The sequence below is a fragment of the Megalobrama amblycephala genome, linkage group LG16 (assembly GCF_018812025.1).
Source record: "Megalobrama amblycephala isolate DHTTF-2021 linkage group LG16, ASM1881202v1, whole genome shotgun sequence".
Taxonomy (NCBI): Eukaryota; Metazoa; Chordata; class Actinopteri; order Cypriniformes; family Xenocyprididae; genus Megalobrama; species Megalobrama amblycephala.
This window is the reverse complement of record NC_063059.1, coordinates 12,153,375-12,297,553: the sequence shown is the minus strand read 5'-3', so window position 1 is coordinate 12,297,553 and position 144,179 is coordinate 12,153,375. Positions and strand designations below refer to the sequence as shown.

The window sequence follows — 144,179 nt, the reverse complement described above, 5'->3', positions numbered from 1 at the left end:
GTCTGGCGGTACCTTTTAGCATAGCTTAGCATAGATCATTGAATCTGATTAGACCATTAGCACTATTGGCCAGTTGTTCAAACGTAATCTGATCGGATTTTGGCTATTGGATTGGATCAAATCTTGAAAATGGGTTGTTCAAAATGAAAAAAGGATTCTGAAATCAGATTAGATCACGGAATCTAATCCTAGTTTTAATCTGGATCAAACCTTCAGTTTGTGTTGTTCAAAACTTGTCAGTAGGATTTGGATAACTTTGATCCAAAAAAAACAGTATTATCCTGATCCTAACAGGGGGTAGGATTTCAAGGTGGATTCCAGGAGGAAAATGTAGTAAACTTTAAAACTGGTCAAAAAATAAATTTTTATCATGTAATATACATACACTTTTTTATCTTGCTCTTGATTAGTTTAACTGTTAAAGTAATAAATTAGAAGTAGACATTAACCTACATATTTAGCCTTTTGGTAACCTACTCTAAAGTAAAAAAGAAATTTTGGTGCCATAAAACAATCCCCAAACAGCAGTAAATATCCAACAAAAATATATTTAATTCAAAACTCATATTCTTTCTATCAACATGTCCCTTTAGGGGCTCCGTAGAGCACTGGAAATCCAGATTTGGTAATCTGGAAAAGTGTGTATCTGGATCAGGGTGATCCAATCCAGTTTTTCTTTGAAAAACCAGCACAAAAGTAAAATGGATTACCTGATCCTGGATAGCAAAACATGGGATTTCCAAATCCAGATCATTCTGATCCAGATTAAACTTTTTGAACAAATGGCCCTATACTCTTATTCTGGCGTAATAATGAAGGAACTTTGCTGCCGTACCATGGGTGCAGCAGGAGCAATGATATTACGCAGCGCCTTTGACCCCTCTGCTTGCAACCATGGAGTCATTTGTGAGACCCGCTGCATAATATCATTGCGCCTGCTGCACCCATGGTACAGGCAGCAAAGTTCCTTGATTATTACGCCGGAATGAGAGTATAGTTCCTCGCCATATCGGCCTAGAAAATCACAACTTTTCATTTTCCGTCGGTCTTAGTACACGATGTAACTACAGAAGAGTCAAGTTTTACATAGGAAAAATATCAAAACTCTTTGGTCATTTTTGAGCGAGATGCTAATGGTCTAATCAGATTCAATGAACTATGCTAAGCTATGCTAAAAGTGGTACCGCCAGATCCAGAGATCAGCTGAATGGATTTGAAAACGGTAAAACTCAACTGTTTAACTCTAGGGGAGTTGGAAAATGAGTCTATTTTTTTAAAAAAAGTGGAGTGTTCCTTTAAGTGTCTCATAGCAGCTGCCGAGCGAATGCAGAGTAGCACTATAACAACTTTCTTTCAAAGTTTTTTATTGATATTTACATTATAAATCACGTATAACAATCCCCCAACCCTCACCATCGAATAACTAGCATAGCGTCCATACTGTCCATTAATTCAGATAGGAAATGTAGGTAGAAGAACCAAGCATACATGTATATGTCAACATACATCAACCTCCAGCCATATATAAAAAGAGATGCATGCACATACACTCGGAGAAAAAAAAAAAAAAAAAAGAAAGAAAAAATTAACAGGGCATTATTTAAACAGACGTATTAACATAGTCAATAAAAGGGTGCCACAACTTGAAAAATTGTTTTTCCGACCCTCTTAATGAATACCTTATTTTTTCCAGGGAGAGACAAGACATCATATTACTAATCCACTGAGTATGTGTGGGTGGGAAGGGATCTTTCCACTTTAATAGTATCGCTCTACACGCTAGCAAGGAAGAGAAAGCAAGAACTTTACACATAGACCCCGACAGCCACGACTCCTCTGGAGCTACTCCAAATAATGCCACCAGAGATTCTGGCTCAAAACTGTGTTCAAGAACCACCGAAAGGGTGTGAAATATCGATTGCCAGAAACACTCTAACTTGGGGCATGTCCAGAACATGTGAATCAATGATCCCTCATCACATTTACATCTATTGCATACGGGGCTAGTACCAGGAAACATTTTAGCTAGTTTAACTTTGGATATATGAGCTCTGTGTACTACTTTGAACTGTATAAGTGAATGGCGAGCACACATTGATGATGTGTGGACCTGTTTGAGAATACAGTTCCATGTTTCTTCAGAAAGTGGTCTGTCAAGGTCTTCCTCCCAAGCTTTCTTTATGTTATTTAGAAAGGAAGATTATAACAACTTTGAAGAAGCAGAAGTGCTCGTCTGCGGCATAATAAAAGTTCCGCTGCTCTCCAGCCGTGTGTCGCTCTCATCTCTCATTAGCAACTGCTTCAGTGGCCTCGTTCCGCTCCCACAGCACTCGACCCTGCTCTTCTTCATACTACAGTAACATTAATAATCTCATCCATGAACATGATTTCTGCCCGGGTCCCATCCCGATTCTTTTCCACCTGCTGTAAACGTAAAGACAACACCTTCCATGATTACGCGAAATCAAAGCATCATCAAGCTACGCCTTTGTTTTGAATAAGCAACCTCTTATCAACAAAAATTTACATAGTGTGCCTTTAAAAAAAAAAAAATTGTTCAGGAATCTATACTGGTAGCATTTTATGTGTTTGATTCACTAAAAAGAACCATACGAGAATCAGACCACTATGATCGCATTGTATGTTTTTGAATCATTAAAAAGAACTCGGCTCTTAAGAGAAAATTATTCTGGAAATTGACTACACTGGTTGTGCTGCAGGTTTCTGATTCGCTAAAAAGAACCGGCTTACAAGAGTCATTTGTTCAGGAATTAGACTACACTGGTTGTGCTGCAGGTTTCTGATTCGCTAAAAAGAACCGGCTTACAAGAGTCATTTGTTCAGGAATTAGACTACACTGGTTGTGCTGCAGGTTTCTGATTCGCTAAAAAGAACCGGCTTACAAGAGTCATTTGTTCAGGAATTAGACTACACTGGTTGTGCTGTAGGTTTCTGATTCGCTAAAAAGAACTGGCTCATAAGAGTCATTAGTTCGGGAATCGGACTACTGGTCACACTTTATGTTTTAGATTCACTATAAAGAACCAAGGCATTTTCTTGGTGATATGAACTGCACATCACAATGCATGTTTTTATGAATTAAATATATATTATATATATATATATATATATATATATATATATATATATATATATAACACGTACACTAATTTATTTAATTAAAAATACAGTAAAAAACAGTAATATTGTGATAATTTTCAGCATCGTTTACAGTACAGTCCTTCAGAAATCATTCTAATATGCTGATATATATAAAACATTATGGTTTACATACAGTAGGAATGTAAAACTATAATATTAATGTGGATAAAGAGTTCAGACAATCTGATACTGGAAGAATTAGATGAAGTTGAGAAGCAGAAGAATCTCCATTTAATCTCAGTGCTGTTTAAAAGAAACAATTGAGATACATAAGAGATCTCATTTGTAGTTTTTCTTTCCTATGGACACTCAGCAACTGGACAGACAGACCTAACCAAATATCACAGCATTTCCAAAGATTTACTGACAGTAAACGGTCATGTTGTTAATAGCTCACTTTAGAGATCACGTCCTGCTTTGATGTTCATTACAACAAAAGTACAAGCATTCCCAACCCAGCGCAGATGCCCCCTGTCCTCCTCCACCACATCCTGACAGCCAACATAATCCCACTCAAGACATAAATCATCACCAACCCCCACAATGAGAATCATCACCGGATTCATAAAGCATAAACAGAGGGACAGAAACACTTTGCTTCTGCGAGGGGGAGGCTATTGAATGCAGGAAAGCTTATTCTGCCCCTTTGTAGTACTTCATACGGGTTACAGATGCCAGCACTCCTTAGGGTGAGACTAACAGTAGAGGAATTGCGGGACGGAAGGGAACGATTAACAAACTCATGCCCTGCTCAGCATCTGTTGATTGATTCTGACTAACTGCCACTGGTCTCCACATGGGGCCGTGGCGTTTGGTTGTGAGCAACACATTCGTTAGTCCCTTCACAGCTTTAATTCACAAGTTCAGAATTCAAAGCCAGGATACTTTATGGGGAAACTTACAAAGGTGTTGCATAAAATGCATGTGTGAACATAAACAAGGATAAGAGTTAAAGCTTGAATGTTTGGAGGACTTGCTTTTATGTGATGATAATAAAACTCTGGAAGCTCACAGAGCAATTCTTTGAATGTATTTACAATGCCTACATAAATCTGCAACATTTAAAAATATTATTTATAATACTTTAGTTATATTATGATATTTTATTATAAAGAAATAAACAAACAAATAAATAAATAAACAAAAAATAAAGAAATTTTAATCACAAGTTTGATGTCTGTTGCTTACGGAAGAGCATTAGGGCCAAGCAATAATAAAAAAATAACTTTTTTCTCATAATTTAATGAGTTTATTCTCAACATTTTATCTCGACTTTTTTTCTCGAAATTTAATGAAATTTTTCTCATAATTTAACAAATTTGTTCTCGTAATTTAACAACTTTTTTCTCGTAATTTAATGACTTTATTCTCAACATTTTATCTCGACTTTTTTCTTGAAATTTAACGATTTTTTTCTTGAAATTTAACAACTTTAATCTCGAGATGGTTTTATTTTTTTATTATTGCTTGGCCCTAATCCTCTTCCGTAGTTGCTTTTCAGTGTTTAAATAGAAAATAAAATAATATTTATAATACTTTACTTAAATACAATATTTTATAATAAATAAACAAATACACAAACAAACAAACAAACAAATACATTTTTATCACAATTTTGAGACTGGTTTTAAGAGAAATAAAAATAATATTTATAATACTTTATTTAAATTTGATATTTTATTATAAATAAACAAACAAATACAGAACAAACAAACCAACCAAACAACCAACCAAACAACCAACCAAACAAACAACTAAAACTTTAACCATAATTTTGATATTGGTGTCTGTTTATTTTTAGAGTTTTAAGAGAAAATAAAAATAATATTCATATTTTTTTTAATTTGATATTTTATTATAAACAAACAAACAAACAAACAAACAAATGAATAACTAAAACTTTAACCATAATTTTGATATTGGTGTCTGTTTCTCTTTAGAGTTTTATGAGAAAATAAAAATATTTATAATACTTTATTTAAATGTGATATTTTATTATAAATAAAAAAGTAAATACACAACCAACCAAACAAACAAATAAATCAATCAACAAATAAAAGAATTTAACCACAATTTTGATATTGGTGTTTGTTTCTTTTTAGAGTTTTAGGAGAAAATAAAAATGATAATACTTTATTAATATATGATATTTAATAAAAAAAATAAGATGAAAAAAATTGTTTTTGGTGTTTGGTGTTTTTGTGTTTTGGGAGAAAAAATAACTTTTGCAAACAAAAGATTAATGAATGAAAAGGGAATTCGGTGGACGGTGGAGAGGAAAAAAAAAAAAAACATGTTCAAAACTTCTCTAAACACAACATCGCGCTCAGAGCAAGCAGGAAGAGAGAAAGTAAATACAATTTAAGTACTATTGCATGAGTGCCGTAATATACACTGACTGGCATGTGAAATGAACCTTTTCAGTGAACATATGGAAAGTCTCACAGGAAACGTATATACGCTATCAAAGGTAAGAATTCATGAGCAATGATGCCTTTTCTAAATTTTCAGACTGGTAAAAAAAAACAAAAAACATACAGCTGGCAAAAAGAAGAACAATCAACTTCCAAACTACATTAAGCCGAAATGCATTTTTCCATCATGATTGCCAACAGTCCTCTGATTGACAAAGCAAACTGGAACACAAAACCTCCTTCCACTAATGCAACAAACCACAATGTGGCATTAAACATGTTCCACAACAACTTCTGCGCACCCAGTGCTTTTGCAATTTATTCTAATATGACACATTTGCTCTTGCTGAAACGGATGATTCGATTTTCCTGAGCAAACATCACAGGACATTAACATACTCAACAACATCGTTTTCCCACTCGAGTTATAGTGCTTTAGGCTATGATGGAAAATTGATTTTAAAATTGGTCCAAAATTCAGGATACAGGATAGATATTCGAGTTAATTAAATCTACTACTTGGGAACGATGATCTTTAATGAAATAAAAAGACACCTAAGAGAAATAAAACGTAAGTGTCTGCAAATTTAGCACAAATCATTCAATCATCCTGATACCCAAAACTGTATGCTTCTGTGGTCAGTCCTTCCTGTCTCCTGCACAAGTGCATCCAGGCATTAAAACATACAAGGACTGTGTTAATGTTTTTCGGGCATCCCGACATAAATTAACCGAAAGAAAAACAAGCAGCAGCGTGGTATGACTAACATCCTCATTTTGCTACTTACAAGATATATTTGAATATACAAAATGTGACAACGACCTCTGTGTAGCTGTATCCCAGACGGATGCTCCAGCACTCATGGCTGTCTTGGGTCACTTGCATGTGTTGGTAGGTCTGCGGGGATCTGACTGAGTGATGTGTTTTTGGCTGACTCCCTGAGAGGAAGGTGAGGAGACAGATGTGAGTGGGGTGCTGAGAGTGGCTGGAGGCCTTCCTGAAATTAAACCAAATCTATTCCTTAATCCAAATGTGCCGTTCTTATCTGGAATGATAAACTGTTTGGTATCCATGTGTACAACTCCATATTTTTTGTATAAATGTATTTGTTTAGATGCCAAAAGACACCACAGGTTTATACACGTGCACTTTGTTTACTAGAAGATGGCGTGACATGCATGAAATACTGCATGTTTCTGTGTACGGAAGTATTGAATGTGAATTTTGTGTATAACAAAATGAGGGAGATTGGGTAGAACATTTTGCATTTGAAGAAGGCAAATAAAAATAGCAGCAACAAACAGGTCTAATACATATAAAGTGAGAAAAGCGTCCAAATGGTGGTTTCAAAAATATTAGCGAATAAATAAAATAAAGGCATTTAGATTGAATTAGATTGAAGAGGTTTGCCCATGTAATATAAAAATCCAAGTAATTCTTTACTCTAATTTAGTGGCAGGTAAACGTTGCCAGATAAGTCAAATACTTTGCATTTTTTGATGTTCAGAATGACAATCGCCTTATGAAAATAAAAAGATATTTCTTCAATATAATAGTTTTTAAGTATATGCTAAATACATACTGTAAGGTTTAAAGAAATATATTTTGGGGGTAATTTTTGGCAGGGAATTCCTATAAAGCTTTGGGAAAACTTGACATTTTTACCTATATTTGAGGTACCCTGGGAAGTAAAATCCCTGATTCATTCATTGATTGAGTCATTGATTGATTGAGTCATTGATTGATTAAGTCATTGATTGATTGAGTCATTGATTGATTGAGTTATTGATTGATTGAGTCATTCATTGAATGAGTCATTCATTGATTGATTGAGTCATTCGTTCCTTGATTGAGTCATTGATTGGTTGAGTCATTCATTGATTGATTGAGTCATTGATTGGTTGAGTCATTGATTGATTGAGTCATTCGTTGATTGATTGAGTCATTCGTTGATTGATTGAGTCATTTGTTCATTGATTGAGTCATTGATTGGTTGAGTCATTCATTGATTGATTGAGTCATTGATTGGTTGAGTCATTCATTGATTGAGTCATTGATTGATTGAGTCATTGATTGGTTGAGTCATTCATTGATTGAGTCATTCGTTGATTGATTGAGTCATTCGTTGATTGATTGAGTCATTTGTTCATTGATTGAGTCATTGATTGGTTGAGTCATTCATTGATTGATTGAGTCATTTGTTCATTGATTGAGTCATTGATTGGTTGAGTCATTCATTGATTGAGTCATTGATTGGTTGAGTCATTGATTGATTGAGTCATTCATTGATTGATTGAGTCATTCGTTGATTGGTTGAGTCATTTGTTCATTGATTGAGTCATTGATTGGTTGAGTCATTCATTGATTGAGTCATTGATTGGTTGAGTCATTCATTGATTGATTGAGTCATTGATTGATTGAGTCATGATTGTTGAGTCATTCATTGATTGAGTCATTGATTGGTTGAGTCATTGATTGATTGAGTCATTCATTGATTGATTGAGTCATTCGTTGATTGATTGAGTCATTTGTTCATTGATTGGTTGAGTCATTGATTGATTGATTGATTGAGTCATTGATTGGTTGAGTTATTCATTAATTGAGTCATTCATTGATTGAGTCATTGATTGATTGATTGAGTCATTCATTCATTGATTGAGTCATTGATTGGTTGAGTCATTCATTCATTGAGTCATTGATTGGTTGAATCATTGATTGGTTGAGTCATTGATTGGTTGAGTTATTCATTAATTGAGTCATTCATTGATTGAGTCATTGATTGATTGATTGAGTCATTCATTCATTGATTGAGTCATTGATTGGTTGAGTCATTCATTCATTGAGTCATTGATTGGTTGAATCATTGATTGGTTGAGTCATTGATTGGTTGAGTCATTCATTGATAGAGTCATTGATTGGTTGAGTCATTGATTGATTGATTGATTGAGTCATTCATTCACTGAGTCATTGATTGGTTGAGTCGTTCATTGAGTCATTCATTCACTGAGTCATTGATTGGTTGAGTCATTTATTGATTGAGTCATTGATTGATTGATTGACTGAGTCATTCATTGATTGATTGAGTCATTGATTGATTGAGTCATTGATTGATTGAGTCATTTATTGGTTGAGTCATTGATTGATTGAGTCATTGATTGGTTGAGTCATTGGATGGATGAATGGATAGATGGATAGATGGATTTCAGTATATTTTCATATCAGATTTAAGAGCTACATCATTTGAACTGGTCAAAAAGCTTTGTGATCTGCTGTGCCTGTTCGCTGTTAGCCACTTCATGCCATTAGCATTACCTCAGTGATGTGCAGAAGTAATGTCATGGCCTGGAGAAGAGCAGAGGAAATCACTCCTGTTGCAGTCCATGGATCATAGATTTGTTGTTGTGTTCCAGCCCCCTGTAGAGCCAGAGCCACATATCCTAATAAATCACAGTGAAAGCTTTTATGTCTTTTACTAAAATCCAATTTCAGATTTAATATCCAGCCAAACATTGTAAGCAATGGGAAATACTTGCACAAAAGCATTAGCAAGTACATGTAATCTTTATCACTGGTGTTTAAATAATGGACATTCCAAGTTCCATAAAGTCTATGAAAATGAATGGGATTTTTGGATTTTTTTTAAAGGGTTAGTTCACCTAAAACAAAATTTATAACACCATCATGTTATTCCAAATATACTGCCTTTTGTGGAGGCATATACATATGAAAGACACACTCCTGGATAAAAAAGGGCCAAAATTGTCTTAACCATTTTAATCACTCATCAATGGTCAGGAAATTAGCAAGAATTGTACAAATACTGTAGATAAAGTAGCACGGAATAACCTTCCTTAACATGCAGCCAGCTTTTTACAAGAAAAAGGGTCAGTGTTGTTCCACTCAATGTTAATGGCTTCAAACAGTTCGTGAGTAGTTGCAAAATGTTTCCCAGTTCAATGTCAGACCAAATATTCACTAAATCTGGACTCTAACCAAGGCCCAAACATGAGCCTGATGGAGTTGTTCTCAAGCCAATTCTTGGTTGTCTTTGCAATTTGGGCAGGAGCATTGTCTTGTTGGAAAATAACATCTGATAATTCCTTGTTAGATAACAACTTTTCACTTGTGGGAAGCAAGCCATTCTGCAATGTTCTCCTGTACTCCAAAGCATTAAATGACTTTTCACAGTGAAGTAGCTCACCAATACCAGCAGCTAAAAAAAAAGGTTCCCACACAATGATACAGTTATTATTATATTTCTCAGCAGATTTTCGAAGACACCGCTCTGGAGCATCATCACACAACTCATGTTTCATTGTGATTCATCAGTCCACACTTCCCATATTCTGCCAAAAACTTCTGTTTTTCTGAGTCAGCAATGGCTTTTTAAGTACTGCATTTGCTTAAATTTTGCTAATTTCCTGACCAATAATTTGTGGTTAAGACAATTAAAAGCTTAGTGTTCAGCCATTTTTGGCTTGGCCCATTTTTTTTTTTTTGGCCAGAGAGAGAGAGAGAGAGAGAGAGAAAAATGCAATGCTATGCGGCCCTAAAGAGAGAGTACAGTATGGCAGAGTATCTGTACACAGTGTCAGATAAGAAACTCAGAAGCACGTTGACCAGATACAGACTCAGCGGACACAAGCTGATGATAGAGACGGGCAGACACAGAAAAACATGGCTGCCCCCGGAACAGAGATTGTGTTCACACTGTGATCTGAATCAGATGGAAACAGAACTGCACTTCCTGACAGAATGCTCCAAATACACGGACATACGGACAGTGTTCTATGATAAAATACAGCAGATCCATCCGACATTTAAAACTCTTTCAAACCAGGAGAAACTGCCATATCTGTTAGGAGAACACAAGAACTGCTGTGTGTTTGCTGCTCAATATGTGTCTGCCTGTCACCATAGAAGAGAAAACACTCAATCTGCCCTGATCTGATGTTTCCAGCACATTTTGCTTCTGTAAATATGTCTAATACATTAGTAATTCATTTTGTACTACATGCTTAATACTTTTATAAATTATTATTACTATTATTCTTTTTTCTGTTAATACATATATGCACTATTTGTAAGCAGCCCAGCTGCAATTGCTTTGGCAATACAAATGTATAGTTTTTGTCATGCCAATAAAGCACACTTGAATTGAATTGAATTGAATTGAATTGAATTGAATTGAGAGAGAGAGAGAGAGAGAGAGAGAGAGAGAGAGAGAGCTTTTCACAATTTAAATAGTTAACCCAGGGTCTAAACCCCGGGTAAACGAAATCCCAGGTTTTCTTGCTTCACCTTTCACACTGCTCATAATTTACTCGGGGTTAACAATTAATCCATGGTATTCATAAACGGACGTTTCACATTGCCGGCAACACAAACATAATAAAACATAACATAAAGTCCAGGCCTGGTCCTCTCTCGTCCTTCACTGATGTCGCTCCTCCTTTTATGCCTCCGGAGCTCCTCCGTGAGAGGCTCATTATCACTCGCGTCACCGGCCTCGCGCCGTTCCCTCACGGCTCTCGCCCGCCCTGCTCGTCACACCATGGAATTCATAAACGGACGTTTCACATTCCTAATCCATGGGTTAATGTTCTTTATTTGCATATTTGCGGTGTCAGTGTCATTGATTGGATAAATGAAGCACGTGACCTGTTTACACGGCCTATCCTCGTATTGTCGACTGTACTATCAAGTTTGTACTAAATGGACATTTCGGACTATAGAGGTAAGAATGAAACACTGAATTCACTGTTTATATACAATGCGCAGCATGACTAAAATATGAAACACGTGATTGGTTGTCTGTTGCTAAGCGTCTAGCTGTAACATTCTAACACCGCATCGCAAGTTTGGCACCACATTGCGGGGTTAACACATCAAAAGCGGTGATAACCCTGCTTCTAAATTACAAGTGTGAAACGTTCCTTTACGCGGGTTAAAAGCGGTGTGTAGAACGACGATAAACCAGGGTTGAGCGGAGTGTGAAAAGCCCTAGAGTGTGAGAGAAATGACTTCGGTAAAGTTGGTTTTATATTCGCACATTCGGCCATCCGTATTCAATAGCCTTGTTAATCACACTACATTGGACATTCAGTGGACATTCACAAGTAAATATGCCATTAAAACAATACTTGCCTATTTTGATCGACTGTGAAAAATGTTGTAAGTTGACAATCGTTGGTTGTCAATATCATGTCGGTGCTTAAAATTCGCAAACATTAATTTATTGCACATTTATTGGAAAGTCTGAATTTATCAGAAGTCCGAATGTGTGAATATAAAACCAACTTTACCCAAGTAGAGAAATGCCGTACTGGTTGCTCTTTTCATTGCTTACAACCTTCAAAATGAAAATTAGCATTTTTTACGATTAGAATGACAATCTCTACATGAAAAACTTTCAGACTGTTTTTTCTGGCTTTAGACATAAAATGTATGCTTAATGTATGTTTTAAATAGCGTGGCTTAAGGATTTTTTTTTTTTTTTTTAAACAAATGTAAATATAGTTAAATCTAAAAATTATATAAAAATAATGTTTAGGCTATGTTTATATTTTTCTAAAATAATTGATATAATAATATAGATTTGGAATATGTATATTTTGAAATATACTGTATATTGATTAAATAAATAAACAAATAAATAAATAAATAAATAATTTAATTAATTAATTAAAATAAAAGAGTGATTCAAAATGAAGTTCTCTCCATGTAAACAAAGAAATAGTTACTGCCCAAGGTTCACGCCAAAACATATTTACTCACCGTCATGTAATTCCAAATCTACTTCTGTGAAAAAAAATGTGACGAATTTTCAACATTTAAAAATGAGCATAAATCATAAAAGTGGTACATTTTAATTGATATACATACATTATGATTTTGTGAGGAAAAGCACTGTGCTGCACCTTCAGAACCAAACAACCCTGTTAGCTGTGCATGTTGGATCTGAATCCAGGGTGGGGTTGGAGTAAATCTAATGGATAGACAGCCCATGGGAAGTCCACTCAGTCACGTCACGTAACAACATTAGTCATGCACAGATGTTTTTATGAGCAGCTCACTTAGACTGCATTACGGCTGAGGGTGAGCTGGTTTACATAAATACTATAATCAGTAGCAGTCAATTAGGTCTGCTGACCAGGCTGACCCTAAAAATACATATCCCGTGTCATCCGTCAGAGGTTTACCTACGGTCCTGTAAACATAGGATGATTTGAAAGGAGATGCCGAAGTAGACGTGGACACAAATCACAGAATCTTTGGACCATTGATGTCAGGATGTCTATTTTCCTTCTCCAGTTTTTCAAGGTTTTGGACAGCCCTGAAAAACATGAGAAGACGGGAGCCATGACTCACTGCTTTGGAAAAGCATCATAACTGGTGAGCCAAGCCGTAAACAAATGAAGGGTTTCGGTCATGAAGGAGATCAAATGGGCCAAAGATCAGAGACGTGTATCAGGGGTCGGTGAGGGACGTTTGGTTATCTGCCACATTAAGAGATTATCCACGCACCGTTTGGTTTCTTTTAATAAGAAGGATACATCAAGCGAAAGCCACTTGAAAGTAAGAGTTGGTTCTTGCTTAAGCTTAAAATGTTAACTTCATCCATTTTGAAATGATTAGATGGATTTTTTTGGGATGTAATCTAAGGACAAATGCAAATTTTCCACTTTGCGTTGAACTTTTCGCATGCATGTAGACGTCTTTTCTGATAGTGTGGGATTTGGTTTAATGATAAAATCAAATGGGTTGGGATAAATTACACATATCCTCAATGGCTTAAATCCTGTTGACACTAATCGATACAACATGCACAGGATAATTCTGCACTCCACCAAGCAAAATTTCAAAATACCCCTTAAGAATTAAAAGATAATGTAATAGCATTACAATTGAGATCTTTGGCTACATCTCCTCTAAAAGTAATTCATCCATGTCATCACAACAACATCAATCAACATAGCTGAGAAAGGCATCGTTTACAATTTAACTTCATCTTCTACTCGTCGCGGCCTTGCAATCTGTCATGTGTAGGCTCTGTGGACCCAGACCTATCAAGACAATGAATCCCAGACTGGAGCTCAGCCATACCTGAAGCTTGAATGTGGAGCAATCACCACATGAACCTTGTTCGTAATGATTACTTACAGAAGGGGAACATGGAAGGAGGGAATAGGCGCACGTAATGACCATTGATGGTGATGATGATGATGACAACTGAGAGAATGACTGGCGTTCTCCAAACAATGTACATTTCAGAAAGGAATTCTAGAGGAAGAGAAAAACATCTTTAGGGGAGACTGGTGTAAGCTGGTGCTATTTTTTTGCCCGTTAAAACGCTTATAATTAAAAAGCCTAATATTTCAGGATGTAGAAAGTATCAATAAAATAGGGTCATACAAATATAACTTCTAAAAAAAATGGTATGCTTACATAAGCTGTGTTTAAATAAAAAATATTTACTAATGTCCATTACGAAAGTCATATTTTAATGCACACAACTCTAAAAAAAATCTTGGGTTATTTTTATACCCAAGTCTTGGGTTGAGCCTTAAGTCAACCCAGTCCAGTGTTTGGGTAGTTTTTGTGTTACCCAGATCCTGGGTCAGACATAATAACCCAGTGTTTGGGTAGTTTTTGTGTTACCCAGATCCTGGGTCAGACGTAACAACCCAGCGGTTGAGTTATTTATGGCGTGCTTTTTGCGACCTCTTCAGGAGAGAGCAGTGCAGCTCCGTCAAATTGGTGCATATCTTCGGTAAAATACAGGCTTTTATTTTATCTAAAAATTCATTATTGTTGTGTGTCATTTAATTTTATGCAAAGTAACAAACAGGTTCGCAATGTAAGTCACCTAAACAAGTGTCGGGCTGGTATTTTCGCGTGATTGAAATGCCTGAGGCCTTGCATAAAGTATGATTTTATTCAAAAAGATACAGAATAAAATACTTAAGATGTTAAAATATGTTCTCAGAATTGTATACTGATTATTTATGGACAGGTTATGGTGGTTATTTTTTGGCTACGAGTGAAACGCAGAGCAGGGTTTCCAGGTTTTCACAACAAAACCCACCCAATTGCTACTCAAAACTAGCCCAATCACGTTTGGGGGGGGGGGGGGGGTTCCACATTAAAAATCATGTTCCAAGAAAAATCAGCTTTTTTGGCGGGGTTCTCCTGGCAAAATTTGCATTCCAGGTGCTAAATATCATGTTATTTGGGGTCATTTCAACCTGCGGACATGAAAACCAACCCGCGGCAACAGTGTAAAAGTAGTCCAATTCTGCGGGAAAACCGCAGGCTTGGCAACACTGACGCAGAGCGGCAGTCTGAAATTAACAGTTCCATCACCGTACAGGAGCCATCTCCGCCACGTGATCCAGCACAGTTATGGTGGAAACAGTAAGTGGCCGATTACACTTGAATTATTTCTAAATGTTTAATTTTTCCTTCTAATATTTGTTAAACGAGCTTAAATGTAGGCAATATGTATTAAAATGATATAAAATATGTTATACTATAAAATATGATTGAAAATAAAGGAATTATCATGCAAACCAGTGGTTGTATGGAGTATTTGAAAAGCAGTCTTAGAGGATTTAAGTTAATCCGTACATATTAATTCATATATGAAGTATAAAAAAAAAAAGGGGGAAAAGCTAGTATTATAGTAAAAATGAATCAACCCATTATGCTGGGTTAAATCAACAACTCAATTTTCTGGGTAAAATTAACCCAACATGTGTTCTGTCCTATACCCAGCCCATAGAATAGAATAGAATAGAATAGAATAGAATAGAATAAAAAATCATTTCAGCATGAAAATTGTGCTCCATCACACATAAATACAGTATATGAATAATGCAAATATTAAAAATAATAAATAAAATAAATAATAATAATGGAGTATATGCTATTAGAAGGCGAAACAGCTTTTCGCTGACATAGTGGTCCTGTTGGAGAGGGTTCAGAGATTGACTTGTGATGTTCTTCCTCCTGACCCAGACACTGAGATATTATTCTAATGGCCCAAAGACAGAAAGCAGTTGGAGGGACTGTGGAGAGAAAGAATAACAGGGTATAATATCCACCAAAGTGTTTTTCCAATCCCTACAGGGAACTTGCATACACGGAAGAGCGAGATCAGCCTGGACCGGATCTGGTGCTAACATCACTCATGAACAGCACATTAGGTACAAACCCTTCAATGAGCTGTAACGCATCTCATGTCTCCACTCATCCCGACCACAACACTTAGTTTTCAATGAACACAAACTAATCCTATTACATTAATTATAGCCTTTAGAATTATTTACACATGTTGGAAGGTAATTTTGGTTAATGAGGTCCCAATGAAAAATATAAAGTAATAATGAACGACAAATTTGTTGTAATTTAATGAATAATAACAACAACAAAAAAATCGATGATTTCTGAAGCCGATGTCGATGATGAGTGATGTCGAAATACTATTGGATAAACTGCAGCACACGGTTTCGCACAGACCAAAACAAAGACAGACATTCTGACACAGAACACACATTTTCAAAGTAGAATGTTTGGCTGTAGCATTGATTTTCTGAGAAACAAATAGGTGAACTTAACATGTTTCCTAAATATCTGCAAACATATCGGGGTATTTTTATGCTTTATTAAAGTAAAAATCTTACATAGACGCCCTTTAAGGCCAGAATTCCCACACATAGGACAGTATGAATTTAAATTAGTCCACAGGTGTTCGTCTACATCTCATGTCTAATCTAACATGCATGATATTTGAAAAAGATAAATGCAGGCAGGTTGCATAAGATAAACCCATAATCAGATAAATATCTGAAACAGGAAGTCACCGCAGTCATAGCCAACACAGGGAATACTGATTTGGCTTCTTTTTATGTCCTTCGAGACTCCGCAATTTCAGGAATTGACAGTAACCTGTGGAATGATTTGAGACATCCTAGGAGAATATTGGAATGATTTCCTTTGCACCTGCCCTTCCTTAGATTCCCACTTGCGCCTTTGAGATTTCCCATCTGCATTAATCCAATTTAAAAAAGATGTCTAAGCTTGCATGGGAAACACTCAGCAATTTTGAATAGAGTGACAAAGTGAGATAGAAAAGGAGGAAATATATTATTTAAAGCCCCCATGTGGTGAAAATCAAGTTTTTAATATGTCTATGTGGTGTTTTTAATATGCTTTAAGACAAACCATGTTCAAATTCATAAGTCAACACCATTGCTGAGTATTTTGTCTTTAAAACTCCAGTGATCTAAAGACAGTTTCAGAAACGCGAATTGAAATAGCTGGCGTTTCTTGCGTCACATGCCGACAGGCTTTAGCATATCATTAACTATTACCGCTCTGAATCAAGGGAGTCATGTAACATTAGCAACACTTTATTAGCTGTTTGATAATGTAGTCAAGCAAAAGGCTAATCAGATAAATTACCGTTATGTGTCCGACGTTGTAACAAGCGATACAACTGTGCAGAGTTTACCTCAGTAAGTTGACCGAGTGGATCTCTGAGCTGGTGTGAGTGAGTGGAGGCGGGGCTAATTAGCATATTCATAGATCCGCTTATACTAAATGAGGAAAGAGTGTAGTGTTACATTCAAGCTATTTTAAGGCATAGATATATATATTTTTTTTTTCCACAGGAAAAAAAGTTTAAATGTGTCATTTTGGTGATCAAAAATTGTGATCAACAATTTTAAGGGATAAAATTATTGACAACAGGGGAACTTTAAGGCAGATGAAATTTTAAATAAAGGAACAAAGAGCATTGCACCACCAACATCACAGTCCTAATATATATATTTATATATTTAAAGGTCCCGTTTTTCGTGGTTTTTTGAAGCTTTGATTGTGTTTATAGTGTGCAATATAACATGTGTTCATGTTTCGCGTGTAAAAAAACACAGTATTTTTCACATAATTTACTTATCTGTATACCGCTGTTTCCACTGTCATAAAAACGGGCTGATGACTTCCTTGTTCTATGAAGTCCCTCCTTCAGAAATACGTAACGAGTTCTGATTGTGCCAGCGGTTCCTGTGTTGTGATTCGACAGCAGCTTAGCGCTCCTTGCCCGGAAAGGTCACGCCTCTTACCATAACGTGGAGATGCACGCGCTCAGTGTTATTGTAAACATGTCTTTAATTTTACCCTATCAATTTGAGCCGGAATCAGACCCCGTGATTGGACTGCGGGATGAAAATAACAGCGTTTCGACGACATGGCGAACAAACACACTCTACAAACGCAACTCTTGTGTATTCCTGTGGGCGGAGGTTAGTCAAAAAACTGTTTTAGTGACATCATTAAAGAAGGAAGTAGAGGGATGTAGTCCAAACTGGCCGTTCGATGTAGGCGACTTCTGTTAAATAAAATATCTCGCTTGGCATTGAACTTTGAGCTTTAAAATTTTACAGATTTTATTTATACTCTAACAACAACATTACACACTAACTAAAGTTTGAAACATGGGATCACGAAGAACGGGACCTTTAAAATAAATGGCATATTTAGAGCATGCATATAACAATATACAATATCAATCAGTACTTTTTTTTTTTTTTAAGAAATTACTTTTATTCAGCAAAAGTGACAGTAAAGACTTTTTACCCAAACAAACAATCTATTTGAAATAAATGCTGGGTTTTTTTTTACTTTCTAGTCATTAAAGTATCCTGAAAAAAAAAAAAATCCACAAAAATATTAAGCTGCACAACTGTTTTAACAATTGATGAAAATTGATGGATCATGTGACACTGAAAACTGGAGAAATGGCTGCTAAAATTTCAGCTATGCCATTATTATAATTAAAATATATTAAAATAGAAATCAGTTATTTTAAATTGTAATAATATATTATGTTTTTTTTTATTATGCATTATAACTAGTAGCATTGTTGTCATTACTACTAAAATTTGCCAAATTAATCAATGTCAAATCAGTTTGAAAATGAAATTGAATCACATAAAGCACTTTAATCGATGCTAACATTTGGCATTATTTGTTGTTGCTCTACCATACTTCAGCCTGATCAAAAGCAAGCCTAGCAAAGCAAAGCCGACTGACTGATGTAAAAATGCAGATTCAGATTGCAGATTCTCAATGTTGTTTCAGCTAAACAATCTTGACTGTAATTGAATCGCATTCTCAGTTGCTGTTGTAGCCTGTCCCACAGCTTCACATGCAAACTATAGGTGTAGCAAAACAATAAATTTAAAAAGTACTTCAGACAAAAGCACAGTTAGCCTTGTGGTGGTCTGAGAAACGGCAACATCTGTAACTTACGTGAGATGGAGCCTCTTCACATCTGGACCGCATCCTGATGGTTTTAGGGGTGTGGGCACGGCCTGACATCTGTACCAAGCTGACGCCATATGTTTGTAATTGCAATGTGTTTGGCTGTTTGTTAGGAGGAAACTCATCTTTGATCCCTTTTACAGATTTGGCTGCTGTGTTATCATGACAGGACCCCAGCCACACAGCGGAGGCAAAACAACGTCACTGTAAAACTTGTGGTACATTGCAACCGGGACAGCTGGTTCTGTGGTGACAGTTTAGGCGGGAAGCAAAAATGACTAAACAAATTCTGCTTCCATTTACAAAGAACACTGCCTTCAGAAAAGGACCAAGGGTTTGAACTGCAAAACCTGATTTCACCAAGTGCAACATGTTCCTGGATCAATATCTTTGTTGACCATGGAACAATATTCCAATCAACCAATCATATTTTAGGGACAGTTTATGTCAAGTTTAGGCTTACAACCAAGGTTAGGTGCTTCTACATCAATGTGATTCACCTATCATTTCCCTCTGATTTTACGAATAACTTATGGGTAGGGTTAGGTTTAGGCGTAGGGATATGGTTAGGATTAATTTTCGGACAGAAATGTTGTTCCAGGATCAACAAAATATGTTGACCCAGGAAAGCAATGATTCCAGTTCCTTAATGGTACCAATATTAAATTGGTAAAAATAAATATATATTAAAAAAAAAGGAACATAAATGTAATTAAATCACCAAAAACTGAAATCATTTCAAGAATAAATACACTCAAAACAGTTACAAAGTTAAGATAATTTAAACTTTTCATGGTCATTTTAGATGAATAAATAAATGCAATCTGATTAGCCATAGCTATATATTAAACAACGAAACTAAAACAAAAAATGTCGTAGCATTTATAAAATACCACTTCAAAAAACACACAATGTGTATCTCGAAGTTAGTTGTAAGCTGTATGTTTTTGATTCCCTAAAAAGAACCGGTTTATAAGAGTCATTTGTTTTGATTCACTAAATGAATCAGCTCATAAGTGTCATTGGCTGCGTCTGAAATCGAATCTCTGGAGTAGGTACTTATTTTTAATAAGTAATTACTTCATAACTGCTAAAAAAGTACGGTCTATGTAGTATGAATGTGTGTAGTCAGTTGCTGCCATTCACAAATCCTCTCCCCTGGCCTCATGGGAGAGTAGCTACAGTGTCCATCATATGCACACTTCAGAATCTCGCCAGAAGTCGTACAGTAGGTCAGCCGGGTACTTTTTGCCTACTCTTTTAGTACTGTGAATTTGGACATACTTCTTTTGTCACATACTGTTTTTCACCTACTATGTAGTAGGGTAGTATGCGATTTAGGATACAGCCATTTTATGGGAATCAAACTACAGTGGTTGTGCTGTAGATTTATTAGCGGTGTTACGACATCACTGAATAAACAATGCAGGAAACTGTCAGAATACATATCAGTAAAACAGTCCTTTCTGCGGTTCTTAAAGGGTTAGTTCACCCAAAAATTTAAATTCTGTCATTTATTATTTACCCTCATGCTGTTCCACACCCATAAGACCTTCGTTAATCTTCGGAAAAACAAATTAAGATATTTTAGTTGAAATCCGATGGCCCCGTGAGGCCTGCATAGGGAGCAATGACACTTCCTCTCTCAAGATCCATAAAGGTACTAAAAACATATTTAAATCATTTCATGTGAGTACAGTGGTTCAATATTAATATTATAAAGCGACAAGAATGTTTTTGGCCGAATTTCAAAACACTGCTTCAGGAAGCTTCAGGAGCATAATGAATCAGTGTGTCGAATCAGCTGTTCGGAGCGCCAAAGTCACGTGATTTCAGCAGTTTGGCGGTTTGACACACGTGATCCGAATCATGATTCGACACGCTGATTCATTTATGCTCCGAAGCTTCCTGAAGCAGTTTTGAAATCGGCCATCACTATATAAGTCGTTATTTTGTTTTTTTGGTGCACCAAAAATATTCTCGTCGCTTTATAATATTAATATTGAACCACTGTACTCACATGAACTGATTTAAATATGTTTTTAGTACATTAATGGATCTTGAGAGAGGAAATGTCATTGCTGGCTATGCAAGGCCTCACTGAGCCATCAGATTTCATCACAGATATCTTAATTTGTGTTCTGTAGATTAACGAAGGTCTTACGGGTGTGGAACACCATGAGGGTGAGTATTAAATGACAGAATTTTCATTTGGGTGAACTAACCCTTTAATAATAGTAATTTTAAAAAAAAGTTCTCTGTTCCTGCTCCCGAAATGCACAGCATGCCCCATTCTTAAAGGCCAATTCACACTGCACCGACAGACACAAACCAATGCCGAGAGTCACTAGCTTACAGCACGTTACTTCTCAGACATTCTAAATCCAGGTTCAGCATGTTCAATCGGCGAAAACAAGCTCCGACAGACGCCAACGGGGGTAATACACTGATTCAACAAAACCCGACGGTGTGTCTGTTGCCGTCTGTCGGCGCGGCGTGAATTGGCCATAAGACTACATAATCTCTTTTTAATTTGAACTTGCTTCCTTTTCTTTTATTCGCCCTCTCTCTACATCTTACGGTAGGATGGTTCGAGCTTGGTAGTCTTACGGCGCATGGCAGCTTGTTTTAGAGAGGAGATATTTTCGGAAGAGAGCATCGAAAATAAATGCAGCGTTTACAGGCCGGAAAAGGCTGTGCAGGCCACACGGTTTCCTCTGGTGTAGGGCTTAAGAAAACACCTCCAGGGCCCTCTGGGAGACCTGAGTGCTCTGGTAACAGGTTCTAATGAGGCACAACGGCCAAGAGCAAGACATAATGATGCTTGGCAGAATTACTCACAGCTTGAGTATTTACTGTGGAAGATATGAGATCACTCACCGCAAGAAAGGTGTGTGGGCATCCAAGACAGTGACTGTAGAGGGTAAAACAATATAGCAAATCACCATCTGTTACACAGAAACTATAAACCGTGGAAGTGATTTTAAATTATGGGGTAAAAATGTAGATTTATATAGGAAGGCTTTTAGGATTTCGTGTAAGATTCTTTTTTTCTTCTTCTTGCCAACACAATTAGCGCTGGATTGAATAAACAGCTTGAGTCCGGAACTGTTAGTCTAGTCTCAGAGTTTCACTTCCAGTATGATATTTCAACCTTTCTTCCACCCTGCTGAAGTGAATGTGTCATGCTTGATGAACGTCATAAGATCTCATGCTGTTTCTAAGAAGCCGAGACATCATCCCACAATCCCTTCGAACTTTCTGCCACCTTTTTTTTTAAAGCCTGAGAAGCCTCAGACTGATTAAATTCTGATGGTACATCTCGATGACTTCATTAGCTCTACATAGCAAGGCCACATAAAAAAAAATCCAGAGACAAAAGGCAAGCCAGAAAGTCATCAAGCGATATTTTTTATATTTATGGACAGAAAAGGCATATTTAATATTTGCCACTGTGACTACAAACGTAGGTGTTCCAAAAGGATTTCAAGTGAACAATAAAAGCCAATAAAAACCTAGGATGAAATGGTTTGGAAACAAAGGACACGTTGAGGTCAGGAGAAGATTGAGTTCCATTAAAGTGGTATTTATTTACAAGGACAATCTGCTCTAAACGGTTCTGATGGAAAAAATGAACGATGCCAAGGGAATGAGACACTTCGGTTAACAGCTCTGTTTAATTTTAACGTTTTATGACTTCCAGCATCTTCAAATCATTTTCACTGCTGCCTGCATGGACCATCAATACTCTACTTCCTCGTAAGTGAATCAAATGGGACTTTCGTTCGGGATGGAAAATAAACTGTGATAGTTAAACTAAACCGGCCACAAAATCCCAAACTCCTAATCCTGGACAAAATTGCACATCCTCCTTTCCTTGCGCATGTTCATGAGATTAAATTTGAAAAAAGTGAGCGTAAAAAGATTTACAGCAGGGTGAATTTGAGGGTCACTCTGCAAGCTCTGCTGGTCCAGACCTCAGGTGGTGGGTCTACAAGGTCAACAGCCTGTGAAGCTCATTTCCACTGCAAATCTGCTGGAAGAGGGGTGGGAGAGGTGCAACGGGGGGTTATGGAGGAAGAGATGGAAATTAAATAAAAAGAGGAGGAGTGAAAGGATGACTTAAGAGTGAAAGTTCAAAGAGTCAGTGGTACGGAACAGGAAGATCAGCGTGTGCTTGACCAAATGCCAGTCACAGGGCTTAATTAAAGCAATACGAAGAAAAAAAATCTGAATGAATAGAATGAGAACAGGCTCATAGGATGGGAATCGTTAAAAAAAAAAAGAGAAAAGAAATAAAAATCTTAACTGTTTAAAGAGATTCATTAACAAATATTTAGTTTTTAAAAAAGAATTAGAAGAAAAGATAACTACGAAAGCTTGTTTCATAGGGAATACAAAATGTAATTACGACTTTATTTCTCAGAATTGTGATAAAAAGTCACATTTACCTTTTTTTATTCCAAGGTGGAAACAAGCTTCCATAGATAATAATAATACTGCTGACAGACTTTTTAATGATTTTTCAGTCTTTTTAGATGCATCATAAATACAATAATTTATTAATTGAGCAAACAATGATGAATTTACTTATTTCATTCATTAATATTAATAAAATACTAATGACAAAAACTCATAATGTGCATTTTTAACTACCACTTTGTAAGTACACTGACTTAAGTCTCTCAATTAACCCCTTTAGACCCTGTGACCATTGGAATGCATGGACATCACATAGTTTTTGGTTTAAACCAATAAGATTTTATAATATGATATAAGTTCTACCTGGTCACTAATTGGTCCCTTGTCAATAACTTTATCTGATTGAAATTCAGGCATCACATAAGACATACATGGCTAACCAACTACACAGGAGGTGGAGGAGCTCTTTTTTTTTTTTTTTTTAATAACATTTATGCAGATTTATGTTCATGGTAGCATCATCAACTTGCACCTGTTATAATCTTAATAGTATAAAGGGATAATATTCAAAGGTAATTTAAAGATCTTTCAGAGCTGTTGAACAGGATTTTTTTTTAAAAAAGTAATGTACATTGCAATGGATGGTTGGTTTTAATAAGTTAATCATTATGATTTATGTCAATGTGAGCATAAAGTGTCAATTTTCCATTAGTTTTAGTGAAAAACAACATGAATTTGAAATGAGTGAATACACAACACACACACTGTCTTGATGCTATGTGTACACAATCGTGTATTTATCAAAAGCAGCAAGTAACACACAAACACACCAACAAACACCCACAGACACATACACACATACTCAGATTCTCCCATTGCAACCAACAAAAATAATCAAACAAGTTTTTTGGAGACTTCGTTATATAATTTTACCTCTTTTCCACATTCGTAGCATTGCTCGTTACAATATGTGTTCTTTTCAAAATCTTCAATGCTAGTTCACATACTTTGTTTAAAATATGATTTTTTTTTTTATTGTTGTTGTTTCAGTTCTGGTGTCCAGTGTAATGGGCATGAAAAAAAAAACTTGTTTTTCAGACCCATTTATACATTAGAGAAGAGTAAAAAAAAAAAAAGTGTTGCTCAGTGAGGGAAAAAAAAAAAAAAAAAAAAAAAAAAAAAAAATCAGGTCTGAAGTTGCTTTTGAGTCACTAAAAAAGAAAAAGAAAGAAAAGGCTCATAAGATTTATTCTTTCAAGAACTGGGCTACATTGTTTGCACTGTATTTTTCTGATTCACTAAAAAAATTTGCTCAAAAAAGTAATTTCACTGTAGATTAAGTGGCAATGATGAATAAACAGCAATGATGGAACTGGCTCTGACTAAGGTTCGCAATGCTATTTTTAAGCTATTAATCATCAAATTTAAGTCACAATTCTGTAACGTTACAAAAATGGGGGGAAAAAATCCACCTTTTTCTAAAACAAAAAGTCTGGAAGACTGAGGATATAAACATAAATATGACTCAACTACATTTTTACTTACTAATCCAATAGCTATTTGACATTACACCACTAAAAATTACAGACCATCAAGTAAAAATACTTATAAAAAATACTTGTAAAAATACTAAAGCTGCTTCTAAAAGTCTGCCCTGACAACAGTTCCTGAATCACTAGTTATTAGATAAGAAGTCCGTTCTAAATCACAGCTCTGAGATTTGGCTAAACGGGACCCTTAATTTGTTCAGTGTGGTGGAGTTGCAAAGAGGATATGGGACTATCAAATGTCCAGTCCACATCACCGTCCCCATTTAAGGATCTTTCATTCATCTATTTCCACTTCTCCATCAGGGCTCATTCAGCAGAGTCAAGGGAGAGGGCAGCCAGAATCAGGCTAAGAGGGTGGATTAGGGCAGCTCAGAGCGGATGAAGACAGTCTTAGGTTTTATGTTGTAAGAGTGGTAATTAAACCCTTCTTTATCTATCCTCTCGGAAAGTACAAATGTACTGATAGTCAAAGACCATGGGGCCCTGATAGCATAATGGGTTAAGATCAAGACTACAAACACAAAGTTTTGATTCTGGGTGGGACAAATGGCTGGGTGACCCAAGAACGAATGGTAATAGAAATTTATACATTTTCTGAAGAATGTGTTAAAGGATTAATCCATTTTTAAATGAAATTTTCCTGATAATTTACTCACCCCCATGTCATCCAAGATGTTCATGTCTTTCTTTCTTTCTTTCTTCAATCGAAAAGAAATTAAGGTTTTTGATGAAAACATTCCAGGATGATTCTCCTTATAGTGGACTTCAATGGCCTCCAGACGGTTGAAGGTCAAAATTACAGTTTGAGTGCAGCTTCAAAGGGCTTTAAATGATACCAGACGAGAAATAAGGGTCTTATCTAGTGAACCGATCGGTCATTGTAGAAAAAAATACAACTGTATATGCTTTATAAACACAAATTAACGGCTTGAACGTGCTCGCGCTTTTCGTATTCCTCAAAACGCTTACGCTGTATGTCCTATGCCTTCCCTATTCATCTTACAGAAAAAAAATGAAACTGGCGCCGCGTTCGTTCCATAAGATGAATAGGGAAGGCGTAGGACATACAGCGTAAGCGTTTTGGAGAATACGGAAAGCGAAGCACATGTAAGGAGATCATTTGTGTTTATAAAGCATATACAGTTGAATTTTTTTCTAAAATGACCAATCGTTTCACTAGATAAGACCCTTATTCCTCGTCTGGTATCATTTAAAGCCCTTTGAAGCTGCACTGAAACTGTCATTTTGACCTTCAACCGTCTGAAGGCCATTGAAGTCCACTATAAGGAGAATCATCCTGGAATGTTTTCATCAAAAACCTTAATTTCTTTTCAGCTGACAAAAGAAAGACATGAACATCTTGGATGACATGGGGGTGAGTAAATTTATCAAGAAAAATTTCTAAAAGAGTCATACTTGCCTTGGCAAGCAGTACAAAATAAATAGTCAGAAGTACCAGACATTGTGGACACATTTGCATTAATTTGAATGGCAGCAACACTACAAAATTCTGAGCAGCTGCCTGAAAGCAGACCATAAGGCCTCTAGAGGAAGTTCACAAAAATAATGACTATCACATGGAGAGACAGACCTAAACGTGGGAAAACATGACAAATGTTAAACAGATATTAACTTCTCATGTTCTCATGCACTCAAGCACTTGTCAAAAGTAACAGTAAAGACATTTGTTAAAAGATTTCAATTAAAAAAAAAAAAAAATAATTGATTATAGAGCAGCAAATCAGCATATTAGAATGATTTCTGAATGATCATGTGACACTGAAGACTAATGATGCTGAAAATTCAGCTTTGCATCACAGGAATAAATTGCATTTTAATATATATTCAAATAGAAAATTTTCCATATTTTCAAATGCAATAATATTTTGCACTATTATTGTTTTTACTGTATTTTGATCAAATAAATGGTCTGTTTTCCACTAAAAAAAAAAGTCTTCAGACTTCATTCTACCACAAGTATTTTCAGATCTAGGCTCATGGAAACATTTTTGGCCACGATAATTCTATTCTCTGTCAACCACTAACAGATATCATCTTCAGTGTCTCTTCGCTATACACAACAGGAGTGTCAGCTATCTTTATCATTGTGGGCCAAAGATCTTAAAATAGAGCTGGATGTGTGCTGAATCAGCACATTCCCAATGACGAGATGATAGATGTAAAACTGAACGCTGTGGAGGAAAGCCACTGATGGCAGCTAACTGCAAATCTGGCATGTCTGTGGTTTTCTGAAGCATTCTTTGACGAGTGAATAGATTATGGGGTTGTTTCTAAATTTCGAAAATCCTTAAACTGATTTGAAAAACCAGTCAGTGGCCACATTCTATATTTTCTCTAGAGTAAATGCCTGGAATTGTAATATTATGATCAGAGATGATTTAATTTGACACTGTTCTGTTTGGAATAGAAATCCTTTTGTCTGCCTTTGCGGTCTGTTAAATAAGCCTGCAAGTGAATTTGCCAGCAAGAAAAGTAAGTCAGACTTGTGTTTGTCATACCCACTGCCATCTATGCTGCCAATTTTTGGTGGTTATTAGGAAATATATTCATATTACTTGTTCCATTCTCATTTCTTCAGATTTAATATGAAAATGGCAGACAAAATCTTCAAAACAGAGTTTGCGGCTAGTCAAGGGCAAGTGTTAAGGCTCCACCTGCTGTTCATTAGTGGAAGACATTTCTACATAACTCTGTGCGCTATCAATTTTAAGTACAATATTTACATTTTGCCTATGCAGAATTTGTCACTATGATGCTAGGGCATTCTAGGTGGTTGCTTACTAGTCTAAGGCTTGAACATCTAAGAGTTTTGGTTTTGTTTTACAGTTATTCAGGACAAAAATATGTAGTATGAATCCTTATAAAAGCACACAGACACAAAAATAACACACCTCTCTCTTAGGAAGCTGTGCATTATTAATGTCAGGAGAACAAACAGTGCATGTTAAGCTCAAAAGTTTAATACTTTCAGTATTATCAGGAGTTTGTTTTAATTGCACATAGTGCATGTCTTTGCAAATGTCATGAATGTCACCAATTTTTTAACATCTTTTAATAAAAATTAAAATATATAAATCATTTGTACATACTTTACATATACTTTTGCCACTAAACATGACTAACTTCAGTACTTTAATAGTACAATCAAGTACAAGAAAGAATTTTAAAAATGATTGCAGCAGTTGTAAAAAGGTGCATCCCTTGCACATCATTTACTGTCAGAGAACCACAGTAAACCAGTTAACCTTGCTTTCTCTGCCAACACAGTACGAACAGTACCTGCATTACCCATAGTTCTCAATGCCTTGAATGTTGGATTCATTCTTGTGTCTTTACTCACTTAGTGTTTCATCAGAAGAGTCTCACTTTTCCTATCAGCCTTCCCTTAGCCCTTCCAGTAATGCCTGGGTGTCAATCATCACCAGCTCTTCATCATTCACCCAAGTCTCCTCTCCTGTTGGGGGACGTGAGGCTCCGGGTGGCTCGTTCTGTGGAGGTTTGGGAGTCGCAGATCTCCGTGGGGGATTAAATGTCTTGTTAACGCAGGGAGAAGCTCTGGTTTTCAGAGGGGTGAGGGGTGGAGGGGACGGGATACGTGACAAGTAGTCCAAACCTCGTCTTCTTTTCAAGTTTTTGGGGTCTTTTCCCTCACTGTTATTTGCAGATACAGGTGTTCTTCTATTCAGTGGAGTGAAAGGCGAGAAACTGCTGCTATTCTGCTGCGGGGTTACCTGGGAATTTCAACACAGGGCATAACAGATTGATATTGCATCTAGTGGACATACATGAATGCATTTATAAAAAAATGATAATAAAAAAACATTTTAGGTTGGTATGATTTTTTTAAATGTCTTTGAATTCAAGTCTATTATGCTCACCAAGGCTGAATTTATTTGATCAAAATACAGTTAAAACGGTAAAACTGTAAAGTATTATTTAAAGCTGCAGTCCGCGATTTTTGGCCCTCTAGCGGTTAATAAACAGAACTGCACGTGTCTTGCGGAAGAACATTGTGGCCGGAGCTACTTTTCTCCGTGAACGTCTATAGCGAGTCACGCAGTTACCGTGATACTCTGCGGCGAGTCCTACCAGTCTGGTCTGAAATAGTCCGAATATAAACACTTTTTATAAGTGTACCATAATGATTCAGGCAAAAAAGACAAAAACACGGTTTGGAAAATGGATTCATGTTGTACATTCTCATTATAGAATTTTTTGTAAATTTTGAACAAAAAAAAAAAAAGTTACAGACAGCAGCTTTAAATTTAAAATAACTTTCCCATTTTCTATTTTATACCTTTTTCTTTTCTATTTTAAAATGTAATTTATTCCTGTGATGGTAAAGCTGAATTTTCAGCATCATTACTCCAATCTTCAATGTCACATGATCCTTCAGAAATCATTCTAATATGTCGATTTGCTTCAAGAAATGTATTATTATAATGTTGAAACATTTTGTTTTTGTGAAAACCGTTTTTTCCCAGGATTCATTGATGAATATAAAGTTTAAAAGAAACCTTTTGTAACTATAAATGTCTTGACTGTCAATTCTTGATCAATTTAATGCATCCTTGCTGAATGAAAGTATTAATTTCTTTTTTCTTTTTTAAATCTGGCCTCAAATTTTTGAACCGCAGTGTGTATTCATATCTAGGGCCCTATTTTAACTATCGAAGCTCATGGTTTAAAGCACACGGTGCAAGTGCGCTTAGGGCATGTCCGAATCCACTTTTACTAGTTTACGGACAGGAAAATGGTCTAAAAGGGTTGTCCCTATTCTCTTAATGAGTAATGGGTGTGTTTGGCCGTAACGTACAATAAATCAATCAGAGTCTCAATTCCCATTCCTTTTAAAAGCCATTTGCGCTCGTGCCATGGTGGATTCACTATTTACATGGCGGAATTTGCAAGCAATAAAACTGAGCGCTTCTCTAGCGAGGAAACGATCTGCTTGTGTTAAAGCATGCAAGCAGACCATCTACAGGAAAAGCCGGATTCCACCAATGCATTTTTTTTCTTTATGCACACAAGAATAATCTTTTACATTGTAATCCTTTTATTTTTAATATTTGGCATGTTTGTGTGCTGCTGCGCGTCCATGTGTATATGGGCGCGTATTACTTACGAGATCTTTAAATAACAAAACAAATATTGCACCGTTGACTTTAGACCAGGCTTCATTGGTCAATGGCGCAGTCTTTTTCAGTTGCTTCAAAATAGTAATGCACCTGAACATACCTCGTTTTCAGACCAGCATGACCCATGGGCGCACAAATGGGCGAGGAATGCGTTTGCTATTTAAACAACGTGGCGCAGGACGTGACAATGATGACTGCGTCGGGTTGAAACGAGCAAAAAAACACTTGCGTCACACCTGCCGCCGCATTGCGCCAGGTGTATGATAGGGCCCAATGTATTAAATGTTAACCACTAATAATAATAATAATAATAATAATAATAATAATAACTTATTGTTAATGATAATAATAGTTATTATTAATATAAAAAACAATTACAATTAATTATAAAATGATAATAATACAAAAGACACCAAATTCCTCAATTAAAGTGTAGTGTGTGGACATCTGTATACTATTAGTAATTGAAACAGTAACAGTTACAACTACATCTGAAGATCTAGGTGCTTTCATGTCCATAGAACAAACGGTGTGGAACAAGTTAATAATTATAGTGATGCTTGCTTTGACAAGTACCACTAATAAAACCAATCCTTCTCCACATAAAAAAAAACAAACAAACAAACAAACAAAAAAAAAACCTCATACTAACCCTGCCATTAATTTTTGGATTAGACTGCACACCAGGAGTTCTTGGAGACTGAAAACAACCCAAGACACTTGAAGGAACCACATCTGAGACCTTCTCCTCCGCAATGCTGAAAAACTGCTCACAAGTCTGTGTAAAAAACCAACACAAGTCTAATCAGCAACAATGAAAGACATGAGGAATCACTCTTTGATTTTGCATGTACTTATATACAAAATTTTAAAGCTGATTCATTAACCTGAACAAAAGTCTTCAGATTGGGCCATAGCTTCTTGCAGATGGGATTCCTTGGGGTTTATGGAGAATAGCGCTTGTTCTCCTGCATAAAGGCTTGGCACAGGCCCAGAGAGCGGTCTCACCTGAAGATTACTAAGAGCAATCAGTGCTTGAGGCTTTACCAGCTCTTCTATAGCCAAATGCTCCAGACTACTGTAGGTTCTCACAGAGACCAGATCAAAGTTCTCATCCACAAGATGCAGTACCGGGCAATTTCCTGAGAAGACATATAAACAGTCAAAATGTGTCTGAAAATATTAAAGATTGAGGAAATGTTTTATGATAAATTAATGCAACTAACCTTGTTTGCCCACTATGGAGACAATATATCCCACAATGTCCACCTCCCCACAAGGAGAGCTGAATTGAGGGTTTTGAAGTTCTCTGAAGCGTACGCACTCTCGAGCAAGGAAATGCTGATGCAACCACTCTGGAGACACCTGGCTCAAACAGATTTTATGTAAGACCATTTCATATGCTTGCAATGAAAAGAGGAAAGTAATCAGCCTGTGGTGGGAACAAAGTTGTTCAATACTTAGTTTACCTCAATATCCCGAAAGAGTGTTTTCTTGGTGGCAGTGAGTTGGATGTGAGCAATGCCTGAGCGTTTCTTCCCCTCAGATGTGGCGAGGTGATACGCCCTGTATCTGTGGCCCTCCCTTAGCAAGCCATACAAGTCCCGCGATGGGCGCCAGATGTTTAGCGTGTAAACTAGGAAATGTATGGCACCCAGCCATAACAGGTTAAATAGGGCTCCTACAACATCTAACCAAAAAGTAAAGATGATATCCATTTGGCTCACCACGGTCGTTCTGCAGGTCACTGGCGTCAGTAATGCTGAGCTTCCAAACAGGAGTGACATCTCGATTGGGACACCCACCCTCAGCCTCCTGGGCTTCCATTACAGCCTTCTGCACACGCTCCTGCAGCTCCGCCTGACTCCTTTCCCCGAGACACCGCCTGTACTTACTCACCGCCTCCATCTGCCTCTCACTTAGATGGGTCTACTCAAATAGCGTACAGAGTTAAATAAATAATCTTTTATTAAAATGATCCATGTTTGTACATGGTTTGAGACAATGACAATTTATTTGTCATTTCTTTACTTCACAATGGCAAAAGAATATGCATAGGTATAATAATTAACCAAACTTCACCTCAACAGCAGGATCCCGCTCCATTGCCTCATATAAATCTTCCCCATCCTGCAGAGCTTCAATCTCATGTCGACTAAATGTCCTCCTTTGGCAGTGACTTTTCGTTTTACCTTGTACATGGAAGGAAACACTCATCAAAAGCCCTTACCTACAAGCCTCTGATAAAGTTTAATGTCTTAAAATGAAAGTAAAAATAATGAAACCCTACCTTCCATTTCTTTTTCGAACTGGGTCTGTATTTTAGAAATAAGGAGATCCATGGATTTGTGCTTTGAGGTGCTGTGTTTTCTGGCCTCTCGATCTTCAGCACGATCATTGCGAAATATAAAGACACCATTGGGCTTCTTCTCCATCCACTGTTTGATGAGAAAGTCAGTCAATTGTTTGGTACTAGGGGTGTGATGAGACAGGTATCTCACAAGACGAGATGAGACTCGAGATTGAGTTCACGAGACGAGACGAGACAAGATTTTTACACACTATTTTTAAGAAATCCTCAATGGTGAAATACATGACTAGAAAAAATATTCTGCAGGTGTATTTGAAATGTTTTAACTAATCATCTTGTAATGAATGTCATTTCAGTTCTACTTTCTGAGTATGAATTATCATATGCAGTAAAAGACAACAATACTCAAGCACTGTAAAAGGTTTTGCTACAAACTCAACTGACTTCTCCTCTGTATGATTTCAGTCTCTTCAGACTTTACTGTACATGATTTATGAGCTTCTACAACTTTAGACCTCCTAACTGAACTCCTTTCCACAAACTGATCATAGAAATAAAAACAGTATAAATAAAAATGTTAACACTTTACAATAAGGTCTCATTTATTAACATTAATGTATTAACCAACATCAACTAACAATGAGCAATATATTTGCTACAGTATTTATTAATCTTTGTTTATGTTAGTTAATAAAAATAGTCATTCATTGTTAGTTCATAGTTTACAGTGCATTAACTAATGTTAACAAATGAAACCTTATTGTTTGTGCTTAATAAGATTAAGAGAAAACTGTTATTCGTTTTCATGGTAACACTTTACAATAAGTGCAACCATAATCACACTCTCTCAATATTCAAAGTGCAAATAAGACCAAATTTTTCTTTAATACAGAGCTGAGAGATGGTTACAACTACACACTGCCCAGCCTAAAATAGCTTTCATATTGAGAGATATCTGTATTCATCAGGGAGCCGCTTTCAAAATGCGGGATATTGAGATCGCGTAACCATCTCTCAGCTCTGTATTAAAGAAAAATTTGGTCTTATTTGCACTTTGAATATTGAGAGAGTGTGATTGAGCGCTCGCGTTTACTTTCACTTTCAGCGATCGCGCGTAACTCTGTAAATATGGAGCGGCGGCGACCGTTATCCAACTGAATTAAATGTTTTTTTATTTAAATACAAAGCAAAATGACAGTGGAGGCGTAATGTAAACGTAGCGGTGGCATATTCTTTCCTAATCATCCTAACCACTCTGTCATGGCAACATCACGAGACTACTTTTCGCCTCGACGAGAAATCTCGTCACAGTTTAGTCTCGCGAGATCTCGTCACACCCCTATTTGGTACAAAAGCAAAATTATGCACTGTTGAGGTGGAGCAGACCTGAGTGGGGTAACTTCTCAACACCACAATGTTCACACAGCTCACAACACCTCCAGTAGTGTACAATGAGGATAGCGGGAGCCTGATAGGCCGAGGGTCACGATAGTACCCCAACTTAGTGTCCCATCGAGCTCGTCTTGTGCTGTTGGCTGAAATCTGAAATTCAAAAATGACAAATCAAACAAAGTCTGGCAGGATTTAGATCACATGGATCATCTTTGTTGAACTCCAACTTTACCTTTAGCATCAGAGATTCAGGAGCTTCCAGAGGAGAACAGGCTTCTTGGGAACCAACCAACTCTGCTCCACTAGTAACAATCTTATCACCGATTCGGAGACGACCCTTGTTCAGCATGGCAGAGAGCGGAGGGTCCAACAGGCCCTTGATGGAGTACCAGCCGTCTGTGAGCCAGATCACACAGGACTCCATCTTTGCATTGGGAGTTTTTTCATCTTTGACTAGCTTCTCTGGATTTTGACAAGTTTTAGCAACACCGCATACACAGAGCACTAATGTCTTAGCTGGAGTGTCGTCCCTCTCCATGATCCTCCTAAGAGCGGACCTCTGACTGTGATCCACCTCCACATCATATCTGTAAAATCACATCATAAGTGCAAATATTTAACTGTTACAGTTGTTTAATTTTGGGGTTAAAAGTATGAGCTTTACTAAGATTCAATACCTGAATTTCAGCTGCAGAAGTACTTGCTCTGGAGTCAAACACAGGCTACCCATCAAAACTGGAAAGGTTCTTTCCATGGAGGCCCGTTTCCATACAATCCATCTGTAGTGGTTGAACACCCAGGCATCACTGATGAGTTTGGGATCAACACCAGGGGTGTCACATAATGCACTGCCAAAAGAAATGGTACATTACCCAAACTAATTCAATAAACAATGTTGTTGTGCAAGATAAAAGTGCCTTTAAGTATGTAAATCTCATTGTACTGTTATAAGACCACAAGTTATTATTTGTATTGATAGTGTTAAATGCACCATATGCATCAGCATGTAATATGTTTACCTATAAAATTCGTCTTTGCCCACAGTACCCTTACTGTCTGGAACCAACCAGCCTCCATCAGCCAGCTGGAGAGCACCAGACTCAATGAGAAGCTCACGTTTGAAGAAGTCATTACAGTCAAATCGGAATGATTCAGCATTTTCACTGGTTATTTTTGAGACTTCCCGATGCACACCATGCTGATATAGCTGAGATGGGGAAAGAATAAAAAACAAAGTACACAAAGTGTAGTTTTTCAGTGCCATAAAAACAGTGAAAATAATTAGCAAAAAGTATAAAAAAAAAGTACCTCCTCCTGTGTGTATTGACCAGGACATTTGCATTCAACCGCATCTCTCAGACTGATTCTGGGGACACCAGAAGTCTTAGCAAGGTAAAGGCTACCAGGTAGAGGACGAATAGTCTGCCTTTTCTTCTTTCGCAGCCTCATGTCTTGCATATCCCTGGCTAGGTTTAAGGTCTCCTGCCATGCCTCAGTGTCTATTAACATCCCAATAAAAATGCAGATTTATTGCTGTGTTCATGAAATTATTCATCTCTATATCTGTTGTGGACCATTTAGTATAACCCCAAGATTATGAGACAATATATATTAAAAAGATAAAATTAGAAGACAGTAAATGGCTACCTTTCTCTTCAGAGTCCATAATTTTCACTACACTTTCCACTGAAATGGTTGATTTAGGCTTAAAACCCTCCTGTAGGTTCTTCTCATCACAATATTGTGCAACACTGTCATTATGTGATGTAGAAGTCGTCATCTTTTGGTCCATTTGGTTGCAATGATCAGTTTTTTCTTTGTTTTCCTTCTTGAAAGGTGAGATAAAACTACTGGACACTTTAGAGACATTTTGACAGTTTGATGTACCAGTCATCAAAACCTTCTGAAAAGGGGGCACAAACACCGCTCCTTTAGTGCCCGAGTTGTGTCTGTTTTGGACAGACACCGTAGAACAATGTTGTTCAAGGTCATTTGACTTTTCGCCCACATGATGCCTGCATATATATGTATAAAAGAATTTGTAAGAATTAAAGATGTGTTGTGATATTAAATGCTAAATTCTTAACTGTTAAAACCAGTAAAACATACAACCTACCAATCGGGAGCAGTGACATTCGGCTTGAGATGGACATTATATCTGAAGACACGCCTGTCTTTTAGAGTTCCTGCAAAAGGGAATTTATGAATAAGATATATAAGTTAGATAGTATTTCATCATAAAATAAACAAAAGTAAAAAAGAAAGAAAGAAAGACAAACCGTTCGGACAACTTTTTAGTGGGGTGAGGCCAGAGGATTTTGCATCTAAAGTCTGGTCAAATTCAGAGAGAAGTTGTCTTTTAAAAGGAGGCTGTCCTGAATCTAAACAGAAAATGTGTAACATAATAAGAGGCTAAAATATAAATTGCATTTTTTCATACATTTTCTATAGAAAATGAAACATAGAGCCATACCTGCTACACTGCTGGAATCAAACTGACGTTTTCTTCTCCTGTTCTGGTCAAAAGACCCCTGAGTCTGTAGATTATGAATAGATGAACTTTTTTTGTAATCACTGCCCTCTGACATCACCAACTTGGCTGATTCATTCAGGTCATCATCTGCCAGTAAAGCTTCAGTGCAAGCCATCGCTTCCTGCTCAAAGTACTTCTGCTGGGTGTCTGTGCAACTGTTAAAATCCAAAGAGTGCAAGTCTAGTTGTGCAGGTACATTCTGAGTTACTTTGGATGGCAAAGAATGTATAGTGGTTTCGGTTTGTTTCTCTTTATGTTGAGTACAGAATTTTGAGAATTCACTCTGTAGCAGCTGGTTATCAGTAGCAGTAACTTGGGCATCACAGTCTCTGAATAATTTAGAAGCTTCCTCAAGGGCAACTTTTGATACAGACACACCTTTACCACTAGCAGTACTGAAACCACAGTTTTTCTTGTTTAGTTTTTCAAACTTTAGGTTTCCATCCACAATGTCCTCACTTTTTATTTGAGAACTCTTAGTGTGAGGTGGGACTTTCTCTGATACAAGTTCCTTAGATGCGACGGTTTCCTCTTCACAATCGTTAAAGAGACTTTTGGCCCTCTGAAGTGCAGTAGCAGAAATGGCCACCTTCTTCCCACCTGCTGTAGAGAATCCTGCATTGTCTCCAGAAGAATTTGTAGGCTTATGACTGACGGAGGCATCATCACAACCTGCAAATGCCGCTCTAACCTCACTCAGTGCATTTTCAGAGACAGTAACATCTTTACCACTGGCAGTGCTGAAACCTTTACAGCCTTGGTGCTGAAGACTCCCAGAAGCTAAATTTTCCTCTTCACAATCGTTAAAGAGACTCTTGGCCCTCTGAAGTGCAGAAGCAGAGATGGCCACTTTCTTACCACCTGCTGTAGAGAATCCTACATTGTTTCCTGAAGAATTTGTAGGCTCATGACTGACGGAGGCATCATCACAACCTGCAAATGCCGCTCTAACTTCACTCAGTGCATTTTCAGAGACAGTAACATCTTTACCACTGGCAGTGCTGAAACCTTTACAGCCTTGGTGCTGAAGACTCCCAGAAGCTAAATTCTCCTCTTCACAATCATTAAACAGACTCTTGGCCCTCTGTAGTGCAGTGGCAGAGATGGCCACCTTCTTTCCACCTGCTGTAGAGAATCCTACATTTTTTCCTAAAGAATTCCCAGTTTCAGGCTCATGGCTGAAAGGGATGTTACTGCAACCTGCGAAGGTCTTTTCTGAGACGTCGCTGAAACCTTTAGAGTTTTGGTGCTGAAGATCTTTGGATGACAATTTCTCCTCTTTACAATCTCTGAAGAGAAACTTTTCCCTTTGCAGGCCAGTAGCAGAGACAGCCACCTTCTTCCCACCTGTTGTACAGAGTCCTTTGTGTTCTCCAGAGGAATTAGAGTCTGTTTGGTTATCGACAACCTGCTTTGTCTTTTGAGAATCATTGGCACATGAGAAACCATCAACTGACTCAGAAAACACATCCTTAGCTCTCTGTATTGCTCCAGCTGAGATGGATACTTTCTTACCACTGGCTGTACTGAAACCACAGTTGCCATTAAGAGGAAGCAACTCAGATAGATACTTAGAGAAATCATTTTGAAGGCCTTTTTGCTCACATACTTTTTCCTGAGGGAGTTTCTGGCCCAAAGAGGACTGCAGTGAGAAGTCATTAATCAAATCAGTGTCCCTGAAAACAGTTTTGGCCTCCACCACATCAGAAAATGTAACACTTTTACAATTTGAAATTGATGCATTTGTTTGTTCGATAATTTCAACTAGTTTGTCATTCTTTCCCTCCATATTTGCAGATTCCCGGCTGTCAATATTTGAAACACAGTCTTTGAATATGTCCTTTGCCTTCTTAAGGGCGCTGGCTGAAACGGAAACTCCTTTCCCACTGGCGGTCTGAAAACCATAGCCTTGCCCTGACTGAGGCACAGAAGTTTCTGAGGGAAAAATCTTTGTACAAACTTCTTTTGCATCATTGGTAGATTTCAGTTCTTGGAAGACATTCTCACTGTCGAAAGAAGGAATATCCGGACCATCAGATATTTGATCTACCACCACTGGGTCTGGCCGATTTATTTTTATCGAGGTTTTACTCCAAGAAACAGCTTTTGGTTTTTCACCTAAACAATTCTGCTCCATTTCTGCATTTCCTGCCACTTGCTTATTTATCTCTTTACAAGCTGCATTTCCATATACAGAGCTGAAATGTACATCTTTTACATTGTGGGTTTTACTTTCTGTGCTTATACTGTCAGAAAGCTCTGATTTTATTACTCCAATATCCACCTTGACTTCTTGATCATCCTCTTCAAAAAAGTGCCTTGCTTTGTTTAAACTCTTTTCTGAGATGCTTATAGGTTTCCCTTCAGCAGTTTTAAAACCAAGAGAGTGAAACTGAGTATTATCTGAGTGAGTGAAATTAGACAGCACATTCTTCATTCCGTCAACTAAAGAATTGTCTTCAGTCACTGACAAAGGCACAATACCATTCTGTGTTTCCTTTGATATGGTGCATAATTTGGCAGCATCTACAATTTGAATATGATCAGAACTGTTTACTGAAGAAGCATCTGTCTTCACTGGATGCTTTCCTTTCACAAAATCACAGTTAAAACTATCATCAAAGTCGATGTCATTGACTATATCAGCATCCCAGTCTCTCTCTGTAGTGTTTTTGTCTGAGCCAAGATTTGTCGGTTTGAACTGAGTAAATTCATGTTGACTATTTGCTTCCTCCAAAAGATTGCACAATTCTGTAACATCAGCCTTTTGAGATGCTGTCAAAGTGCCATTCTTTTCAACATAATCACGGTTGGAGTCCACTGCAGTGGGTTTGTGTATGCTGTTAATATCGAACACAGTCTGTCTTTCAGCACTTCTTTCAAAATCCGGTTTTTGATGAATGCACTTTGATGAATCTCTCCTCAATTTCTCTTTCAAAAGAGTCTCTGTTTGAAGGCCAACATCTGACGCTGTAATATTCCTCTTTGAACCAGTTTTATAATCAGATTCATTTGACTGTGGTGAAGAGTAACTTGAAATATTTATTTCAGTCTTTGGACTGTCACTCTTTGGAGCATCACTAACAAACGTTACTGATGCATGGTTAGGGAAGATGAACTGTCCTACAGGCGATCTGGTTGCATTAGTGCTTCCCGAAACTGATTTGCACAATGTTTCAATTGTTTGATGTTTTGGAGTTGTCTGATTTAAAGTGATGCTCAAACCATCCCCTGCAGCTTCAGCCAATGATGCTTTGGCCCTCATTATAGCCTCACTTGGGATGGAAATGGCCTTATTGTTTGCCGTTTTAAAAGCAGGACAAAACTCCTTGATGTCTGCACACGAGGCTGTCATACCATCCAAATCTGAAAAGGTGGTGGGGCAACCACTGTCATGACTGATATCAAAAGTTGTGAGCATGACGGTTGACTTGTTTGGGGAGTTGACAGATATGTCTGCTAAATCAGAGATGTCATTGTGATTACCAAATTTGTTCTCTTCAAGCTCAGCTTTAGGTTGCACTTGGCCATTTTGGTCATTCTTTACAGGCACATCAAGCAGCCCTTTTGGCCTTATTTCTTGTGTGAAATCCTCTGCAAATGCTTTGGAAAGCTGTGTCATATCCAATCCGTGGTCAAAATCATGGGGTTCTGTAGATAACAGTTCAATGTCTTGTGGCTGTGTCTGATTATTTATTGCATATTCACTTGCGAATCTGGATTCATTAAGGTCACTTGACACCTTTTCCACTGAGGAACTTTCTGTAAAATGCAGAGTGAAAGCGGTTCAAAAATATGTACACACAGAATATTTGTAAGAGAATTCAATACAAGAACAGCCTTACCTTTGACAGTTTGGTCCAAACATACTGGTAGAGTTGCTTTGTGTCCAATTACAGTCTTTGACAAATCGGAGCTTGGCACTTGATACACAAACTTCCTTGGCTTTCTAGTGAACATGAAAGCAGGTGATTTGTCTAACAAAGTCTTTTGATGCTCAGCTTCTTCTGGATAAGATCCGAGTCTTACACTCTGTGAAAAAGTCTGGCTACTTTCTGCAGTGCAGTTGAAAACAGTTCCACCATTAGTTTCACTGGATGCTACAGTGTTGTGATTGTTTATCAAAGACGCTCCCAAACAACTTCCGTTCAGAATAGATTCTGATAAACTCAGTGGGGTCCATTGAATGATATCTTTATTTTTGCTGGGGCTTTTTGTTTCTACATCAGCCTTCAATATCTCTTCTGGTTCTGGAGTTAAAACAAGTGATCTAACATCCTTTGAGGAATCGGTTATTCTCCTTCTGATCCTCTCGTTGGTTTTGATTCTCCGCAGAGTTGAAGTATTGTTGCTGAAGAATATTGATAATGCATCCTCAGCACCATCAAGAACATTCTGCACTGTGGTCCGGACATCCCCGTCCTCTATAGCGCTGGGAACCTTCTGCTTCCACAGAGCACTTGTATCAACAGATGCATTTGGAGAGCAAGCAGGATTTTCTCCCAAGTCATCAGCATCAATAGTCTCACTTTTGGCTATCATTGAAGAGAAAAGTACAAATTAATTCCAATAATATTCTAACTGGAGTTACTAGTATCACATAAGACCTTTTTTTTTTTGTATAGTTTTAGGGCTGTCGCGGTTAAGGATTTTCCCTTGCGGTATTTTTGAGTGGCTCAATAGCACGATATGCGAGAACATAAACCTGACAGTAAGATCATAGGGCTATTGTTATATGTATAATAGTTAGTTCCGATCCTCAAATCTGACTAAACGAGAGACTTTCTACTGATACTTCACGATTATAAGCAGAACTACTCATCTCTGCGCGTTCCAGACAGGCTGTCAGTCAGTGCAGTTACATTGTTGCGGCACAAGGTGGCGGCAAGAGACTGTCTTTGAGTCTTTAAACCATTCATTCAACTGCATGTTCAAAAACGCTGATTCATTTAAAGGTCCCGTTTTTCGTGGTTTTTTGAAGCTTTGATTGTGTTTATAGTGTGCAATATAACGTGTTCATGTTTCGCGTGTAAAAAAAACAGTATTTTTCACATAATTTACTTATCTGTATACCGCTGTTTCCACTGTCATAAAAACGGGCTGATGACTTCCTTGTTCTATGAAGTCCCTCCTTCAGAAATACGTAACGAGTTCTGATTGTGCCAGCGGTTCCTGTGTTGTGATTCGACAGCTCTGAGCGCACCGTGCCCGGAAAGGTCACGCCTCTTACCATAACGTGGAGATGCACGCGCTCAGTGTTATTGTAAACATGTCTTTAATTTTACCCTATCAATTTGAGCCAGAATCAGACCCGGTGATTGGACTGCGGGATGAAAATAACAGCGTTTCGACGACATGGCGACAAACACACTCTACAAACGCAACTCTTGTGTATTCCTGTGGGCGGAGGTTAGTCAAAAAACTGTTTTAGTGACGTCATTAAAGAAGGAAGTAGAGGGATGTAGTCCAAACTGGCCGTTCGATGTAGGCGACTTCTGTTAAATAAAATATCTTGCTTGGCATTGAACTTTGAGCTTTAAAATTTTACAGATTTTATTTATACTCTAACAACAACATTACACACTAACTAAAGTTTGAAACATGGGATCACGAAGAACGGGACCTTTAAAGAGCGATGCAATGAAACAAGCTGTTGAAATCATTTTAACTTTGAGCGCCACTTTATAAGGCTCAGCTGACCAGTAATGTGTCGATGCTAAGGGAGAGATTTCTATCCTTGGACATGACAACCTTCTTTCACGAATATATGTCTCGGCCTGAAGGACAGACGCAGGTAATTGCACGCGCTCAGTCGATCTTGCTCACATTCAATGTCTGTTTAGGCTTGTTTAGTGCAAATCTACGGATCCTCTGTACAAATTACCATGGTACACATTATGCTATCATTATTAACTTATTTAATATTTAGTACACATGCATGAAGTGTAAAACGAGAAGGACATACCTTTCAAAAAATAAAAAACATGCAAATATCGCGGCTGCTGCGGTATTTGCAGTCCTCTGCGGTTGGCTCGTAAATAGCGCGGTATTACGATATTGCGGTTATCGCGACAGCCCTATATAGTTTCAAATATAGTGTAAGACTCACCATCTTGTTTCAATGTTGTATCATCTGCAGTGATTGCAGAGACTTTCGAGAGAGATGGAAACAGTTTCCGCACAAACTAGTGTGAATAAGAGAATGAGAACAAGGCATCAGCCATCAGGTAATTCTATGTTGGTAAAAGCACAATCTCAGAACCATAGTCCAAAAAAAATAAAAATAAATCAATGACGGACATATAGAAAAACATTACATATTATTTAATTGTGTAAGGAATTTTAGATTTGCACTTACAATTGCTTCCTTGTCTTTGAGGACACTTGATGAAGGACAACCATCCTCTGTTTTTGCTAAAGGGAAAGAAGAATAGCTGAGTAGCTCATACCTGATCAGGAGACCAGGGTGTAATTGCAAGATGTTTCTTCAAATCACAAATATGATATAGTGACAATATCACTAACATACCACACAAGATTTGACCTGGGGTAATTGTAGCACCAGTTGTCAAATAATAATTGTGTGACTGAATTGAATCTAATATAATGTATATTCTTTTAAAGTACAGCGTAAGTATTGATGACTTTTTTCATTCATCACTTGATCAATATATAGGTGATAAAAGTAAAAAAAAAAAAAAAAACAGCAACAGCCGACAAGCCGTAGAGCATCTGAAAATGTTTGTAGATAAAAATTACTTTGGTGTGCAAAAAACATATCAAAGTTCGACAAGAAAAGAAGCCCGCACACATAATAGTGGATTTCATGACACTGATGATGATGTGAACCGAAATGTTTTGTCCTTGCATTAGGCCTGTAAAAGGATTTTTTTTTTTTTCCTACTATTATGTGTGCGAGCTCCTCTTCTTTTTGAAACCTAATAAAGGTGAAACATATTCAACAGTAAGCATTAATGCAAAGTTATCATCACAGCTGTGGAATAACAGTGTGGGGATAATTCTGAGAAATCGGACATTATGATCTTGTATTTTTCATTGTAAACCATACATTCTTTGCTACTAATGAGACAAGATATATATTCACACATACGCAATATCACGGTGGGAGACAAAGATGATGGTGTGTTAAAGGAGCTGGTCCAAGATAAGTCAGGGTTGATTTGCGCCCCAAGGCTCTCAGATATCCGTTTTGCTGAACGCGGCTGGAAGAGACCAAACACAACATCATGATTCATGTCTAGAATGAAGTCAATGTGAAATAGGGGTTGAACAACTTCAGATTTTTTAACGTCGACATTTATGTGATGAAAGTGAAGTCGACATTGACTAGTCACTGTTGACGTCATTAATGAATAAGTAAGCCTGAACCTTGAGCTGAGACTCGAACGTGTGTTGCTTTGCGCACAGCTATGGCATTAGTAACAGCTTATTTTTATCAGTTCTTTTGGGTCATTATATTTCTCACAGATTTCTGCTCTTTCTAAATCAGATACAGATAAAGTAGCAACGTAAAGATTACATTTATATGAATGCATTATTATGAGAGCGATTGAGTGTGAATTAATTCTATCTGGCAGTGTCTTTCTACCAATAGTGAAGCTGTGGGTTCTATTTACTAAGAAATATATGCTAGAACTTTTCAGTTATTGACTGAAATTTTAGCTATTTTATTGATAAATCACAGAACAGTGTTGGCAATCCATTTCTGCGCTACTGAATGTTTCTGTGTGTGCACAATCTTCACGTGATGTGCGCACTACTGTCTGTATGTGTGTGCGTTACAATGCAGCAGCGCATTAGTTTAGAATGGTGATCAACTTGCATGTACAATAAGCTGTTTAAAACGTGCATTCACCCGATCAATATTGAGCATCCAGATGGTATAATCAAACATATATTGTGGAGCGTTCTCAGTGTGTGCATTTATGTGTCATTTACTGTTAGATACAGAGCATAAATGTGGACTTCAAAGATTTCTGATTCTGTTGCACCCTCTATGGGCCATGATCAGTGACTAGTTGAAGTCAAGCTTAAAGGGTTAGTTCACCCAAAAATTAAAATTCTGTCATAATTACTCATCCTCATGTTGTTCCACACCCGTAAGACTTTCGGTCATCTTCAGTCTCTTCAGAAATTTTGGACTAAACCGCTCGATTCATATGGACTAGTTTTATAAGAACTTTATTAAATAATTTTTGAAGCGTTTAAAGTTCCAGTTGCATAGGGAGACTATGCTAAAGAAACCTCTCAGATTTCATCAAAAATATCTTAATTTGTGTTCTGAAGATGAACGAAAGCCTTGCGGGTTTGGAACGACATGAGGGTGTGTAATTAATGACAGAATTTTCATTTTGGGGTGAACTAACCCTTTAAAGAGTCATGGCAGAGCATTAAAGTTGACTAGTCAGTGCAACCCCTAATGTGAAATTGTGTTCGAAAAAAAAAAATTTTTTATATTTTTTTTTTCTGTATTGTGACGTGTTATTGAAATAGGATGGTTGAAGGGGAGTGTAAAAAAAAAAAAAAAAAAAAAATAAAAATAAAAATAAAAAAGTTTGGTGAAAGTTTTAATATTTTGACGAAAGGCAATTTTTTTTCTTTGGATAAACACACATGACATGGAAAATAAAGCAAAAAATATGACCAATGGACTACTTGCACAGCTACTTCCGCTTTCTACTTATTACGGCTCGAGCGTTTCCGGTCAGCGTTCAGCGCACTTATATACAGAGAGCTTCTTGTGAAAACGCATATTATTACTACATTTTAGGGCTGCGAAATGTTTTTTAAACAATTAATCATATTCTCTGCATTAACATTAATTATCTTCAACCTGCTGAAATGTTTATTAATATATTTCCCTTCCAAATGCGCATTCTGAATAATAAATAAATATATTTCCCCACTAACCTTCCGCCGTCAAGTGCTCGTCTTCTCATTAGCAGTGTTTTTCTCTTAATCATCATATTTCATACCTGTTAAATTTACATTTAAATGAATTTGACTGATAAACACAGGAAGTGCATTGTTTTACTATGGTAAGTGTAACGATGGGTGACAACGCATTATCACGATGGCAAAACAAACAAACAAAAAAAGTGAAAACTGCTCTTTTATTCCAGTGTTTGAAATAGTTGAATGAATGTGATAACTGCTTTAACGGTGTTATTAAGTAATCTTAAAGAATAACGCAATGACAGCGCAACTACCTTGACTATTAGGATTTTTGGCATAAATGTGTGAATTACATAAATAGTTGTCAGAAAAAATGGCACAGAATAGAGACTAAAATATTATGTTCATTCTGATCTTATTTATCAAGTCTCACACTGCAGCGTCGCAATCACTATTAGAGCGCTGACACCCTGTGGTGAAAGAATCACAGCTTATGTTGGATTAAAACTTAAAGTTCCGTTGAGTTTGGAAAGGTCTGTGCACGGTAATCATCAGAATCTCTTCTCTTGTCTCTGAATATGTCTGGAATTTAAAATCATCCCGAGGACTCTCGTTTTAAGAGGGGTTTAGTTATCTATGTGATAACGGCGCATTGAAAATATATATAACCGGAAACAACTGAGCCGTAATATTTCAAACCGGATGTGCGTCACGAGGCTCAGTGCAAGTAGTCCATAACATGAATTAAGAAAGTAAATATATGACAAGTTTTGTGATTTTGTGTCGACTTACCAAAGACCTTTTTGGTGTATCCAGAAGGCCTGTGATGTCACATATGGAAATAGTTAACAAATAAAGTACAATATTTAATATTAGGACAGCCTTATTTTTTAACTTTTAAAGAAAAGAGGAAAGATAATCTAAAACTTTCTTACCAATGCATTCTTTAGGTTTTTCACAGGATCTATCAAACCTTTGACTACAAAGGAAAGGAGATAAACTTACATTAACATTCTGCTTGGCTTTCATATTTCATGTGAAATTTATATAACTCATAATTACCAGTCTTTGGCTGAGCCAAACAAACATGGGCTTGTTTCTGCCCAGGGAAAAGCTGATGAGTCTCCATTAGTCACTGGGTGGAAGGAAAACAATTGTAAAGTACATGACTATGTCCTTATACACATGCTTCATACATAACACTACAACAATGATACCTTCATAAGGTGACTCTTCATTAGGAACGGAATCAGGGGACTGAAAGTGTTGTTGCTTAAATATTTTGGGTGTAGAAAACAGCTGACTGCCCAGAGCTGATGTCTCTGGTGCTTTGACAGTGTCCTCCTCCCGCTCAGCTTTCAAACCGTCAGGATGTCCTTCATCTCTGGAAGCTTTTGCAGTCAACTCCTCAAACCAGTCTGGATTAAGGGGTCCAAGCTCTTAATTCACAATAAATCAGATTATTATAATTTAATAATAACAATGACCATATATAGTTTTAATAACATTAGTAATAATCATAATAATATTATAATGTATTGTATAATCATATAATAAAATAATTCATTATACTTTCTTAGCATTCAAATTATTGTAAGTGTTTACCTTTGTCAATTTGATGAAAGAAGTTCTCAAACATGCTGCCATGAGTGTGAAGGGATTAAATCTGAGCCAAGCACAGTAATGTTGTCACTGGACCTGCAGATAAACAAAGAAAAAAATAAAATAAATGAAAATACATACTGAATGTAACAAGTATCTCTAGTATCAATGTCTTTTATATTACGTAGCTATCAAGTAACAGTTTTGTTATCGAAACTTAGTAAAGTAGCTGTTCAATGTCACACATATATCATCACTATGTTGACTACGCTATCTGAACTAGCTCCAGTAAACAGGAAGCAGAACTGGAAGTTACCGTAAATGAACGTGCTGACACAAATAAAAGCTTGTCTGTAACTTTTGACTTCTCGATATTCCTGGAAAAGTCTTCTTCATCGCCGATTCACGGTTTTTTATTCCCTCGAGTCTCCTGAGGGGATCTGTTTAATTCTGCGCGTGCATGAAGCTGGTTTTGCACATCCCGCCAATAAGCGCCGTGTCGTCAACGGAAGAGCAGTTGTCTCGGCCAATCAAAATGCGCGCCTGGGTTTAGGGACGAGCTTACGTGCACTTCTGAAGCGAAACTGGAAATGCTTATTTATAAATGTATAGGATGGAAATGAGTGTCGATGTTTCTGGACAGTGTTTGTTCAAAATATATTAATAGTTTATAGTGAGCAATGCTATTCACACCAAGTAAACGTTAAACGTATTTCCCCCTCTTTTGCAGCACATGTAACGTACGTTTTACAGATTTATTTTTTATCGCTTGTTAGTTTACTTGTTACATCTTAATACTATTAATACTTAATAATTTTATATAAAAAATATATATATATATATATATATATATATATATATATATATATATATATATATATATATATATATATATATATATATTAAGTAATTTACAAGCATTTGTTGCGTTTATTGCTAGAGAATATAGCAATATGTATATATATAAAAAACGTAATATCAAAAAATCTTAATTGTGCCTGTAATGTCATGGGCCACCAAAACTTTCTTTGTTTATTTAAAACGTTTATTATTAAAAAGCACTGTTGTTCGCTGTTGCACAAATGGCAAATAAAAAACCTTTGACTTTTGAGTGTCTTTATGATTTCTATTCTGGTAACACCAGAGGGCGCACATCTATATAAATATTACATAATAATGCATTGCTTCAATTCAGTTCTGATCCTGTCATTAAAGACTCCCTTTTTTAGAAAATATAATGACATACATTTTATAATTTATTCCAGTATTAAAAACAAACAAACATGTACATTATAAAAAATACCCTATCGCTCTCATTAAAGATAAACAAGTGATTTAGAGCACTGATTTTGAAATTAATAGTATTAAAATAATCCAAATCTAAATTTATGAACTGCCTTTGTTCTTAATTAAATTTAGATTTGTATCATTTGAATGTTTCCAATAAGCATAAAAAAAAAAAACACACACACACACTCAGGTACTAAGCAGATTTTTATTAATATTATTTATTGATCGATTTATTGCATGCACACTTTCATACAGCAGACAGCAAAATGAAACCATAAAAATAAAATCTTACAAGTATGGGCTACACTCCCACTGCTATGTACAAATGTATCTTTCATTTAAAATATTTTTTATTCCATAAATATCTCTATTTTGATACCATTGCATGCTTGGCCATTTCAATAGACAGAATAGACATAATTCTATCCTATAAAACTATACCATTTTATGATAATCAAAGCATGATGATCTTTCTTTTGAGAATATAAATAAATCTTCTAGGAGCAACAAAACAGTAGAAAGACATTAATAAAATCAAACACCCCCTATAAATAAGTGCTGGATGACCCCTTAATGCATCCAGATCTTTCTGACAGTAGCATTGCATTGTGTTAGAGACATTCTGTCTGTATGGGTAAAAGATGATGCAGGGAGTGAAAAGTCTGATAAACAATTTAAAAAGCCACATTAACAATGGCTGAAAAACAAAACAAAAACAAGAACAGAACATTTCTGTATCAAGTAGACGAGAGCACTGAAGTTTCAAAACATTCTCTCTAAGATGAAAAGTTTCACTTGGTGTGAGGCATTGCACATTTTCCCGTAGCATGTATAATGGTAGACGTGGGCAGGAGGAGCCATTCATAGAGCTTTGGTATACCTTTGATGCCTGCAGTAGTTGAGGCCCCGTTTCAGAGGCAGGGGGCGGCCCCATACATACATAGTAGTGCAAAAAAGCCAAGGCGTCGACTTCTTTTTCTGACCCCTGTTGCATTTTACCAAGCTATTTATGCTATACATCCTGTCACCTCTTAAAGGAGAGCAGAGGCAGCACAGTAATGAGTGCGCTAGGGGAGAACAATGAAGTCAGCAGCATCTTCAGACAGGAGTGGTGGAAAGAAAGCCACTGTCGGCCTGATCCCTTAAAGTTCGCCTCAAAGGCTGATGCCGGTCACACTGGAGTCAGGAAGGAAGGCAGTGATGGCCCGGTAGCCCTGCGCTCGTCGAATCATGTCTCGGATCTCGCAGTTAAGCTCAGTGAGTCGGTTGCATATCTCAGACAGGTCTTGTTTGGAACCGACCAGTGCAAAGGTTCCTGTCTGACCCAGAGTTTGGTGCCGGAAATAGATGTTGAGCAGAGTCTGGATCTCATTCTCGGAGCTGCTACCGAAGATGTCGCTTGGCCACATTTTCCTGAAAGATGTCATTAGAAAAGTGATTATTATTTCAAATAATACTGTACTGCATATAACTGCAAATGCATACATTTTCTATTGCCGATTCCTATAAATCTAATTTTTAATGTGGTAGTTCATCCAAAAATGAAAATTCTGTCATCATTTACATCATTACCTTCTTCGGTGGAACATAAAAGAAGATATTTTGAGGAATGTTGGTAACCAAACCGTGTATTTTTGGTCCATACAATGGAATTGAATGGGAACCAAAACTGTTTGTTTACAAACATTCTTCAAAATATATTTTTGTTTTCTACAGACAGTTATGCATGGAATGACGTGAGGGTGAGTAAACAATGACAGAATTTTCATTTTTTGGTGGATTATCCCTTTAAAGATGCAGTCTGTGAGTTTTGCCTCTTTGTCGCCATCTCTGTTCAAAACCTGCAATTGCAGTTATTTGTGGAATTATCATCTTTGCGTGGGTTGTGCCTTGGCACGGCTCCTCAATGCGGATGAATCTAATGTTTGCTGTCAGTCACCACACTGGTGTGGATACTGTACTTCGGAATCACAGATTGTAGTCTTGGAAGTATGACCAAAATAAGAATTTTCACCAGAAAATGTCATCTGAACAAGTATGTAACATGTCTGCCACTTTTGTTCTGACCAACTGAGGAAAAAAGCATTACAATAAATCGTGCTGCCAATGGTTATTAAATCTAATGATAGCTTACCTCATATCACATCAAACCGTGCAAATTATAATTATTGTTATACTTTGTTCTCAAATTGTTAATGTTAACAACATCAGCATTGCGTGACCATATGTATTTAGTGCGTATTAGCGTTAGCTGTAGATTTCAATTTCTGTACAGTCCAATCTCTAATTGTCCATTTGTCATACCATACAACCTGCCATCAAAATGATAAGTTTAATTATTGCAGCTGCTGTGAGAAAAGGCTATGAATGATCCTCCTCATATGCGATATAGCTTACTAGCTGGGACTCATTCTTTATATATACAGACGTGATGTAATGACGCAAAGATGAACGGCGGCATGCTTGAATTTCCCATGGAAACCCACCAGTACCACTCGAATTAGAAAACATTATTGTAAGCTTACTGTTGTGAATCAGGTAAGGAGGTAAGGAGATAGTTTTGAACACTGGCTGGTTATGTACTTGCTCAAAAATTGATTTTGGATCATTTTTAACCAACAAAACGTACGGACTGCAGCTTTAAGTTCCATTATAAAACAATAAGTTGTAGTCATTTTTACCTGCATTCCTGTATGTAACGGATGGCTCTGGAGAACTCGTTGGTTTTCAGGCTCTCCAGAATGGCCTGCACAGCAGCCTCAGAGGAGCTGTAGGGGGATTCAGCGGAGGGATCACTCCGTTCGGCTGCTGTTCTCACTGGCCACTGAGGTTGCTGCTGTCTGCAGGTTACTCCTCAACTCACTCAACTCTCTGGACATATTCTGCAGCTAGAAGGGACAACAATTACACATAAATGACAATCAAATTGATTCTTTTGTGTGAAATCAAACTATTTTTGAACCCTTACAAAAAGTTACAATGGCAGTACCATAGTACAGTGATGATATCAGATACTACTAAATGATTACTAGATTTATGTATGATGGCATTTATATAGTACGCCAACAAAGTTCAAAGTATACTGTGGCATTATGTTACATGTTCAAAAAACCCAATGCTAAATGGTACCTGTAATTAGTAAAATGTATTTAAAAAAAATAAATAAAAACACAAACACACTGAGCAAATACTGCTATTTTAAGGAGCCCCACACATGAGAAAAAAAAAAGTTTCCAGGCCAGGAGTTTGTTCTCACCATTTATTAGTTAGTACTAGGGCTGTAACGATATGCGATATGAAACCGAAATCGCGATACGCAGGTCCACGAACCTGTATCGCGATGTGAGAAGGCAGAATCGCGACACACCCCTTCCAACTCCCAGAGTTATCCTTCCTGTCCAGATCCAATGCTACCACATTTTTAAATTACTATAAGTATTAGGGGTGTAACGATTTATCGTAGATGGTGTGTCTCAATCAGCTCTCTAGTTCAGTAAGTGTTTCGGGCACACATTGAATCTTGCAAGCAGGTTTAAACGTTTCTCATGTCAGTCTCTTGCATGGTCGCGTGAGAAAAGTCGTGGCTTTCTTTCACTGCAGTGCACAGCAACAGCTGTGCTCACAGAAAAGCAAAAGACGCTTGCGATGCTTTGCTTTAAGTTAGGGGCCGTTCACATATTGCGTCTTTCCCGCGTGCAAGTCAGTTATTATTTTCAAATGTAGCCGGGCGGCAGGCGCGCTCATAATGGGATCAACGCGGTCGCGACGCGCATGCAATTCTCAACTTCTCAGAATGCCGCAAGCGCACCGCAGGTCGTGTGACAAGAATCAACCGATCAGCTATGGCCTTTCCGTAACAAAACATCAAAAGCTCAACCGAACAGCTGATCATAGCTGATCATAGCTGTTCATGGTGGTTTTTATATCTTATCTCCATCAATATATCTCGTAGTAAAACTAATGCAAGGGCTAGAAATCATTTATCCTTTGCAGAAACATCCTGATCCTCTTGGAGAGCTCAGTTCATGGTTGCATAGCAACGACCGACGCCACAGGAGCACAAGCGCTTTGGAAAGAAGAAGCGGTGCGGCCGCGCCTTCCACGCGTTTTTAGACGCGATATGTGAACGGCCCCTATTCATAATTCTAAGTTCATGTTAAATTTAACATTTTTTTTTCAGTGACAGACAGCCCTATTCAACTGTTAATTTGAATACAGAAGGTTTTTATTAAAATTTTATATTTATTTATTTTATTGAAATGTGATCTTGTATGTACAACAAGGAAAATTATTGAAATTTGTTCATGTTTTTTTAATAAATCTTGTTTGAATTTCAGTTTCATTTTGTTCAAAATATCGTGATACGTATCGTATCGTGAACTCTGTATCGAGATATGTACCGTATCGTGACCTGAGCGTATCGTTACACCCCTAGTTAGTACCCAAGTTTTGTTGACTCATTTCGTCATTTTAGTTAAATCGTGGCCACATAATACTAATTTGATCACTAATTTTAGAAAAAAAGAAAAAAAAAAATTGGCCATGTTGAACTTACGATTCCCTCCTTTTAAAGGGTTAGTTCACCCAAAAATGAAATTTCAGTCATTAATTACTCACCCTCATGTCGTGACAAATTCGCAAGACTTTTGTTCATCTTCAGAACACAAATAAGATATTTTTGATTAAATCCAAGAGTTTTTTTTTTTTTTTTTTATCTCCCATAGAAAGCAATGAACTTACCACATTCAAGGTCCAGAGTAGTAAAGACATTATTGAAACAGTTCATGTGACTATTGTGGTTCAACCTTAATGTTATGAAGTGACGAGAAAACATTTTGTGCGCAAAAACAAAACAAAAATAACGACTTTATTCAACAATTTTTCGTCTTCCCTGTTAGTCTTCTACGCTGTTTGGTGGCCGTGTGTCCACCAAAGCGCTCTGCTTAAAACGCCTATCTGTGAGCGCTTGAGAGCACTTCAGAAGCGCAGCGTTTTTTTCCGTTGAGACGTTTTGTTGCTATGATACGGAATATCCAAGGCACTGTTACTTATAACTGATTTTGCAGGTAATTTGTTTCAGACTAAAAATATTGACACAATGTAGAATTACTTGCTATGTATGTTCGGAGACCAGCAATATTAATTTTTCATCCATTTTGTTTCGTTCTCTGTTTGTTGATGTCGCTGTACAGCAAGAATGTTGTGACAGTTGGTCGGTGTTGTATTTGTCCCGCCCCTCCTCCATTCTGATTGGACGGCTGGCTAAAAAGTGACAGTGATGAGCGCAGCGTTTTACTCAAAGTTGAACATTCCTCACTGGCGTTTAAAAAACGCGGCGTTCCCATTGAAAACAATTGAAAAAGTACGCTAGCAGCTGGAAAAAAGGCTCTGGTGGACACACGGCCTAACAGTGAAAGCAGTGCAGAGCTTCCGTGTTCTACATCAGAACGCCGACTTATTATGCTGGCTCCTGCGTCAGCATCACACGCATGTGTCGTGCTGCTCATGTGAACAAGCGTCGGCCAATACTGAGCCGGATTTCATCAAAAATATCTTAATTTGTGTTCCAAAGATGAACGAATGTCTTACAGGTTTGGAACAACACGAAGGGTGAAAATTTTTGGATGAACTAACACTTTAATTTAGTTAGTGGCCACAATTTTACAAAAATGAGGGAACACATTAGTACAATGTGACCATGGTTTAACTAAAAAAAGCAAATGAATTAAAAAATTGTAGGACAAGATATCCCCCCTCCCCCCACCACACATATCATGTGCAAGGCTCCGTACTATTTCATAAAGATGTGCAAGCAAGACCTTTTCTATTCCAGTAAAAAATTGTCTTCAAATCAGATGAGGAGACGCTGATGTCCACATACCTCTGGTACGGAGTTTATAGCGTGAACTTGGCCAATCAGTTTACAGTAAGACTGAAAAAGCAGCAGCAGTTGAAAGTGGAGCTTGTAGAGTCTTTGACAAAGCTCCAGTTGCTGTAAGCAAACATACATAAAATAAATACCAAGGACTCTTAAATTTCTTAGGATAGTCTTAAGAGTTATACAGAACAGTTCTAGCATAGAAGACAAAACAAATCATTAACAAGGATACGAGCTTGTTAATGTTAGCAAAACTGTATTTTCATTTTAAAAATGTGATGCCTGTGAAAAAAATCTGATATGCTTTGTAATATTTGGCAATGCTCGTATAATATGGGTATTTGGAACAAGGGAAAAGGAAGACATGATGTTAAAAAAGATGTTCTTAAACTTACTGCAAGAGATTCCATTTGCTATAAAGCAGGCATTGCAAGACAAAAAGGTAAGAAGTGAGAAGGAAGAGAAGTTTTGAATATAGTGTGAACATGCAGCCCAGTGGCACTGGCAGTAGAAAGCATGAGCAAACAATGGCTCCATCATGCATGAGCAGAAAAGGTTAATGGACAAGCAGAGAAAGAAAAAAGGCTCACAACTATGCCATCTTATTTTTATTTTTGCATGGGGACTGTGCTGGGTGGCAAAACAAGATGCCATTTATGCCCCTTTTTTAATTTAGAATTTATTAAGTCTTTTAACTGTTCTTCTTTGTGGATCTTGAAGGGTTGAAAACAGGTCAGAAAACCTTTTCAGGTTTCTTCAAACTTCATCACTGCCCAGCAGAGAATAACCCCCAAATCAAACATAAGAATAGAGGCGCTGTTGTGAAGTAACAGCTTGCATTTGAAACAGGCGTAAAGTTAAAGAACAGACAGATAGAAAAGAGAAGTCACTCACAGAGCTATCACAGAACAATCGAAATGCAGAAAATATAAGAGGTACATTGAAATGGCATCTAAAACATTTGGTTCAACTAATCTCACTCATATCTCAGGACACAATGGACATTACAGTGGAATCAGTAGACAATGCAACCACACTAAAACATTCACATAAAGTATTACGGTATCTTTGCTTTAGGAAATAAAGTAAGACAGAAACGCATGCACTATTTGTGGTACACTGGCACACTGTAGTATTAGGGCTGTGTCAACTTAAATAATAGTGAAATTCCTATATTAGTTTTTCCCATTTTTTTTTTTAGAATCTAATTGTTATGATATTAAAAAAGGCAGTTTCATACCTTATCCTCTGTTTCAGCGGGCTGATAAGTGATCACTCCATCTCCAGTGCATTTGGGGAAGCTGGCCTTGCAGTTGCGGAGCCACTGGAAGATTCATAGGCATAACAGAAAGTTGAAAAGAACAAGCTGTAGCTTTTTTTTTTAAAGCATCTACAATGCAAATCTATATATATATATATATATGTATATATATATATATATATATATATATATATATATGTATACAGTCAAACCAAAATTTATTCAGACACCTTGAACATTTCATTCATTAATACAGTTTATTTACTATAGTTTAAAAAAAAATTGTAATAAAATATGAGAAGATCTCAGAGTTAAAAAATAATCTTAATTGTGTCAGATAATACTTAAGCAAAACATGGTCAGGTCAAAGTGTCTGAATATTTTTTGGTCCCAAATTTTTATCAATTTTACTGGTAGTCCACTGTATTGAAAGAATTTTTAGGGTATAATATGTCACAGTTTACTTTATTTTGCTATCCTCACTTACATAAATGAACTATAGTGTCCTGCACCCACTAGTAAAAATATGTCAAAAATATCAAAAATGTCTGAATAATTTTTGGTTTGATTGTAATCGTATATACTACTGTTCTCAAGTTTGGGGTCAGTAAGAATTTTTTTTAAAGAAATTAATACTTTTATTAAAGCACCAAATCAGCACATTAGAATAATTTATGAGGGACCATGTGACACTGAGGTGACACCGATTAATGATGCTGAAAATTCAGCTTTGCCATCACAGGAATATATTACATCTTAATATATTACATCTTACATATATATATATATATATATATATATATATATATATATATATATATATATATATACAGTATATATATATAAAAGAAAACAGTTATTTTAAATTGTAATAATATTTTATAATATTATTGTTTTATTGTATTTTTTATTAAATATTTGCAGCCTTGGTGAGCACAAGAGACTTCTTACAAACATTAAAACAAAATTAAATTGTTTTAACCAATTAATTTCTTAAAATGTTTTAATCAAGATTTCAAAGGTTACAAACATTTTTTTAGGATGGTTATAGCTATAGCACCTGACATTTTTCCTCCTCTGCCTGTGCCACAATGTTTTTTTATTTATATAAAAAAACTTGAAAATGACTAAATATTGCTTTTGTAAAATAATGCTTGATTGAACATACTGATATGACTCCCTCCTTTTTGTTGTTGTAGGTTTCTAGATACTCCTGCAGCTCTAATACACTAAACTTCATCTTCTCCAAGAGCCCATATGACATGATCTGAAACACATATTTAAGAGATACATTTTGTAACAAGTTCATTTTAAAATGGCATGCACACATGTATAAAACACTAAAGCTGGCACTTTTAGATGGACATTCATTTACAAATGAGAAACTCACAGTGTCTGCATCGATAAACAATGTGGGACATTCAGAGCAGGATGTCAGCATCTGGGACGACCTTACAAACTTCGCTCCAATTCCACGAAGGCCATCGCCAAGGTAACCAGCAGCGTCACATGTCAAGGTGCAGAACTTTGTCTGTATACTCTGGAGGTCAGAAACATATAAACATATCCTGTTTAATCTGCCCCACACCAGCATGTTGTCAGTATCAATAAATTATAATCAAAGACGCTGCATGTCTTCTAAAACTTTGGCACTACTTAGTTGTCAGCTTTGTGTGATGAACCAAAGAAAATCCAAGTTAATGAACAAAATCAAGATCACTTGACACCAACAAAACAGCTCTTGCCACGCTTAGGATGCACCACATAAATGATTCATTTATAAGTGTAAGTTGATCATTTTCACTTCTGAATCTGAAGCTGTTTGACAAAAAACTAACTTAATAAGGACCAGTGGCCACCTACTGTAACCGTTACCTGAAAGAGTGAGGAGAAGACTTGGAAGGTGTAAACTGCACAGGAACCATCCGAGTCAGCCACCAACTGGTTGAGATGATTTCGCCAAGCCTCCTCTGCATCATCGCACACAGTCGGCTGGAAGGCGGCCAGGATGGCGGAGAAAAATGGAGAAGGCGGAGGCGAGGAACGGGACTCTAGCAAAAACTCTTCCTTTTCCTCCTCTGCCTGTGCCACAGAGCTGTGCTGGTCTCCAAACCCACTGGAGGAAGTGAATTATGTGGTCAGTTTGACTTTACCAGACTTTTCCACCAAGAATGAAACAGAATTATGCATGTTGAGAGTTTGAACCTCACATACAGTACCTGGGTACACGGCTTATCTCATCGATAAAGCAGTTGTCTTCCCTCTGAGTTGTGTCCCCTGTTAGGATGTCAGAACAACTAAAGGCAGGCGGCGACTCACAAATGCAGAGTGAGATATCGTTTTCATTAACAATGGCTTCCTCTTCTTCAACTGAATCCTCAGCCTATTTTGGGACAGGAGGTACGAAAAACTTAGCAAGTATAAAGCATTTATGGCCAGTGCAAATACATTTACAGATTAGTCTCAGAATAGAAAACGCTGTGGCAACAAAAACTATAAATATCATTATGAAAAGATCAGATTTTATGGCTAACTTTCTCAGTCTGAGCAGTAAGATTGAATACGGTGATCTTGGCCAAAATACAGAAGTGAATAAAAAAAAAAAAAGAGTAAATAATAAAATAAAATAAAATAAAATAAAATAAAATAAAATAAAATAAAATAAAAATTTGATTGGTCAACCAACTGATATTGATATTTATAGAGCAGGCAGGGTAAAAAAAAATATTACAAAAGACACAAAATGGTTGACTGACCGAAAAACAACAACAAAATTTTACAGATAGAATTCACTGACCTTTCAAAACTAAAACTCTTCATGCCGAGAATCGTTTCTTTTGAGTGTTTTTTTTTTTTTTTTTTATTTTAAATAATGTCAGATTCAGATATAATAAGAGACCTTTAAAAATGAGGACCAAAATCTGATTGGTCTGGTCTCATGTTTATGGCCACAGGCAATGGGTACACTCTCTTTATTTGCACCCCTAGCATTTTGCATGTGAGTGATGTTACAAGCCTTGCCACCCACAGAGAAGCCATACACATTGCCCTAGTGGCTCATCCAGAGCCTCTCTCTGAGACTGTGGTAGGCAGTGGTAGGCCTCAAAGACGAAAAGCAGTTAGCAGATAAATGGTTAGCAGATAGAAACAGGGAGCTTTTGAAGAGCAAGTATTACTTGCAATTCCATGCTGATTTGCACATTAATGTAATCGAAAAACAGCATCAGCCGACAACTACCTAAAACCAATCAATGCTAAAAGCGAGCCAGACAGATAAAGCAAGCACAGAAAGAGATTACTCATTTTCAGCCTTGTTAATGGAAAAACTCTAGAACAGAGGTACGGTATGAGTATGAATGTGTCTGCCCCCAAAGGTCAGCCATTTTGAAGCTCTTATTCACCCGATGGTTCGAGCCCTCGGGTAGTGAGATCTCAAAGCTGGGCGTTGGGGTGGAAAGAGGAATTGGGTCAGCTTGAGTGTTGTCAAAAGAGATAGGCGGGGAGTCCATGGGGTTTAGTTCCTCAGTAGGAGACAAGCTGACATTCTGAAATGAGAAAAAGAGTTTATTTAGACATTACAGATATAAAATGGACAAAATCCTATGGATGAAATCCTGCCTACATTATTTTCCACTGAATATTCTCTTTAAAGTCGGCATTAATCAGAAGTTCTTTCCTATTGTGATGTATATCCGAGTGAAACAGCTTCTCGAACAAGAACAAATGTAGGGTGGGACTTGATTTTATCCATGGGAAATTGACGGGATCATTGCAGTTTGCTAACGTTGTGATATCACTTGAGTGACAGGTTTCCCGCCCTCGTGCCGGTGAACACAACATCATAGAAGAGATTTTGTTTCAAGATTTTAAATCCATGCTGATTTTAAAGGGATAGTTCACCCAAAAAATGAAGCCACCCTAGGTGTATACGACTTTCTTCTTTCAGTCAAACACAGTCAGTCAGAGATATATTAAAAATGTTTGGGCTCTTCCAAGATTTATAATGGGAGTGAATAGTAGCCGATATTTTGAAGCCCAAAAAAGCGCATCCATCCATCATAAAAGTAATCCATAAGGTTTCCATAATCCATAAAGGCCTTCTGAAGTGAAGTGATGAATTTTGTAAGAAAAATATCCATATTTATAACTTTCTAGACTATAATCACTAGCTTTCGGTAATGTCCGTCCGCGCGTTCATGAGAGAGTCGAGTTCTGGCGTATTTGAGTTTAAAAATACCGTTTTAGACTTCTAATTTGCGACCGATGTTTTGTTTTGCTCTATCCTCTGCGCTTCCGCGTTCGTCAATGAGCCATGCGTCAGGTCAAAGTTCACTCTTCCACGTAAGAAATAGTCATGATCAGATTAAGGTTAGGTCACTGTAATTTACACTGTACATTATAAGGAAGCACCCAACTGTTTTTGTGGCTATTGTCAGGTTTCAGAAACTGTAGAGCATGTGCTTATGAGTTGCAGACAACATGAAGAACAGAGAAAAAAGATGATGGAAGAGTTAGGAAAAGTTGGTCTAATAGGGACAGGAATGATGGAAATACTGGAAAGTGGGGAGAATGAACAAGGCAGAAGAAGTATTTGCAGTTTTTTTTTTTTAACAAGGACTGGACTGATGAGGAGAATAGGATGTAATCGACATTACAGGAAAATAAACCTGGAAGATGGCAGTAGTGCAACGCTAATGGACGCAAGCTGCCATTAAACCCTAAAGAAGAAGAAGCAGAAGAACTCTTCCGCCACAATCGACTTATGTACAGAAGACAGTGATACTAGTTTATAAAGTTATATATGGATATTTTTCTTACAAAAATGCATCGTTTTGCTTCAGAAGGCCTTTATTAACCCCCTGGAGTCGTATGGATTACTTTTATGATGGATGGATGTGCTTTTTTGGGCTTTAAATTTGGGCTCCCATTATAAATTAATTTTCATTTTTTGGTGGCCCAAACCCTTTAAGCTAAATGTGCTTATATGAATACAAAACAGTGTAAGAAAACCTACTAGTTGTGAGGCTGAGAGGATCTGGCTGGCTGTGAGAGACTCATCCTCTGAAGACTCGTCAGAATCATCATGGACGATTGGAAACAGGCTTGGTGAACTTCCTGAGAGCTGGCTGTCCTCCTCCATTGGCTGGGCTTCAGCCTGGTCCAGACTGTCAATGGAACGCCTCCGCGCACCCCAGTTAAAGCTGTCAACTGTCTCACCCTGTCAGAGAAAGAGTGGGAGAAATAAAGAGTCCTCTGAATTGGGTATACTGCACACAACCATATATCACAACAGACACAGTCATAGGCTATGGCATGCTCTATATGTGAAGGTGCTCAGTGAGTTTGTTATATAAGGACATCTCTATATATTAAGGATTAACACAGTAGTGAAACAGCAATACAGGAACACATTTGTGTTCCAGAAGAGCAAGTAATAAAGAGCCTGAAGGCCATTTCCTTTGGAAGAGGCTCAAGTTATCACTGCAGCCACATGCCTTGACATCAGAGTCAAGAGTCAACATCCACATTCCTACACAGATGCAGTTCAGCAATTCAGAATAATGCTTTCCTCTGGCAGCTCGCTTAAACACTGAACTTTAATGGCAAAAAGTTGGGAGTGTACTTTCAATGAACAGTCATTTTTAATGACCTTTTTTATAATCATACTTGACAAATACAAAATGATAATGAAGCAAACAGTTTTTGACATTATTACATCTCAGTTTGGAATGAAAATGTGATGGATTCATAAACAACCATTAAATAAAACTCTTCAAATTTACCCACAAGGAAGAATTTATCTGAAAGGCTGAATCTGCCCTTTTAAGTGTCTCTGCGGCATTGCAGCCTCAGCAAATTTGTAGAATGACCTCAATGCACTGACTCTAATGACTTCATAAGACAGCCAAGCTGTTAAAATGCAGACATGTTGAAATATAATACAATCTGCATAAGGGGTGGCAAAATATTTTTAGATGTTACCCACCAATTAATTCTTAAAGTTTCTAAAATACACTACCATTCAAAAGTTTGGGGTCAGATTTGTGTTTGAAAAAAGTATCTTATGCTTACCAAGACTGCATTTATTTGATCAAAAATATAGCAAAAACAGTAATATTGTGAAATATTATTACAATTTAAAATAACTGTTTTCTATCTTAATACATTTTAAAATCTAATTTATTCCTGTGACGATAAAGCTAAATTTTCAGCATCATTACTCCAGTTTTCAGTATCACATGACCCTTCAGAAAAAATCTAATATGATGATTTGGTGCTCAATAAACATTTATTATTATTATCAATGTTAAAACATTTTTGTGGAAATCGAGATAAATTTTTAATGCTTTTTTAATGAAAAGAAAGTTCAAAAGAACAACATTTATTTCAAATAGAAATCTTTAGTAACCTGATAAATGTCTTTACTGTCACTTTTGATCAGATTTATGTATCCTTGCTGTATAAAAGTATCAATTTACACTAATTTGACATTGTAACAGTTATCTTCAGTTAGTTTCGGTTTCATGGACTTTCAGGTTGTTTTCAATTGTCACGTGTTCAGATTCCCGCCACTCATCCGTCTCCTTAATTACTGTCATTATTAGTTTGTATGTTTCAGCTGTGTTCTATTATCCTCATTTGTGTTTGCTACTTAAGGGTACGTTTACACGACAACGATATGGTTAAAACAGAGAAGTTTTTCCTTTGAGTTTTCCATGTACAGACGACACCATTGTCAAAATGACCACCATTCATATGAATCCAGGAAAACGACTAAGAACACGCATGTGCATGACGTCATCGTTTTCACAGTTTTGCGTTTTTGTCATTTACATGGAGACTGGTTTCAAAAAATTTGAAACCCGTTTTCAAAAGTTTGCATTTTCAGACCACCAAAACGCCATTGTTGTGTAAATAAACGGCCAGAACGCATAAAAGTTGTTCTCTTCAGACATTATGTTGAATTAACACTGAGTATTATGAATGCATAAAAAGAGTAATCCAAAATGGGACTTGCTTACTGACCACAAACTTTTTAACAGTAGTGTGCTGTAAATAAATAATACATTCTAACAAATTCGGTGGAAACTTTTGCACATTTCATCAATGAGGAAATGGTCAAAATAATTTAAGTTGTACAAAACATTACACAACATTTAATTTCTAGGCAGAATTATGGACATGCATCACAATATGGTCTTTTCCTACTGCACACAGCACAACACTGGAGGATTCCTGGGCTTACCTGCATCTCCTTGATGGCACAGACATAAACAAGGAGAGGAGATTGTATTACAAAGAGTTAAAGAAAGTTACAGTGGTATTGAGCAAACAGTGCAACAGTTTATCTCTGACTAATGCTTTGCAAAAGTTCAATGCACAGAAAGGCTTTCCCCAAAGGTCCACTTTACAGCAGTGAAAAACAAAGTAATTTGGAAGTCAAAAGTCTTCACAAGCAAGAGGGATCAGATCATTTTGGCTTCATTTTTTAAAAATATTTTCTCACCTCTCCATCTTCCAATTCTACATCCAGGAAGTCAAAGTCCCTGAATACACGAAACTGCTGTTCTGACGTGGTGTCATCCATGTTTTCTGTGTCCCGTGTGCCGTCCTCAGAGGACACCAGACTGGGCTGGTGCTCAATTAGGTCCAGTTCCCCACAGGATGAGAAAATCACCTGTAGGAAGTGCTTCAGTATGATTTCTGACATATTTCTTAATATTTAATATTAGGTGGATGTATGTACACTGCAAAAAATGCTGTTCTTACTTAGAATTTTTGTCTTGTTTTTAGTCAAAATATCTTAAAGTTCTTAAATCAAGAAACATTTTCTTGACAAGTAAAAATTATTTTCTTGTTTTCAGGAAAAATAAGTCAAAATTAAGTAAGTTTTTCCTTAAAACAAGCAAAATAATCTGCCAATGGGGTAAGCAAAATAATCTTAGTCCAAACTGAAAACAAGATTATATAGCTTATTCTTGGTTTGAAATAAGATTATTTTGCTTACCCCATTGGCAGATTATTTTGCTTGTTTTAAGGAAAAACTTACTTAATTTTGACTTATTTTTCCTGAAAACAAGAAAATAATTTTTACTTGTCAAGAAAATGCTTCTTGATTTAAGAACTTTAAGATATTTTGACTAGAAACAAGACAAAAACTCTAAGTAAGAACAGCATTTTTTGCAGTGTAACATATATGTCACTTACAGATGGGTTTTTGGTGAGTCCAACTTCTTGGCCACACAAGGTTAATACATTCACCAACTTCTCACGAGTCCGTTTCTAAATTGGGAGAGAAACAAAACAAAGCAAAGCAAAGCAAAGCAAAGCAAAGCAAAGCAAAGCAAAGCAAAGCAAAGCAAAACAAAACAAAACAAAACAAAATTAAATTAAATTTAAACAAATTAAATAAAATAATAAATAAATCGTTAAGGGGATTTACGTATTTATGAACTGTTCCTCAGCAAACATCAGAAATTCAACGAGTGTATCTGAGCGCTCACCTGTGAGGACTGAGGTCGTTTCCAGCTGACAGGCACCAGCACGTGGTTGTTTTGGTAAGAGCCCGAGGATGTAGAGGAGGTACTGCGTGTCACGGCAACCCCTTCTCCATTCTTCCCATCTTGCCTCGGGGAACCGTGAAGTTCGTCATACCGCCGGCCAATCACCGGTGTCTAAAAAACACACAATGTCACGCACCATTTGTGCTTAGGGATTTCATGTCTGCTCTTTTCTTTTCATGTCATAATCTTGTGGCCCTCAGCCCAAGAGTCTTTATTTCAGCGCACTTCAACAATTCAGAACCTGTTGGAAAAAGTGGATGTCTTTTCTCAATAGTCCTGCTCCTCGGAGTCTGGTCGAGGAGTTTTGGAAAAGAGAACTTCAATAAAGCAAGCCAAACAAAGCTTGTGGGAATGTCAGGATTTCCCTTATTGAATTCCCCTGTCCTTAATTCCTTTCTGCTGGGATGGAATCAAGCTTGTTTTGAGTTCTCTGTCAGATCTGAGTTTTTTTTTTTTCTACTGTCTCGCCCCCTTGCTAGAGGCTAAATGCGTCTCAGAGGTATTTGACAGAGGGCAGAATAGTCTGCATTAAGACTCTGTAAAGGCTGTCCAGCCCTCGCCGCTCTGGATGCAAAACGCCACAGCCGGATTGACATCATTTCCTGGAATTCATGCATTACACAAATACCTCTCTGTTTGGTTCCCACACGTAAATGAGCCCAGGTCATTCATATTTCCATCAAGTTTCAAACAGAAAACCTAACCTTCAGAGTTTGCATTAAAACAAATGTTACTGTTAAATAATACTGAAAAATATATCTAATACAGAGGACAAACAACATAAAAAAATGCACGACTCCACCTTGGAAAATGTGGACAAACCCATAGAGGATGCCAGTATTTGGTGGTTTGCTGGCATGACTCACATTTACAGACCATATACCAACACTCACTTCACTAACTTAATGTTCACCACCACTCAAAAGAACACTTTTCTTATTCTTTATAATAATATTTATAATTATAATAATAATAAAAAAAATAACATTTAATAATAAAAGTACTATATTGCGTTTTTTTTGTTTTTTTTTGTCTCAGCATTTCCTGTATTGTAGTGTTTTGAGACTGTGTGCAATTAACCCTTAAATGCATACCTCAGGTCTTTAGTGACCCGGGACATCATTCACTACCCTCCTCCTCGTTTATTTTTTAAAGTTAGACATCAACCTTCTTGGTATTCCTCAATCAATTCATTATAAAGAATATAACAATAAAAAAATCATAAAATTATGAAAGAATGCCTATTTTTGTATTTATTTTTTGTAAAAATTGTATAGGGTCGCTAACGACCCGAGGTGTGTATGAGTGTACGTATATTTTTTCTGCACAACAATAACCGAATCTTAGATGATAGGAATAAGTGCAATTCACCTTTATTCCACAAGGTGGCAATGTCTGATACACAATGCTGAAGTGACGACTTATTTAGACAGAAAATGAAATAATAAGAAAAACATGAAATGGCTCAGTGATTTACTGCAGAGCAAGTACTGAACGCAATCAAATATGACTGTAACTGTCACTGGATGGATCTGGTGAAGCTGTTAGTGATCGAAATATTGATTTTGAAGATGTTGAAAATTATATAGTTTTGAGAATACATTTGAGATTGCGAATGGGCTCATATCCGTGACCTCAAACATAAAACTAGCCTATTATTTGCTGAATGTACTGGGAAATGAGCTCTGACGACGACAGTGATGATGAAATAAAATATCTGCTCAAACCGAGCCCTTTCAAGCTCCAAAAGGTAACAAAATATGATTTATTTTATTCTTCTGTATTTGTTACTCTAATATCAGAGGAGTTTTATATTATCACAACAGGTAGAGATCCTTCCATGTTAGATTTAGATCCGGGTCGATAAAGACCCGAATATGTAAGAATGATTGGCGAAACAGTCATGCATTTAAGGGTTAAAAGCACTAAATAAATACACTGAAATAATAATAATAATAATGATAATGATAATAATAATTATTATTATTTTCATTATTAATATTATTAAATATTTTTAAGTCATCATACTATGAAATAACAGAAGTATAAAATGAATTATATAGTGATGAAATGTTGTTGAACTATTTTTAGATTCCAGATTCCAGTCCTGCGCACTCATTCTCTTAACCAACCTTATGAGGTGCATCTTGGGATGGTTTATAAACCATATTGATGGAATTTACATGCATGCCAGGTACTTTTTGGTTGCTTATAAATCATGAAAAACATAACTTCAGCCAAACTTTTGACTTTTGTACTGTATAATGACAATAAAGCAAGTAAGAGAGATGCAGAAGGACAGACAGAAATGTCATACCTCTGAAATGTCAAAGTGAAAGTCAAGGGTCTTTCCAGGCAGGGCTTTGGAGGGCGTGTCCCACACACGCCTGACATCCACAGTTGATGCGTTACTCTGCGGGGACGAAGGTGAAACCAGACTAGCCGAGCGGGAGACAACCAGCTTTAATATATTCAAGGCTTCCTTCCAGTGTGTAGTCTAAAGTCACAGAAACAAACACAAAACAGAACTAAGTTATTCCTAAAAGGCGCATTCAGAAACATGCTCAGCTCCCAAAGCATTACATACAGTCAATCCATCTTCACGAGCAGTAGCCTTCTCTTCTTCTGCCGAGATAAACACATGAGCCCGGCGAAAGAAGCAGTAGTTCAGAGGAGCGTCTTTGCTGTGAGGCCACACTGAAGGCCTCAGTAATGTGGACAGCAGCCAATAGGACTGACTGTTTATAGACTGCTGCTGGGTGTGCCTTTGGATTTATAGCCCTGGCACAAGGTTGTGTTTTTTTTTTTTATTCTCTTTTTTTCTCCCTCCAAAGGAAGGGTTGAGAGATGGAAAACCAGCAGTTTTACCAAAGATGTAAGACAGCTTAAAGTTTTACAGCAGAAATGCTATAAAACACTATTATGTCATGAGTAAATTTATTTAGAATAGATGATATGAACCAGTTACTGTAAATGTAATCATTGAGACTAATTTTAGAAGCACCCAAGATAAATATTTAGTGAAAAGCTTGAGTATAAAATGATCTCTGATTAGTTACGTCTTTGATTTGTGTATCTTTTTTAGCACCCAGCTAGCAATGATAGGTTTGATTCCCAGAGAATACACAAACTGCTTAAATTATCATAATGCATTTGTATAAATGCATTGTTATTTTAAAGTAAAACTATTAAAATAGTTTTTTATTTACTGTAACAAAAATGAAATATACATACTAGCTGAAGAAACTTACACTTAAAAAAGTAAAAAGTAAAAATAGAAATGAGGCCTTCGCAACGCTGAAATAAAAAAAAGTTCTAAAAAAGTACTAAAATTATTAAAACTGAAATAAATATAAATTAAAGCTTAAATAGAAAATGAAAAAAATAATTACACAAATAATAAGTAAATTAATAATAACTACAAAAGCACACAACAAAATAAGTAAAACATTAAAAGCGAATAACTAAAATGTAAAAAAGAATATAGAAAAATAAAAGCTATAGTATTAAACTAATACAAACAATAGTATTTTTTATATATTGTAGGTGGATAGAAGCATCTGCCAAATGACTAAATTTGAATACATTTTATAATACATATTAAGTTGCGGAACAAATTGTGTATGTAATAAATTAGAGGTGTGTCACACCTGAACAAACTTCTCTATGGTTGTTAGAACCTCCATGTTGAAGAGTTTGGCTTGAATACCACTCAGGTCCATGTGACTCAGTAGACTGTAGATGATTTGTAGAAGAGTTTGTTGCATGCTGGGTAATCCTTTCTCCAACAACTGTTTACAAAACACAGAAAGCATTAGAAAGTAAAGTTTCACTAAACGCAAAGTATGTGTATGTCTACATTCCTTTAGATACTTTTTTTCTTAAAACTTCAAATGTCATATAATTAACTGTTTGCTTCCTACCTCCGTCATGTAAGTAACCATGCTGAGTGTGCTGTCGCTGAACGCTTCATGTAGATAGCGGCACACCACATTAACCCAAGAGAAGCAGTCTCGGGTATAGGAGTGCGTTTTGTACAGTGTCATCACATGGGCAAGGTTGGACAGCTTGGAGTTCTTTTCCTCAAGGCAAATCTGTCAATCAAAAAGAGTGATTTTCAGCAAACAAATGTGCTGTAGATCCTGATTAAGTATAAAAGTGCATTTATAGTATGGATTAAGGTCAGGCTAACAGGAACCGACCTGGGAAATTCTCTCAGCCACATCCTTACAGAATTGAGTAGGTGAGTCAAAGTGTAAAACAAGATGGGGGATGAGGCAGAGCACATTCAATGGGAAACCTGAAGGGTAATATCAGATTTTATTAATAGAGAATTATGTTAGAATAACACATTTTTCTGGCAGAAGAAACGAAAAGGTCTACCTATGGCTTGCGAGGTGTCTACCACTGGTAGCCGTGACACGGGTGTGAGCTGGCTGAAAAGCTCCAAGGTAAGTTCAGTAGTGTTTGCAGAGGTGAAGCCCTTCAGAAGCAACTGCTGAAGCCCAGAGAACTCCTTCCATTTTAGCTGGACCTGGATCTTCTCCAGCTTTTCTTTGTATTCCTGCTTATCTAATGAAATGTGGCCTAGCAGCTTCCCTAACAACCTGAGAGACATCTGGTACTCGATCTCAAAGTCTGACTCCATGAGCGACACCACTGCCCAAAATATGGTGGCTAGCAGGTTGCGAGGATGGTTGGCATTGGTTGGGTCGGTGGAGACCACGTTGTCCCTGGAGGAGGATGAGGAGAGGGATCGAAGCTTGGACATATTGCTCTGATGATGGTGGATGCGGTCTAGCGTGGCACTCCGGGGAACCTCAGAGGAACGCTCAGGCTCGCCAAAGCGCTTGGGTACGGAGTAGCTACGCTGGTGTCGTATTCGCTCAGAAGTCATGCCTGATCCTGGAATCAGGTCCAGCTGACTGGTGCTCTTACGGTTTAGTGTTAACTTGCCACTGGATGGAAGATCTGGCGAAGATGCCCTGCAGGAACACAGACTTATCATCCAACAGCGAACAAAGCATCTTGGACTTTTGATGTTGGAAGATAAGACTCCTTAACCCTATAAAGACTACTGTATCATATTTGAAACACAAAATTCTAAGGCCTATAAATCAATATGATCAAAGCTTTGCTGAGAAAACTGTTGCACCCGAGTACATGCCTTTGAGTTTATTGATTGAGTTTATACATTTTTATAAAGCAAAAAGCTTTTTAGTATAATTCCAAAAACATCCAGCTTTTTAGCACGTTAGATGTTACACGCTGTGTAGTAACATTTCAAGATGACCACTTACTTTACTGAAGCAATTTAGGTTTGACTGATTATCCGTATATCATTTTTTAGAAAAATTATGTTAAAAATGTGATACATCAGGCTTATGAGGAATGTTAATAATATTGAGAGATATAGAGTGACAACTGATATTTAAATCTCATGGATTTGCATTACAAGCTATCAGAATTTCGTCTTTCATTTTGGCAATATAAATGTCATATTTCATATGTCATACTATATAAGCCATAAAGCCTGATGTATGAAACATGATACTCAACAAAACACACATGCAAAAAGTTGTTTTTTTTTTTTTTTTTTTAAAGATTTTGGGTAACACTTTATTTTACAGTGTCCTTGTTACATATGTTACATGTAGTTACTATAGTAATAACTATAAATGTTTGCATAATTACATGCAACTAACCCTAAACCAAACCCTATAGTAAGTACATGTAGTTTCATAATATTACTCAGTACTTAAGGGTGCATTCACACTAGAAGTTCGGTTCGTTTGATTGGTTTGGTCTGGACCAAAAAACAAAACAAACAAAAAAACATTTAATCCTGGTCCGATTACCATTCATATTGGCAATTTTATCACCGAACCAAAAGATACCGTACCTAAGGATACATTCACAGCCTGATTGGTCAGATTTTATGACGTATTGCCTATTTTGAGCCAGAACTTACTGAACATCCAAAACAATGCTGTGTGCTGAGGTAAATGCGCTTGTTGTGTGTGCATAGGCTGCATACGATGGTATTTTGGCCAGCTGGGAACTTGTGAAGTGCTTATAAAATGTGTAAAGGTGTCAAAACAGCGGCGGGAATCCCTCCATCACACACACAAACGATCTGCTGTGTGGAGACACGCATCTGATGCCTGTCATGGGCAAACTCGCGACTATGACAAGAAAAAATGATATGCGTGAGGATTTTGTCCTTTTTAGGGTCTCATCTTCCTGTTTTTGGTTCGGTTATATGTCTTTGGTCCGTGTTGAGTTCATATATCATTCGAACTGCACCAGAGTTCATTTGGAAGTGGACCGAGACCCATCTTTTCAGCGGTCTCGGTCTGCTTGTTTGGTGCGCACCAGGGTTCGCATGGTAGCATTCACACATGTTCAAATGAACCGCACTAACAAAGAAATCGCACCAGGGTTCATTTTAATCGAACCAAACATGCCAAGTGTGAACACACCCTAAATGTATATTTACAACTGTAAACAAGACACCTTAAAACAAAGTGTAACCAGATTGTCTAAAGTTTCGATAACCGTTCAATAATTTTTTTAATAACTTATTTCATGTGTCTGGTTTTTCAGGGTTAATGTAATACGGCAGGAACTTACCGTAGTATGACAAAAAAGTCATTGTTCTTTCAGGCACTCAGCTAGATTATCCACCACTGACTCAAGAGTGAGGAGAAGCTCCATCACATAACCCTGTGGAGAAGATGCATTGTGAGTTTATTAACTCACTGACTGTCAAAACTGTCATTAATGAACCCAAACCTCACCTGAACCTCCTCTCCGTGCTCCCCGACCACCTCCACCAAGCGTGAAAGCAGGTCAGACACGGCCAATGCTGAGAGGGGCTGCCGCAGAGCTCTGAACACCTGGAAGGAACGTCCAGCGTAATGCCTGGAGGAGCTACACAGAGCCATCTGCAACGCCACTTCACTCAACTGCTGCTCAAGCCGAATGTCTACAAACATACAGAACAGGTGGCATGCAAAGACATTCAGTAGTGGCCAAAAGTGATATTTGTTTTTAATGACCCTACAAGTTTGATTAAACCAACTAAATGTGTGAAAAATATTGATTTTAAGGTATTTATCTGATAAAATTATTTGGCAAAAAAGACAGCCTTCATAATTTCTTTGTACGACAGTCTGGCCAAAATTATATCCACAAAATTTGACGTTTCATTGCATTATCAGAAGAAAAAACAAACAAACAATTGAGCTCAATTACACAATATGCTTACAAAATATTTGAGTAAAGGGTGAAGTTGTCAAATTTTTGGCCAGTAATGTACTATATTATAAATTGCAATAAAATGTCACAAGCTGCACCCAGGTAATGTAAATGAACACTGGAATGACTAAAGATAAATGTGACTTACCTGATTTGGACTCTTTGAAAACAGACATTACATGTCGCAGGAAGTTGGTAAGCTGCTCGGTGCTTTTTGAGTGTTGGTTCTTAGGAGTGATATCTTCATGGCTCCATAACGGCCCAAAAGGCCTAAACAAACCATGCAAATATCTATTCAATCTCTTACATATCACACTAAATATTATGTTCATGACAGGAAAAGCTACTTTCACCTTGTCAGCAGAACCATACTACTTGCTTGCCACTAGATGGCAGACTAGGCTGCAAGATGCTATTTCCCTGCTAACCACCAAAAGTGCTTTTGTTTCTTAAATATAATTGTGGTGCATTAAAGATGAGCTTAGTTTCAGATAGCTTTCCTCAGTCAAAACTTAAGTTAAACTAAATCATCTGCTGTTTGTAAAATATTTTAAACACACACGATAGAAATCTTTTAGAGATTATGTGAAAAATAGTTTGAATCAATATTCAAGTGAAAGAAAAGAAAAAAGTTGTTTCCCCATCCTGTACATATAGACTTGTTCACACTATCAGCTCAAATCCAATCTTGTTCCATGTCCAATTCAAAACTTTTCTCTGTTCGCCATGTCTGCTGACACCAGAATTATAATCTCAATTCTTAAAGCTTGATGCGAGATGTTCTTGCATAAGTAAGTAATTTGTCAGTTTGCAAGTAACATATAGATCCATGTGCAAATAACAGTGCTGCCAGTCTTAAAGATGGGATTTTCAAAACAGTTTGGAATTGTCTGCAGTGTGAACATAGTCTGACAGAACCCACACCAGCACCAACATCAGACGCCCGTTTAAACCACACCACAATGAGAACCGTTCTGATGTAGACTGATGAAATGCAACATACAAGTCTGTAATATCCTGAGTGGTGTCAGATGTGAGACTTGTCAGTTGTGTGATTTCCTGAATTAGTTCCTGAACAGCTCTGGAATATTCACATGAAATTACCTTTCATTTTGGTTACTGTACAGTGAAGATAAACTCAAGATTAACTCAAGATTAACTTATACGGTTAGTTCACCCAAAAATGAAAATTCTGTCATTAATTACTCACCCTCATGTCGTAAGACCTTCGTCCATCTTCGGAACACAAATTAAGATATTTTTGCTGAAATCTGAGAGATTTCTGTCCCTCCATTGACAGCAACGTAACTACCACTTTGACGCTTCAAAAAATTCATAAAGAGATTGAGCGGTTCTCTCAGATTTCATCAAATGATCTTCATTTGTGTTTAGAAAATGAATGAAAGTCTTACGGGTGTGGAACGACATGAGGGTGAGTAATTAATGACAGAATTTTCTTTTTTTGGGTGAACTAACCCTTTAACGCCAAACCTTTCACACTTAAAGAGCAGTCTGAAGGCTATTTGGTCCTTGTTAAAGGGATAGTTCACCCAAAAATGAAAATTCTATCATCATTTACTCACCCTCAAGTTGTTCCAAATCTGTATACATTTCTTTGTTCTATTGAACACAAAGGATGATATTTTGAAGAATGTTTTTAACCAGGCCACTTTGGGGCACCATTGACTTCCATAGTAGGAAAAACACTACTATGGAAGTCAATGGTGCCCCAAAATGGTTCAGTTTAACACATTCTTCAAAATATCGTCCTTTGTGTTCAACAGAAAATTAAAACAAAGAAAATTATACAGATTTTGAACAACTTGAGGGTGAGTAAATGATGATACAATTTTCATTTTTGGGTGAACTATCCCTTTAAGATGTATTTAATAATTAAACACTTTATTTGTTCATTTCTATCTGGCTTTCACATAATGCAAGTCCAATATAATAAAAACATTACAGCATTTATCTGCCTATCACACTATTGTTCAAAACTTTGAGGTCAATATGATTTTTTAATGTTTTTTTTAAAAGTCTCATACTCATCAAGGCTGCCTTTATTTGATCAAAAACACAGTAAAACAGCAATATTGTGAAATATTATTACAATTTAAAATAACTGTTCACCATGTTAGTATATTTTATTCTTCTGATGGCAAAGCTGAATTTTCAGTATAATTTCTCCAGTATTCAGTGTCACATGATCCTTCAGAAATCCTTCTAATATGATGATTTGCTGCTCAAGAAATATTTCTTATTATTATCAATGTTGTGCTGCTTAATATTTTGTGGAAACCATGATACATTTTTTTCCAGGATTCTTTGATAAATTGGAAGTAAAAAAAAAACAAAACAAAAAAACATACTGACCTCATATTTTTGAACAGTAGTGTAAATATTACAGCATTTATCTACCTAGATCACAATCTAATTCTAGGTTTGTATACCTTGTAGTGAGAAACTCAATGAGTTTGCTGCTTTTCTCATCATCTTCAGTGCTGCTCTCCATTTGCTCCACCTCTTCCTGGGCCAGATGAGGCAGGTTGGAGCTGCTGCCTCCAAGGCTCAAGCTGGACGAGGTAGAGGAGGAACTGAGGCCGGAATCTGGCACCGGAGATGCCTGGCCATTCCGCAGGAAGTCCACACCACCTGAACACCACATGCAGGGTGAGTAAAAAGATTTGGAAAAGAACAAGCTCAGAACCCACATTTTAAAGGGTTAGTTCACCCAAAAATTACAATTATGTCATTAATGACTCACCCTCATATCGTTCCAAACCCGTAAGACCTCCGTTAATCTTCGGAACACAGTTTAAGATATTTTAGATTTAGTCCGAGAGCTTTCTGTCCCTCCATTGAAAATGTATGTACGGTATACTGTCCATGTCCAGAAAGGTGATAAAAACATCATCAAAGTAGTCCATGTGACATCAGTGGGTTAGTTAGAAGTTTTTGAAGCATCGAAAATACATTTTGGTCCAAAAATAACAAAAACTACGACTTTATTCAGCATTGTATTCTCTTCCGGGTCTGTTGTCAATCCGGGTTCACGACTCCGCAGTGACGCTGCTGACGTAAGACGCTGCTGATGTAAGACACTGCTGATGTGTTATCCGGTGTGCCAGAGCTTCGTTTACAGTCTGAGGGAGATGCACGCTGTATTCAAGCTATTCTACATTGTTTGTATTTTGGTATTGCTATATTTTTTTAAAATGGTGCATAAGTGTGCATGTCGCGGATGTCATAATCGCCAAAAACAACGACGTAAAAGTGCATAACCAACGCCGACAGATGAAAGGATTCAATGGAATCAATTCAATGGAAAGGATTCCGGAAGAGAATACAATGCTGAATAAAGTCGTAGTTTTTGTTATTTTTGGACCAAATTGTATTTTCGATGCTTCAAAAACTTCTAACTAACCCATTGATGTCACATGGACTACTTTGATGATGTTTTTATTACCTTTCTGGACATGGACAGTCTACCGTACATACACTTTCAATGGAGGGACAGAAAGCTCTTGGACTAAATCTAAAATATCTTAAACTGTGTTCCGAAGATGAATGCAGGTCTTACGGGTGGAAGATGAAGGTCTTACGGGTCATTTTTGGGTGAACTAACCCTTTAAGTTACTCAACTCAAATATTTAAGCAAAAAAAAAGCAAACAAATTATTTATTCAAACAAACAGGATGATAACATTCCTAAATGACCCAAATCACAAACATTAAAGAACAATACTGTATGCTGTTATGTCAGGGGCTGTCGAATTACATGTTATTGGCATCATTTTGACTTTGCCTAGACATGCTATAACAGCATGACAACAGTGAGACCACCCTCTTGTGCAAACCAGTCTACCCTGGGCCGATAGATGGTCCCTTTGGAGCAAGAAGATAAAAATAGTGCATAGGAATGCTCTAATCAGACCTTTAGATGCTCTGTGTACATAAAATTGTTTTTGGCTGCACTTCCAGAAGTTGTTCTTGCCCAGATAAGAATTCTCACCCTCCACCCCTCTACAGGATTTCAACATGACCGCACTCTCCAAAGCTATGTGTCAAATACCAAAGCCAATGTGTAAGTGTTCATGCAAGGAGGGTGTGATAAACAGGATTCATGAAAAGTTGCTAAATTTGTCTTATAGACAGCAGCATTTCACAACATTTAATAAAATGTAGAGCTTTGCAAAGTGCAAAAACATTCATCATAGAATTTGCCCCTCATTTCTAGGTCTAACAGTTATAATAAATGTAATTTATATATAATAATGAATGCAATTGTCATAGTTTCAAAGTACTTATTTGAACTTATCCAAGCTTGTATGTATCATTTTTGATTCATGGTTTGTGAAGGGGTCACCATGATTTTGCCAAGTAAGACATGTTCCTGGGTCAACATATTTTGTTGATCCCAGAACAACATTCTTGTCCGAGAATTTAGTCCAAACCCTATCCCTACCCCTAAACCCAATCCTACCCATAAGTTATCCTAAAATCAAAGGGAAATGATAGGTGAATAACACTTAAGTAGAAGCACCTAACCCTGGTTGTAAGCCTAAAATTGACATAAACTGTAAACTTGTCCCTCAAATCTGATTGATTGATTGTAATTTTGTTCCAGGATAAACTAAGATGTAGATCCAGAAACATGTTGCACTTGGTGAAATGACATTTACCATCTTCTGACCCCTGGCACTCTTCAGAATGTAGAATGATTTTTAACATATTTTACAAAATGTAAGCCTCTGTGTTATGATGCACATGCTGATTTTGATAAAGTAATGGTATGAATAACTTTTATAATGTGTACTGATATTTTAAAATGAATATGCAAAGGATTTAAATCAATATTAAAACATTATTTTTATTTATATTATAAAATGTAATATTATGTATACATATATTATATTATACATATATAATATTGTATACATGTTAACACTTAACTACTTTTAGGGTCTTTTAACTAGTTGCTTACTAGCATGCATATTACTAGAATATTGGCTGATTTTAGTAATTAAGCACATATTAAAGGTGCTGAAGAACATGTTTTCAAAAGATGTAATATAAATCTTAAGTGTCCCCTGAATGTGTCTGTGAAGTTTCAGCTCAAAATACCCCATAGTTTTTTTTTTTTTTAATTAATTTTTTTAACTGCCTATCATTATAAATGCGCCGATTCAGGGTACGCGGCCCCTTTAAATCTCGTGCTACACGCCCCAAGAGCTCGCGCTTGCCTTAAACACCATAAACAAAGTTCACACAGCTAATATAACCCTCAGAATGGATCTTTACAAAGTGTTCGTCATGCAGCATGTATAATCGCGTAAGTATGGTATTTATTTGGATGTTTACATTTGATTCTGAATGAGTTTGATAGTGCTCCGTGGCTAACGGCTAATGCTACACTGTTGGAGAGATTTATAAAGAATGAAGTTGTTGAAGAATTAAGTGTTTATGCATTATACAGACTGCAAGTGTTTAAAAATGAAAATAGCGACGGCTCTTGTCTCCGTGAATACAGTAAGAAACGATGGTAACTTTAACCACATTTAACAGTACATTAGCAACATGCTAACGAAACATTTAGAAAGACAATTTACAAACATCACTAAAAATATCAAGATATCAATGATCATGTCAGTTATTATTGCTCCATCTATTGTCTTTGCTTGCTTACCTAGTCCGATGATTCAGCTGTGCACAGATCCAGACGTTAATACTGGCTGCCCTTGTCTAATGCATTGAACATGGGCTGGCATATGCAAATATTGGGGTCATACATATTAATGATCCCGACTGTTACGTAACAGTCTGTGTTATGTTGAGATTCGCCTGTTCCTCGGAGGTCATTTAAACAAATGAGATTTATATAAGAAGGAGGAAACAATGGAGTTTGAGACTCACTGTATGTCATTTCCATGTACTGAACTCTTGTTATTCAACTATGCTGAGGTAAATTCAATTTTTGAATCAAGGGCACCTTTAATGCCTTATTCTACATGACCTTATTCTACATTCTTAATCCTACTCAATTCCTAAACTTAACAACTAGCTTACTAATTATTAATAACCGGTAAATTAGGAGTTTATTGATGGTAAAGTCGTACTTAATAGTGACTACCATGCGGCAATCAATCAATCAATCAATCAATCAATAAAAACTAACTATATAAATAAATTTGATCAAAGCAATAATTTTCTTTGGTTCAATAAATGACCATAAAATACTGACGTATGAAATAAAATACATAAACACAAAATTGTAATTTTTTTCCTGACATATTTTGAATGTTAAGTCTACTACCTGTGTAGAACTCAGGCTGGTAGATGGGTTTGAAGGTCAGGCTCTTGTTGCTGTTGGCATCTCTTGTGTTTAGCAGAACAGAGGCAATGAGGCTGAAATTGTTGTTGCAAGATAACGTGATGAGAAGGTGCAAGAGGAGTCTCTTACAGTGTTCAAACACCTCTGGGCGGTAGTGGTCCATACCTAAAAAAGAGCCACATTCTAAAGGTTTACATTTGTATTTGCATTCATTCATTATTGTTTTAGGTCCATTTGGGGGGTTGTGGGTTGAGTGGGAACATCTGATTCTAGATTGCTTTGTTTGTTTGCTTGGGTTTTTCTTTTTGAGTCTGCCAACACCTAAATATTGTTTTGATTTGAAATTAAGAATGTTCTCAATCCGCAGGGATACAAATATTTCACATACTTCTAAAAAAGATAAGGTTGTTCCATCCTCCATGTTCAAGAGATTACTGCTTTCACTGACAACATTGTTCTCATAGCAAGCCACATAGTTATAGTCATAAGACACATTCAGGGATGCAATGGTTCAGATGAGATTAGATTTTAAAAAAAGAATGACAAAAAGCAAATCCATTTTGGATAAAAACCATGTACTACAGTAAAAGCAGTACTTTTCATCCGAATACACCTGCCTCAAGCATTGTCGCCTTAATCTAGAGGGTCTAATCCCTGATAAAATGTCCCAAATTGTGATGAGAACAGAACACAGAGGCTCTACTGACCCAGGAAACAGGCATGGAGCAGTAGAGGGAGGTGTAGGGCCCAGTCCTCCTTCACACTATGATCAACCACCAGCTCCGTCATGAAGATCACTGCTATGTTACACCTGAACCAGACAAAAAAAAACACTGGTCTTTCAGTACATGAATAAAAAACACATACCAGCAATGACCTTTCAAAAAGAATAGAGCATAATCACAGCTGTGACTGAGTGACAGAAAAAAAATCTTAAAGGAAGTATGTTGGTTTTGTCATTACATTGGCGATGGGCATTGTTATCATACTTCCTAAGAAGAACATTGGTAATGTGTTTTCACATTTTTTTGGTTCAAAGGGGCTGTGACGACAGCACTGCAGCTTCTGAACATCTATTTTCCATCTGTCTGATAATTGCAGAGTGACATGCTTTAAGATTCCAGAGTTACATAATCTGTGGGAATGATAAGAATTGTGTTTTATCATGAGAGATTAAATTAAACTGAGTCAAGTTACAGTGCTTTAAAAAAACAGCATGCAATTCTAGTCTGGGTGACTGTCTAGACTTTGACTGAATCTAAATCTGAATAAAAGGTTGTTACATAATATGAAGAAGAAGAGAGTTATTTTTGTAACTTGATGAATGCTTTAACGTAAATAAATAAATCACAAAAATGCAAGAAATCACTTTCGATAGAAATCTATGGCACTGGAAATTTTTGTTAATTTTTTTGTTAAAGCATTTTTATAAATTCTCCAATAACAAATATATTGTTGATATTTGTTATAAAATAGGATATGAAATTGTCTGGCTGAGGTGGAATTACTTTTCTAGATAGATAACATAATTTCCTGTAGGTGAAGTTTGCTTCAGGTGTCCATGTAACATTATGTAATTTCCTGATATATTTGTGCAGGTTTTTCAGATTTACATGGTCGCAGCATGAATTGAAAGCTTGGTTATAACTAGTATTATTTCGTTAACGAAATCTATAATGAAAAATGTTTAAGACCTATTTTCCATTACTAAGATGAGACGACGATTCCAACATCATTAAAGGATAACTGACTCTATCACAGACATTTCTCCTCCATTCTCCTCCAGTAACAAGTATAAAGTTTAAGAGATATGGTTATGCTTTCAAAATACGAAAAACAAAACAGAACAAACAAAACAGAACAAACAAAACAAAACAAAACAAAACAGAACAGAACAGAACAAAACAAAACAAAACAAAACAAACAAAAAAAACAAAACAAAACAAAAAAACAAACAAAAAAACCAAAACAAAAAACAAAACAAAACAAAACAAAACAAAAAACAAAGGAAGCTTGACCTGTGGAGGGGTCCTCGTGGGGTTACTGTTTCGGGAAGATAATCGACCAGCGGTGCCCAGCAGCCTCCATTAACTGGCATGGGAAGAGGAAGCGGCTGATTGGTTTCCAGCACACTCATAAGCCACATGGCATATGGTGGGAGCGGTTCACCTGTAGGCAAAGCAAAAAGGGTCAACATGTCATTCCTGACAGGATGCCTTTCATCCGTGAGGCTTGTAATAAAACTGGATTTTACCCTCGAAGCACGAGTGGTATGTAGACAGACAAACTCCACAACTGTCATACCTCATGTCTAAAGCAATCATGCTCAAAAACCATTAAGCTTAAGCTATTTCAAGCTGAAATGTATTACCTGAGCCAGCTATCAGAAATATCTCAAATTCACAAAAGAAATGAGATAGTCTAAACTAAAAAAAAAGATAAAATAATATTTAACGCCCTTGGGCCAGAACTGTCTCGACATCCATGGATCAATGTCAAACTTCACTCACTCTTTTCCTCGTCGTAGGAACCTCCAGAACTGCTGCTGTACCGAGACTCCAGGCGGTTATGTGCTCGTAAGATGTTGCTCAGCCTTTGGTGGACAGAAAAAAAATTGACTTTTGTTAATGCATGTATTATATATAAACACACAAAATCATTTTGCTATCGATCAAGGCGGTTAAACTTGCTCCAGTGGAAATGTATAAGAAGTATAAGAAGTCTCTTTGGATGAAGGTGTCAGTTTCAAGATGAATTTTTATTGAGTTATGTGAAATGTTAACAGGAAAATAGTCTTAAGGCACATAAAGTAAATTGTGTGGTCTGTGGGACATACCTGTCATCACACTCCTTTGTGACTGGCGAGTTATCCGTGTCAAGGATGTTTTCCTGGCCACACACTAATGTTTTGCTACTGGAAGTTGGACCTTTAGAGACATATTTATTAATACAGCATGTGTCATATGACCAACACATGAACACTATTTTACTGTCATTTTGCTTTATGCATTTACAATGTTTTGCCTCGACAGATATATACAGTTCTGCATACCGGAAGTGGTGGTGGTAATTTTGCTTGTGGCTGAAAAGCGATAAAATGGAGGATTGTCACAGTGCACAACAACAGGGTTCACAGGATCTGTCTGCTGAAGTTCATAAAGCAGCTCCTCCATGGTTTGAATGGTGTTGTTGCGACACAGATAGATCACCACCTTCTTAATCTGAGCATAAATAGAGGACAGTCCACATACTCAAACTTGACAACTTAGGTTTCATTCTCTAATCAAATGACCTGCTTTATTAAAGGGTTAGTTCACCCAAAAATGAAAATTATGTCATTAATTACTCACCCTCATGCCGTTCCACACCTGTAAGACCTTCGTTCATCTTCAGAACACAAATTAAGATATTTCTGATGAAATCAGAGAGCTTGTTGCTTCATAACATTAAGGTTGAACCACTGAAGTCACATGGACTATTTTAATGATGTCTTTACTAGCTTTCTGGGCCTTGAAATTTGTTATGACGTTCTTGGATTTCATCAAAAATATCTTAATTTGTGTTCTGAAGATAAACGAAGGTCTTACGGGTTTGTAACAGAATTAATGACAGAATTTTCATTTTTGGGTGAACTAACCCTTTAATAAAATCTTGACATCAAACCAAAATATAATGAAATAAAAAAAAAATACAAGACTTACATGAGGCAGGAGAGAGGTGTCACTACTGACTCCACATAAGCTGATGAGGAACTGCAGGGTGGTCCGCAGGTTATTAGTCCACCTTTCATTACTGACGAGAGCGTTCCAAGCATTCTCCATTTCTGCACCTGGGACATCATCTCCATACTGGCACACACGGAGACACACAACTCAATATGCTGTATTGATATCCATAGTTTTTTAATTAAGCAAGTAACAGTCACTGTCATACCTTTGCGGTCATGAACATGAGGTTGTTTAGGACCAGAGAAGAGGCCTGCAGTGACCCCCAGCCTGTACCACGGAGCAGGTGAGGTGCTGAGGTGTTGTGAGTGTATCCCTTCCTGTTGTCCCCAGGGCTGTTCGAATTCGAGACTATGGGCAGCAGACCTCCATCCACCAGCTCAATGTTACTGAGCCAAGGGAGCAGGTAGGTCAACATGACCTGACGGCCGTTTGGATGAGTGGTGGGAAACCTCTGACTTACCTCTAGGGATGAGAGATACAAAAAAATAGAGCTTCATATATATAAATATGAATGGTGTTTCTACATGTTTGGGTGAATTTGCTTTTGGCTAAAAGAATATTTCAGGTTAAATGCACTTTAAGGTCCAGAAAAGGAAAATGTGTTTAAAAGAAAAAAGCAATAATTCACGTACAATGAAAGTCAATGGTGCAACTGTACTGGAGAGGTAAATGTGCAGAAATATGACAACTATATATAATATATATTATTCAAGTCATACGGGTTGAGGTAGAATTACTTTTCTAGATGGAATAATATCCTGTAAGTGAAGTTTGCTCCAGGCATTCATGTCCAGTATTTTACAGATAGTAACAATATGTCATTTCCTGGTATCTTTCAAAAAAGAAATTGGTTATAACTTCACACATTTCTCCTTCAGTAACAAGTATAATGTTTAAGAGTTATGGTTATATTTTAGAAACAATGTGACAACTGTATATTTTAAATGGAATTTACTCAAAATTATTTTCTATGATAATAGACAGCCTAGTGCAGGAGTTGTCATTGTTAAATAAAACTATTCAAAATCATTTTTATTCATTAAAATAAACGTAAAATAAAATAGATGAAAAAACTTATACTTAAAAAATTAGAATGATGCCTTAGAAACTAACTAAAATAAAATAGAATAAAACTTGGATCAGAATTAAAACTATATTAAAATTATAATTATAATTGAAAATATAAAGCTAAAAGTTCATTTAAAATGCTATTAAATAATACAGTAGTATATAAATAATATTAAAATAACACTATGCCACAGATGCTGAGCTTAAGCTGTATTTAAACCATAAATAATCACATTTTTGCAGTTGAAAGTTTATGGTTTTAAAGGGTTAGTTCACCCAAAAAATAAATATCTGTCATTAAAGGGATAGTTCACCCAAAAATGAAAATTTAATGTTTATCTGCTTAGCAGATAAACATCAAATTTTCATTTTTGGGTGAACTATCCCTTTAAGTACTCACCCGTAAGACATTTGTTCATCTTCAGAACACAAATGAACATGTATTTGATAAAATCCAAGAACTTTCTGTCCCTCCATAGACTGCAACGTAATTACCACTTTCAAGCCCCAGAAAAGTAGTAAAGATGTCATCAACCTTAATTTTATGAAGTGACGAGAATACATTTTGGAAAACAAAAATAACTTTATTCAACAATTTATTCTCTTCCGTGTCAGTCTCTGATGCCGTTCATGTGAGCACAAAAACGTATGCGTCTGACATAGAACCCGTAAACGCTGCACTGTGTTTACAGCATGAACAGCGTAAGAGATTGACACGGAAGAGAAATTGTTGAATAAAGTCGTTATGTTTGTTTGTTTTGTTTTTTTGCTGAACCACTGTATTCACATGGGCTATTTTAACAATGTTTTTACTACCTTTCTGGGCCTTGAAAGTGGTAGTTATGTTGCAGTCTATGGAGGGAGAGAAACCTCTCGGATTTCATCAAAAATATCTTAATTTGTGTTCCAAAGATGAACAAAGGTCTTACGGGTGTGGAACGACATGAGTGTGAGTAATAAATGACAGAATTTTCATTTTTGGGTGAACTAACCCTTTAAGGGTTTCAGCTATAAGAGAGTGTCATTAACACACGCAGTCTGTGTCCATCTTTATCCTCCATTTTATACCTGAGAAAAGGGGCAGGGTTAGTTCAGGGTACATCCTGGCAAGCTGCTTAGAAAGCTGGGTTACAGAGAGACTGTAGAGGGGTGGAAGAGGCCCGTGTGTCCCATACAGAATAGTACCACTTTTCTGTTCCACAATCCTCTTAGAATACACAGACAGTTTGGCCTCCAGAACCTTTCAACCAGAAAAAAACACGCAAGCATATAAACAGATTAGCACACAAACACACCATTTAATCCAGGACACTCTCTATTATTGCAACACTTCTATGGCAGAGAATGTTCTCTCTCTAACCTGCATTAATTGCATAGCGATCTCGTAGATCTCCCTGTTGGTGTCGGATGCTTTGAAGAGAACAAGGTTCAGCAGAGTCACAATATCACTGGAGTAGTTTCTGTGAAGGAAAATAAAAGATCACCTACATAAAAACAACTTAGATTGGTTTTGATAAATATGTGAATGAGGGGCTTTGTTCCAAAGATCATACATCTAGTCTTGGCATTATATATGTAAACAACTGAGAAAGAACACAGGCCACCAAAGCTCTATTGAATGGGGATTTATCTGATGTGGGAAATCTGGCAAAAGAAAACATCTGAAGAAACCTAACTGTATACTTTATGGAATTTTTTATAATGTCATATTAAAGGTAAAGGTATTGACTTACACTATCGTTCAAAAGTTTGGTGTCAATACAAGTTTTTAAATATAAAAATGAATAATTCTATTCAGCTTTTATTAATGCGTTAAATTAATCAAAAGTGACATTTATAAAGTTACAAAAGATTTCTATTTCAAATAAATGCTGTTCTATTAAACTTTATTCATTATGCATTTATTCCGTAATCCTGAAAAAAATGTACAACAGTTTCCACAAAATATTAAGCAGCACAACTGTTTACACAGTTGATAATAATGGAGCACCAAATCAGCATATTAGAATGATTACTGAAGGATCATGTGAAAATCTTACCAGCCTCAAACTTTTGAACGGTTTAATGTGCATTAAATTTTTTTATTTTAAAAATCAATATTTGCTCTGGCTTTTCAGTCCCCAGCATACCTGCTACCACAGACAGTGGCGATGGCTTTGAAGCACCCAGAGGCCAGCTGGCAGGAGCCAGTGTAACATCGGTCCACGGCCCAGTTAAATAAATTCACTTGATCTGGGTTAAGTTCCAGCAGAAGAACCACCACCTCACAGCCCAGCTGATGCACCTGAGGAGGATCAGATCAGAGGATCACATTTGTTATCTATTGAAGTGATTGGTGATAGAAAAACCACCTTAGCTGGTGAAGAAACACGGTCATTTTGACTGGTTGACCATCTTGACCAACATGACCTTATCATGGTGGTCAAGATGGTCAACCAGTCAAAGTTGTTTTGTTGTTTGAACAGAGGGCCAGTTCTATAAATAGAGCCACTATGTTAAGACTATGTCTTTATAAGTAGTCTGACTGACTAGCAGGTTAGCTAAGGGGTAATCAGTCTTGCTTTTCACTTTCAAATTAGACCATCTATTATTTTATGCAATCAGCCGTCTTAAAGAAAAAAACTGTAACACTTGTAAGACTAGTCTAAGCAGTTTATGAAAACAACATCAGGTTCTGAGCTTAGCTGAAGATGTTTTACCAGCGCTAACCAGTTTGACCTAGGCTTCACTAGCTGGTAGTCAAACTGATCAAATAGTACATAAACCATCTTATAACCAACTTGGACTGGCTAATGACCAGCTTTGACCAGAAATAGATCATGTAAAACTAGGTGCCATCAGGCTTTAGCTGGATTTTTCAGCATTATTATTAAAGTTGTGTCAATATAATTGATGTTGAAACATCTTAAAAGAGTCTAGGCTGGTTCTGGTCTTAGCTTGTCAGATCAGTTGGGTCAAACTGGTCTGGTTTGCTGGTTTTAGTGGAGATTTGGGCACTTCACCAGGCTGGAAGACCAGTTATACCACTGTACACCAATATTTTTTCAGAATATTTTTAGTCATGAGTTTCATATAAATTACTGAAGGCTTAGAAAATTATATAGGAAATTGCATTGAATAATAATCCCAGAGTTGTGCCTCTGTTTCCATTGATATACACTGCCATTCAAAAGCCTGGGGTCAGATTTTTTTTTTTTAATGAATACTTTAATTAAGCAACGATACATTAAACTGATCAAAAGTGATAGTGAATACATTTATAATGTTACAAAATATTTCTATTTCAAATAAATGCTGTTCTTTTGAACTTTCTAATCATCAATGAATTCTGAATTAAATATAATATATGTTAACTATTTTTAACATTGATAATAACTGATAAGAAATGTTTCTTGAGCATCAAATCATATTAGAATGAATTCTGAAGGATCATGTGACACTGAAGACTGAGTAATGATGCTGAAAATTCAGCTTTGCCATCATAAGAATAAATTACATTTTACAATATATTAAAATAGAAAACAGTTATTTTAACTTTAATAATATTTCACAATATTTTTTTTTTTTCTGTATTTGTTGAGCAAATAAATGCAGCCTTGGTGAACATAACATTAAAACAATCTTTTTGACCCCAAAATTTTGAACGGAAGTGTACGGTCTTGTTCTAACTTCACAAATATTTCAGGGCTCAAAGCCAGATTTCACTTCAAGAACCAACATATTGCAGAACAATGCAAAACAAAACATTGCTCATTCACAAGCTGGGAAAGAGAGAGAGACATCTAAGAAAAGTGGCTTATCTTATGAAAAGTCCCCGAGCAAATTTGCACTGGGTCAAAGGGTTCAAATCAATTTTAAAGATGGTTGTGTTTGTTTAGCACTATCAACACCAAAGCAGCGAGTGAGAACGTATGTGTGTCATGTTGTTGCAGAGTGTTTGGCTGCATACCCGCAGATCCTGACAGGCAAGGATGTTATCCAGCCACTTATAGAGGTAGCCATCAGGAGAGAGCCCTACGTTGTCGAACACAGGGCCACAACAAAGCACAGTCGACATGGCCTGTGAAAGGAAGAAAAAAACAACATTCTTTCATGCAATGCTTTCATGAAAAACTTGGAATTTCCTGTTTTGAGGAAATCACGTCCTATCGTGTCCAACAGAACAAAACAAAACAAAAAAATACTTCAAAGAAACAGTGAAGAGGCTCACAGGGCTCATATCATGTTCTGGATGATTGTATGATTTACTGACACCAGGGTCTTGAAATTACACACCTTTTACAATAGCTACAACATTATATATGATCGTCTTACAACACCCATCTTTCCATTACGGGGAAGGGGTTTGCGGCAAAACAAGAAGCTACACGTACACACACAAACAATATAGCTTTAGAGGTGGGTGTAATTTTTCCAGAAATCCTAAGCTGAACAAACCAGACATGAACAGTATGTTTACATGTCGTCAATCTGCACAGAGCCGACATTACGAGTATGCGGTTCCCACAGACAAAACAGAGCACACATGCGCTGTCATCACAAATGGACTCATTCGTCACTTAATGGACCCACTTTTGTCTCTTTGGCATGTGTGTCCACATTGAGGTCTTGCACTGTAAATGACTACAGCACTTCCTTGGCTATAAGTAGACCTCTGGAGATAAAATTAGTGGAGTATATATCTGCGGTCTGAATTAGCAACACAAGGAATGTTTTAAATTAGAGTCAGGGTTAAACATCACCCCGTTCCTGTCAGGATCACCAGTTAGAGTGCCCGGGACTACTACCAGAGGGCACTCCAACCAGGACTATTTCCACACTATCATGGACTCCATTCCCCATAATCATCTGCCTGGACTGATCAACCATGATTGCTTACACACTCAAAAAAAAAAGATTTTTTTGATGCTGTTCAGTTTATTTAAACAATTTATTTTGATTCAACACCATTGTATCAGGTTTCTGGTTTAAATGTGATTGATTCATGTTAAATTGACTTGAAACGATTACTCTTTGACTTAACTTGATGTTTTCATGTTTCAATCAAGTAAACCCAACCAGGACTCAACCAAACAGGATTTTCACTTATACCCATCATGCTTTGCAAAGGGGCTGAACTAGGACTGTAAATGTTGAAATAAAGTGTTATTTTAAGCAGTTTTTAGGAAGATGAGAAAATGGAAAGACTTTTTAATGTTTACTGTTCTATTATGTTGGTATTTAAAAGTTTCTGTTGATTAATAGTTTTAGGGTTACCATTGTGGTGAATTGTTGCACTTGTGCTTGGGTTGAGGACCTGCTAACAAACTTTCAAATTACTTTAATAAGAAAGAAAATTACTGTGGTAGTGCTCTGGGTTGCATTTCCCAAAAGCATTGTAAACCTATGTTGATTGTAAAACCATTGCCACCAATGGACATATGATCAATTTAGGCTTTACAATGTTTTTGGTTTTGGTCAATTTAGGATGAATCCAGTGTAACATCTAGATTTCTAACACAGAACATCACAAAAGTTATATAAATCACGAAATTAAACAAGAAGAATTAATTGTAAAAATCAATGTATATGAAAACAATTTATTTATTATTTAATTATTTATTGCTTTTTATTTATTTTCCAAAACATTGCAAATTAGTTGGGCTGACACTGTTAAATTAAGATGTGCACATCCATAGTAAATAAGTTGAATCAACCTTAATAAATTAAGTTGACCCAACGTAAGTACATTAAATTGGAATAAAAGAATTGCATAATGCTGAAATAAAGCAAATTAATCATGTGGAAATCCTTTACATGATTTTTTATGTACGTTCAAAGAGTTATTTTTTTGAGTGCACCTGTGTCTCATCACTCATTATCCCTGTGTATTATCCCTGTGTTTCTCCACCTATATAAACCCTGTTCTCTCATTCATTCCCTGCGAAGTCTTGTTTAGTGTAACACTGCAATTCTGAGCATTCTCCTGGTTTCTTGTGTTTTGGTTAATTGATTCATTGGTTGCCCATTCTTGGATTTGCCTGTGTATTTCTGCTGTGTCATAACTTATTTGGACTGATTCCTGTGTTTGACTCTATGCCTGTTTTTTTTTATGAAATTTTGAATATATATTATTATTGCAAAGTTTGGGTAAATTTTTTTACAGAAATGTCTACTTTTATTCAGCAAGGATGTATCAAATTGATCAAAAGTGCCAGTAAAGACTTTTTTAATATTACAAAAAAAAAAAAAAAACTATTTTAAAATAAATGCTGTTCTTTACTATTCGTTAAATAATCCTGAAAAATGTATTGCCAGCAGCTGTTTCTACATTAAATTAACACATTATTTAAATTAATACATTGTTAGCTAACTGCATGATTTGTATATGTACATTTCTGAAATTACATAATTTGGACACAGGCCCCTCTGTTAACAGATCACTCTAAATTGTAATGTTGACATGCATTTCCTGTAAAGCTGCTTTGAAATGATATGTACCGTGAAAAGGGCTATACAAATAATTGTGAATTGAATTGAATTGTATTGTGTTTTTCGATAATAAATAGAAAAATTTCTTGAGCACCAAATCGGCAAATTAGAATGATTTCTGAAGGATCATGTGACACTGAAGACTGGAGTAATGATGCTGAAAATTCAGCTTTGCCATCACAAGAATAAATTACATTTAAATTAAAATAGATTAAATAAATTTAATAAATTAAATTTTAAAATATAATCAAATAGAAAACAGCTTAAATTTTATTTTAATATATTTCATAATATTACTGTTTTTACTTTTTTTTTTGATTAAATAAATGCAGCCTTGGTCAGCATAAGAGACTTTCCAAAAATGACCCTAAAATTTTGACTGATAATGTATATCTTTTGAATAATATAAATATTATTATTTAACATTATTTATGAATAATGTACTTTCTTTAAATGAAAAAAAAAAAACAGCAACAATCCAAAACAAAATGTACTGTGCAATGGAAAAGGGGACAACATAAAAATGGTTATCAAAATAATGTAAAACTATCAATGAAATCAGCGTAGTCTGTACTACCTTAAGAGCACAATACTGGTATCGAGTGATCTGATGGTTGCGGTCACTATAGCGATCCAGGGGCGTGAACATTATACTGAAGGGCCCGGCCCATTGACTGAAAAGGATGAAGAGGTGGTGTCGAAGGCTTTGCTGAGGGAAGAGGAAACGCCGATGATGCACTATGAAACAAAAAGAGGGGAAGAGAGGGATTAGATCTCAAAAGAAGGAGGACAACTTTATGATTAAACAATTTCAAACATTTTAAAACCTGAATGGTTTTAGTTAAGTTTTTTGAGGGAGAATAGGGAAATGGCTAACCACAGAACATCTCTTTTCATTTGCCCATGAAGTGGCTCTACATCTAATCTACTGCTATTTTGGGCAGTGCCTCCACTAGGGAGTCTAAATCAAGACTGACGTCAGGAGCACACGTCACCTAGCAATCAATTCCATTTCCTAAACAAAAAAAATGTGGAGCACTTCCCAGAGCGAGATACAGCTTCAAGACCGTCAGTATGATGTCATTACTTAACTTGGGGAATAAATATTTAAAGTAGGAAGAACAAGATTATGACTATTTATGAATTAAAACGAGCACAACACAAACAGGAATGCGTATTAAGAAAGCAAACGGGCTAAATTTTTATTTCATCTTGACATGAATTGTATGTTGAGTTTGTGAAACTTTTGCTTCTTTTTCACCTGGGACACACTGTATGAGATTGGCCACCATGGCGCTGAAGTGAGCTCGGATGTCTTTAAGAATCTCCATGTCTTTGTCATTCTCAGCTTCCAGAAGCATCCGGGTCAGGTCCACATACTCAAGAAAGAGAGCGCCCAGGGCCAACGTATCACGTTCCAGCGCTCCATTAGTGCTGAGAGACAGAGAGGCGGGGATCATTTCATGTTTTATAGCCTGTGAGTTCATAATGAGAAGCAATGGAGGAGTCCAGAGAACAGAATCCATAATAATAAGATACTTCTCACCTGTCACTGATGACCCCGGCATCCGCCAGCAGCTCAAAGATCCTGAGGAGCTGGAGTCTCAGCAGATCTCTTCTCTCTCGCCGTTTTTTATTCTGGAAGGCATATTACTAGAAAAATTACTATCGATTTTACAAGTCTGGGAATCACACTTTTAAAAGTCCCTGGCATTTTAAAGGTTTCCATGATGGTAGGAACCCTGTATTTAGATAATTTTGTAGTTGTGCAAGATAAGTTGTGTATGCATGGCTAGAGCGGGCCATTTACAATACAACAAGTTATGGCACATACCAGCTGATCTGACTAAACAATCCAAAAAACGATATAACTGACCTCTGGTCTTCTTTCCAAAGCTTCCTTCATCAAAGGATGCAGTTCCTCAATCAGCTCTCTGTACGAGACACAACAAATATAAAATCAATAAGGCTAAAGAAGAATCAATTCTGCGCTGCCAAGGTTTATAGAGCAGTAATTGCTCTATTTCCCATAAATACTTTTATGATTCCAAGAATTGGAACATAACTAATGTAATATGACATCCGATCACTGCTTTGGAAGCAATTTAAGTTTGTTCAGATTTAGTTGTGAAAATGTGAAAATGAAAAAAAGAAAAAAGAATGTAACTTGCTTTTTTTAAAGTTTTTGCATATGAATACAAAAAAAAATTTAACAGCACAATTATAATTACACAGTAAACTGAACATTGTTCCATGACTGACTGCCTCGCCATTCAGGGTAAAATTATATGCATACAGTGTTTGTGCACCGCCTTATCAAAGTTAAGGAATTCAAAAACTTGACAACTGCATAACTGAGGTATGACTAGAATGTGAACATCAGATGTATGCTGCTCACATCTTATCTTAAAAATCGTACACTGAACTTGCATAACACATTAAAAACATTAAAACACAGTATGTGATATAAAATAATCAAAAATGACAATGAGTGGACTTCAATCTGGTTGTATAATGTCATGGCACTATGAGAATGAGTCATCTAAATGGTTTTGGATTTCACCAAATGTGAGAAAACTGTCCCGTTTCATCATCAGAGTATATTTATATACAGCATGTGCAACTTAGTACCTGAAAACCAGTGAATTTGTGCGTCCAAAGCCAAGCACCAAAGATTCTGTGATCTCAATGCTTTCTGAACGCATCAGAGGGACCAACTGCTTCAGCAGCCAGGCCACAGACGGCGTTCCCAGGATCTAAAGAACAAAATGTTAATCAGTGATTCCATCTAGTTATTAAATGACTGACTGGGGCGTATGACTGTAGACATGACTGGTGCGTGATGCTAAAGAAGCCCCACCCACCTTGTTGTCATAGCTGCTGTTGTTGTCTGTACTGGGAGTGATGATCTCAGGGGTGGAAGCTCGAAGATGACCGGAGCTCATGATGCTGGGTTTGGCCACACCAAAACATAGAATCAGATAGTTTCTCCATAGAGACACAAAGGTGTCTGCTGAACCGGCCGAGCTTGTTTTCTTGGCATTAACTGGGTTGCTAAAAGATGAAGGCATTCGAATGAATTAGTGATGTAAAGTAAAAAAAAAAAAAAAGGCTAATTAAAACTAGTTATTTGTTGAACAGAATAACTCTTGTTAAATCTTCAGTTACATTGATGCTGAATAAAAGTATTCATGTCCTAAAAAAACAATGTTTGAAGGGTAGTCTTAAAGGGTTAGTTCACCCTAAAATTAATGTCATTAAATACTCACCCTCCTGTTGTTCCACACCCTTAAGACCTTCATTCATCTTCAGAACACAAATTAAGATATTTTTGATGAAATCCAATGACTCAGTGAGGCCTGCATTGCCAGCAATGTCACTAAACCTCCCAAGATCCAGAAATCTACTAAAAACATATTTAAATCAGTTCATGTGAGTACAGTGGTTCAATTTTAATATTATAAAGTGATGAGAATACTTTTTGTGTACCAAAAAAATAAATAAATAAATAACGACTTTTCAACATAGTGATTTAAAAAAAACAAAGAACCACTGATTCGAAACAAAATATTCGTAAAGCTGCGAAGCAGTGTTTTGAAATCGGCCATCACTAGTCGCTTTATATTATTAAGGTTGAACCACTGTACTCACATGAACTGTTTTAAATATGTCTTTAGTACCTTTTTGGTTGACCAGGTTCAGTGACATTGCTGGCAATAGAGGCCACTGAGCCTAGAGATTTCATCAAAAATATCTTAATTTGTGTTCCGAAGATGAACAGGTCTTACGGGTGTAGAACGTCATGAGGGTGAGTAATAAATGACAATTTTCATTTGTGGGTGAACTAACCCTTTAATTATTAATTTGACATTGTGTTGAGTTAACATACTAATGAATGTACTGTATAAAAAAAGAGAAGAGTAACCAAAATAGTACTGTACAGAGTCTGCTATCAGGGGCAGAACCACTTAAACAAGTGCAGTAACATAATAAAAAGTGGCTATGGGAGGCCATTAAGAGCCTAAACTTAAAGATAGAGATAGCGTTAATGCTTAAAAACCTCCTACACTTTGAGGTTAAAGCCTGGTCAACTAGATTCAAATGCTTTAAAAACCTATTAGATTGCCACAATAATTAAAGCTACAGTGCAGACCAATCTCTCAATGATATATAGATGTAGGTCAAATGCCCCCTTAAAGGTTTTATCCATCCCTCACCTGGGCTCAAGTAAAGGCATGAGGAGCTGCAGGCGGGTGAAGGCGTAGGGCCAGGCGTAGCTGAGCGCTGTGGGACAGTGCTTGGGTAGGTACTCCTGTCTCAGAAGGCTGAAGAGGCACAGAGCCCAGGGTTCCTTCAGAGACTGTGCCAAGATCCACACACGAGACGGGCTCCGCACGTCATAGTGGCTGCCGACCAGAGATCCGTTCCACTCCACCAGCCACTGCATGTCCGCTTGCTGCCCGGCGGGAAGAGACGCCTGCGAGGAAGTGGAAGGGGAAAGATCATAGTGGCCACTAGAGAACTCAACAGTTTTTGGATTTTTGGAGGATAATGACGTTACAGACAAAACACAAAATGTATTTACACTAAATTTAGCTCTGGTATCTGGTATCTATGTGATTCTGAATTTACACAAATCATTGTTTGTCTAAGTCCCACCACCTAATGAACTAAACTCCAAGCTCAGAGACTTTCTTATAAACTCAGAACAGAAGACACTTTGTAGACGTCCTCCGAGACTCACATGTGAGCGAAACCGCAAAGTACCGAACAGAGAGGCACTCACCGAGTCAGCCACCGCCACGTGGGCAAAGCTCTCGAGCACCACTGGGCTCAGCTGGTCCAGTACATCTATCATGGGCCTTTCATCTTCCTGTATAGACCACATTCAACCATAAAATGAGCGGATGTATTTTCAAAGGCCTTTATCTGATCAAGTTAGGCTCCAAGCGGCTCTTACCTCAGTCTGCCCGATGGTGAGGAAGATTTGGCGGACCTCTCGCAGGATGGACACGGCTAGTTTGCGCGTACCTGTCTGGCAGGAGCACAGCAGCACTAAAGCGAGACCCTCAACAGCATGCAGGACTGTGGAGTGAGGGGTCCGTTCAGCAGGCAGCCTGGAGCCAGAGCTATTCTGTAACAACTAAAGAGCATACACAGCTTTATATTATATTATATTATATTATTTAAATATTATTATTATATATTATATATATATATATATATATATATATATATATATATATATATATATATATATATATATATATATATTTTACATTATGATTAAGCCTCAATTTGAGATCTTTTTGAGATTTTCTCTTCTTACTTCAGTGGAGCAGATCTTCGATGTGTCCAGGCTCTTGCTGGTGCTGAGAAGGGCCAGTTTCCACTGTGTGAGCAACTGAAGCAGTAGTTTAAGTGAGGAGTCCAGGAGGGTTTGGTGTGTGTCCTGTATCTCTCGGAGCAGGAAGCTGCAGTAGCCCAAGAGCACTTCCTCCCGCCAGTCTGAGAAGTCCACCAGCAGACTCTGCAGGGAATTCTGGGCTATCAGACGCAGTTCATCATCCATATGGATGGTTAACCTGCCAGTAAAAAGATCACAAAACATGTTCCATATTTCTCTCACATTTAAAAATAATAATACTAATAATATATATATATATATAATATATATATATATATATTTAATTTAATTATATTATATATATTATATATATATATATATATATTTAATTTAATTCTAATATTATATCATATTTTTTATTATACATTTTAAATGATTATGGGGCGGTTTCCCAGACAGAGATTAAGCCTAGTCTTAGAATAAAATGGCCCTTTAAACCAGATTAACAGAAATCTGCTTTCTCTGTCATGGTTTAAAATAGTCCTAGACTTAGTCTAGTCCAGAGTTTAATAAGATGATTTCCTGGAGGAAGACTAGAGCTACTCCAGGACTAAATTGAGGCTTAAATTAAACCTACCAGGATTAACGTTGTGTTTCAAAGAAGACACATATATTACTTGGATATATATCAATATTGATATACACTGTGTGTGTATATATATATATATATATATATATATATATATATATATATATATATATATATTTTTTTTTTTTTTTTTTTTTTTTTTTTTTGATGCTGTTCACTTTATTTAAACAATTTATTTTGATTTAACACCATTGTTTCTGGTTCAAATCTGATTGCTTCATGTTAAACTGACTTGAAATGGTTACTAGAACTCACTTGATGTTTTCATTTTGAAATAACATGTTTCAGTCAAGTAACCCAATCAAACAGGACTTTCACTTCCCATCATGCTTTGCACCGGGCTGAAGTGGGAGAGTAAATGTTGAAAAAGTGTTATTTTATGCATTTTTTTAGAAAGATGAGAATATGGAGAGACGTCTTTCTGTTTAATGTTCTATTATGTAAACGTTTTTGTTATGTTAGTGTTTTTTGAAGATTACCGTTGTGGTGAAGTGCTGAGCTTGTGCTTGAGTTGAGGATTGCCTTTTTTATATAATGAAGCAATCTCTATGATAGTGCTTTGGATCAAACCAGTATCATTTCTAGACTGCCAACAGTGATTATCACATGTGTAAATAGTTATGTTTAGTTTGTTGCTATGTAAAGGACAAACAAAAGCATTAATAATCATAGGATTATTATACATATAGAATTCATCTATTTAAATAGAATTAATTACAAACAGATTTCCAGGCATTATTTTTTTTTTCCACAGCTGATGTATTTTGCTTGCTTTAAAAGAACTGTCTCTTGTTTAGTAAAGTTTTTTTTTTTTTTTTTGGATTGCAGTCTTTTTCTGCTGCCATTGTTTTCCTTGGATTTGCTTCTCAGTTTCATACAATTTTAAGCTTTTCTTGGTTCATTCCATGTTTTCTAGGCAAACTCTCTCATGCTAATTCAGATTAGCACAGATGATTTTACGTTTATTTTAATTCAGGACTCCATAGGCCAGGTTTTAGTAATCTGTATTTTATGTGTTACAGAAATCCACGATTAACTATTCTAGATTAAGGCCTATCCTGGCTTAATTTAAACCCTGTCCGGGAAACCACCCCAAAATAATATATATTAAAATATATAAATTATACATTACATTTTATATTAAAATTGTTTTATTTTTCAAACATATTTTGATTCAGTATATATTTGAACATATATATATATATATATATATATATATATTTTTTTTTTTTTTTTTTTTTTTTTTTTCTGGTAAATTTCACCTTTACAATGTTCTCATATGTATCTAAATAGTACCATGCACTAAGATAAATAATCTGTGTACTTTCCAAGATCTTTCACTATAGCAAAGAAGCCACTCCAGCTCCAGAGGTGGAAGTTCACAGAAAGTCTGAACTAGCTGGCTGACCTAATGGCTTAAACATGAAGAATTAAGTCTGATTAGAGCAGACTCAGATTGCACTGGGACATCCTATTCAAGCTGGGGGCAGGGAGGGATCACGTTACTGAAGCTTTCAGGAAACCTGACCATCGGGCAATACGTTGAAGCAAATGTTTCCTGCTCACACGCCCATGCACGCACAAACTCACCGAGCCAAAAGGTCTATGAGCTCTGACTTGGACATGCCATCGGGAAGGATGCGTGGAATGGCGGCCATGCATGTCCTAAAGAGGTCAATCTTGGGTTTCCTCTCGCCCCTGTCAGTATAGAGAGAGGTCACGTAAGCTCAAACAGAAATGAGTCCACTGACAAGCTCAGGATTAGTTGTACTGATGGGTCGAACAGGTGTGTGCAGAGAATCAGATATACCACATTACTGGACATAGACAAGTGTCATGTGTGACATACGTAATCATATCCTCGGGTTCCTTATTCAGCATCTGTGCGTTACTCAGCATCATACAGCGGCCAACCTCCTTATCCAAATGTCTGAGGATATTGTCTAAAGCTTTCCGCACTTGGGGGTAATATAGGGACATTCCTAAGTGTTTGGAAAGACAAAAACAGTGAAAAAAAACCCTACATGTTCTCCAATAGTAACTCCAAGAGTTTAAGGAGAAAATGTGTTGTTTATGTGTTTGTTATTCAACGCAATAACATTCATGAATTGAGTTTTCAGTTCCACAGACAAAAGCCTTGATTTTGTTTAAATTATTCTTATAAAAGTAGAATAGATGAACTCACCTATGACTTTAGCCTCATCTTCAGTCAGAGGCTTGCTTAGGAACGTCTTTTTGACTCGTAGTGTGTTTCCAGAAGGGAGCGTGGCCCCCGTGTTCGGCATGGGAGGCTCGCCATCTTTCTGCTGCAGCTTGTCGGCAATGACCAGGAATGCTCTGAGACCTATATTCATTCTCTATGGAACCGACATCCACAACATCAAGATATGAGAGCCATAACACTGAAGGTGATGATACACGGGGCAACTTTTGAGCAATGTTGCCGAGCAATGTTGCTTGGGCACTTTCCCAATGAGAATGGGCAACAAATTTCTATCTGGATACTTTAGATTGAAATTTGTTGCCCATTCTCAATAGGAAAGTGCCCAAGCAACATCACTTGGCAACATTGCTCAAAAAAAGTTGTCCCGTGTATTATCACCTTGAGATAAAGCTACTACAGCTATTGTAATCTGACAATACTTTACCTCTGGATTAAGACTAAAGGCTTTTGCAGGCTTCCCAACACAGAGAAGGTCAAAAATTACTTCTTTCATTGCAAAGTCAAGTCTTTCCTGTAAGATAAATGAGAATGAGGAAATGAAAGTTGCGTTTGCAATGATACGGTATGCAAAAATATTTTATTACATGCTGCATGAGGAACACTAAAAATGTCTAGTGTTGCTAGTATTGATGGGAATCTAGCAGTCACCTTCTATTTATTTTGGTAACAACACTAAATACTTTGTCCTTAGACACATGCACAGTTTGCACAACAAATGGTTTAACAGCTAACAAGAGATTAACACTGAGATCTTGGTTTTAGATCTGTCTGTTATTTAATGGCAGACATACCTGTGCAATAAACTGGATAATTTTAACAAATATATTGAGAGGCATATCTTTAGGAACCACGCTGCGGGATCCTTTAGGGAACAGGGTCGTCACAATAGAGTTGAGGCGGCTGTGGGGACAAGATTGCAGTCTTTACCAATAACAAGTGTAGAATCAGGCATTGGCACATACCAAAAAAAGAAGGTCAAAGCATAGTGACACAGATAGCTTGTAATAAATAATTAGCATTCCATTACAGTGGCGGAGCCTGGCCTATTTGCGGAATTTTATTTTTAAGGGAGGTTTGTTCTCTTTGGGCTTATTTATAGTGGTTGATAAACTCCTAAGTTGCAGCTTTTTGGTATGTGGCACTCAAATCCATGGTTTCTGATATTTATGACCTGCTATAATGTAATATATCCCTCTTGCAAGAACTATGAGCTGACTGGTTTTCCTGCCTAATTTGATCCTTGTGGTTCCAGAACTAACTTCTCCCTCCCATGCTTTAGATATCTAATATCATGCCCAACTTTGCTCCTTCTTAAATATATACTACCGTTCAAAAGTTTGGGATCGGTAAGATGTTTTAATGTTTTTGAAAGAAGTCTCAGCAGTCTACAACACAAGGGAAATTAAAAAAGCAGATATAAGTTAACAACACTGTGGAATCAAGCCACAACACAACAGAAACAAGTCACAAGACAACGAAAATGCTATAGTTCATTTCTTGGCCACCAAAGCTAACAAGGACTAACAAGGACTAGAGGTAATGGTTTAACGAAAGCTAAATTTCTAACAATTTATGGTAGGCTTTCTAATATAAACCCTTCAACTGCATGTATTTCTTTTGAAATTAGCCATTTACAGGTACAGTGCTCAGCGTAAATGAGTACACCCCCTTAAAAAAAGTAACATTTTAAACAATATCTCAATGAACACAAAAACAATTTCCAAAATGTTGACAAGACTAAGTTTAAAATAACATCTGTTTAACTTATAACATGAAAGTAAGGTTAATAATATAACTTAGATTAGTTATTAGTTCCAAAAACATTTATCTTGGTCTCAACACTCCAGAGTATAGAGTCCCAGTAGTCTTCATCTTTGTCAGCATGGGCCCTGGCAAACTCTAGGCGGGCTTTTTTGTTCTTGAGCTTTAGGAGAGGCTTCTTTCGTGGACGGCACCCATGCATGCCATTCCTCTGCAGTGTACGCCGTATTGTGTCACGGGAAATAGTCACCCCAGTTTGGCTTTTTACTTCTTTAGATAACTGCAGTGAACTTGCATGCTGATTTTCTTCAACCCTTCTCATCAGAAGATGCTCCTGTCGAGGTGTTAACTACCGTGGACGACCTGGACGTCTCTGTGAGATGTTGCAGTTCCATCTTTTTTTAATTTTTGTACTACTACAGTATTCTGACTGATAAGTAAAGCTTTGCTGATCTTCTTGTAGCCTTCACCTTTCTGGTGTAAAGAAATTATTTTCTTTCTCAGGTCTTGTGACATTTCTCTTCCATGTGGTGCCATTGCTGACAGCATGAAATGAGAAGGGGTTTTAACACCCTTTTATAGTCAACTGTCTGCTGGACACGTGTGTAATGAATAATTAGACTCACCTGTGGTTGAATTCTTGTCAAATTAGACATTTGTAGTCTAAAATTTAGCTTTGCTCCAGAGACTTTCAGTGGGGTTTACTCATCTTTGCATCACCCTAATTTGAATAAAACTCAGAATTTTGTTCTCTAAGTTATGCTATTAACCTTACTTTCATGTTATAAGTTAAGCAGATGTTATATAAAACGTAGTCTTGTCAACATTTTGGAAATTGTTTTTGTGTTCATTGAGATATTGTTTAAAATGTGACTTTTCAAAGGGGGTGTACTCATTTATGCTGAGCACTGTATTTACAAATATAAAGTGTCATTTAAAAAGACTGGTAAAGTAAAAGCTGTTTGAAATTTGTATTTTGTTAGACCATTACCTCTAGTATGAAGCCCAAATGTTAGCTTTAATTGAGCCATGAAATGACTTGGCTGATTCAACAGTAATAATATGATGTTCAAAGTAAGGGTCCATAAAAAACATTGGTATGGTAAAACTGTTGGATTTCGTTTGTCCATTGGCACTAGTATAAAACCTGCATATTAGCTTTAACACCCTCTGGGGACTGAGAAACGGCACAGCGAAATTATTGTGCAACAGATGTCTCTGTATTGAAATTCAAGGGTTCATAAAAAGTATTTGTACATTAAAAACTGTTCAAAATTTGGGTTTCATTAAATCATTAGACCCTGCATTAAACCCCTCAGCTCATTCAACTCTAACAGCGCTTAATTTTAAAAAAAGACGAAGCACATTTTACAAATCAATAAGTAGCAAATCAATTTACAAATCTTTTGTTTCGAATCAGTGGTTCGGACTGCGTATCAAACTGCCAAAGTCACGTGATTTCAGTAAACGAAGCTTTATTACATCATAAGTGTTTCGAAATTTCAATGGTGCACCACTGGTGGGCGTGACTTTGGCAGTTTGACACGCGCTCAGAACTACTGATTCGAAACAAAAGATTTGTAAAGCTTTGAAACTTCATGAAGCGGTGGTTTGAAATCGTCCATCACTAGATATTGTTGAATAAAGTCGTTATTTTGTTTTCTTGGCACACAAAAAGTATTCTCGTCGCTTCATAACATTAAGAGTGAACCACTGCAGTCACATGAACTGTTTTAAAATATGTCTTTAGTAGCTTTCTGGGCATTTGAAAGTGTTAATTGTCTTGCTGGCAATAAAGGCCTCACTGAGCCATCAGATTTAATGAAAAATATCTTAATTTGTGTTCTGAAGATGAATGAAGGTCTTACGGGTGTGGAACAACATGAGGGTGAGTAATTAATGACAGAATTTTCATTTTTGGGTGAACTAACTCTAAAATAAAATTGGATCTTAAATGCCAAATAACAATTTTTATTTAACTAAAGCATACTAGAGCGTACTAAATAGCATACTAAAGTATGAAATGTGTACTGTTGGATAATGAATACTGTTTCACATATAGTCACATTTTATATTAGGTGTCTTTAACTATTAGGTACTTGCATCAAAAAATAAATACAATGTAATTATTGTGTTCATGTTGTATTGCAAAACACTTTTGCTGTTATTGAGGTGGGATACGGTAAGGTAAGGGACAGGTTTGGTGGTATGGTTAAGTTTAAGGGTGGTTAATTGATAATATAGGGGATCAATAATGTATTTATAGATGTAGTTACAGAAATTAATTACAACGTAGGAGTACGTATAATGTAAAAAAAAAATCTATGTACACAATAAGTGCAGTGCATCAACAGATTAATTTAAATGTTATTATATATTAGTTAAAGACAATTAATATGAAGTGGGACTGTACTTCTTTATAATATGCAGTGTTCAGTTTATACTACACATAAACTGCATAGCCCACAGATCAAAATCTATCACCACAACTTCCTCTTCTGGTGTTCAAATCCTTTAAGGGCATGTACACCCTTTCCCAAACAATGTCAACCATATATCATGTTAATCCTGATCAATCTATTGTGGATTAGCTACATAAGACATTTAAACTTGTTCACTGTTCATTTTTGGCCCTGAAGATCAAACATGGGTGTGTATATGGTTTAGTTTTCCAAGCTTTCGATTCCCAGTGGACGATTTTGGCATTCCAACACCCATCACCCATGACCACCAGCCTCCCTTCTAGTCCTCTCCTTTCTCCACCCATTTCTGGCAGCACTGTCAGTAATTACCAAGTCTTCTACCCCTCCGCTTGAGGCACGACAACTGTAATGGATTGCTTGTTTACTCGCTGCCACTTAAAGGGCTGAGAGGAGTGGTCACACCCCGGGATCATTGGACTGGCGGACATGGGAGGGGCAGGATACAGACTTGTTTTTATTATTATTTTTTTCAGCCTTCTTGAACTCCATCAAGAAAGCTGGTATTCATAAGATGGTCTGTATTATGTAAAATTAGTTTACTGCAGACCTACCCACGGCTTGTCTCTGGGGGCCTCAGATGGGCGTTTTGGTAGTGGCTTTAAACGCAAGTAGCTACAGACCATGGATGTGCTTACCCCTGCGTCGCAGTGTTGCTCTCGCATTTGATGCGGATCATGTAGACCCACAGAAGTCGGTAGAGGGACTCTAGCGCTACCCGTGCCATTTTAGGGTCCTTGCTCTGAAACAACAAAGTATATGTTGTGAGCAATCCTGTTTGCCATTCTGGTTGAATCACAAATTATTGAATAAAGAAAAAAACTAGAACACAATGAAACCATATACCTTTATATTTGAGAGGCAGTTGTTAAGGAAGACATGCCATCTGTTGAGGAAGAACTGCTTTTGGCTGACACACAGCAGACATGTTACCAGTGGATACAAAGCCTAAAAGACCAGGGAGGGGTACATAATGACCAGAGTGCATTCAGACAGTATGAAACGCTATATCTAATGAAAACCAGACTGACCAGAGAATGTTTCTTTCTTGTTGAAAGGTCCAAGGTGGTGTCATACAAGCTCTCCACAAAGTTCCTTAAACAAGGAACATTTACCTCATTCTTGACAGCCTATTAAAGGACAGAAACGGGTGAGTGGTGTGCAAAATACATGTAAATAAGACATGTTGACTGATCTTAATAAGATTTCTCTAACCGCTGCTACAGGAACTAGAATTTCCACAAAGAGTCCAGCCAAAGCATGTCTGATGTCTTTGTCCTTCACTTCCAGGAAATACTGTGCACACTCCTGTGACAGAAAGGAGCACAGCATTGTGAAAAGCAGGGTTAGCTTTCAGTATAAATAAATAACCATATAAATATGCATTGTGAAAGGAATATTATCCAAATGTCTTAATATTCTATGTTTACCTGCATGAACTGAAAGGAGGCTTCAAACTCCTCTACAGGATACATCTTCACTCGGAAGAACTTCACACCCATTATGAGGCTGATGGTGCTTTGGACCACGTACGGGCTCTGCTCCTTCTGACGGAGCTCCTTCAGCTCACTCATGAACCTCTTTTTAACAGCAGGAAATCTATACAAAAAATTGACAGATAAAATCACTGCCTTATGGGCACGTTTTACTCTAAACAAGCACTCACAAATATCTAAATATTAGATAAAAAATCTAAGATTTAAACTAAGATTTATTAGTTTCAATGACATTTCCTGATATTACCAGATTTTCCATGGAAATCCTGTCTAAACTACTGCATGATCAAAGTAGATATCAAATCAAAAGAAAACAAAAAAATAGATAAAATATTCACTGGACATTTTCACCATGCTGTTTGGTAAGAGTGTACACTGTGGATGGAAACGGACAGCACTGCTCAGTAAATCAGACCCTGAGCTGAGGTCTGGTAACATCTTTTGAAAAAGTTTGGACCAACAGACAACAGTTTCCCAGAATGTTTCACTCAGGCAGAAATAAAACAGACATGCATTAGCAACTGTTCTACAACAACGACAGGGGCGCAGTTGTTTTGTAACTACCACACACATTATAAGAATGACACTTATGTACAGAGGATGCTAAGCATCCAGACCACTTGAAAGCTATGCTCTTCTGAAGATCTAGAAACTCACAAAGGCTGATTTCCAGGCCTAGTATGCTTTTTCACACTTTTCATAAAGCACAGTTCGACATTGCTGAATAAAAATACCATTGTCATTGTTGGATTGATGAGTACTTACTTTGCTTGTGCTAAAACTCCGATTACTTCTGCATAGAGATCAGCTACAATGTGCATGTTGGCAGTGTTGGGACCATGATACCTGGTCATAATAAAACAAATGTATGAATTTCTATTAATTTATTTCACTAAATGTATCCAATAGAGAATTCTAAAGAGAAAAAAGGTATCTTACCCCTCTTTATATTTAAAGTGCTTAAAAGCCAAATGAATGACTTCATGGACCAAACCATCCACAACTGGGTGGAGGGGCATCTGGCCAAATGGGAAAAACACAAAGAGTATCACATTTTATAACATGGCTCTCTAAAATACTTGATTCTGATTGGTCAATTGTGGCTTTCTGTGATCTCAAAAACCTTTGAAACTGTATATCAATAATCTCTTCTAAGGTTGAATCTACTGCTAATTTTGCAATTCCCCTCACTCTAACATATTTGATGTCTGTTAGTTATTTGCATCTAAATTTATTTAGATGCAAATAAAAGTGCATTTGCCAGTTTGACGTTACCTGTTTCAGAACCTCTATAAGCACAAGAGAGAAGATGAAGTCAATGGCTAGGTCTCTCCTCTCAAGCAGATAATCTTTTTGCTGCTCATCGCTGGGAAATAGAAAGAGAGAGAATGCAAACAGATTACGTAAGCCAATTTTGCTTCCAATCTCTCACACATTCACAGACTGAAATATCATTTCTCAATGATGAAAGGGAGTTTTTGCACTCCAGCTACAGGAAGCAGAAGTCATAGAAGCTTCTGAGTCACTGAACAACCAGTTGGCTGTCTGATGTCACAGGGCTATTTTGGCACAATTGTGTCAAATCATCCAGTTACAACAGAAGCTATCAGGTCAAGTGACATTGCACTGCTGTCTCATTGCTCTTCTTTTTACTTCATTAAAGACCCTATGGATTGGTTATTTACACTAGAATTTAAAAAAATGTATGTAAGATGTCTTTTTTTCTCTTAAGTTCAGTAAAAACAGTACTATTATGAAATATAACTACAATTTAATATAACTGTTTTCTATTTACATATATTTTAAATGTAATTTATTTCTGTGATGGTAAAGCTGAATTTTCAGCAGTCATTACTCCAGTCTTCAGTGTCACGTCATCCTTCAGAAATCATTCTAATATGCTGATTTGCTGCTCAATAAGCATTTCTAATTATTATTATATAATTGGTTCTGTCACAGCATGGTTGAAGAAAGGTAAAATAAAAAAGGCTGGATTTAAAGGTGCCCTCGAATGAAAAATTGAATTTATATTGGCATAGTTCAAATAACAAGAGTTCAGTACATGGAAAAGACATACAGTGAGTCTCAAACTCCATTGTTTCCTCCTTCTTATATAAATCTCATTTGTTTAAAAGACCTCTGAAGAACAGGCGAATCTCAACATAACACCGACTGTTACGTAACAGTCGGGGTGTACGCCCCAATATTTGCATATGCCAGCCCATGTTCCCAACATTATGAAAGGCATTAGACAAGGGCAGGCATTAACGTCTGGAGCAGCACAGCCGAATCGTCAGACTAGGTAAGCAAGCAAGAACAATAGCGAAAAATGGCAGATGGAGCAATAATAACTGACATGATCCATGATAACATGATATTTTTAGTGATATTTGTAAACTGTCTTTCTAAATGTTTCGTTAGCATGTTGCTAATGTACTGTTAAATGTGGTTAAAGTTACCATCGTTTATTACTGTATTCACAGAGACAAGAGCCGTCGCTATTTTCATTTTTAAACACTTGCAGTCTGTATAATTCATAAACACAACTTCATTCTTTATAAATCTCTCCAACAGTGTAGCATTAGCCGTTAGCCACGGAGCATACTGTCAAACTCATTCAGAATCAATGTAAACAATATAACAGTATACAATACTCACATAATCCGACGCATGCATACAGCATGCATGACGAACACTTTGTAAAGATCCATTTTAACTTTGTTTAGGCACTGTTCAAGGCAAGCGCGAGCTCCGTGGGCGGAGAGCATGAGATTTAAAGGGGCCGCAGCATGAATCGGCTCATATTTAATGATGCCCCAAAATAGGCAGTTAAAAAAATTAATTAAAAAAAATCTATGGGGTATTTTGAGCTGAAAATTCACAGACACATTCAGGGGACACCTTAGACTTATATTACATCTTGTAAAAAAAGGTTCGATGGCACCTTTAAACGCAGCAGTTCAACTTTATTTATAAACTCAAAAGAAACCAAAAAACTATATATAGCATATAATGCACAGAACACGGGAACAGAATAACCAAACATAATCATACAAGAAATGACAATGAACTGAACAAACACAGGGTTTAAAAACAAGTCAAACTAATCAAAAGAAAAATGAACAACAGGTGCACATGATAATCAAATCAATGAGAAACCATAGAAACAAACTCAAACACAGGAAACAGAACTAAAATATATCTGCATATGCACGAGCATGGGTATAAATGGCTCTAAAGCTAATAAATGACACTACAAATCTAAATTCATTGGTCTTTAATATACATGACTTGCATTACTAAACTGCATTATGCATAATTAAGTATTTTATATTGAAACAAGCTTAAATGATCAGCATTATCTAAGAGATACTGTACAAACAGGACTTACTTTTTGGACTTTGTATTTGAACGCGGTCTGTACTCGTGGGATTCATCGTCAACTCCGTTCTGTCTTTTGTACCAGTCAAAAAGGGTGCGCAAGATAGATGGTAGGCAATACTCGGCCAAAGAACTCATTGTGCTGATCAACTGAAAATGAAAGGAGAGCATGTATTAATCACCACATAAACAAACTAAAAATTGTGCACACCTTGAGTATAGTACTGTATATAGGCCATATATTTCATAGTGCATCTTCAGGAGAAAGGTATTTTGAGTGTGGAGGTGAAAGCAGGGGGTATTGTGTGAGTATGTGTCTTAAATGTGTATCTAGGATGCAAAGAAAGTGAGAAAAGGGGAGGGATTTGGGGTAATAAGTGCAGGAAGGAAAGGCCGTCCCAAGTGAGGACTCGACACACAGGAAAGGGAGGGAAAAAGGGCGGTGTTCTGGGACTGAGTGTGAACACAACGAGCCCTTCATTCCCTGATGAACCCTGGGAGAAGAATCCGCTCTCAGTGAGGCTGCTGAAAAGCCCAAGGGATCATGGGTACAAACACAGCCCTGTGAGCTCTGAATGAGGCTGCTATTCACCTGCCTCCAACACACACACATACATGCATACAGAAACAAACTTACAAACTCAGGGCAGAGAACACACACTCCACCCAAGCCAGCAATAAAAAGCCCTTTCATTCTGGGCTTTCAATGCATTTACTCAAGGGTATCTGAAATTAAATTCTGGTTTTTAGATATTTTGTACATGTATTCATTTTGCAGATACTTTTGTCATTATTTACAAACGAGTTTGGGAATTATAATCACATAACAAAGCTCAACAATAAGGATTTGTTTCTGCTTGCTCAGTCTGGCTACTGGTTTTCAAAATTATATATATATATATTTACTAGTATGCACAGATGAGCCAAAACATTATGACCACCTGCCTAATATTCTGTTGGTCATCCACGTGCCACCAAACAGCTTCGACCTGCCGGGGCATGGACACCCTAAAGGTGTCCTGTGGTATCTGGCACCAAGACATTAGCAGCAGATCCTTCAAGTAGTTTGTGAGGTGGAGCCACAATTGATTGGAACTGTTGGTCCAGCACGTCCCACAGAGGCTCAATCAGATTGAGACCTGGGGAATTTGTAGGCCAGGGCAACACCTTGAACTCTTCGTTGTTTCTAAAACCATTCCTAAACAATGTGTGCAGCGTGGCAGGGTGCGCTATCCTGCTGAAAGAGGTCATTACCATCAGGCAATACCATTGCAATGAAGGGAAGTACCTGATTTACAGCGATGTTCATCGGACCGGGCAACCCTCTTCCACTCCTCCAAGGTCCAGTTCTGACTCTCGTGTGTACATTGTAGGCACTTTCGACAGTGAACAGGGGTCATCATAGGCATCTACAGCAGCCCCATACGCAGCATAGTGCGATGCACTGTGTTGTGACACATTTCTCTCGTAACATCATTAGAATTTTCTGTGACTTGTGCCACATCGGTTCTATCGGTTCAGACCAGACAGGATAGTCTTCATTGCCCAAACCCGTCAATTTTGTGGTTTATGGCTCCTCGGACCACTGTCCGTAGGAACTCACCAATGCTGAGCGTGAGCAACACACAAGGCTTGACCTTTTCAGAGATGCTTTAACCCACTTGTCTGACCATAACAATTTGACCCTTGCCAAAGTCTCTCAGGGGTTTACTCCTGCCCATTTCTGCTGCATCCAACACGTTGACTACAAGATTGCTCACTAACACTCTAATCTACTCAGAATTTGACACATGACCTTGTTAGGAAATGAGTGGTCTTAATGTTTTGGCTCATTATATATATATATATATATATATATATATATATATATATATATATATATATATATATATATATACTCACACCTTTTTAATGAAATATTAAATAAAAAATTATACTTCATTTATAATTATACAGGACACTCCAAGACAAAAAAAATCTGGAAAGTAATGACATGATCAATGCATGTGCTGCACATGATTAAAGAATATAAGATAAAACACTGTTTCAATAGAGCGAGGGACAGTTCCATCAACTAGCCCGAAGCTCTTGCACTGGCCCCAGGCCAAAATACAATCCTTATTGTTGAGCCCTGTATAAAATAACTAGAAGAAATTATGAGAAGAAATAATTTATTGCGCACTGCACAAAATGTTTGAAGACGTGATGGAGCAGTACCTATCGTGAATTTCAGGTATAAAACTCTCTTATCTAAGCTATCAAAGATGCAAATTGACTTCCCAGACAGCCAGACAAGCCAAAAACCACATCAAGGTTTTACTGAGGTCACTTTGAATGCATTAAAGGCCAGACAGATCCATGAATCTATTTTAATAATTCAAAAAGTCAGATTAATTTTTTGGCACAGCTGGGCAGCTAAAAGGCTGTCTCTTGTCTTTCCGCTGGGACATCTGTCCACAGACTAGACGTGGGGATGTGCGCGTACAGTATGTTCGGGGGGGGGGGGGGCAGAAAACAAACAGTACTTACTTGGTCAAATTGGGGATCTTCACCCCTCTGAAGAGACTTCATCAGAGGTTTTTCCTGTAAAAACAACAGAAGGTTTTCAAATAATTGCTAGAATTGCTGCATTATTTGATCAAAAATAGTAATTTTATTAAATATTATTGCAAATTAAAATATCTGTTTTCTATTTTCATATATTTTAAAATGTATTTTCATAAAATGATTTTCAGCAGTCATCAGTGTCACATGATCCTTCAGAAATCATTCTAATATGCTGATTTGCTGTTCAAGAAATATTTCTTATTATCAGTGTTGAAAACAGTTGTGCTGCTTAATATTTGTTTGGAAACCATGATAGGTTTTTTTTTCATATTTCTTTGATGAATATAAAGTTAAAAAGAACAGCATTTATTTGAAAGAGGAATCTTTTGTAAATGTCTTTTTTATCAATTTAAAAGATTTGTGTACAATAAAAGTATTCATTTAAAAAATATATCTTACTGACCCTAAAGTTTTGAACAGTAGTGTGTATACACAAACATGGCCACCAGCATAGTCTTGCAATGTAAAAAAGCTGATCTTGGCAACTATCACAGATCAGACCTGCTGATTAAACAACACAGGTTGCGTAAAAAAACCAAACTGACCTACATTCTGTACACCTACTCTGGTAAGATTTTTCAATCGAGCACCAGAATTGTGTTTTTTTCCAGACAACAGCAGAGCTGATAACTGATTTGAATATTCAACTAGTATTAATGTTTTAATAGATTCCAGGCCCAGAACACACCATCTTCTCTGACTCTACTGGGCTTGTCAAACATAACAAATTCAGACCATGTTAAATTTAATTTGAGCCCATTCAGGCCACTGAAGCATCCCTTTCATCTAAGGTTAATAAATATTTCAGTTGCTGGAGTCATTTGAGGGAGAAACAGATGAGGGGGCAGACAAGGACAGTGAAATATCCCTCAAGCCTTATATAAGAGGTTAATGGATCGCCTTATGCTCTTACTACTGAATTAAATGACTGGGATAGTTTAAGAAATGTATGACTGACTCAAAAAAAGAGTTGTGTGTGAAGAGATCCTGAAACAAAACAAAACAAAAAGATACTGCAGCAATGAATCGCTCTATTTACTGTTCAGTCAGAGGGATGTACAAATAAACTGGTCATAATCAAGGTCATATTCTTGTATGAATTGTATTAAGAATATGTATTATCTATTACCAGTTATCAAACAATACACTACACAGCTGTGGCTGAACAGTTCAGGTAACCTGATCTTGGTTATTGGTTCAGTAAAAATTAGAGGACAAAAGATGAGCTCATCCTGATAGCAGCCGGGACACAATATATCTGTCCTGAGAGGGTTAATTAAAACTAGTCTGCCTGCCGGCCATGAAACTAGCAGCTTGCTGTTAAACACGTGCAAGTCAACTTGCCTGTTGTCTGGGAAATACTGACAAGGCTGGCTAAGTGTTCAAGGTCCTTTGAGATAAACATTCTGTTTTGTAATTGTACAAGTACTGTACACTAACATCTCATCTGTATTCTCCATGCCTGGCAGAACTAAATTTCATTTCTATTGACAAGAATCATAAAGGGTCACATTAAGGTGAAAGCTGCTGAGCTGCATAAACAACTAGGCAGGCCTAATAAAAAAAAGGATTAGCCAGATTATCTTATATTTTATTGATATCTTCTGAACAATCCTTTCCCTCAGTCTAAATGGTCAACCATCTCCACAATTGTCAGACTTATTTTTCCTCTGAGGAATGGAATGGTCACAGGTCTTAAGATCATCATCTTCAATAGTTCAGAAATGTCACTCACCAGAGGTTCGGCCATGACAATGCGTATTTTGCGCTCAGAGATGGTGGTGAAGTTGGCGAAGAGGCTCTTGAGCACGTACTCGCCCGGCCGGCTCTCTGGGTCCACGCTGATGGGCATCATGGCTGGCGGTCCCTTCTCACCCTGTGAGCAGCAAACCGGGGGTACGGGAGGCTTGCTGTACCCTGGTGAAGCTTTGGACAAAAAAACAAAACAAAAAAAATTATATATATATATATATATATATATATATATATATATATATATATATATATATATATATATATATATATATATAATACAAATAAACATAAAATGAAAAATACTAAATAACAAAAATACAATGAATCTATTTTTATTATTAATAATATATGTTATTAATCTGAAAGGCAAGCAAATGGAAAAGGATTGTAAGAAGATTGTATTTGTCTTTTTCAGAAACCCAAAAATTGAACATCTGCATTATTTCAGTGAATTACATGGATTTTTTAATGTTCCAGTTTAGAGGAACGTCAGAAACGTTTTGAATGAATAGTAAGTATTGTCTTCCAGACAATGACAGTTTCCTAATCCAGGCAGAGGAAATCCACTTCAGAATTTCCCAAATCTTCCCATTCTGTAGCTTTTGCCAGATACTGTAACCTGTGTACACAAAGTAACGCCCAGCTTTCCTCAACAACACCAACTAAAGTAACACCCTAGAAGCAGAAGGTGCAACTTTATATCATTATTCTTTCACAGTGCTCACAAACACACAGAGAAGCTACTGGACTGACTGTACTGTAAGTAAGAGTGGTCAAGTTGCAGAGGGGGCATGTGACAGTGTTAATTTTGACAACAAATTTTGATCTAGTTTTAGACACTTATCATATGTTGACGAAAACAGACTTCGTTCCACATGGCTTAAACTGGGTTTTGCTTTCCCTTAAATAGAACAAAAAGATGGCCTCTATGTCACCCACAGTATTCCACCTCCAAAAACATACTACAACAAAAGCAACAAACATACAAGCAAGTCCATTTCTACTTTATACTTGCCCTTTTTAATCTACTTTTTTTCAATCTAAAGTCTAATATATTTTAGTACATTTGTCATGAAACTCTAGATGGTGAGTGCTGATAGATCCTTGACCCAATCTGCTGGCAATCACATCATTCTCTATTGGGCACAGCTAATTGGTTCCCAACTTCCTGCTGTATCAGTAGCCAATGAGCTTGCTGCTCAACATTCAAATACTTGCATTCAATACTTGCCTATTATATACTGTTTACTGCAGTTTGCATCATGCTTTCAGAAACCCTCCACCTTCCCCAGCTCCACCTGTATAGACAACCCAATCTCACTGCAATTTATACATATTTTACAAGATGGCTAATTCGTACAAATTTGCACAAACTCACTCGTTACAAATTAGTATGTTACAAATTAGTAGAGTTGCCCAATTGGTATGAATTTGTACGAATGACCTATCCCCGCCTCTAATCTGGGACCTAGACAAATCGTACAGTAACGTCATACAAGTGAGGTCATATGAATTCATATGAATTAGCTAGCCACCTTGTTAAATAAGTACAAATTGGTTGTGAGATAGTGTTTGTATAGATCTGATACGGGGTGATTCACGCATGCTTGTACAGCAGCAGCACATCTTACTTGTTCACAGCATGTTGTGTGTGTGTATTGGCAGTGGCAAGTTCTGTATCTGCTCTGCTGCAGCAGCAGCTATAATCAATAGCAGCAGCAATAACAGCAGCGTAGCAGATCTATTCCGCCAAGACTAAACACATTAACATTAGCTATATTTCCATCCACCTATTTTTATGCGCATTTTAGGCACAATAAATACTAAAAAAGCACAGTAAAAAAAAAAAAAGTATGCGTTCGTTTGAGTTGGATACATTTTTTATCCAATATTAAAATATGTGCATAAACTACGATGGAAACACATTTACTGAATAAATTCCTTCATGCGCTTTAAAAAAACCATGTGACTTGGCGATGGGACGGCATAACTGGATAGTTGCACAGCATCTGAAATTCTGTTTTGGTTGTTCTGGAAATGCCTGAGCAAAGTCCGTTGGACTCGTCAAAGTGGTTCAGTATAATTCCCTCCTAGAACTGTCTTACACGACTATGTTCCCAAACAGCAGCATCTGCCTCTGAAAGCAAGATAACGTGTTTATTGCTTTTCATCTGCGCACTCTGAGACGCAAGTAAATTATTATATGCGAAAATTATTATATACAGTGGCTTCTCCTACTTTTCTTAGTGATATTTAGTGCCAGTTTATCAAGAAGTGACGTTTTTGTTCTCTTCGACTCACTGGATGGAAACTGTGCTTTATTCACAAATGCGATATTCCGATTTTGCGCGCAAGTTAAATTCGCAACTTTGGATGGAAACATAGCTATTGTCATATTGCCATGGCAAACTCTCAGAGAGTTGTCATGACAGAACTGTGTTCATTTATAAATAATATATTTAATAATAAAACTAATTTTTTAATTGTATTAATATTTCTTTAATTTAATTGCATTCTACCAAACTGCACAATCATTCAATAACATACAAGCTTGCCAACAAACATTTATTGTTTAAGGATTTTTTTTTAAGGATTTCATCAAACCATCTTATTTTCATCTCAATATATTTCTTCATAATTTTTATTCAGCAAAATGAACAGTCACTGTGACAGGAGTCTCTTTTATTTTGCTATAATATTATCTAAACACCAATAAAATCTTATGGACAAGTCTGAAGCTTGCTTTGCACTCATTCATTTGTCTCCGTTTACAAGTTTCATCGTCACTCACTGACAGATTCTCACTTCTCTCTCTCTTTCTCTTTTGTAGCACCTACCCAGGTCCTTGATGAAGTTCACCATGCTGGTTTTATTCCAGCACATGACTGCACTATCCATAGTGGGGGAGTAGTATATATGATCCAGTTTTCCAAACCTCACACGTGTCCTTATCAATCATTCCAGTAATGGCGGGACCTTCTCCTGTTCGCCACCTGCCCCATACTGTAACGGTCTCAGCGCAAGCTGAAGCAAAAGTCAGAAAATTGTGTGATAACAAATCCACATGTGTGCTCGCTTCTTCTGAATGCTCTCTATTGCAGTGTAAACGTCCACTGCCTCTCGAGACTGAAGGTCAGGCTGGAATTTTTAGCTGAGGTCTGGGCAAGTGTGCAGGACTGACATGTTACAGTGGCATAGTTGCAGGGCTATATTTATCCCTGAGTACACACTATATGTCCTGATCTCCCCTCCGCCACTAACCAACAGTGTAAACATCATTTGATTGGGCACAGACTCATTCACTCGCTCTCACTCCCTTGTTTGCTCATAAGTGAAAACACAGACAGCGTAAAGTAAGATAAACTATCTAGCTTCTGAATTCCACGGACCGACTCCATTACACAATCTTTCATTTAGGAAAACAGCCATGGGCAGCAATGGGATGCCAAATAGGCTTGCAAAATTCAATAAAAATATTGTAAACAAAATGCATAAGCAGAACTCATGCATTAAAATGTCAGTAAATAAAGATAAACAATGAACTACAATTCCATGAAGCATCATGTTTGACGTAATCAAATAAAATATAAAAGCATTACTTTTTAGTCATATATTTTACATTTATTGCAATATATCTACAAACAAATATATGCATAATATTTATACTACTGTTCAAAAGTTTGGGGTTGGTGAGATCTGCATTTACAGTGCCTTGCGAAAGTATTCGGCCCCCTTGAACTTTGCGACCTTTTGCCACATTTCAGACTTCAAACATAAAGATATAAAACTGTAATTTTTTGTGAAGAATCAACAACAAGTGGGACACAATCATGAAGTGGAACGAAATTTATTGGATATTTCAAACTTTTTTAACAAATCAAAAACTGAAAAATTGGGCGTGCAAAATTATTCAGCCCCCTTAAGTTAATACTTTGTAGCGCCACCTTTTGCTGCGATTACAGCTGTAAGTCGCTTGGGGTATGTCTCTATCAGTTTTGCACATCGAGAGACTGAAATTTTTGCCCATTCCTCCTTGCAAAACAGCTCGAGCTCAGTGAGGTTGGATGGAGAGCATTTGTGAACAGCAGTTTTCAGTTCTTTCCACAGATTCTCGATTGGATTCAGGTCTGGACTTTGACTTGGCCATTCTAACACCTGGATATGTTTATTTTTGAACCATTCCATTGTAGATTTTGCTTTATGTTTTGGATCATTGTCTTGTTGGAAGACAAATCTCCATCCCAGTCTCAGGTCTTTTGCAGACTCCATCAGGTTTTCTTCCAGAATGGTCCTGTATTTGGCTCCATCCATCTTCCCATCAATTTTAACCATCTTCCCTGTCCCTGCTGAAGAAAAGCAGGGCCAAACCATGATGCTGCCGCCACCATGTTTGACAGTGGGGATGGTGTGTTCAGGGTGATGAGCTGTGTTGCTTTTACGCCAAACATAACGTTTTGCATTGTTGCCAAAAAGTTCAATTTTGGTTTCATCTGACCAGAGCACCTTCTTCCACATGTTTGGTGTGTCTCCCAGGTGGCTTGTGGCAAACTTTAAACGATAAACTTGCCACTCTTCCATAAAGGCCAGATTTGTGCAGTATACGACTGATTGTTGTCCTATGGACAGAGTCTCCCACCTCAGCTGTAGATCTCTGCAGTTCATCCAGAGTGATCATGGGCCTCTTGGCTGCATCTCTGATCAGTCTTCTCCTTGTATGAGCTGAAAGTTTAGAGGGACGGCCAGGTCTTGGTAGATTTGCAGTGGTCTGATACTCCTTCCATTTCAATATTATCGCTTGCACAGTGCTCCTTGGGATGTTTAAAGCTTGGGAAATCTTTTTGTATCCAAATCCGGCTTTAAACTTCTCCACAACAGTATCTCGGACCTGCCTGGTGTGTTCCTTGTTCTTCATGATGCTCTCTGCGCTTTAAACGGACCTCTGAGACTATCACAGTGCAGGTGCATTTATACGGAGACTTGATTACACACAGGTGGATTCTATTTATCATCATTAGTCATTTAGGTCAACATTGGATCATTCAGAGATCCTCACTGAACTTCTGGAGAGAGTTTGCTGCACTGAAAGTAAAGGGGCTGAATAATTTTGCACGCCCAATTTTTCAGTTTTTTATTTGTTAAAAAAGTTTGAAATATCCAATAAATTTCATTCCACTTCATGATTGTGTCCCACTTGTTGTTGATTCTTCACAAAAAATTACAGTTTCATATCTTTATGTTTGAAGCCTGAAATGTGGCAAAAGGTCGCAAAGTTCAAGGGGGGCGAATACTTTCGCAAGGCACTGTATTTGGTTAAAAATACAGTAAAAACAGTAATATTGTGAGAATACCCTACCAACCACCTATAGCAACTCTCTAGTAAGTATTTAGAACACCCGATAGCAACTATGGCTAACACTCCGACATTATGGCGGTGGATTTTTTTTCTTCAGAAAACTACTTTTTGACAGAAGTGATAAACAGGTCAGTCTGTGCTCCAGTGCCAGTCTAGATGATTACAGAAGCCTGATGCATTACATGTGACTCTGCAAACAAGAGATGTGCTCAGACAGAGCATTACATCAGCGATCTGCAGAGGAGCCTCTGAGCATTGAGCTGCTCCCAACAGGGACAATACAAGGCATAATACAACGCCTCTCTATACACACACACACATACACACACTGACATGGGACACATACATAAACACAAGTACAGACATATTTAATCTTTTTTCCTTTCTAAAACAAATCCTCCCAACATTTGTTCTTGCTCAGGGAGTGGACAACAAGCACAGAAAAAAACATACATCTAACAAAATCCCCCTCTGATGTAAATAATGTGAGCTTTTTACATTCATAGACCCCAACTGTGTACAAAAGGCCCCTGGGGACAACTGACATAACTGTAAATGGGACCTATAAAGCCTCATCCATTTTCAGATGGTTATCAGGCTGTTAGCATGCAAAGCCCACTCATATCCCACTGGTTACTTTCATCAACAAACAGAGAAAAATCTAAGTTCTCAGCGAGAAGTGCAGCTGAAACTCAATCACAAACTCTATCGATATTTTCCCACCAAAATCCAGGGACATCCTGACACTTGGTGCCTTAAACAAGATACTGAAGACATTAGCAATGACAAAAAGTACTTTTTAAACATGCAGAATAAGGCTAACACTTTACAATAAGGTTTCATTTGTTAACTACATTAGTTAACATGAAATAACAATACCACCATTTACTAATACATTTTTAAGATTTAATTTTTTTTATCTGTTGACATTCCTTATGTACTGTGAACAAAACATGAATTTGAGCATTTGCATTAACATTAACAAAGGTTAATAATGTTGTAAGAAGATATTCCTCATTGTTAGTTCATGTTAGTTAACTAATGTTAACAAATTAGACCTTTTTGTAAAGTGTTACTAAACTAAAGCCCTTCAAAGAATAGAAGGCAAAAAATGACATCCAGAGGTCACATCAGACGCCCATGGGCATCCACACCTAAAGTATACTATAACCCGGAGTAATAGGATCAGGTTGTGTAACTGCCCGAACACACTGTACCATTTGAAGAGAGTTGCATATCCCTGTGTCATGTAGATAGGTCAGGATTACAAGCAGAAAAACTGAAAGATGAGATATGTTCGCAGATATTTGAGATGTGTTGATTATGACAGCTAAATAACAAGGACATTTTTCCTGGATTTAGCCTATTAGGCCTAAGGACACTCGCAGCTCTAAACCTCTGAGCCAGTGCTAAAAATATATTTGGTACTCTGTGCAAAGCACATTTGATTTAGTGATAAGAACGTTTCATCCATTTACTCTGAGGCAGAGAGAGAGAGAGATTATGATTTGGACTAAAAACTAAGGATTAAATTGCCAGACTGAAATATTTAAAAAATTATTATTTTTATTAATGTTTGATATCACTCGGACTTGAAAATAAGTTTCATAATTAGCAGAAAATATATTTGCTTCTAAATTACAAAAAAATGTCTGTAAAAACAACATATTAAACTACTCACAATGTATGAGAAAATATAACCTTATATATATATATATATATATATATATATATATAAAGTATATTTAATTTTAATAGCTTAAAATATACTTTTTGGTTTGGAACTTTTTTTATTTATTAAGTCAAGTAAATTTGATTTGTATAGCGCTTTTCACAATACATAGTTTCACAGAAATGGTAACACTTTACAATATAGTTAATAATATAGTTCATTAGTTAACATTAGTTAACTACATTAGTTAACATGAACTAATAATGAACTGCATTTATACAGCATTTATTAATCTTTGATCAGCATTTACTAATACGTTATTAAAATCTTGTTAACATTAGTTAATGCACTGTGAACTAACATGAACAATCAATGAACAACTGTATTTTCATTAACTAACATTAACAAAGATTAGTAAATACAGTATCAAATGTATTGTTTGTGGTCAGTTCATGTTAGTTAATACATTGATGTTTAACTAATGAACCTTATTATCACAGAAATAAATTTTACAGAAATTAACATATACATTTTCTTTTTTAAACAAATACTTTATATTGTTTACACACCAAAAGGTATGTTTAAGCTACTAAAAGTAAATATGCACTGATTTCTAAAGGAGACCCTTCTAGGTTATCACAAAACAGCACAGAATTCTCACTGCCACTCCTGCTGCAAGCTGATTGGCTGAGGGTTGACCATCCCTCACAGCTGATTGGTCGGTTAGGCTGGTGAGAACAGGCACCTGATGTACACTGCTCTTGGGAGCATACTGTGTACCAGAACACCAGGACAGGGATTACAAAGCAATACAGACAAAAAAAATGTCAGCTAAAATGAAAATTCAACCTTGTGTCATTCCAAACCTGTATATCTTTCTTTCTTCTATAAAACACACACAAAAAAGATATTTTTGAAAAATGTCTCTAAACTTTTTGTCCATACAATAAAAGTCAATGCGGTGTTTTGGATGCCAACATTCTTCAAAATATCTTCTTTTTTGTTCCACGGAAGAATTTAATTCATACAGAAAGTTTGGAATAACATGAGGGCAAATAAATGACCGAATTTTCAGTTTTGCATGACCTATCCTTTAAAAGTAAAACAGAGATAGCAATGCACACAATAAAATCCATATTATGCTGATCCCCAGCATACCAAATAAACAACAGAGGACAACAACACCAGAGCACGTGCACCAGAGCAACACATGCCAGCTAAATCTGGATCCATCCCGGCAGCCCTGGCTGCGATCCCATAGCTCTGAGCGCCAAGATACTCACTGCTGCTCCAGGACTTCAGAAGGGACTTGATGCTGATCTCGAAGAAACCCGAATCCTGCTGGCTGGCCATATCTGCAGGCGGATGAGTTAGTGAAGTCAGTCAGAGGATGCTGCGGTCCTGTACATTTCCACCAGAGGCAGCCAGAGCAGGCAGGTGGAATCTACTGCTATGGGAGAGTGATGCGAAACAGAGATGCTGCCGCCAGAGACTGAGCCAGAACAGAGCGCCACAGATCTGCTAAGCTCCCCCTCCTCCTCTACGTGTGTCTAACCCACCCTCCCTCTCTCTCTCTCTCTCTCTCTCTCTCTACGCAGGTTCACTTTAAATAACCCACTGTCGGAGGCTGCAAGCAGTGCAGGGAGAGCAGGGAGAAATCCTCTTATCCCCGCGTGGTTAATTATAACCTCTGTTTGCTTGCATCCCAAGTAAGAGAGACTCTCCCAACTGTCCTCCTCGGCTTGAGTGTGTGAGAATAGCCATGAAAGGGGCATCTGGTGGGTCAGTGTCCTGACGTACAAAAAAGAAGCCCCAAATGATAAGCCATGAATGTTTTTTCTATTACTGTGGTTTATGTACCTGCACGTGTTCCAAATGGTGATAGTCAGCAGCTACAAATGCCACTGGGTAAAAGGAAAATCAAAGAAAATATCTAAAGCTGGTCCATTTTTCAAAATTATTGGAAAATTTAAACACTGTCTGAATGTCACTGCTTTAGAAAATATGAAACCACATGCTATCTGATTGTACAAACAAATGATGAAAGCTTCACGTCATTTTTACTTCTAACAAACTGGTCTCAGGCTGATTTTTTAAAGGAATAGTTCACTCAAAAATGAAGACCATCCAAGATGTATATGACTTTCTTTCTTCAGCCAAAAACGAACCTTCATTTCTCTTCCGCTGAGGAAAGAAAGACATCTTGGATGGCCTCAGGTGAGTAAATAATCAAGAATTTTTTGTTTTTATGTCAACTATTCTGGATGCATGAAGTCAGTTTCCCTCAAGATCACAAAGGTGTAGTTCATGTCATTAAAGGGTTAGTTTGCCCAAAAATGAAAATTCAGTCATTAATTACTTACCTCATGTCGTTCCACACCTGTAAGACCTTCGTTCATCTTCAGAACACAAATTAAGATATTTTTGATAAAATCCGATGGCTTAGTGAGGCCTGCATTGCCAGTAAGATCATTTGCTTTTTCAATTGCCCAGAAAGCTACTAAAGACGTATTTAGTTCATGTGACTACAGTGGTTCACTCTTAATGTTATGAAGCGATGAGAATACTTTTTGTGTACCAAAAAAACAAAATACTGACTTTATTCAACAATATCTAGTGATGGGCGATTTCAAAACACTGCTTCATGAAGCTTCGGAGCTTTATGAATCTTTTGTTTTGAATCAGTGGTTCAGAGCGCCAAAATCATGTGATTTCAGTATACGAGGCTTAGTTACGTCATAAGTGTTTCGAAATTTTAATAGTTCACGTGACTTTGGCAGTTTGATACATGCTCCGAACCACTGATTTGAAACTAAAGATTCGCAAAGCTTCTCGTTGCTTTATAATATTAAAGTAGAACCACTGTACTCACATGAACTGATTTAAATATGTTTTTGGTACCTTTATGGATCTTGAGAGAGGAAATGTCATTGCTGGCAATGACGGCCTCACTGAGCCATCGAATTTCATCAAAAATATCTTAATTTGTGTTCCGAAGATGAACAAAGGTCTTACTGGTGTAGAACGACATGAGGGGGAGTAATTAATGACATTATTTTCATTTTTGGGTGAACTAACCCTTTAAGAGTTGAGATACCTAATTGGGACACTGTTTATTCCAAAGCCTTGTCTACTCTTTGTGTGGCACCCATGACCTTCCTTGACTCTGAGTATTGGTTTTGGCTTGAACCAGTACTAAAGTCCCCATTCATCACAAGTGTCAGTCAAGTATGAAGAAAAGGACTGAAAAGAGATAGTCAGTGCATTTTCACATGCTATTTTCTTAATGTCCTTGCTGAAAAAACAAAGTCCAAAGCTCGCAAGAATTCAGCAAAGGTCAAACGCAGCACAAACATCAGTGCAATCAATGCAGGGGTAAACAAGTTCGCGAGATTTGTGACATTTCAAGTAAGCAAAAGTCTCTATCACAAATGCACTTTGAAGATGTACAATATCAGCATGGTACTAATTACTCTACCTGTCTAAAATACAAACATAAACACAACTATTTCAGATTCTGCATTGAGCTTTGGGATGTTACACATTGCTGCATGCTATCAAGCACTGCACATCCTGAGCCTGAGTCACACCATAATCCCATCATGCCCCTCTCTATCCCTCCGATGTCAAGAACTTGCCCTTAATTACATAATGCTCACACTCTATTCATCAGGCCAGTTTAGAGTTGCCCATTTGTGTTCTGCTGGAAAAGATAATATAACAGCAATTTGAGTGGAAGCCACTGAATTTAACAACAGAGGTGTCTAATTAAAGTCCCCCTGAAATCAAAATTAAAGTTTTTTTTAGCTTTTAGTATGAATATGTTAGCCTTAATGTTACGAATAAGCTGGTGTGTTCCAAAACAATGACAAAATTAGCTTTTAGCATTCAAAACTTACAGTCTCTCACTTCCGCTAAAATGGATTACGGATTTTCATGACATCACATCGCACTTCACAGAGTCTAACGGCTCTGGCGAGCTGTAACATAAACAAAACACTATTGACTATTTAAAAAAGGGGCGGGGCGGGGCGGGCGGGGCTGTTCAAAATATCACCCTGTCTTCCTGTTTCAGTTGAAATTACGTCAACACATTGAATAATGTTGCACGTTCCAACACTCTTAAGTGGGCCTTTAAAGGGGTGGTTCATTGCGATTTCACTTTTTTAACTTTAGTTACTGTGTAATGTTGCTGCTTGAACGTAAACAGTATCTACAAAGTTACAGTGCTGAAAGTTCAATGCAAATGGAGATATTGTCTTTTAAATTTATGGCAGTTTAATGCCTACAATTACGACTGGTTTGGACTACAACAAGCTTCCTCCCGGGTTGGTGACATCATAAACCCTGCAATTAATATAAACCCTGCCCACGGGAACATGCAACAAAGTGGGCAGGGTTTTAAGAGTTGTGTACACCGGACATTCGGTGTGACGCGTCAATAGATAATAGAACCCATAATAATCTGTGATATTGTCTACACTGGATGCGGTGCGGAAGACAGCTTCCAGAATCTATACAAGTTCAATGCTGGATTTGCACAAAGGCTATTACTGAAAGATGAAGCAGTTCCCACTTTAAAAGCAGAAGCTGCTGTTTATGGGCCCCAAACTGTAAGTATGTTTTATTGTTTGTACATGTCTTTTAAATGTATTATGTTGCTATTTTTTGGTTGCATCAAGGATGTAAACAAAAACCAACGCGGTTTGGCTTTGCTAGAATTTAACCAGTTAGTTAAATTCTATTGCATACTTCAACAAATGCCAACAAACACCAACAAACTTCTATGTTCATAGACAAACAGTTGTTCATGCTATAAATTAAATGATACCTTTACAAAAATGCTACTACTCAGTCATGTATTCGGCTACAGTAAAGCTTTAATCAGGATAAAACTGTATACTGAAGGCTAACAAACAGCAGTAACATGTACAAGTGACAGCATATCTAAACACTTTGACACAAGTACAAAAGGAAATACTTACCATTCAGAAACGTCCTTTAAAAGCCGTGCTTGCAGAGGTTCTGCTTGACCCTCTTCATTACTGTTATCTGGGTCTGATTAAATTGATACGGCAATATTGATGACATTATTTACATTTCCACCAAAAGCATGCAACTATTGCCCGTAATGGTAAGGGGCATGGCGTTTCCATACAACGTGTGCTAGATGCTTCAGCGAATCGCAATACACTGGGCCAGCTAACAAATCTGAGCCCATTGCGTACTTTGGAGGGAGTGGTATCATAGAACCAGGAAGTCAAACCATCCATTCAAATGACAATGGAGACAGCTGTGTAGATTATGGCGTTGTTGTTGTTTTTTTTTTTAAACGAAGCATTAAGACATGTTAAACTGCGCCCTATAAGCACAATCAAGCCTAAAAAAAACTGTGAACCACCCCTTTAAATACTACTAATTCAAACAATTGTAGAGACAAGATACAGTGTTGTAATAGAAAGATGTTAAGAGCTTAAATTTTCATGTGTTTTTAATGAGTAAAACAGCTGATGAGTCAGTTTTAGCACAGCCTTTTTATATTTGTATATGCAAATACCCTAGACAGTCCAGACAGTAAGTCATATCAACAGTGCCGCATCTTTTCCAGTGACTAATTCACAACTAGAGTTTGCCTACAGGGAACGAGGGATTCACTGCTTCCGTTTTTGTTTATCTTTAAAAAATTGCTACAGTTGTAATAATGATGGCATATGGCCGTTGAAAAATCATTTATTTCAAATGTAAACTCAGAATATAGACTTATCCCAGTAACATAACCTGCACAGACTGGACATGGTAACATTATGAGATTGGAGCTGGCACAGCGAGGGGCTCTCAGATATATTATTACATAATGTCCTGGCTATCTCCCAACCTTTCAACCAGACCATTAACACCACACAGTGCAAATGGGGGCTTGATGGGTGGAAATGTCCAAAAACTTGACGTAAAAAGCTAAAGGGCACGAGCTTGAAAGCATCGTATTGGAAAATGGCTCAAGCCAATCACTCAAACAAGCTCGCAAGTGAATCAAGCTGTAAAATAAAATTAGTAAATGATTGTATGTGGGATGTCTGGAATTATTGATATCCTTACAAAGAAAATCAATTTTGTCATCACAGACATCTATTGGAAGGTCTTTTCTTTAAAATATTGTAAAATTTCTAACGTTAAGCCTTCAATGGGAGTATGAGCAGGTTGTTCGGCAGGTTGAGTCCCATTAAGAGCCTATTAAAAGCATTTTCAAGCTCTGATGAAGTGATGGAATGTGAGGCATGTCTCAGTGATGCAGGCGTCACTGTGGATATCAGTACCAGCTCCGCACTCCTCTTTTTTCTATCTACTTTTCCTCCCTGTGCTGGTTTTCTCTCTCTTTCTCTCCACCCTCTGGCCCCTCTTTCTCCCCTTTCACTCTTACCTTATCCTCCTTTTCAGACTATTTCAAGGAAATGCACACAAAGACTAACACACAGAGCTCAAGTAACATTTTCAGTGTCTCTCCTCAATCAAAGCAGTCTCTGTGTGTCCTGTAATTTTCATCCAACTGTTTATCACATTAAACAAACATTAAACAAGCAGGATAGATACTGTGGTATCCAAAAAGTCTGATAGCACTAGGGAAAATGCTTCTATTTAGCATTTTAATACAACTTTATCCATTACAAATGATATGATCATCATAACAATTCGAGTTAAAAGTTGAATCAAAAAATTAACATGAATTTCAGAATTTAGTTGACGCCGTTCTACTGAACTTTCGGTAACATTTTAGTATAGTAAACACATATTCACTATTAACTATGACTTTTGCCTCAATAACTCCTAATTTATTGCTTATTAATAGTTAGTAGGGTAGATGTTGTAGCATTCAAGTTTAGGTATTGGGTAGAATGAAGGGATGTACAATATGGTCATGCAGAATAAGGTATTAATATGTGCTTTATAAGTACTAATAAACAGCCAATATTCTAGTAATATGCAAGCTAATAAGCAACTAGTTCAAAGCGAGAATTATTCCCCATACTAAAGTGTTGCTGAACTTTCTATTTGTTAAAGAATCCTGGGAAAAAAAGGTCAGAGTTTCCACAAATATATTAAGCAGCACAAACGTTTTCAACATTGAAAACAATAATAATAAATGTTTCTTTGGCATCAAATCAGCATATTAGAATGATTTCTGAAGGATCATGTGACAAAATTCAGCTTTGCCATCACAAGAATCAATTGCATTTTAAAATATATTCAAATAGAAAATAGTTATTTTAAATTGTAACATTATTTTACTGACCCAAACATTTAAACGCTAATTTAATAGAATTTCTTTCTTTCATCTTTTTGTACATTTCCAGATTTTGAATTCCAGATTTTCAGACTTTTGGACCCCACTGTAAGTCAAATCATGCCAAATCATGTGAAATGATCCAAAAAAACCCATAGAGTAACCGTCATCCAGCAATTCAGTTCTTAATTCAGCTGAGAATAAAAGTGAATTCCATAAAACACCAGGAGTTTCCACTTTGATATCCATTTCCTCATGTTTCAGCACATCACTATGGCAGATTTCACTGCACAAATTTTGTTGGCTCATATACAAATGTAATAATCTGAAAGCAAACAGTCTATTTTAACAAATATGACGCCAGATTCTTGAGGTAACCAATAAATATCTATAGACATTGAGGAATTTCACACATGGTTGACAGAAAGACTTATGAAATAGTCTTCTGACCACCCAAGCAAAGCAGCCTCTAAATTTTACTCCAATCTCTTATTTTATAGCAGACAGTGACAATAAATAAACACCAATCAGCACCTACATGCCAGAATGGTGGGCCTTTTCCTGCACCGGATCTTCTTGAACTTCCCGCGAAAGTCGCCGCTCAGCATCAGGTCTTCAGGTAAGCTGGCCATGCTCACAACTTCAATCCCATCATTCTCTTGATGCACCGGCAGCTCCTTGCAGCCAAGCTCGCCGATCGACATCTCCAGTTGGCGAGCTGCCCGCTGCACGTCAGGCTTTCCACACCGGTACCATTGAACTTGTGATTTTCAGTTTGTTTGCTCTCCTTCTGTTGCTCTTTCTCTCGTCTATTCCTTCTCACAGAAGCTTGAGTCTTGATCCTGGGCTGTTTCTTATACCAGTGTGTTCATGGGTGTGTGTGTGGTGTGGAGAGATGCAGCCAGATAGGAACCCGGCTCTCCGCTGCAAATGTGTTTTAACCCCCTCACACTTGTCAAAGCAGTTCAGCCAGTTACAGTACGACGTATGAGAACAGGCAGGTGTAGGATTACTGTGCCGCCCAGTGACAGAATACGAAAGGAAAAGTAAGACGGGGAAAAAGAAAGAGACACAGGAAATGCTGCAGTGGGCAGCTCTCCATCTTTGAGTAGTTATCACAAACAAGCCATTTCCGCCATTCTGTGTAATTAGTCCTCATCCTGTGATAGTCCAGAGGGTGGGATTCCCCAAAGATTATGCAGATCCTTGCACGTCTCATGTTTTGGAGAGGCATCCCCAAACTCCGCTGGGATGGAGGAATCACTTGTGCCTGTTATTTGCATTTGAAAGCTCAGATGTTGATTGTCCTTATTAAGTCACTAAGAGAAAAACTCAACACAGACTATGTAATGGGAATTGTTGCATCATGGGTGTAAACCCTCATAGACTAAATAAGAAATCCCAGTAAAAAAAAAAAAAAAAAAAAAAAAAACTCTTACCTTCGGACTCTCAGTTGTGCTTAGAAATAGCACCAGAAATGGCCCACACCTACGTGAATGGATTTTTCCACTGTTACCATACATGAGAAATACAAACCCACTTTGTGTGCACTCATAGGCGTTTTCTGTTTTAAAAGTAACTCTGTTTAGCCAGCTAGTACACTGAAGAATAGATATACTGTATGCCACAAGATAAATACAATTAGTGTTTTTCCCCTGCATGATCTGGGTTAGTCACACCCTGTAATGTTGTGTAATACATTTGTACTATTCAAATTTAAAGCGAATAAAATAGGGGAAAAGTTCTGCTTGTGTACATAATTGAAAACCACAATTAAATTAAGAGGAATGTAACCACACAATATCACTTAAGTAATCCAATTACAGCTATTTGAAAGGATTGCTGGAGTTTTTGGTGAGAAGTAAAGCAAATTTGAGAACATAGTGTACTTCACGGATAAATACTTTTCGGGATAAATCCAAAAGGCCTTTCGGTATGCTATTTTTTTTTTTTATTTTTTTTTTATGATATACAATTTTGCATGAAGCTATATCAAATTTACACTACTGTTCAAATGTTTGGGTTTAGTATTTTCAAAGTTTCAAAAGTTTTCAAAGTTTTCAAAGTTCAAAACAACAACATTTATTTGAAATAGAAATTGTTTATGACATTATAAATGCATTTACTGTCACTTTTGAACAATCTAATGCCTCCTTGCTTATTAAAAGCATTAAATTCTTTTTTTTTTTTAAACTAACCCAAAACTTTTTAAAAGTGGTGTACATGCTTTGTTTAAAAGAACAAAGCAGTTTTGGTTTTGATTTGATTTTTTTTTTTTTTTTTTTTGGCAAATTTTAAATTCAAAACTAATGTTTTAATTTCAGACTTGATGCAAATAATGTCAAAGTGAATTTAACACAAGTTGCATTAATAATTAGAAAGGTCTATTGTGAAATCTAGAAGCAAAAATGGGACAACTGCGCCCTCTAGAGTTAAAAGTATAAACAAGCATATGCAGGACTGTCACAACTTGCCACAAATGTGCATGTTCAAAGAATACCATTAAAATCCATAAGAAAGGACACAGACGTAGCTGATAACATAGGCCAACAAATGGAGTAGCCTATATCATATCAAAAACTAAAGAAGATAATGTCACGCCTGTGATAAATTCATTGATCACAGAACATGCTTTCAAAGACAGACTCTGTTTATTGTCAAAAGCTGTTTCATAAGCTCCTGAAATGCAGAGCAGGTCTCTGTGGGCTGAGAGAAGTAGGCGAGAGTTTGGCGAAGAGAGCCAACACCTCCGGGCACTGGGAGAATTCAGCAAGCTGTTGCCATGGCAAGGGACATCTGAATTTGCATACGCAGAGAAGGGCCTGGTGAATAATTGATGAACGCCTATTATTAGAATAAACTCATTTAAAGTTAATTGTACTCTGATGAGCCTTCTGTAAATTCTAGAGAAAACAAGGAGCAAATGTAAGCAACAGCAACAAACATCTGCCGCACTGCAAATAATCGACCCGACACACTCATCTGGATCAGTGTGTACTTTGTCTCTGTTGACCCACTTAACTCGTTATTTCTCAATCATTTGCATCAGGGCAACCACTTTGGAGAATATGTGCATAGTGAGTTTAAAATGCTGTAGTTCAACACAACCTCTAGATGATCAATTCCTCGAATGATTTCTGAGAAAAGCGACATCAAAAAAGCCTTCAAGGGGAAATGGTAAAAAGGGGAAAATAGTGCATTGTCCCAGCCAATAGTTTAATGCCTGGAGATGGTGAGAACATATCATGTGACTCATCAAAAGAGCTCTTTCAACCTGATCTCATGTACATCCGTCTAAGTGCTTCAGCTGCCATCTGGATCTCTGAGACTCCAACCACATCGAGAGACATCTAACTGCTCCCCATCGCAACACACAAACCCAAACATCAAGCATTTAACCCGCAACTTACACTTAGAAACCTTGCCTTGAGAACATGGGTGATTTAGGATGTCATGTAGATATTTTAGGAGTTCATACTGGGATTAATGATTCATTAAAAGGATGAGAATTAGCCTAATGACTAGTAGCCCTAATGCTTTGCAGAGCAAATATTAACGCTTCTGAAAAAGATGTTCTTTACTTGATTTTATGCATTGCTATGTGGATACTAACGTGTTCTGACTGATTTTTAGCACATTGCTTTGTAGTTTCTATCAGTATTATTTTAGTAGTTTTTTATATGAAATATTTTATAATAGTATTTATGAATATTTTCAATTAGCTTATATTGCTATACTTTCAGTTGTCATTTTAATTTTTAATATTTTTTGTGTGCTTTTGTGATTTCTATTTAGCTTTAATTCTTTTTTATTTCAGTTTTAGTGCTTCAATTTTAGTAATTTGGTTAACTTTTATCTGATATAATTATTATATTATATTTTTCATTGAATATTTGGGTCATTGACAAATAAGGTTTTTATTAGTGTAAAAAAATGGAGATATAAATAGTTTTGAAGTTTTATTAAGTGTTAACAATGAGATTGTGTGATTTTTATAATCAATTAACACTGCTTTTGTCATTTTTTACAAATTTTGGTTTTACCGAATGACACTTTTGGTTATACCAAATGACGATATTTTCAAACAATTCTAACAGGTATCTAGCTAGCTAGCAAAAGGACAATAAAACATTTTATATTTTCTACAAGTTTTTGAAATATTACAACATTTTTCATGTTTTATAGCGGTTGTACCGAATGACCTGATGTTTCGGACATGCATATGAGCAAGTGAAAACATGAATTTTTTCAAAGAGAGAGCTAGTTACTTTGCTTCATGATCATGTGGTTCTTTGCAGATGTCTGAATCATGTCACATCCTGTCACATGATATATTGACCGTATGACTTGATCCAAAATGGTCCCTTTACATTGGTTACTCCAAATGACATCAATGAAATTCATTATTTCTCATAACAAAGCAACGACTTCTATACATAATTTTAATAAAATTTTGCACTATGTTGATATATGATATTATAAAATAATGCCAGAATAAAAAAATATATACATTTATTACATTTTAAGATATTTTAATCACTAATGAAATGGCTGTATTGGCCTTTGGACGGTTAAACCGAATGATCTTTTGACACTTCAAAATCTTTAAAATACCTTTATATGAAGCAAAATATAATTAAAACTGTTTAGATTCAATAAAAGAGATCTAGTTGTACTACCTTGCATACTTTGGATGTCATATCTTTGTTTTTAATTATTATTAAGGCCTTTGGACAAAAAAATGACCCGTCACGTGATTGACCCATTTATATTTTATTTTATATTTATTTCAATTAACGAAAATGATTTTTTTTTTTTATAGTTTTAGTTTTGATTTACAATAACAAGGCTGGCTTCTAGGCTGTTCTGGGTTGTTGCTAGTTTTTTTTTTTGGGTTCAAGTCAAAAAAGTCTATACAAAAAAGTCCCTACTCTGATTCTTATCACTTAAATCACTTAAAAAGGAATAGCAACTCCTCTTCTTAACAAGCTGAATGACTTTAATACTAATTAGGGATCGGGGTTTGTTAAATAAACTCTCCAAAAATAAGTTTTTTTTCTCCATTCTGTCTCTAATGGAGTTTAGGTTCCTTGCTACCATCTTGCTTAGTTGGGGACACTTAATACTCAACAATATTATTAATTTGACGGCACTGACAGTGCACTATTTAATGAGAAATTACCTGAGCTGGACCATGACATTGCTGTTTTCTACAGAGCTGCTTTATAGATTAAATGAACTATTTTAATAATTAATGACCTTTACAACGGAACTGAATCAACACTAAACTGACTTCAGCTGAACACTGACACTTTTCTCCTTTTTAGAGCTGTTTTACAGCCAAATTGAACTCTGTTTGTATCACTGAATCATTATTTTTTTCTCTTGATGACTGTAAAGCTGCTTTGAAATGATCTGCATTGTATAAAGCGCTATAAAAATAAAGGTGACTTGATTTGACAATAATAATTATTCATTTAAATAAAAATAATATTTAAATACACTTATTGTTTAAATAAATGTATAATGCAATAATAAATATTAATTTATTATAAATAATTCACATAGCAAGAAAAATGAAGCTAAGGTGCCAATGAATGCAGCATTCTCAGGGTTGAGGCTGAAGTTTGCTGCATGTAAGTACCGGTTCTTTCCGCTCCACTGATAATGGGGTCTTTCAGGGCATCTGGGTCCTCACCCTGCACCTGTCCTTCTAACTGCCCGTCTGTTAGCAAAACAGGCACGCAGCTAATGTCTTACATCCAATCAGACAGATCAGAATCTGCTAATGGGCGGAGCTTACATCTCATCACCCTATGGCATCGCAGAGAACCTGTGCCACTGACACCGGTACGCTGCTCATATCTGGTTACAACCAGGTGATTCTGTTCTTTTTTTGTTCCCAGCATCGATACGTACACAAACGCTCATTGTTCAGCCTTCAAGATGGGAAAAGGAAATCAGCCGTTGGCTCAGGTTCAACAATCAAGCGTTTGACACTCACAAAAGATGCCCTCAGTCTCAAGTGACACATGAAGACGTTGGTGTTTGATTGTCCTCGGCCATTGTCTAAATGGCAAAGTTCATGCCAAGTCATAATTGAACTGCAAGTGAATAGGTTTCAGGCTAATTAGACAATGTTTGCATGTGCCTTTAGATGAAGCACATATGTGTTGGCGGATGAACGCAAAGAACAGAAAAAAAAAAAAATAGAGAAGGAACATGACTATGTAAACGATGACAGATCATAAAGCTTCCTGCCCACCTACTCGCATATTTATAGTAGCGCACTAAAACCAGCACAGTTGCCTGAGAAACAAGCTTCTGTAGGATGTTCTCCAAAGAGATTTCTGGGAATGTTCTTGTCAGAATGATTCCATAAACTCTGGAATGACAGCTAAAGAAAGTGAATTACAACAAATCAAAAAGGTCAACTCCATTTGTCTCAGACAGATTTGCTATTCTATTTGCTATTCTAAAACAACATGAACTGTTATAATTATCAGCAAAAATCACAGTCAGTTGCACTTAATATATTTAACATATTTAATACAAAAAATGTTTAACTGTTATATAATAAGGTTTGGCAGTCCCTCCAGCAGCATGGGTTCATTTACATAAAAGCACGCCTACATACAGAACGGTTGCATATATTATATAACTTTGCAGTTCCACAAGCAGCTACATGCAAACTTGCCAGGATACCTAAAATGTATTAGTAATGCACTTTACAAATTACTAATACAATATTAAAATGAAGTGTTAAATAGTTAATAGTAGCCTATTTAATGAACCTGAGCTAACATAAACTAACAGTTGTATTTTTATTAACAAATGTTACTTAATTAGTTAAGCTTAATAAATATTGTAACAAAATGTATTGTTTAGTTAGTTCAGCTCTATTAAATAATATTAACAGATACAACTTTTGATTGTAATAATGTATTAGTACATTGACTAATGTTACCTAATGGGACCTTATACATGTTTAGCTTTTACATAATAATGTTTGGCAGTCCCTTAACAGCATGAGCTCATTTACATAAATGAATGCCTGCATACATTATTTAACAGGAATAAGTGTATGTATCAAAAACCATCAAAGTCTGTCTATATTTTTCATTCTTATCTATTCCCTAAAAAGAGTAATTCAATACATTTCTTTGGTTGGACAGCTGTAGTCATAGAAACCTAATGTATTGGTCAATGATAGTATGCAAACTTTTATAGCAGATAAAATGTTAATAGTTGCATTTTATCTCAGAAGTATGAAATAATGGCCTGATAAATGGAGAGACGTCGGTGTTTGATGCGCCCCAGTTTATCTAAAAATAAACACATGCGCAACATGTTGCAAACCTCATCACGCATCATTTCCCACGAACATAGTAAACTTCTGTTACAAGCCCTCATGCAAACACAGAACAATTTCAAGGAAATGTAGCTCAGGAAATGTGAAGGATAGGGTTTAAATGTTGAATATTTTATACAAAGTGTGGATTTACAAAGGTGACAGATAAACCGCTCCAAATGTCAGGCGCCAATGTAAGCGAATAGACGTACCTGTGAGGAGACGACTTTTCTCTCGACTACTGCTGCTCCATCCTAAAGTTGCTGCGGCTGCGGTGAATTCTCGCACTTGCCTCGAGGTATGCGGAGCCTCTGCCTCGTTACGACTGTCAATCAAACAAGTAGCGAGAAGTCGTAAGCACCTCCCTTTATTTAAGCCCCTCCCACCACCGATAGCCCCCAAAACGAGCTGTTTGTCAGTCAGTGTATCTTTACTTCACAAACATCATAAATCACGCCAAAACGATATAGTTACACGTTTTTGTGTTAAATAATATATTAATCATGTCCAGTCAGTCATTCATGATATAATGACCGGCTAAAATACATTATCCAGCTTATACGGCTACTTAAACAAAAACATGGACATAAATATTTCTTTATCATCATACTTTTAGCTATTTCTCTAAAATAGTTTATCACAATGTATAAGACAAACACTATTTTTTAATATTTAATATTATTATCGTATGTCATTAAAAAAGTAACAGCTGGTAACATATTTATTACAATTTGACATCTCTTCATCTATTTTGAATTCTAATCCACATTTTTAGTGTCTTTTACCGGTTCCTTGTTCTCTTGAGCGTTGTGTCCGTTTTCTTGATTAAACTGGAGAATCCATTTATCAAAAGTTTTATGCTGACTGACAAATATAAAGTCATAAAATCCTCTTCCTGAAGTTGGTAGTCGTAGAAACCGTTTTGAGTCACAAGGTGGCGGCAATTAACCGTTCTACCTCTGGTCGGTTTGAAAAAGTCGAGACGAAAAACGAAAAAAATGAAAGATATGGGGCCATAAACAGCTGTTAACTTAGCGGCCATTATACAAAATATTTTTATAGGAATATATATCTATTGTATGTAACATGACAAACGGAGAGATTTCGGTTTTTCTCCATTCAAACAGATTACCTGTAATTGTGAATAGCTTCCGGGGGCGTGGCCAAGATCGGTGAGTTGACTGACTTTTTTTTAATAGGTACTCATCACTGTGATTAATGCAGTCTTTATTATGGCTGGTAAAACTGCTATGATGAATGTCATGATTCAGTGAAAGTAGGATGTAGGTAGCTCCATTTACAAATTTGCTATTGCAAGTAAAACAAGATTAACAAGTTTATGTTCACTAGATAGATAGATAGATAGATAGATAGATAGATAGATAGATAGATACAGTATCTCACAGAAGTGAGGTACACCCCTCACATTTTTGTAAATATTTTATTATATCTTTTCATGTGACAACACTGAAGAAATGACACTTAACTACAATGTAAAGTAGTGAGTGTACAGCTTGTATAACACTGTAAATTTGCTGTCCCCTTAAAATAACTCAACACACAGCCATTGAAGGGTTAAGTTCATTCTGTGAATAAAAGTCTGTAATTCTGTCATTTATTACTCACCCCACGTGCTGTTCTACACCTGTAAGACCTTCATTGATCTTCAGAACACAAATTAAGATATTTTAGTTGAAATCCGATGGCTCCGGGAGGCCTGCATAGCCAGCAAATGACATTTCCTCTCTCAAGATCCATTAATGTACTAAAAACATATTTAAATCAGTTCATGTGAGTACAGTGGTTCAATATTAATATTATAAAGCAACAAGAATACTTTTGGTGTGCCAAAAAAACAAAATAACGACTTATATAGAGATGGCCGATTTCAAAACACTGCTTCATGAAGCTTCGTAGCATTTTGAATCAGTGTGTCGAATCATGATTCAGATCGCATGTCAAACTGCCAACAGGCTGAAATCACGTTACTTTTATGCTCTGAACAGCAGATTCAATACACTGATTCATTGTGCTCTGATGCTTCCTGAAGCATTGTTTTGAAATCAGCCATCACTTTATAAGTCTTTGTTTTTTTGGCGCACCAAAAATATTCTTGTCGCTTTATAATATTAATATTGAACCAATGTACTCACATGAACTGATTTAGATGTGTTTTTAGTACCTAGGAAATGTCATTGCTCCCTATGCAGGCCTCACGGAGCCATCGGATTTCAACTAAAATATCTTAATTTGTGTTCCGAAGATTAACGAAGGTCTTACGGGTGTGGAACGGCATGAGGGTGAAGTAATAAATGACAGAATTTTCATTTTTGGGTGAACTAACCCTTTAATGGCTAAACCGCTGGCCACAAAAGTGAGTACATCCCTAAGTAAAAATGTCCAGATTGGGCCCAATTAGCCATTTTCTCTCCCCGGTGTCATGTGACTCGTTAGTGTTACATGGTCTCAGGTGTGAATGGGGAGCAGGAGTGTTAAATTTGGTGTTATCACTCTCACTTTCTCACACTGGTCACTGGAAGTTCAACATGGCACCTCATGGCAAAGAACTCTCTGAGGATCTTAAAAAAAACAATTGTTGCTCTACATAAAGATGGCGTAGGCTATAAGAAGATTGCCAAGACCCTGAAACTGAGCTGCAGCACGGTGGCCAAGACCACACAGCGGTTTAACAGGACAAGTTCCACTTAGAACAGGCCTCGCCATGGTCAACCAAAGAAGTTGAGTGCATGTGCTCAACGTCATATCCAGAGGTTGTGTTTGGGAAATAGATGTATGAGTGCTGCCAGCATTGCTCCAGAGGTTGAAAGGGTGGGGGGTCAGCCTGTCAGTGCTCAGACCATACGCTTCACACTGCATCAAAATGGTCTGCATGGCTCGTCCTAGAAGGAAGCCTCTTCTAAAGATGATGCACAAGAAAGCCTGCAAAGGACATGGATTACTGGAACCATGTCCTGTGGTCTGATGAGACCTGTGTGTCTTGCCAACAGTCAAGCATGGTGGTGGGAGTGTCATGGTCTGGGGGCTGCATGAGTGCTGCCGGCACTGGGGAGCTACAGTTCATTGAGGGAACCATGAATGCCAACAGTACTGTGACATACTGAAGTAGAGCATGATTGTCACGGTTGTGGATCCGCTGTCTCACTCTGTTGTCTGTGTTTACGTTGTGCTGTCACGTTAATTGTTTCATGTGGGCGTCGCCGCTGATTGTCTGATCAGCGGCAGCTGTTTCTAATCTCTACCAGCCTATTTAATGCCTTGTCTTTCGTTTCATGTTTGTCAGATCGTTGTTGGAGTTCCCTGTTTTGTTCCTCGTTCCTCGTGTGTGCATTCGTTGGAGTTCTTCGTCTCAGTGTTCCCGATCTTGTGTTCCTCGTTGGATGTTTCACGACTACAGATCACCTGGACTCCGACACAATCACCTCTCACCCGGACTACAGCTCGATTTTCATCATCTCCACGTCACGGCTCATCTAAGTCCCTGTGTCACCGCTCTCCTGCTTGTGTCACATGTTTCTCTGACTTTCTGGAGTGAAGCTCAATAAATGAGATATTACCACTTGCTATTGCATCTATCTTTATTTCCCGTGACAGAACGATCTGACCAACATTATGGATGCAGCAAGTTCCGCAGCATTAACGGAGTTCATCAACCACAGCATTGCGCGGATGGATCAACAGCAGGAGAGCATTTCATCTACCGGTCGCGCCGTACAGGCGTTGGTGACACAGGTGTCCGAGCTCTCCCAACAGCTACAAGAACTGCGTAGTCCCGCTGCGCCACCCACGCCGCCCGTTCCTCCCCCACTACCATCGCTGACGGATCAGCCTGAACCACGTCTACCTACACCACAGACTTATGCCGGTGAGCCAAGTTTTTGTCGAGCTTTTCTGAACAAGTGCTCATTATACTTTTCTCTCCAGCCACGCACCTTTGAAGCAGAGGAGGCCAAGGTGGCGTTTGTGCTGACTCTGCTCACCGGACAGGCGGCATTGTGGGGAACGGCGGTGTGGGAGGGTCGCGATCCATGCTGCTCCTCGTTCCTGGCACTCGCCGCCGAGATGAGAAGAGTATTTGACCGTGCGGTCTCTGGAAGAGATGCAGCCCGCAGATTGACGGCGTTGAAGCAAGGAGATCGCACGGTGGCGGATTATTCTATTGAGTTCCGGACTCTGGCGGCGGAGTGCAAGTGGAACGAGGAGGCGCAGTGGGACGTCTTCCTGCATGGGTTGGCCGACCGTGTCCAAAGAGAAATCTACGTTTTGGATTTACCACAGAGTCTTAATGGACTTATTGACCTGGCCCTGCGGGTGGATACCCGTATTAATCAGCTGGAGAATCTCCCTCGACCAGGCCTGGGATTTCGGGGCGCAGAGGCTCGAGGGGTCAACGCAAGGGACACGGTCGGTCCCTCTTTCGATCCTGAACCCATGCAGGTGGGGAGAGCTCGGCTTTCCCGGGAGGAGAGAGAACGGCGGAGATCCCAAGGACTATGCCTTTACTGCGGAGGGGCGGGCCATTTCCTTAATGCCTGTCCAGTAAAAGATCGAGCCCGGTAGTACGTTTGAGGCTACTATCGGGTGGGATCTCCGCTGAGAAGTCCTCAACATCCACTCTCCTTCCGGTAAGACTGAGATGGGCCAATCACACACTCACCTGTCAAGCCTTACTGGACTCAGGAGCTGAAGGTAACTTCATTGACACTCATTTTGCACAGAAGTTTCTATTACCCATCATTCCCCTCAACAGACAGATCTCCGTCAACGCTCTCAATGGCCAGAATCTACCGAACATCACTCTCACCACCAACTTTGTCACTCTCGTCACTTCTGGCAATCACTCTGAATCTATCCAGTTCCTTCTCATGGACTCACCTCTGGCTCCCATCGTACTCGGGCACCCCTGGCTCACACAGCACAATCCCAGGGTGGACTGGCGACTTCACACCGTCCTGGAATGGAGCACTCAGTGTCATGAGTCTTGTCTTGTGTCTGCTTGTTCTTCTGTGTCTGTTTCTGTGTTACAGGAGAAGGCAGCGGATCTGTCAAACGTGCCCGCGGAGTATCTAGACCTGAAGGAAGTGTTCAGTAAGTCCCGGGCTGCTTCTCTTCCTCCGCACCGTCCCTATGACTGTGCTATAGATTTAGTTCCCGGTAAGTCTCCGCCTAAAGGCAAGTTGTACTCTTTGTCCGTTCCCGAGAGGGAGGCCATGGAGAAATATATTTCTGATTCTCTAGCAGCTAAGTTCATTCGCCCTTCCTCTTCTCCAGCGGGGGCGGGGTTCTTTTTTGTTGGAAAGAAGGATGGCTCCTTGCGACCTTGCATTGATTACCGAGGGTTGAATAACATCACGGTAAAGAATACCTATCCTTTGCCGTTGATGTCTTCAGCTTTCGAGAGGTTGCAGGGAGCATCCATTTTCACTAAATTGGATTTGAGGAACGCTTATCATTTGGTCCGCATTAGGAAGGGGGATGAGTGGAAGACTGCCTTTAACACCCCTAGGGGGCACTTTGAATACTTGGTCATGCCCTTCGGGCTGTCCAACTCCCCGGCGGTCTTCCAGGCACTCGTCAATGACGTGTTGAGAGATATGGTNCTGCTAGAGAATGGGCTTTTTGTCAAGGCGGAGAAATGCGATTTTCATGCACAGTCTGTTTCTTTCCTAGGGTACATCGTCTCGTCTGAGGGAGTTCGCATGGATCCTGACAAGGTTAAGGCTGTGGTGGATTGGCCAAGTCCAGATTCCCGTAAGGCCCTACAGAGGTTTCTGGGATTCGCCAATTTTTACCGGCGGTTTATTCGCAATTTCAGCCAACTAGCCTCGCCTCTGACCGCCTTGACCTCCCCCAGAACGACGTTCAGGTGGTCCGATGCAGCTGAGGCTGCATTCGCCAAACTTAAAAGCCGCTTTGTTTCGGCTCCTATCCTCATAGCCCCTGATCCTTCATGTCAGTTCGTGGTGGAGGTCGATGCGTCAGAGGTGGGGGTAGGTGCAGTTCTATCCCAGCGTTCTCCCGCAGACGATAAGGTTCACCCCTGCGCGTTTTTTTCTCATCGTTTATCTCCAGCCGAACGCAATTATGACATTGGTAACAGAGAGTTGCTGGCAGTCAAGTTAGCGTTGGAGGAGTGGCGTCATTGGTTGGAGGGGTCGGGGGTACCTTTCATCGTTTGGACTGATCACAAGAATCTAGAATATATCAGAACGGCTAAAAGACTTAACTCCAGGCAGGCTCGGTGGGCACTTTTTTTCGGACGTTTTGATTTTTCTCTTTCGTACCGCCCGGGTTCTAAGAACATCAAACCCGATTCCCTTTCTCGTATTTTTGATCCTTCCGAACGCCCGGTTACTCCCGAGTGTATTCTTCCCGAGACATTAGTGGTCTCCACTCTGACATGGGAGGTCGAATCGAAGGTCAAGTCGGCCTTAGAAGGGGTAACGCCTCCGCCCGGGTGCCCACCGAATCGATTGTTTGTGCCGGAGAGGTTAAGGTCCAATGTCATCAAGTGGGGTCATTGTTCCAACGTGGCCTGTCATCCAGGGGTTAATCGCACCAGTTTTTTGGTCAAACAACGGTTCTGGTGGCCTGCCATGGCTCGTGACATTCGCAGTTTTGTTTTGGCTTGCTCGGTTTGTGCCACTGGTAAGACTTCCAATCGACCCCCAGATGGGTTACTCCGACCGCTGTCTGTCCCTTCGAGACCCTGGTCCCACATCGCGCTAGATTTCGTCACCGCCCTCCCACCCTCCCAGGGTAACACGGTTGTTTTGACCGTAGTGGACCGGTTCTCGAAGGCGGCTCATTTTATTCCTTTGCCTAAATTACCCTCTGCTAAGGAGACAGCGGTAACTGTCGTGGACCACGTCTTTCGGTTACATGGCCTCCCGGTGGACGTGGTTTCCGACAGGGGGCCCCAATTTGTGTCCAAATTTTGGCGAGAGTTTTGTAAGTTGCTGGGGGCGACCGTTAGTCTTTCGTCTGGGTTCCATCCCCAGAGCAATGGTCAAACCGAGAGAGCCAACCAGGATTTGGAAAGAATGTTGCGATGTGTGGTTTCCAAGAATCCTTGCTCCTGGAGCCAGCAACTCTCTATGATTGAGTACGCACATAATTCGTTACCAGTGTCTTCCACGGGCCTCTCACCGTTCGAATGTAGTTTAGGGTACCAGCCACCTATCTTTCCCAGTCTGGAATCCGAAGTTGCGGTCCCCTCCGCTCACGCCTTCATCCAGAGGTGTCACCGCACTTGGACTAGAGCCCGCGAGACTCTTCTCCAAGTGGGGGCGCGCACCAAGGCTAAGACTGATCGCCACCGGTCGAAGCCTCCCGTATACGTCGTAGGTCAAAAAGTGTGGCTTTCTACTAAGAACATTCCTCTCCGTTCCGTTTCCAATAAGCTTGCTCCTAAATTCATAGGCCCGTTCCCTGTCACCAAGATCATTAGTCCGGTGGCAGTCCGACTCAAACTTCCTCCAGCGTACAGGAGAATTCATCCCGCCTTCCATGTGTCTAAAATCAAGCCTGTGTTTCATTCACACATTAATCCGCCTACCCCGGTTCCTCCACCGCCGCGTCTCGTAGACGGGGAACCCACTTATTCGGTTAACCGCATTCTGGACTCGAGAAGGAGGGGACGCGGATTTCAGTACTTGGTGGACTGGGAAGGTTACGGTCCAGAGGAGAGAAGTTGGGTTCCTGCCAGGGACATCCTGGATCACTCCCTTATCGATGATTACAATCGACAGGTAGGTGCTCCTGGGAACGCCGAGAGGCGTTCCTAGGAGGGGGGGTACTGTCACGGTTGTGGATCCGCTGTCTCACTCTGTTGTCTGTGTTTACGTTGTGCTGTCACGTTAATTGTTTCATGTGGGCGTCGCCGCTGATTGTCTGATCAGCGGCAGCTGTTTCTAATCTCTACCAGCCTATTTAATGCCTTGTCTTTCGTTTCATGTTTGTCAGATCGTTGTTGGAGTTCCCTGTTTTGTTCCTCGTTCCTCGTGTGTGCATTCGTTGGAGTTCTTCGTCTCAGTGTTCCCGATCTTGTGTTCCTCGTTGGATGTTTCACGACTACAGATCACCTGGACTCCGACACGATCACCTCTCACCCGGACTACAGCTCGATTTTCATCATCTCCACGTCACGGCTCATCTAAGTCCCTGTGTCACCGCTCTCCTGCTTGTGTCACATGTTTCTCTGACTTTCTGGAGTGAAGCTCAATAAATGAGATATTACCACTTGCTATTGCATCTATCTTTATTTCCCGTGACAAGGATCACATTTATATCTCTGTCTCACTATTCTGCCTTGCTAAAAAAGAAAACGTATTCGATCAAACTGTGCACTGGATTACAATGAAAGGAAAGCGCATTTCCGTTATCCTGTACCGAAATATGTTTCAGCATTTATTAGATTGCTGTAGCCTTTTATTTAATAAAGAAAATAAAAGAATACTTGCCGTTCGGTAAATATGTTAGGCTATTTATCTTGTTAAACACATTTACTTTGTCTGATTTGATTCTTGATACGCCATTACATGTTCGTAACAAAATTGAAAGCGAAAGTTTGTTCGGTAGACGGAAGATGAGAGGAGAACACTGTAGCCTATCATGTGTCGAGAAGATTGAAGGGGCGGGTCTACCGGGGTGGCACGGGGTGGCAACTGCCACCCTAACGCCTGTTTCACACATAATCCGTATGCAGTGCGTATGTGTTGCTGAAGCAGGAAGCGGCCATTGTGCTTTCACACAGCACACGTTTGCAGTGCGTAATGTTATATTCATTACGCTTATATATTGACAGTTGCTGGAGAAGTTTAGTAGGCTACACGTAAACATGACACAAAGATTTGAAAACTTACTGTCGACACCAACAGCCGACGAAACTGCTTCCCATGCCTTTTCCTTCCTATCAAATCTTTGTAAAGTACATTCTGCGGGTCATACAGAATTTTATGTTTTTCCACCTCAACGATGAGACGAGTGTCATCCATGTCACCTTGTTTTTGAATAGGTTGGTTTAGGTCCGCCTGTCACGTCATTGCCTGCTGGGATGCGAGTTTCCCTCCAACGATGGGGAAAAACATATCTGATCGCATTATGCAAGTAAACACTCTTCATTTTTTAAAAATAAAATAATTGTTTTGAAATGATACAACTGAACTGTGAAATTGAAATGTTTCCTTTTTGAGTTAAATCATTAAAAAAAAATTTATTTATGTAATGTACTAAATGTACAAAGTAGTTTAAATGTGCATATTTTTTTTTCTTTTTTTTTTTTTTTTTTACAATTTCAAGTCAATCCATGTTCATTTGCAGCACAGCAAAAATAGACTCGGTACGTAAACAATCGCTGCACTGCTGCAGACGCACCGCTCCTGGAACGCAATGACGGACCGCAACCGCGTGCAGTGTGAACGCTCTAATCCGTTAACATGGGTGCGTAAAAAAATACGCAACGCATACGCACTGCAGACGGATTATGTGTGAAACAGGCGTTAATCTAACCCTTGCTGTAACATTAGTTAGTTGGCTAGCTTTTCACACATTTAAGGTTTCACAAAGACAACGAGTTGAGGAGACAGTGGGAAGTAGCTAGAAGGGAAGTTTCCCGACTCATCTACATTATTTAAAAGTTGGCCATTAAATGGTGATTTGTTTATATTTTTATTTCTTTTTCAGCCCATTGCAACCAGGGCTACACAAGCCTCAAGGAAAGCTGAGGAGAGCCTGTCAGTGGACTGTTCTCACCATTTCCAAGAGACTGATGGATAGCCTTTTGTTGTTATTATTATTATACCAATACTATGTTATTATTATTGTACTAGTCACTATTTAATTTACTATTTTTATTATTGTCAATGTTATTCTGCAATTGATATTACATTGTATTTGCGATTATTATTATTATTATTATTATTATACCAATACTATTATTATCAATCTATTATAGTTATGATGTTATATTATTGTCTAATTATTATCAATCTATTATAGTTATGATGTTATATTATTGTCTATATTCTGTAAATGATACTACATATTCTATTGCTATTATAGTATTATTATACTATATGCTATTATCAATATATTATTATGATATTATATTATTATACTTATACTATTTTATAAATGTTCTATTCATTACTATTTTATTTGCTGTATTTTATTTGCTTTGTTTATTGACAATATTATATATTATATACTTTATTATTGACTATATTATTATATTATATACTACATAAACTATTTCTTATAGTGTATAACAAACTATTTACTATTCTCAATTTCTTTATTTGCATTGCACTGTAGTTGTACCATATCATATGTATTACCATAAAGGATCTATCAGTTATCTTTGTTGTTGTAGTATGTTTTTGGAGTATCTATCTGTATCATTTTAGTGCTATAAAAATACAGAAAGCAGACTGTGTGATTTGTATTTGATGATTTGTTTAATTTTATCAATGGTGGTCAATTCTAAGCTCAAGAAAAGCTAAAATTGCTTTTAAAGACAGAAAAAACATTTTTTAAAATAAGAAAACTTTATTTAATTTAATGTGAAAATTCAATTATATCTCAGTATGGGCGTTTTCACAATTATTATGCAAGAATAAAGCAGTGAATCACATGACAAGCCTGAGCTTTGACTATTTCTTAATTAAAATAAATATTTTATATGTCTAACTATAGAGATATTAAGTAAAGTACTTTTTGTACACCACGTACATTATAAACCACTGAAATTGGTTGATAAATGTAAACGTTAATTTTGTTTTTATCCAGAAAAACCGCAGCTTGTCCGTTTACTTGTGTTTACAGTGCAGTCTTGCCCCGCACAATATGGCGGACTCGTTATCGCAGCAACAGTCCAAAGCGGCCAATAGGGCATCTAGTGCCTGCTGTCTGACCTACGCTCGGAGCTTCGTGGAGTTTATCCTAAATCCTTCTCTTTATTCCTATTCACATAATATAACTTTCTTGTTTTTCACTAGATTACTTAACCTATTGCATAGTATTACTAAACGGAACGATTTATTACTAGTAATCTACCAGCGTAATCACCTAGTGTCAGCCATAGCCCGCTAGCCTGCTAGCTACCGTCTATTTTTTTTTTCCTCTAAACTAACCTTCCTTGTCGATCTAATGGCGGATTTATCCGATGTATGTTATTCTGATCTGTCCTCGCCAGATCGGGAACCTGTGGAGAGTCTGCTGCCCGGCATTCACAGATCCACCGTGAGGTACAGCGTCCCGCACATCACCCTTGCCCCAGGCACCGGCAAGCGACCGAGACATCCAGCTAGCGAGTCCCGTGTGCGATGCAGTTTTTCGGACGGCGAGGGGAGTCAGACTACTCTACAAAAACACGATCAGTCATGTCCGACGATTATCATGTGTATTAAATGCAACATGTACAGCTTAGCTCTTTCTGTCAGCAGTGAGACTTACACATGTGATAAATGCAGGGATATTGTCAGGCTGACAGAGAGAATCTCAGAATTAGAGACACGCATTCAAACTTTAATTGAGGATAGTGAGAATGAAAGGGCCTTAGATACTGCTTTGGATGCGACTAGCCTAGTAAACACTGCACATTCGGTTCCGGTTGTAGAAGCCACGCAGCAGGCTAACTGGGTGACTGTGAGGCGGCATAATGGCAAGAACAAACACCACTCTTCCGTTCCGATTAGAACATCAAACAGGTTCTCCCCACTCAGTGACGCACCCACTGAGAATCCTGTTGAAAGTGCCCTAGTTATTGGCGATTCTATTACACGGAACGTGAAAATAGAGACACCAGCCACCATAGTCACATGTTTGCCGGGGGCCAGAGCACCTGACATCAAAGCAAATTTAAAAGTGCTGGCTAATGCTAAACGTAAATATTCTAAAATCATTATCCACGTCGGCACAAATGATGTTCGACTTCGCCAGTCGGAGATCACTAAAATTAACATTAAAGAGGTGTGTGAACTCGCAAATTCATTGTCAGCAGAAGTAATTTGTTCTGGCCCTCTTCCTGTTCGTCGGAGTGATGAGATAGTTAGCAGGTTATCATCACTCAATGGCTGGCTGTCTAAGTGGTGTCCGCAGAATAATATAGGTTTCATAGACAATTGGAAAAGCTTTTGGGGCAGACCTGATCTGTTGAAAAGAGAT

General features: G+C 37.4%; 2 protein-coding genes and 1 long non-coding RNA gene across 3 annotated transcripts; all 3 read right to left on the bottom strand.

Moving 5' to 3' along the window:
- Nucleotides 1–13,304: 13,304 nt before the first annotated feature.
- On the bottom strand, nt 13,305–14,140 carry LOC125249067. The gene is made up of 2 exons (XR_007180485.1): nt 13,741–14,140; nt 13,305–13,643 (listed from the first exon to the last, which is right to left on the bottom strand). It is a non-coding gene; the product is annotated as an uncharacterized LOC125249067 (long non-coding RNA).
- Nucleotides 14,141–27,837: 13,697 nt separating this feature from the next.
- Nucleotides 27,838–47,349, bottom strand: brca2 (BRCA2 DNA repair associated). Its single transcript, XM_048160455.1, is given in 28 exon segments — nt 27,838–28,630; nt 30,690–30,815; nt 30,925–30,945; nt 30,947–31,179; nt 31,264–31,402; nt 31,507–31,673; nt 31,765–31,966; nt 32,120–32,229; nt 32,328–32,475; nt 33,735–33,890; nt 33,973–34,327; nt 34,418–34,588; nt 34,760–34,947; nt 35,049–35,239; nt 35,388–35,755; nt 35,857–35,926; nt 36,020–36,121; nt 36,214–40,035; nt 40,119–40,808; nt 42,383–42,458; nt 42,632–42,687; nt 43,385–43,496; nt 45,982–46,010; nt 46,125–46,168; nt 46,252–46,324; nt 46,407–46,628; nt 46,795–46,887; nt 47,108–47,349. Coding segments are annotated over 27 exon segments (8,262 nt in total). The 5' UTR covers nt 46,829–46,887; nt 47,108–47,349; the 3' UTR covers nt 27,838–28,273.
- Nucleotides 47,350–48,267: 918 nt separating this feature from the next.
- On the bottom strand, nt 48,268–118,865 carry frya (furry homolog a (Drosophila)). The gene is given in 62 exon segments (XM_048162012.1): nt 48,268–49,494; nt 50,763–50,894; nt 50,896–50,969; nt 53,963–54,073; nt 55,200–55,283; nt 56,389–56,487; nt 56,611–56,760; nt 57,096–57,336; nt 57,440–57,603; nt 58,622–58,765; nt 60,235–60,438; nt 62,728–62,898; nt 63,429–63,503; nt 63,725–63,895; nt 66,102–66,281; nt 67,435–67,575; nt 67,708–67,878; nt 67,987–68,084; nt 68,168–68,773; nt 70,420–70,510; nt 70,585–70,772; nt 71,193–71,314; nt 73,495–73,696; nt 77,357–77,539; nt 78,082–78,185; nt 79,393–79,543; nt 79,885–79,967; nt 80,211–80,301; nt 80,427–80,595; nt 81,076–81,222; nt 81,308–81,564; nt 83,239–83,410; nt 83,531–83,630; nt 84,300–84,454; nt 86,120–86,230; nt 89,219–89,379; nt 89,903–90,075; nt 90,188–90,279; nt 90,518–90,575; nt 91,273–91,397; nt 91,506–91,695; nt 92,859–93,118; nt 93,428–93,514; nt 93,602–93,784; nt 93,971–94,226; nt 96,228–96,335; nt 96,487–96,619; nt 96,823–96,994; nt 97,286–97,372; nt 97,653–97,761; nt 101,741–101,844; nt 101,949–102,050; nt 102,134–102,232; nt 102,318–102,410; nt 102,533–102,701; nt 103,364–103,444; nt 103,538–103,617; nt 103,874–103,964; nt 105,990–106,129; nt 108,509–108,562; nt 110,322–110,512; nt 118,650–118,865. Coding segments are annotated over 62 exon segments (9,069 nt in total). The 5' UTR covers nt 118,720–118,865; the 3' UTR covers nt 48,268–49,235.
- Between the last annotated feature and the right edge of the window lie 25,314 nt (nt 118,866–144,179).